The sequence below is a fragment of the Zingiber officinale genome, chromosome 8B, assembly GCF_018446385.1.
Source record: "Zingiber officinale cultivar Zhangliang chromosome 8B, Zo_v1.1, whole genome shotgun sequence".
Classification (NCBI taxonomy): Eukaryota; Viridiplantae; Streptophyta; class Magnoliopsida; order Zingiberales; family Zingiberaceae; genus Zingiber; species Zingiber officinale.
This window is the reverse complement of record NC_056001.1, coordinates 57,407,555-57,551,733: the sequence shown is the minus strand read 5'-3', so window position 1 is coordinate 57,551,733 and position 144,179 is coordinate 57,407,555. Positions and strand designations below refer to the sequence as shown.

The following is a 144,179-nucleotide window of genomic DNA, read 5'->3' as shown; positions in this document are numbered from 1 at the left end:
GATCTGGCGAAGGCCTGATCGGTCTGGTGACCGATCAGTGACTATCCAGAAAGCGTGGATCGGTCTGGGGACCGATCCATGGGGTTCCTGATCGGTCTGGGGACCGATCAGTACGTGCCGAATTTCTGATTTTTCAGCTGTTGGTCTGAAATTTCAGCTGGAAGTTAGGTTTTGTGGATTTCTAAAGGTTTGAAACTCTCCAAGACATTGTTGGTGCAATTGTCAAGGGGAGTTGACTTTTAGGGGGAGTTTTTACTCCTAAAGACTTGAGTGATATGGAATTATCACTAAGTTGGTTGTTGAGTTTAGTATCAAGGGGGAAATTAAGAGTTTCAATGAAAGGTATGGGACTTTCATTAGGAAGAAACTCTTGACCCTGATATCCTCCTTTTCTTTTTGATGTGTGTCAAAAAGGGGAGAGTGTTCATTGGAGAATTATTGGAGGACCCAAGCTAGGTTATCGGGTTAACCTAAGCTAAGGGAAGAATGTCAAGGAATATTCGAGGAAGAACATTGGAATACTTTTTGATGTGTGTCAAAAAGGGGGAGAATTATTGGAGAACCCAAGTTAGGTTATCGGGTTAACCTAAGGGGAGAATGTCCAGAGAATGTTCAAGGAAAGAACATTGGACATTGGAAGATGGTTGGAAAACCTAAGTTAGGTTATCGGGTTAACCTAACTTGATTATGGTTTTGTCAAACATCAAAAAGGGGGAGATTGTTGGTGCAACCTTAGGTCAAGGTTGACCTGGTTGACCCGACTCGAGTTGACTTGACTCGAGTTGTATTTTGATGTTTGACTTGGGAAGATTGTTGATGCAACCTTAGGTCAAGATTGACCTAGTTGAGTTGCATGTTGATGTTTGACACTCGTGAGAGAGTTCTATTCTTGATATGGGACAAGAATAGATGTTTGGGAGATTATTGGTGCAACCGTAGGTCAAGGTTGACTTGGTTGACCTGATTCGGGAAAAGTCCAAGTATGAAGACTCGGAAAAGTCCAAGCAGGGAGCTTGGCACTAGAAAAGTCCAAGTATGGAGACTTGGCACGGAAAAGTCCAAGTATGGAGACTTGGCATCGAAAAGTCCAAGCAGGAGCTTGGCACGAGGGAAAGTCCTAACTGGATGTTAGGCTTGGAAAGTCCCGTGAGTGAAGCCAAGCAAAGGCCTAACTGGATGTTAGGCAAGATGGAAATTCTGGTGAGTGAAGCAGTGGGAAAATCCAGATGGATCGGGGATGGACTTCGTGTTGGAAAGTCCAAGTAGGTCAAGAGAGTGACGGATACTTGGCACGAAGAGGAAAATCCAGATGGATTGATGACTTGGCACGGGTGGAAAGTCTAAGTGGGTCAAAGGGATTGACCGGACACTTAGCGGGAAGTGCTAGCAGGTCAAGGGAGTGACCGGATGCTAGGTATGATATACCAACAGTCAAGGTTGACCGGATGTTGGTGTGGAAGCCTTAGGTTTAGGGTCGAGAAGTTTGGATCGGTCGTGGCCGATCCAGAGGGGTCCCGATCGGTCCGGTGACCGATCGTAATCGATCGAGACCGCAACGCATCGAGCGGAGAAAGAAGTTCGATCGGTCCTCGACCGATCGTGTATGCTCGATCGGTCTCCACGACCGATCAAGAGACGAAAGCGATTCTCCGTCGTGAGAGAGCCGAGAGTGGGATCGGCCCGGGACCGATCAGATGAGCCCGATCGGTCCACGCATCGACGTAGTACGCATGTATGTTCAGGCACCGCCGATCGGTCCGGGGACCGACGCAGGCCCGATCGGTCCACGCATCGATCGAGCTCGATCGCGACACCGATCGGCCCGCATCGATCGGGGTTCTAGCCGCTGCATTGCAACGGCTAGTTTTCTCGCCGTCTTCTTCGCAGTATAAAAGGATCGAGGGCATCTTCTGTGCGACTCTTCTTCCTCCTTGCTAAGTGCTGCTGTGCTTGAGTTTTGTTGAGCTCGTCCAAAGCTTCGCGTGAGCTTCCTCGACTGGAACAACTGCTGCTGTTAACGAAATCCGGTCGACGAGAAAGCAGGGTTGGTAGAGTGCTTGTGTATTCTTATTGTATTTCTTGCTTACTCTTTGTTCTTGTACTCTTTGTTTGCTGTTGCAAACGTTTGTGGCGAGGTTTCTCCACCCACAAGGAGTATATTGTATTAGCCGGTTCTCCGGGGACTCATCCACCGACGGATTGACTGGACTCGTCCACCTTACGGACACGCCGAGGAGTAGGAGCCCTAATCTCCGAACCTCGTTACATCCTCGTGTTAAGGTTTGGTTTTCTTCTCTTTCGTTTCTTTGTATTTTCCGCTGCGCTAACGAATTGTAGGAAGAAACGCGAGAGATTTGGGGTCGGCTATTCACACCCCCCTCTCTAGCCGTATGAAGGATCCTAACATTCACAACCCAAACGCAGCAGCTGATCGACGACTGGAAGCTCACGCGAAGCTTCGGAAGCGAGCTCAACAAAGCTCAGAACCTCAGAGCACAGAAGCAGAAGCTTCAATCCAAGGAAGAAGAAGAAGAAGAAGAAGAAGAAGGAAGAAGAAGGCTCGCAGCAGCAGCCCGCCTTTTATACCTGCGGAGAAAGAAGCAGAGAAGAAATCTAGCCGTTGCGTCACAACGGCTTGTGCCCTGATCAGTCTGTGGACCGATCAGGGAACCTACTGATCGGTCCACAGACCGATCAGGGAACTTCCTGATCGGTCTGGGGACCGATCAGGCTTTGTGCTGATCGGTCCCCAGACCGATCAGCCCCTCTTGCGCCTCGCTCCTGTTCGGCTTCTGATCGACTCCTGATCGGTCACCAGACCGATCAGTTATCACACAGTATGCTATTGATGTGTTACTGATCGATCACCAGACCGATCAAAATATTCGCGGTATCACTGGATCGATCACCAGATCGATCCAGCTCATGGTTTTCGCCCAAACCAAGTCCAAACCAACATCCGGTCAATCTTGACCTGTTGGTACATTGCGCCTAGCATCCGGTCACTCCCTTGACCTGCTAGGACTCCCCGCTAAGTGTCCGGTCAATCCCTTTGACCCACTTAGACTTTTCTCTCCGTACCAAGTATCCGGTCACTCCTATGACCTACTTGGACTTCCCATCACCAGATGCCCGATCACCCTTGATCCATCTGGATTTTCCCTTACCCGGCTTCACTCACCAGGACTTTCACCTAGCTTCACTCACTAGGGTTTTCACCTGGCTTCACTCACCAGGATTTCCAATCTGCCTGGCTTCACTCACCAGGACTTCCCAACTGCCTGGCTTCACTCACCAGGACTTTCACTTTCACTTAGCTTCACTCACTAGGATTTTCACCTGGCTTCACTCACCAGGATTTCCCGACTGCCTGGCTTCACTCACCAGGACTTTCCAACTCACCTAGCTTCACTCACTAGGATTTTTCCCGTGCCAAGCTCCCTGCTTGGACTTTTCCCATGCCAAGCTCCCTACTTGGACTTCTCCGTGCCAAGTCTCTATACTTGGACTTTTCCCGTGCCAAGCTCCCTGCTTGGACTTTTCCCATGCCAAGCTCCCTGCTTGGACTTTTCCCGAGTCAGGTCACCTCACCTCGGGTCAACCAGGTCAACCTTGACCACGAGTTGCACCCACAATCTCCCAAGCTTGTATCCTTGTCAAACATCAAGATACAACTTTTCTGTTCACGTCAAACATCGTCATAACTCGTCAAACATCAAAACATAACCCGAGTCAAGTCAACTCGAGTCTAGTCAACCAGGTTAACCTTGACCTAAGGTTGCACCAACAAAGTATAGAGAGATATCTGAGGGACACAAGGTTGATGGAGGAGGCTAAAATGCTAGGTCTAGGTTGTGTGGACAAGGACGAGTGCATGAGAGAATGCACCCAGGATAAAATTTCAATGTTACTGTAATATTACTGTAGCAGTCGACTAGTGTTTTCATCAGTTGACTGGTAGCCGACCGTTGCCTTGTAATGATCGAATTTCACTTAGGACCAGTCGACTGGCGGTTGTACCAGTCACTTGGTGGCGGGAAACACAGCTAGGTGTTTCCTCCTAAGCTCTATTAAAGAGAGCTTGGGGTGCTTGGCCATGGTTGATAAAAATAGAGGTGATTAACCCCTATTAGAGTCTCCAGAGTACTCTTGTGTTCCTAGCGTGCTTGGGTGAGTTTGTGGGGAGGTTTCTCCACCCACAAGAAGCTACGTGAGCTAGCCGGAGGTTTTCTAAGGAGTCATCCATCGATGGATCGGGATCGTCCACCTAACGGACAGCTGTGAAGTAAGAGCTTTATCTCCAAATCACGTTAAATCAACGTGTTAGTATTTATTTTTGTATTCCGTTGTACATACTAACCATTATAGAAGTAAACGTTGGGTGAGATGTTATTCACACCCCCTCTAGCGGACGTCAAGATCCCAACAAATGGTATCATAGCCAAGTTGAGCTCTTCGTTGGACTAATCGCCAAAGGAGCAACCGCTAGAGGTAGACGAAATGGAGTCGGAAGGTCCACTAGGATGGGACATAAGGATCCTACCTCCATAGGAGCGCGAGGACTTCGATTATTGGAGGAAGTGCTTGGAGACTTGGTTCCAAATGGATTGGAACCAATGGATTGTGTTGGAGGAATTGTTTAAAGCTCCAACGGATAAGAAGGGAAAGCGCCTTCGACCTCGGTATTCGACCGAGGAGCAAAGGGAGCAATCGGAGGTGGATAAGGAGGTAACTAAAATTTTGATTAATTTATTATCACTTAATTTGGTATTGAATGTAAGTGAATACAAGAATGCAAGCGACCTGTGGAAAAAGGTAATTACGCTTCATGAGAGTCCTACACAACTCCAAGTAGTAGAGGAGCCCAAGGAGAATGGCTCATTGGTTCAAAAGGAGAAGGACCAATCGGTTGTTGACACGTGCTCAACATTCGAGGAGGAGAAGGAAGATAAGGAAATGTCATCTACATCTTCAAGGGAAGAGAAAGTGGAACCGTCCACATCTCCGTGTGAAGAGGAAGAGAAGCCAACCCAAGAAGAAGATGTCGGAACCCCAAGGTTGTTTTGATGTGATCAACAAGTTAAATTAGGTCATGTGGTGTTTTAACCTTGTGTCTAAGTGTGCAGGAGCTTAGGAGCATAGGGAGTTGAACAAAAGATACAGCTAGCGAGAAGGACGGCACGAGAGAGAGCTGACGGGCTCAGTACGTCTGAGGTACGAGATGCTGCGGAAGAGTACGCGGGTAGACGAGAAGGAGGCGCGTGACGTTTCCGAGTGACAAGAAGCCGGAGTGGAAGGTTGTTCGAGAAGGCTGAAATTGGGTTTGGGTGAGTCTTATTTCGGTTAGCTGAAACCACCCAAGCGAGCGGAGCCGGAGCGGAAGACTCGGATCGAGGCGAGCAGCATCAGAGCAGAGGGCTCAGACCAAAAGTCAACTAGGTTGACTTTAGTGGCCCGGGCGCCCGGAGCGATTCCGGGTGTCGAAACTGGATTTTGACCGGATCACGGTCAAACGCGATCCGTTGCGAAGGGGATAAAATTTTATCCCCTCCCAGGCGCCTAGAACCATCCAGGCGCCCCGACCAAGGCTATAAATACAACCTTGGTCCAGAAGCTATTCATTCATTCAAGCAACTAACAAACCAACACTTGTGCATTTCCATTTTTAGTTTAACTTCTATTTTTTGTACGTCATTGCTATAAGAGATTTCTCTGCCTGAAGGAGATACTAGTGTGGTTCATTCCTTGGATCAACAACCTCCCCGATTGTAACCAAGTAAAAATTTTTGTGCCTCTATCTTTTTAGTTCTCTCTTTAATTAATGCAAGTGTTATTTTGAAAGTCCGAGAAGGGTAGTTTTGTTTTTTTATTGTTGCAGGCTATTCAACCCTCCTTTTAGCCGGCCAACCGGCCCTCAATAGAAGAGATCTTGGAAGCTCAATCCTCCACCTCATATCCACCAAGAAGAGCAGGAAGAGCCACATCAAATGCTTTAAGTGTGGTAAGATGGGGCACTACAAAAGTAGATGTCCATCGCTCCAAAAGGTAAGGGAGGTAAACCCTAAACTCACTAAGGTTGATTTAACTAATGTGAGTTATAGGAAGAAGAAGAAGAAGATGCATATTAGATGCTTCATGTGTGGTAAGTATGGTCACTACCACACTAAGTGTCCAAGGAGAGGAGAGTTCAAAAAATTGGCGCACTTGAAGAAATGGGAAAAGATAGAGCTCAAGTCAAGGAGGAGCTTCAAAGGTAAAAGGGAAGGTAATCCCTATTTTAAAGTTTAATCCAAGCTCTAATTCTTATATGCTTGTTAGAAGTAATATAGATTATTTACCCAATTATAATCATGGATTTAGATACAATGATAGGAATATGGTTAATGTAGGTGATAACCCTAGGAGACCTATTCATACTAAATCTAGTAAGAGTATGTAGGATCGAAAAGAATTTAGATATCTTCACAATGGTATGATATTGTCCACTTTGGGCCTAAACCCTCATGGTTTTGCTCTTGGACTCTACCCAAAAGGCCATGAGGGTCGGTAGACATATGCTTAAGAAGGTGGGTAGGTCTAGGGATGTCCAAGGTAGACATGTTGATTCAAGGGTTAGAACCCTAGAATTAGAAAATAAAGCCTTGAAGGTAAGACTTGAAGAAATGGAGAAAGTCCTAGATAGGTTCATTATCGGACCCAGAGGACTTGACATGTGTTTGGGTAGTCAAAGATCCAAAAGTGTCAAATTGGGTTCCTCCCATGCCAAGTGGAGGTTAAGTGCTAGGGTGACACATGACATTGGTAAGGGAGGTGTGACAAAGGACAAGGGAGAGTCATCTAAGGCCAATAAAAAGAAATATGCTAGGGTGACATATAATTATGGCAAGGATGAGGTGTCTAAGGTGAAGGACGAGAAGAAATTAATCAAAGATAAGGTGTCTAAAATTAAGAAAGTCAAGTTTGTAGGCCAAACGTCACCTATGGTACATCATGTGGGTGTAGTCATAGTGGATGAGTCACCAAGGGAGCTGACTAAGGTTAAGATTCCTAAGGTTAGGAAGAGCCTCCGGGATCTATGATAGATGGGTTATCAAATGTGGCAAGTGGTTAGAAGACGGACTTAAGTCTCTAATCTAGTGAGTTGGCACAATTGGGATGTGTTTCAAGCATGGAAATATGAATTGGATTTGTATTGCATGAAAATTAATTTTTGATGTATAGATGTAATATAAACTAATGCTAGGGATGCATTATGATTTAGTATGGGCAGATACATCAAGAGGAAGTCAAAACTAGGACTTTAGGTCAAAATTCAATTGAACAATTTAACTAGTTTTGAATTTTATATCAATCTTATGATCTGTGATAAATATATTTTTATATATATTTTTTTCCAAGTAAACATGGATAAAATAGACCTTTCCACAAAATTTGAGATTTTTTTGGAGGTCTGTGGAATTTTTGGCGTATTTTTGAAAGTGGATCAAAAGGCTGATTTTTGCCAAAATAGAGTACCAGTCGACTGGTACAGTTATCAGTTGACTGGTAACAGTAATTTTGAGCACAAAATGTCTCTGTAAGCTCATTTTGACGATGACAGACGACTGGGACTTATTGTAGTCAACTGATATGGTCTAAAAATATTTTTCAGCATTAGAAAATAATCAAAAGAGTGGTGAACATGTATGTAATCTTATGGGGGATTAATACATGATGTTTATGGTCATTAGAGGTCAAAGAGTCCAATATTTGAGATATTGTTGGAGCTCTTTTTGATATATCGCAAAAGGAGAGAAGTTTAGGTTTAAGTGGGAAACCTACATACCTTTGCAAGAAATCCTAACTCAAGGTGGAGTTTAGGTAAAGGGAAAGCGATTGCTCATTTATTTGCAAAGGGGGAGAAGTTTGCTTTTGCGAAGGAGCTTATGTGAAGGGGGAGGCTAGGATTAGGTTCCATGATTTATGCATGAGTAGATATGCATTTTTATTTGCATTGTTATTGCATTTATGTTTCCCTAACTTAATCGGGTTGCCAAACATCAAAAGGGGGGGATTGTTGGAGCAATCTAGTGTGACCCTGGGTTTTGATGTTTGGACAAATGTTTAAGTTAGGTTTATTATTGTATTTGATATACATTGTGAGTTTGCAGGATATAAGTACAAGAAGAAGAGTCCAAGTGTGATCTTGGCAAAGGAAGAAAGTCCAAGGGTGAGTCTTGGCAGTGTAAGTCCAAGCATGTAGTCTTGGCAACGTAAGTCCAAGTGTGACTTGGCAATGGATGAAGTTCCACGCGACCTCTTGGCAAAGGAAGACGCGACAACAATGACAAGGCCGATGGAAGCTCTAAAAGGCAAGGCGTGAAAGATGGGGAGACATCCAAGGGACATGAGTGTAACGACCCGCCTTCTACTGACTAGGTTGTAAGGCCGAGGGTTACATTATGCTAAACTATTCTTGGGCTATCACTGAATATTACGGTGAGGAAAATCTGAACTAATTAAAAATTCTCTGCTATTTGCTATAAAATCTGAAATTTATATTCAGAATACACTTCTGAAGTTGTACATATGCTAAAGAAGGGGACTTAAACTTTCTATTTGATCAAAAAATTGAAATCAGACTTTCCAATCGATCGGCTGATCGATTGGAGTTATTTGATCGATCCACTGATCGATTCAACGTGCTACTGTGCACGGAGGTCAATTCTGAATCGATCGACTGATCGATCCAGCCTGGCCAATCGATTCGATAATCGATTTAGAGGCGTTCTGTACGCTGGGAGTTCTCCCATTCGATCAGCTGATCGATCGAGAAACCTCAATCGATCAGCTGATCGATTCCACAGCTCACTGTACGCGGAAGTCGCGTTTCAATCGATCGACTGATCGATCTAGGACTTCTCAATCGATCAGTTGATCGACTCAGTTGCTCTCTGTTCACGAGGAATTACTTCCCAATCGATCGGCTGATCGATTGGGGTGTCTGATTTTACTGAAATCCCACACGAACTCATACAGAACTCAACTACAAGCTTAACAAAATACGCTAACATGACATTACTCATATTTTGTTATCTAATGACAAGACAATTAGCAGTCTAAGCATGGTATAACACATAGTTTTACAATTCATGATACTTAACATCCTAAAAGTGCAGAAAAGTAACCAAAGTAGAAACACTAAGTCTTTCAATGGACAAATCCCCAAGGGTCTTTATTCCAAGTTCCTTCTCACACACATCTGGTTGCATTGCCCTCCAGCCTCCGCTAATCCATCTTCCCTTTAGCTTTATCTGCAGTATAAGGAAAATGAAACTATAAGCTTGGGAGTTTAGTAAGAACCATCTACCTCACAAAAACATACATTCGAAGAAATCATGCTTTCAAAAGATGTTATTTGAAGTACATGCTGATGATCATGCTGTAAGTGCTAAAACATGGCATATCGACAATTAAGTCATGCTAAACAATTACTGAACAAAAAGCTAATCATTGTATCAACAAGCTAACTAAATCGATACATAAGCTAGGCTATGTATTATAACAACAAAAACTAAATTGAAGTTAAGCTGTATTCACATATCTGGTTTATGAAGTTTGAAAACTATTTTCATAGATAGATAAAAATAATAAACATGCTGCTGATGGGGCCGGCAACTGTACTTGCTATGCGCGCATCCCTAACTAGGCCCGAGGTAGCAAGTCCCGAATCTAGTAGGGTTACTAGGTTATCTAAATCTAGGGACGACTATGGGAGCTCAACCCAAGGACAACTATTGTCCAGTACAGTGCCACTGATAAAGTAAAATACTGATTTTTAATCTAATTATTTTGTCTTGTCTGACTAGGTTATCTGAACCTAGAACTAAGTTATCTGAACCTAGAGGCGACTATGGGAGCCCACCCATTGGACCGTAGTCCCATATAACTGAAACAAGGTTAAGCATGCTATTTAAAATGCTTCTATGGCATTTAACTGCACTATTAAAATGCCTACTGTAACTTTTACTGTCCTAGACATTTTATCGAACACTTGGTGTGCTCTAACTCTACATATGGCTACACTAAGAACATAAGAGCGAACTAAGGACATAAAGCATGCAGTTAGCTACTTATACTGCAGGTGAGGGGTTACTTACATCCTGCACTAAGTTTTCTTACAATCCGATCGCTAGGTTTTCTGGAGAAGAAGATCTTTTCGGCGATCCTCTTACGTCTACGCTTTCTTCTCGCGGAGAGGAGCGTCTTTGTATCGGAGACGTCGCCGGAAGGTGCTCCTACGACCCTAGGGATGGAACCCTAGGTTTCTTGGGCTTGCGCGCCGAGAAGGTGCGGGAGTGGAGAGAGGGCGGCGTGTGAGGTGAGGGAGAGGTGTCGTTCCGAAAATAAAATCTCCCACTTAAATTCCCTATTTATATTAAGTGATAAATACGCCCCAACTCGATCATAAATATAATTTCTCTCCTTTTCTTTCAGCACACCCCTGCTGGGGCCCCTTGGTTACTAGAGTCATCTATAAGTCGTAGAGTCCATAGGTCGCGGGTTTAATTCCCGCTTAGGCTGTTTTATGTTTTTATTTAATTTTGCTACTTCTGCTACTCCAAAAATTCTATAAAAATATTCTAAAATTCCAGAAAAATCCTAGAACATTTCTAAAATTTATTCAAGAATTTTCGGGCATTACAATCCCCCATACATTATAAAAAGTTCATCCTTGAACTTAGAATAACTCTGGGTACTTCTGCCTCATACTAGCTTCTGTCTACCAAGTTGCCTCTTCTGTTGTGTGATTTTGCCAAATAACTTTTACTAATGGTACCTCCTTATTCCGTAATTTCTTAACTGCTCGGTCTACTATCTGAATAGGTCGACTGTCATAGCTGAGGTCTTCGCAGACTTGTACCGACTGGGGCTCAATCACCTGGGTGGCATCTGGGATATGCTTCTTCAGCATAGAGACATGAAATACATTATGGATAGCTGACATCTCCTGGGGTAGCTCTAACTCATATGCTACTTTGCCAACTCTTCTAGTGATAAGGTATGATCCCACATATCTGGGACTTAATTTGCCCTTCTTCCCAAAACGCATTACTCCCTTCATGGGAGCTACTCGGAGGAATATTGTATCCCCAACTGAAAACTCTAAGGGTCGGCGTCGTGTATCAGCATAGCTTTTCTAGCGGCTCTGAGCTGTCTCTATCCTCTGGCGGATCTGTTGTATAGCTGTTGTGATATCTGCTACTAGATCTGTCTGAAGTTCTAGTTCTTTCTGTTCACCACTTTCATACCAGCAGATTGGAGATCTACACCTCCGTCCGTAAAGAGCCTCGTAGGGTGTCATGCCGATAGTGGCCTGATAGCTATTGTTGTATGCAAATTCTGCTAAACACAGATATTTGCACCAACTTCCCTTGAAGTCTAGGGCACACGCTCGGAGCATATCCTCGAGTACCTGGTTTACTCGCTCTGTCTGACCATTTGTCTGAGGATGAAAAGATGTGCTAAACTTTAACCTGGTGCCCAATGCTGACTGTACACACTCCCAGAAGTGTGACGTGAATCTACTGTCTCTGTCTGATATAATGGTCCGTGGGACTCCATGCAGTCTGACAATCTCTTTGAAATATAACTGAGCCAGCTGTTTCATGGAGTAGGATATCCTGATAGCTAAGAAGTGGGCTGACTTAGTCAATCTGTCTACTATTACCCAGATGACATCAAAACCATTCGTGGTTCTGGGTAGTCCCACTATGAAATCCATGAAAATATCCTTCCACTTCCATTCTGGAATCTGAATAGGCTGCAGAACTCCTCCTAGTCTCTGGTGTTCTGCCTTGACCCTCTGGCAGGTCAGACAGGTACTAACATATATATCTAGCGATGTCTCTTTTCATCCCAAGCCACCAGAAACGTCTCTTCAGGTCTTGATACATCTTGGTGGAATCAGGATGCATCGCATAGGGAGTCCTGTGAGCCTCGTCTAGGATCTTCCTTAGTAGTTCCTCCTGATCCGGAATGCATAGTCTGTCACCAAATACAGTACCCCACTATCAGATACTCTGAACTCTCCACTTTCTGATTCTGCTAACCCTTGCTTGATTTTCTGAATTTCAGGGTCCTGATCCTGAGCTGTCTGGATGCCACCAAGTAGGGTAGATGCTAATGTCATAGTAGAGAGTTGCCTAACTATTAGTTCGAGATCGAAATCTGTAATCGCCTTTTGTAGGGGCGGTGACATGGCTGATAGGGATAATAATGTGGCACTGGACTTCCTGCTAAGTGTGTCTACCACCTTGTTGGCTTTTCCTGGGTGGTAGAGGATGTCTATGTCATAGTCTTTGACCAGCTTGAGCCATCTGCGCTGTCACATATTCAGATCCTTCTGAGTGAAGAAATACTTCAGACTCTGATGATCTGTATACACTCTGCACTGAGCTCCATACAGGTAATGTCTCCAAATTTTAAGGGCGAAGATGACTGCTGCAAGCTCAAGGTCATGAGTAGGGTAGTTCTTCTCATAGTCCTTGAGTTGTCTGGAGGCGTAGGTGATCACCTTGTCATTTTGCATCAGTACTGCTCCTAGTCCCAATTTAGAGGCATCACTGTAAATATCAAAGCTGTCTGTGTTTTCTGGCAGAGTTAGAATGGGTGCACTGGTCAACCTTCTTTTGAGCTCGGTGAAGCTGTTCTCACAGTCCTCTGTCCACTGAAATTTTCTGTTCTTCCTGGTGAGAGCTATCAGTGGGGAGGCTATCCTGGAGAAATCCTCTACAAATTTTTTGTAATAGCCTGCTAGTCTCAGAAAGCTTCTGATTTCACTGGCGTTCTTAAGTCTTTTCCAGTTACTCACAGCCTCTATCTTACTGGGGTCTACCATGATACCATCCTTGGAGATGATGTGACCCAGAAATGATACCTGATCGAGCCAGAATTCACATTTCGTATACTTAGCGTACAGCTGGTTCTGCTGGAGAGTCTACAGTACCATCTTCAGGTGCTCTGCATGTTCTTCCTGAGTTCTGGAATAGATAAGAATGTCGTCGATGAACACAATAACAAACTTATCTAAGTATTCTCTGAATACTCGATTCATGAGGTCCATGAAAGTAGCTGGAGCATTCGTCACGCCAAAGGGCATGACTACGAACTCAAAATGTCCGTATCTGGTTCTGAAAGCTGTCTTGGGTATGTCACCTTCTTTAACTTTCACCTGGTGATATCCCGATCTGAGGTCTATTTTAGAGAACACTGCTGCTCCCTTTAGCTGATCAAACAGGTCATCTATCCTGGGAAGAGGATACCTGTTCTTAATCGTGACTTGGTTTAGTGCCCTGTAGTCTATACACAGGCGCATGCTCCCGTCCTTCTTCTTCACGAATAATACAGGAGCTCCCCATGGTGAGTGACTAGGACGTACGAAACCCTTGTTAAGCAGCTCTTGCAGTTGCTCCTGAAGTTCCTTCAGTTCGGTTGGAGTCATGCGGTAGGGTGCTTTGGAGATGAGATTCGTACCGGGGATGAGTTGTATCTCAAATTCAATCTCTCTGTCTGGTACTAGGCCTGGTAACTCCTCAGGGAAGACTGCTGGGTAGTTACATACAACTCAGACCTCTTCTAGCTTTTGGTCCTTGTTCTGACTGGTACTGACTACATGTGCTAAGAATCCTGTACATCCTGAATCCAATAGTTTCTGTGCTTTCAGAGCTGAGAGAAACTTCTTGACCTTTCTCTTTGGTTCTCCGATGTACCCAAACTGCACTCCTGCTTCAGGTTGGAATATAACTTTCTGTTTACGTCACTCTATGGAGGCACCATACTTGATCAGAAAGATCATTCTCAAGATGATATCATAGTCATCCATATCTAGCACTATCAGATCCCCAAAAAGCTCTCTATCTGCTATACTGACTGGCACTGCTCGGAGCCAGTGCGTGGACGCCATGATTTCTCCTGAAGGTAGTGTTGTCAAAAACTGACCACTGAGTACCTCTGGAGATATTGCTAGCTTTTCAGCGAATGTCCTGGATATATAAGAACGGGTTGCCCCAGTATCGAATAAGACAGTTGCACTTTGCTGTAAAATACTGATCTGACTTGTAACAACTATCGAGACATTCGCTACGTCCTCTCTGGTGAGTGAGTAGATCCTCGCGTTCGTCGTGGCTGAGGAGGCTTCTAGTCTGCATTGGCTGATGTGTGGACCATCTAAAACGGTCGGCATCTGGTGTAACTGTGTTGGGTTACCTCGGTACTGAATCGGCTGTGGTGGAGGAAAGTTGGTCTTGTTCGGGCATTGCTTAGCCATATGCCCTTCCTGGCCACATTCGAAGCATCCTCGTGTGCCCTTGCGACAAACCCCGGGGTGGAATTTCCCACAAGTAGAACACTTAGGATAGCTAAGCTGTTTACTAGCTGGTCCTCCTTTTAGGTAACTCCCTGGTTTGCGTTTGTGACTAGAGTTCCCTTTCCAGTTAGAGCTGTGACCCTGGTGTTTCTGAGTACCTGAGCCTCCTTGGCCTTTAGACTCTGAGAAGGCTTGCTTCTGCTGCTTGATGTTGTTCTGGTAATACTCAGTGGTCAGAGCACTACTTACCAGTTCTTCTGTGGTTTGCGGCCTATGGACGCCGCTGGCCACATTCATTGCTATTTCCGGCCTTAACATCTTGAGCATCAGTCGGACCCGTTCTCTTTCAGTGCTGACTAGTTCGGGGCATAGACGAGCCAGTCTGTTGAATTTCTTCACGGCCTCCTCAACTGAAAGGTTGCCCTAACGAAATTCAGTGAACTCGTCGTAGTGGCGATTTGTGACCCGCATGTGAAAGAACTCCTCGAAGAATTCTCTTTCGAAGTCGGCCCATGTCATCTGGTTCACTGGCCGCTTTGCTTTAATCCTCTCCCACCACATACATGCGTCTCCTGCTAGGCAGAAGGAGGCGCATTTCACCTTTTCATACTCTGGCCAATCCAGAAGCTCCATCGTACTCTCCAGTGTTTTGAACCAGGCTTGGGCATCCCATGGTTCACTGGTGTCTGAGAAGTTCTCTGGCTTGATTTTCTGCCACTGAATCAGATAGACTTCTCTCCTTGCCCCTGCTGTTGGGGCTGCTGGTGCTGTAGGTTGGACTGGTGGAACCTCTATCACTACTGGGGTTGCTAAGTTAGGTTCCAGAGTGACAGTGGGAGTGTTCTGCTAATTAGCCCTTAGGGTGGCTATCTCCTGTTGATATTTAGCTAGTTGCTTCTATAACTGAGCCACTACCTCTGTAAGGTCTGGGGGAGGCACTGAGCTGCCTACCTCATGTTGGGGCTCAGTAGCTGGTGCTTTTCTAGCTGGGCGTCCTCGTACCATTTTCTAGAGAAATAGAGGGTATACATAATTAATACAATCATATTTGAATAACTATTATTATCATGTTAGATGTTATCATATATAAACATGCTTTAGTTATCTATAAACATGAAAGCAAGAAACGTAAATAAAGTGAGAGATATTCTTACTTGGAAGCTGTAGGTTCAATGCTGATGTGTGTGTGGAGGAAGTATGGAACTTGCTCTGATACCACTCTGTAACGACCCGCCTTTACTGACTAGGCTGTAAGGCCGAGGGTTACATTATGTTAAACTATTCTTGGGCTATCACTGAATATTACGGTGCGGAAAAGCTGAACTAATTAAAAATTCTCTGCTATTTGCTATAAAATCTGAAATTTATATTCAGAATACACTTCTGAAGTTGTACATATGCTAAAGAAAGGGACTTAAACTTTCTATTTGATCAAAAAACTGAAATCAGACTTTCCAATCGATCGGCTGATTGATTGGAGTTATTTGATCGATTCAACGTGCTACTGTGCACGGAGGTCAATTCTGAATCGATCGGCTGATCGATCCAGCCTGGCCAATCGATCCGAAAATCGATTCAGAGGCGTTCTGTACGCAAGGAGTTCTCCCATTCGATCGACTGATCGATCGAGAAACCTCAATCGATCAGCTGATCGATTCCACAGCTCACTGTACGCGGAAGTCGCGTTTCAATCGATCAGCTGATCGATCTAGGACTTCTCAATCGATCAGCTGATCTACTCAGCTACTCTCTGTTCGCGGGGAATTACTTCCCAATCGATCGGCTGATCGATTGGGGTGTCTGATTTCACTGAAATCCCACACGAACTCATACAGAACTCAACTACAAGCTTAACAAAATACGCTAACATGACATTACTCATATTTTGCTATCTAATGACAAGACAATTAGCGGTATAAGCATGGTATAACACATAGTTTTGCAAATCATGATACTTAACATCCTAAAAGTGTAAAAAAGTAACCAAAGCAGAAACACTAAGTCTTTCAATGGACAAATCCCCAAGGGTCTTTATTCTAAGTTCCTTCTCATATACATCTGGTTGCATTGCCCTCCAGCCTCCGCTAATCCATCTTCCCTTTAGCTTTATCTGCAGTATAAGGAAAATGAAACTATAAGCTTGGGAGCTTAGTAAGAATCATCTACCTCACAAAAACATGCATTCGAAGAAATCATGTTTTCAAAAGATGCTATTTGAAGTACATGCTGATGATCATGCTATAAGTGCTAAAACATGGCATATCGACAATTAAGTCATGCTAAACAATTACTGAACAAAAAGCTAATCATTGTATCAACAAGCTAACTAAATCGATACATAAGCTAGGCTATGTATTATAACAACAAAAACTAAATTGAAGCTAAGCTGTATTCACATATCTGGTTTATGAAGTTTGAAAATTATTTTCATAGATAGATAAAAATAATAAACATGCTGCTGATGGGGCCGACAACTGTACTTGCTATGCGCGCATCCCTAACTAGGCCCGAGGTAGCAAGTCCCGAATCTAGTAAGGTTACTAGGTTATCTAAATCTAGGGACGACTATGGGAGCTCAACCCAAGGACAACTATTGTCCAGTACAGTGCCACTGATAAAGTAAAATACTGATTTTTAATCTAATTATTTTGTCTTGTCTGACTAGGTTATCTGAACCTAGAACTAAGTTATCTGAACCTAAAGGCGACTATGGGAGCCCACCCATTGGACCGTAGTCCCATATAACTGAAACAAGGTTAAGCATGCTATTTAAAATGCTTCTATGACATTTGACTGCACTATTAAAATGTCTACTATAACTTTTACTATCCTAGACATTTTATCGAACACTTGGGGTGCTCTAACTCTACATATGGCTGTACTAAGAACATAAGAGCGAACTAAGGACATAAAAGCATGCAGTTAGCTACTTATACTGCAGGTGAGGGGTTACTTACATCCTGCGCTAAGTTTTCTTACAATCCGATCGCTAGGTTTTCTGGAGAAGATCTTTTCGGCGATCCTCTTACGTCTACGCTTTCTTCTCACGGAGAGGAGCGTCTTTGTATCAGAGAGGTCGCCGGAAGGTGCTTCTACTACCCTAGGGATGGGACCCTAGGTTTCTTGGGCTTGTGCGCCGAGAAGGTGTGGGAGAGGAGAGAGGGCGGCGTGTGAGGTGAGGGAGAGGTGTCGTTCTGAAAATAAAATCTTCCACTTAAATTCCCTATTTATATTAAGTGATAAATATGCCCTAACTCGATCATAAATATAATTTCTCTCCTTTTCTTTCAGCACACCCCTGATGGGGCCCCTTGGTTACTAGAGTCATCTATAAGTCGTAAAGTCCATAGGTCGCAGGTTCAATTCTCGCTTAGGCTGTTTTATGTTTTTATTTAATTTTGCTACTTCTGCTACTCCAAAAATTCTATAAAAATATTCTAAAATTCTAGAAAAATCCTAGAACATTTCTAAAATTTATTCGAGAATTTTCGGGCGTTACAACGAGGCTGATGGAGGAGGCTAGAAGGCTAGGTCTAGGTTGTACGGGTAAGGACGAGTGCATGAGAGATTGCACCCAAGGTAAAATTCCAATGTTACTACAGCGTTACTGTAGCAGTCGACTGATGTTTTCATCAGTCGACTGGCAGCCAACTGTTGCCTTGTAACAGGCAAATTTCACTTAGGACCAGTCTACTGGTGGTTAAACCAGTCGACTGGTGGCAGGAAACACAGCTTGGTGTTTTCTCCCGAGCTCTATTAAAGAGAGCTCAGGGTGGTTAGACATGGTTGATGAAAATAGAGGTGGTTAACCCCTATTAGAATCTCCAAAGTGCTCTTGTGTGCCTAGCGTGCTTGGGTGAGTTTGTGGTGAGGTTTCTCCACCCATAAGGAACTATGTGAGCTTGCTGGAGGTTTTCTGGGGAGTCATCCACCGATGGATCCGGATTGTCCACCTTACGGACAGCCGTGGAGTAGGAGATTTATCTCCGAACCACGTTAAATCAACGTGTTAGGTTTGCTTTCTCTTGTAGTATTTATTTCTGTATTTCGCTGTGTATACTAACCATTGTAATTTGTAGAAAGAAAATGTTGGGTGAGCTGCTATTCACCCCCTCTAATTTGAACGTCAAGGTCCCAACACGAACCACACTGATTTGAACCAGCAGGATGAAGCCGAAGAAAGAATAGTCCTAATGAGCTTCTGCTGGAAAAGAATGGAAGGCCAGCAGAGCTTACTAGGTAATCCCTTGCGCTCACGAACCATGTCAGTAGGGAGTTCTCAACCGTGCTTGGTGCTGGAATTCAGAAGGAGCTTCGCCGAAGAAGTAGATGAACAACCATCGCCCTCTTCGTCCCCTGCCCGTCTGAACCACAAAAGGAGAGGGGAGTTGAAAGAATGCCTAGAGGTGCAAAACACACTAAAGAACCACTCTGGTGAGGTGAAGACGATCGGAGTTCGTTGCCGCCGTCGTTCCTTGAAGCCCTAACTTTTGCAATCACTTTAGTTGGGCTCTAGGGATTGAGGGAAGAAGGGGACTCACCGGAGGACCACTCTAGTAAGTTGAGCACGATCGGAGGATGGTGTCATCGTCGGAATAACTACTATAGTCATCGCTTGGAGCAAATCACAAAATCGGGAAGGGGGCATCGGGCATGCAGAGTTTGATGCGAACAGTGACGAGAGAAGAAAACCTGAGCCACCTATTCACTGGGCTGAATGCCCCTTTTAAGACTCCACTAAACTGGACTGAATCGGCTGAAAATAAGTCAAACCAGATCGTTGAACCAATCAAACCGATTCAATTGCAATTTTTAGGATTTCTTCAATTGGACTTTTAAATTGAGCTTTTGGATTAAGCATTTCTTCTCCTTTTATCCAACAATTGAACTGCACCATAATTTGCATTGTGTTGGGCTGAATCAACATTCTTCTCCTCAATTATTGTCTCCCTCAATTCCTGTCAAATAAAATATAATCAAATAATATTCATTAAATATATAGGAATTGAAATAAAGACTAACAAAGATCCAACTCATTAAGTACGCTAAAAGCACATATTTGGATACATAAGAGGAAGAAAATACAGATAAATAATACTAAAATAACATGTCCAAATGCTAGTTATTAGTGGCACATCAGCCAATGACTAACTTCGACCAATGAGCTATAAATAGAGCTATGGTGTTCGAAGTTCAGTACAACACACTCTGTAATCAAAATTCTTTATTGTTTTTAAGTGTTCATGCTTCAATTTCGATAAGAGACTGCTCCGCCTATAACGAAGGAGAATTTTAGTAAGCTATTATTTGCTTTGGATTAACAACCTTTTCGATTATAATCAAGTAAATTCTTTGTCTCTTCTTTTAGTTTATGTTATTTTTTTGTTTATTTAACTGTGTGTTTGTCCTTACTAAAGTTCGATAGCAAGAGAAGTACTAATTTGATTGACATTATTCACCCTTTTTTATCTGTCCTATTAGGATGCTCATGAGTGACCGTGAGTAACATCCGACGTGAGCGATTTGACGCAACCAAAACCTATTTTTTTTTAATCTCTCTCATCTGTATGCAACAATTTTTTTTTCTCTTAAATTAAAATAAAATTCTCTTTTTTCTCTCCTATGATTACATGCAACAATCAATACGGTGCTAAATTTTAAAGGTGGTATAGCTGCTACAACATGTAACAAATAAAATGTAGTAGCTTGTATAATATAATAGCTGCTATAAAGTTGTAGTAGTTATTGCGTAGTAACTGCTACAGCTACACAGTAGTTGCTACAATGTTATAGCAGTTATTGTGTAGTAGCTGCTATGATGTAATTGTTACAACGTTGTAGTAGTTGTTGTGTAGTAGCTGCTACAACTACACAGTAGTTACTAAAACATTGCAGTTGCTACAACTACACAGTAGTTGTTATAACATTGTAGTTGTTACTGTATAGTAAATGTTATAACTACACAGTAGCTGCTACAAAGTAGTAGGTGCTACTACGTTGTAGCAGTTATTACACAATAACAATACAGTAGCTGTTATAACGTTATAGTAATTATTATACAGTAATTGTTATACGTTATAGCAGATGTATAACAGTATATATAGCATCTTTAAAAACTAATACCACAATGATTATTGCATGCAATTATAGGAAAGAGAAGAGAGAAATTTATTTTAATTTAAGAGAAAAGAGAGAAAAATTATTGTATGTAAATGAGATAGATTAAAAAAATTAAGTTTTAGCCCATCAAATCACTCACATCGGATTTCACTTACGGACGTGCAACGGACCTTTCAAACAGTTAACCAAAATATCTAAGATTTTTTTTTTTCATTAGAATGAAAACTCTAAGAACGCTGATTGCTCCATGAGTATTTCTTAATTTATCTTAGTGACTGGTGGAAAATTTTAGTAAACAGAACCGGTTATTTCTAGAATTATTTGGTAATATTATTTTAATAATAAATAGGAAAAATGTTTTTTTAAAAACTATGTCAATAAAAAGAATGTTTTCTTTATTTTTTGTCTTTTCGAAAATGAGCAACGACACTCTTTTTAATTTTCCGCATTCTAAAAATGTAGGGGCCATGACGAATAAAAATAAAGCTACAAGGGGCAATATGAAGTTTTGCCTCAGGGAGAAGCGAGCGAGCCCCTTCTTTTATACTTTATCCGTAATCATAAGAAAGGTCGAGAGGGAGACCCGTAGAGTGAGCGCTCCGCTTCACGACGACGGCGATGACGATGGCGCTCGCGAGTTCGCTCGCTTCCCTTAGCATCTCCTCCAATTCCTTCTTCGGCCAGCCTCTATCTCCCCCGCTCTTATTCGCGCCGGTTAGATATATCGCTTCTCCCCAGCACTCCTTTTCTCGATGCCTTGATTTTTGAGGTTATTTAGCAGTTTCTTCTTTACTAACCCTAATTTCTTTGAAAAAAAATGGAGAAGAAGAATTCTATTTATCGTATTCGGGTCAGGTTGTCGTAGGATTTGTTGAGCGGGGATTATAGATTTAGGATACCATTCGGTTCTCATTTCACAGATAAAATGTAGCATGTGGAGTTCGATTTCAAGGTCCGTAAATAGGAAAGGTTATTTTATTTTATTTTATTTTTTTGTGAATTGATGCCTTTGGAACTCTAAATACAAGCTTGTATTTTCTCAAAGATTCATCTAGTTTGCCTTTGAAAAGATGAATTTAGTTGGTGGTAGATGCTCTTTCTGGCTATTTGCCTCTTATGGTATACAATTTGTGGCGGACATTGTTATTGTCCTAGTATAATAGGAAATTAATTGATCTTAGTTACTGCAGGCTACATTAACAATTTTGTTCTTTGTAATTTAAACGGAAAAAAAAAAACAAGAACTGTGAATATTTTTTGTCGAGACAGCACAAGAGATCAAACATACGACCTTGAATGACTTGTTTACTGTACAAAACTGGTCCATTGAACGAGTAGATAGACATTGATGATTGAAGCTAGCATGTCAAGAAACTTGTCATTTGAGGAAATTTTCTAATAACTACTTCGTGCCTGCATTGAGGCCAATTTATTTTCAAATTAACCATGTCGAGATTAGTGTGTGGACAACTCCCTGGTGATGCCTCCATAGGGCAGTGATGGAGCTTTGGAAGCAAGGGGCACTGTGAATAGACCTTCTCAGTTTGAGTGCATGTCGTGTGCTTGAGGAGAGGTGGGCACACGATCAGTAGACACAGCGACAGTGTTGCACCTTATGTTTTTTTAGGTTTGTTGTTTGTTGAAACAAACGAGCAACGGGGCAGCAGCGTGGAATGGTGAACACAGTCGGCCATGCATGGTGAGTCCTCAGTTGAAAGAAGAGATGCTCACTCGCAATGAGCATTGGAAGAGGAGAAGCTCACATGGATGAGAGCTTCGCGAGGACTAAGAGAATCTATTATGGTCATTACTCTAATACCATGTTACCTTACAAGAGCCCTTGGTAGCTCCCTTTACCTCTTTGTATATGTATTATGGTGAAAATAAATATTACAAATAGTTCCTTTAGCTTTCCTATATTTGCACATAGGAACTTGGTCTATAAGAGTTCCATTTATCAACTTGGTTGCATGTTGTTTATAAGGTCTTATTCGTAGTAAATTTAGGTTATTTCTCTCATTTTATCATATTTTTTTCTGGCTACATCCTATGAGGATAGCAATACTTCTTTATTTATAACTGCAAGTAACTTGCACAATTAATTTCAATATTCTCTTGTTTTTATTTTAGTTTTTTGCATGTGTTCTTTTTTTATTAGTCAGCTCTCTATTTAGAATGATTAGTCATTTTTTTCTCATTTTAGTCTAAGTGTTACGCTACTGCTATATGTCTTCGAAAGAGTATTTTAACCATCAAACTTTGTTGCAGGAATGATATCTTTTTAAATTATTTCTTGTCATTTAGCGATAGTTTCAAGATATCTAATACCTTTGAGTTTTAAACCATTCATCTTAGTTGTTCCCTTTTTTTTATTATTAACTAAGTTTTAGTTCATATATAAACACTATCTAGTTTTACTTCAAATTCTTTAATTTCTAAATCTTTGGGCCACAATCTCACTTCCAAATTCATTCTAATAAATCTGGCTATCAATTATAGCACAATATCATATACAAATTCAAACACTAAGATTTTATATTCATGTGGTTCTAATTAAAATATATGAACCTTTCCTCAGAAAAAGCTAGCTAATCGAAGCTAAAAAGTTTAGCAGAGATGACAAAAATGCTAACTTCAAATTGCTTGACAGCCATAAGGATAGACAGATGAATGTTCTAACAGGTCATTCGTAATATTAACTCTTGAGTTGCATACTTCATGAATATGAAAATCTACCAACACTTCTTACACAACTGCACAAACTTTGCATTAATTCGTGTTTTTTAGCCCCCACCCCCCAACTGTTGACATAGAGAAGTTTTATGTTATTTGGAACTTTAGCGATTGCTTGCATGTTTAAATTCTCCTATCCTCTTAGAATTCATAGATCAATATCTCATGCTGTTTTCCCCATCTTTGACTTTGTGTGGTGCAATTTCTGACATTTCGGGGATGTATTATCTAATTGCAGACCAAATTGGTGCGTCAACCAGGCACTATAGTGATGAAGGTTAGTTGATAGTCCCACTCCTTGTACAGTAACTTAGAAGAGTGATTCACGTTGATCTTCGTGCTCCAAGTTTTCAATGTAACAGTGTACCTTTCTGCATTTTTTTTATCTTCTGATGCAGCTCAAGCGCTGGGAGCGCAAGGAGTGTAAACCGAATAGTCTTCCCGTGCTGCACAAGATGCACGTCAAAGTAGGGGACACAGTCCAACTTATCACAGGCCATGAGAAAGGTAAGGTTGGAGAAATTACACGCATTTTCAGGCATAATAGCACTGTGATAATAGAAGGCTTGAACTTGAAGACAAAGCACACAAAGAGCAGAGAACAAGGAGAACCTGGCCAAATTGTGAAGGTACTTTCTATTTTCTTAAATTCATAGGAGCCTATCAGATTAAATTAACCTGCAGCATGTATTCATTCCGAACAGATTGAAGGAGCAATCCACAGCTCAAATGTGATGCTATACTCAAAAGAAAAAAAAGTGGCGAGCAGAGTGGGTCACAAAATCCTCGAGGATGGAACAAGGGTGCGTTATCTTATCAAGACTGGTGAGATCATTGACGGCGCAGAGAACTGGAAAAAGGCTATCAAAGAACGAAAGGAAAAGACAGTAGAGAAGGCCAGTTAGTATGAAGGCATCATGTTTTGGTCATGTATTAACTTATAAATATAACAGATTTCATGGTAGCATGTAAACTCTCATTTTTCATTGTCGTTATGGAAGAACTAAGTTTATCACCATCATGTCTCTCAAGATGGTTTTCTTCAGGCTACCCACTACCCTGAGATTTGTGATCAATGTTGTTGTTGCTGCTCCACAAGATGTTTAATATCTCAAGTAATTTTCTCCAGATTACCAGATCGGAAGAAAGTCATCCCAAAGCTCATGGAGTAAACTACAACTCTGCACTGACCAACCACTCAGTTAGGTGTTAGTCTGACAAGTTTATTGTTTCTACTGACAAGAATATTTTCCTTTTGCAGTGGCTCACCGAGGTGTACCATAAGATACCTACCTTGAGTCGCACACTGAAGGACTGCTGCTGCTTTTTGATTCCAGACAAAGGTTCTCTCCTTGACCATCTGGTTTTGACATATAACTCAAATTCTGATTCAATTTTTGCATCTACTTCCACCATCTTAACTAAATTTGTGCTACGGGCAATAAATAGGCAAGAGGACCACTTGGAGTATAGTAGCAGAAAGAAAAAAAATCATTGTTATATTAACTTAAGGCTAGTTTATGCTTCTAGGTTTCAATATCTTAACTTTGCACGCGATTCCCAAGAAGTGTGCCAGATTTTTATTGTTTTTATATGATTATTATTTTTTTTTTCACGGATCCTTGACTGTTGTAGACTTTTACCATCGCTGCATCATTAATACTAAGTTTACCTTGGAGAATAATCATTGAAGGGGCCACTTAAGCGTGAATTGTCACTTCATGCGCAGATGACTTAGTTAAAATCTTATTAAGTGGAGTGAATAAGTAGCAGTTTTCTGTTAATTTGTGGATAATTTGGCATGTTTTTGTTTCAGATTGCTTCGTGTGCTGGCTTCACGTGCACGCATGCCGCACTAGCAGCAGTGGACCGACATGAGCTAGAACGAAGCCATAAAGCGAGTCCCAATTGCTCCTCTTTTGTACGCTTCGACTCCATGTGACCTCCAATTCCATGCCCAGATAACACTGTCAAAGCTAGGAGAAGGAGGAGGACAGGAGAGGGGGGAGTAAGAACAGGAGGAGAGGAGGAGAGGAGGTATCATACACAATGTGCTACGTGGGGAAGGCCACCAAGATCTTCTTCTTCCTAACTGGCTTCCTGCTTCTCCTCGGCTTTGTCGTCGGCTTCGGCCTCTCCCGCCATGGCTGGGCCCACAAGGCCGCTTCCGCCGCCAAGCCCTGCCAGTACTCTGCCGCTGGCGGCGGCGCATGCAGCTCTATCTTCCCCGACCCAATACCCGCCGACGCCGACGCCGCCGCCCCGCCGATACCCGCCGACACTTTTGCCGCGCCGCCTCCTCCCTCGGCGGCCGAGATGCCGCAACCTGAATCCGCGCTGACCCCGCCGTCGACACCCTCCGTGCTACCGTCTCCACCGGCCACGCTGCCGCCTCCAGCCCCAGCCGAGCTGCCACCGCCCCCGACGACCACCGATCCGACATCCGCTACGGCTGCGCCGCCACTTGCCAGTCCCGGTCTGCCGAGCCCAGTGTGGGGGGCGACCGGTCCGGCTCATTCATAGTGGTATAAATGCTCTTAAAGGTCTCATTAAACTGGTTAGTTTTAGAATAAAAGGTCCATTCAATTAGTTTAATTAGTTTTTTTCTTATCCTTCTAAGAGGAAATTTGACTTCACCTCCCAAGATTATCATGATTTTTAATTCACTCCCATGTTAAAAAAAAATCATTTTGTGCCATAATATTTGTTTTTAAATTTGTACATTTCACTCCTAAATGAGTTCACCTATCATTAGGAAACATAGTGGAAAGGTTGAAATGAAATCAATTTGGAAATTATATATATAATTCTAAATTTTTTAATATTTATTTATTTTTATGTTTTGGAATAGAAATCTTAGTTTCTCTCATCAAATAATATTATTATTTAGGTAGTTTATTCTCAAATAATTAAATATTATTATTTAATATTAATATTATTTATTTTATAAAAATTTTAATATGAAAATAAAATTGAAATTAGGTTATTAATTGTACCTCAATTTATGTAGTGAGAATGTTTTGTATCAGGCTACTAGTTAGAATTTAACTCTTATATATTATGATGACAATATCATTATGCGCTAATCAATTTTTCATACCGAGGAGACTTAAAAGGCATTCTATGTGATAAAAGGTAATTCGCTCGTCTTAGCGTCCTGTTAATTTATTTTTAAGTCAATACGTATAAGGTAAATTATAGGCGTTTATTAACTATTAATATAGATGAACAAGATATGTGGAAGGGATATTCGCACATGTCGAATTTTAACCCTAAAATTTCATTTTGTGATCATTGCTTGTCTTAAATTGGTATATTTTTTTATTTAGGTAGTTTATTGAGTATTTATGAACGGATACAAATAAATTCATTTAAAATCTAAGGCAAGCAATTGATTCGTAAATTTTCTATTTTAATTTTTTGAAAAAGTAAAAGATATTGCTTGGTTGATATTTTTTATATTTTTTTAAAGAATATATCATTTTATGGAAAACTAAAGAATACTTAAAATTATATTTTAAGAAAAGAAAAAAATATATATTTTTAAAAAATAAAAAATAAAAATCAAACGCTCTCTGAAATATTTTTAAGGTATATTTCATTCTAATATTACTTAGCCAAAATAGAATTTTTACGTGATAAAATTCTGGTTTGATTTTTAAAATGTTAAAATAAATTAATTCTATAAAGTCAAGCGTTTTTAGATAAAACAAAAAGGACAATAAAATTGAGGTGTTGTTTTTAGATTTAAAAAGCTCAAGGGCATATTTTAAAATTTTTGCAAATATTTTAAAATTGCTATTTAAGTGAGAGAATTGCTGTTAATTGGAAGAGAATAAAAAATATAATAATTTTAGTTAGTCTTATTCATTATTTTTAGATAATCGATTGTATTTTATAAAAAAAATTTATCGATTATCAGAATAATTTGGGAAGTACGTGATGATCAACCTAGAAATCTAATATTATTTGATTACTTTACTTATTTAGAGTAAAAATTTCTACTAATTGGAACATAGGATTAATAATTTGTTAGCCAAATGTAGAATGATAATAATAATAATTTATTAGCTAATTGTAGCGGAGCATTCAATGAATCAATGTGGTCCTCGGAAGATTCTAAAAATTAAATCTCAACTCTGATGGGGAGGATACTATTAAATGTGTCTAAGTGTATACCATTACTTGATACTTAGTCCATTAAATAGGATTGTGCCCCTTCAGTTGGAGAAGATCACACGCTCCTAAATAATTTCCTATAACCATCCAATAAGGAAGTTTGATCTAGTGATCCGCATACAAACTCATTCATTGTGGAGGAAGGCACTTAGAGTCAACACACAAGTTTGAATGCATCACTTACAAACCAGTAATGGAGACCGTGGAATTTAAATAAAATTTTTCCCCCACTTAGTTATTTAGAGACGAGAAGTTTTAACATGCAAGCGCACATCACATGCACACACACATCACAGCAAATAAAAGCAATAAATATGGAAAAATAATTTTTCAACTATTATGGCCTCTTCCATCGCTGTCCTCTGTGTACCGCCAACCCTAGCCGTCGCCAACCCTAGCCGCCAACCCTAGGGCTCATGTCATCGCGTCCCTCGAGCTTCCTTTTCCGCTGCGCCTCCGGTCTTCAAAAAGTACCACGCCTCGCAAGGATACAATTCGCGACAAAAATAAAATTTTTACATTTATCGATCCTATATTCCACGAAGGAATGTACATGTAATCTAGATCGAAACAAAATGTAAAATCCTAATAACTAATACAACTCCTACTGTATTTAATAATTACAATCATGTACACATATAAAATGCCCTCGACATGCCCAAGGGTCCAATCCCACACAAACACAATAGACCATAATAGCTGGAGCCTGCAACCACAGAGTTAATCTATTTGCACATCCTACTATTATCCTGCCTAAACTTATGTATGAAAAGTACATAATTAACTGAAAACCAAACACAGAGGCAAAAACCTAGCTCTGATACCAATTGTTGGTTGCTACTCGGAATACCGTTCTAGTTCCCCTGTACAAAAATTTGTACAAGCATAAAACTATCCTAGCTACCCATGTGCTATACTGAAGTTAAATTTGGATTGCAAACGATGCTTAACATTATTAATCCAAATTGTCGTTCAGAAGTTAAACTTGGATTGGAAATTATACTTAACATTTTTACTCCAAGTTTAACCGATGTGTTCTTCATAAGTTAAACAATATTACAAAAGTTAATTAAATATTTATTTCAAAGATCGACTTCTAGGTTAAACATGGCGAGACACTAAGCCTTCTTGGGTATGAGATTATCCACCACTTCATAGACAAAGCCTTTCAAAGAAATCGGATATTTAACTTCTTATAGTAAACTAGGTTTAACTACAGAGACCACAATAGAAACACAAGATCGAAACGCAAAATTGAAATACAAAATCGATAGCATGAAATCGAAACATAAAATCGCTAGCCTCTTGTGTTGGCGTTTCAGAATCCATGCAAAGAAAACTAATTAATTAATTCGAAGCGGAAACCATTAATTAGTTATACCTTTATTTGTAGCTAAAGACCTCTTGATCTTCTATTATATTCCTCTCCTCCTCTTGGACGTCGTGTGGGCGATGATCTACCAAGACGAAATCCACCCGAACCACTTCTTCTCCTTCAAGAAAATCGAGCCACCAAGGAAAGCTAAAATAGGAAACTTCATTCTCTTCTTCTTCCTCTCCAAGCAACTGACCACAAGAAGATGCCAACTTGATGTGTCGCCAGCCCTTAGGAAGTAAAAGAGAAAGGAAGAAAAGAGAGAAAATCCGGCCACCAACCGCCAAGGGATGCTAGGATACAAGGCCTCCTTCTCTTCTTCTTCTTCTCTATACAACCGACCACCAAGTATGAGGTTCCCTCCTTAATGCCGCTAGCCACAAAGAAGAGGGAAGGGAGAAGAGGACGGTTGGCCACACCAAGGAAAAGAGAGGAGCTAAGAGAGATCAATTCAATAATCATAAGGCACCCTCTACCTCTCTTTTATAATCTTTGGTCATAACAAAAAAGAAATTTTAATAATAATTAAAATCTCTCTCTTTTAATCTTTGTAGAAAGCTATAAAAAGAAAGATTTTAAAATTTAAAACTCTTTTTTAAAACCATGTGAAAAACATCATAAAAGGAAAGTTTTTAACAAAATAAAAACTCCCTTTTATTTCCTTTTGTGACCGATCTAAAAAAGGAAAGTTTTGTGATTAAAATATTTCTTTTAAATCTTTTTATGGATGACTATAAAGGAAAGATTTTAAACAAAATTAAAACTTCCTTTTCTATTCCTATGTGGTCGGCCACATCTTGGACACCAAGATATGCTTGGGCCGGCCACCTCTTGGCTCCAAATAATGCTTGGCCGGCCCCTTGCAAGCAAGGCTTGGCCGACCCATTACTTGGGTAAGAAGTGAGCTTACGGTGGATATAAGACTTCATATAAGAGGTTACAATAGGGACCGAGATGAGGAATTGGTTTTGATCTCCCGATGAGCTTGAGCTTCCCGTGTTCGCTCCGAACACCCAACTCAAGTTCATCAATAATAACTCATACGATTAAAGAGTTATTATTGAACTACTGCACCAATCCCATATTATATTATGGGCTCCTTCTTATCATGAGTGCCTTAATCTCCTTGTATTTAAGATATCGAATGTCCATTAATTAAATGAGTTACTACAACTCACTTAATTAATATCTAGCTCCAAGTAGGGGTGAGCAAAAATTCAGAAAAATCAAATTAACCGAATCGAACCAACCCAATTTATAAATTCGGTTCGGTTAATTCGGTTTTCGCTTTTTTTTTGAAAATTCGGTTCGGTTTTCGATTAATTCGGTTCGGTTTCGGTTTTGAATTTTGTAATTCGGTTAAATCAAATAAACCAAATAAGAATATTATTTTAATTAATTTTTATTTTAAAATATAATTAATTAAATAAAATCTTTTTTTAAAGGTAAAATCGAATAGGGTTTTAAAATTCGGTCAATTCGGTCGAAAATCGAATTAACCGATATCATATCGGTTCGGTCGGTTCGGTTTCATAAGGAAATTCGGTCGGTTCGATTGGTTGAAAAGAAATTCGATTTATTCGGTTTTCGGTCTATTCGATTCGGTCGGTTCGGTTTTGACCGAATGCTCACCCCTAGCTCTAAGAGTAGTACCACTCAACTTTATTGTCATACCGGACTAGGTCCACCTGCAGGGTTTACATGACAATCCTTATGAGCTCCTCAAGGGGCATCATCATCCTAGATTACTAGGACATAGTTTCCTTCTATAATCAACAACACACCATATAAATAATATTATTTCTCAACTTATCAGGCCTATTGATTTAACGAACTAAATCTCACCCATTGATAAATTAAAGAAATAAATACTAAGTATATGTGCTTGTTATTATATCGAGATTAAGAGCACACACTTCCATAATAACAGAGGTCTTGTTCTTTTATACAGTCAGTATAAAAAGAACAACCTCAAATGGTCCTGCTCAATACACTCATAGTGTACTAGTATTAGAGTGTATACTAAAAGTCTAGCTTTTGTAAACATTTATTTGTTGAAATAAAAGAATCACATTGGTTAATATCTACATTTATTTATTAAATGTAATTATTCAATTAATTTATATAGTAGACAACATGGAGTGCGGTGTCACACTCAGAAGATCATGTTGTCGGTTCTCTATAAATTATAAACAGTTACTCGCGACTAAGATAGAAAGGAACAAACTATCAGAATAGTCGTAGTGTAATTAAGTATTAGTTTATCTCGACTAATAAATTACACTGATACTCTTTAAGTGTATTGAGTAGGACTATTTAGGTATGTTCTTTTTGTACTGACTTAGTAAAAGAACTAGACCTTAGTTATTATGGAAGTGTGTGCTATTAATCCTAATATAATAACAAGCACATATATTTAATATTTATTTCTTTAACTTATCAAAGGGTAAGGTTTAGCTCGATAAATCAATATGCCCGATAAGTTGGGAAATGATATTACTTATAGTGTGTGTTGTTGATTATAGAAGGAATCTGTGTTCTAGTTATCTAGGTTGAGAATATCCCCAAGAGGAACTCATAAGGATTGTCATGTTAATCCCTGCAGGTGGACCTAGTCCGACATGACAATAAAGTTGAGTGATACTACTCTTGGAGCTAGATATTAATTAAGTGAGTTGTCAGTAACTTACTTAATTAGTGGACATTCGTAATCTTAAACACAGGGAGACTAACACACTCATGATAAGAAGGAGCCCATAATGTAATTTGGGATTGGTGCAGTAGTGCGGTAATAACTCTCTAGTGGAATGAGTTATTATCGATGAACTTGAGTTGTGTGTTCGGGGCGAACACGGGATACTCAAGCTCATCGGAAGGCCAAAACCAATTTCTCCTCTAGGTCCCTGTCGTAGCCTCATTATAGCCTCAAGTCCATCCAAATGTAATGCTCTTCTTGGTGTCCAAGAAGTGGGCTGATCCAATGCTTGGTGACCAAGCAAGGGTCGGCCACATCCTCTCCTATAGGGGTCGGCCCTTTGCTTGGTGACCAAGCATGAAGGGGCCGGGCCGGCCACAATATTCAAATAAGGAGGGTTGTTTTTAAATTTTTAAAATCTTCTCTTTGTTGAAAACTATAAATTTTAAAAGAGATATTTTAATTTTTAAAACTTTCCTTATTTGAATTTGGCCACATGTTTTAATAGAGAGTTTTAAAAGTTTTAAAACTTCCCTTTTTTAACCATCCTCATGGTTTAAGAAAAAAAGGGAGATAAGTTTTAAAATTAAAATTTTCTATTATCATGTTAAAAAAGGAAATTTTATAAGAGAGTTTTTAAATTTTAAAACATGGTTTTAATTTTTAGAAACTTTCCTTTTTAAACTCCTACTTTAGGAAAGAGAGCTTGTAAAATTTTATAAGAGTTTTTCTTGTAAAATTTTATAAAAATATATTTCCTTTATTCTCTTGATGCGGTGGCCGACCACCTTGCTTGGTGCCCAAGCAAGTGGCCGGCCATCATAAAATTAATTAAAATCATCACAAATTAAAATTGGTGATTGATTCAATTAAGAGGAAAGAAAAGGAAAAATTAAAAGGGAAAAGGAAAAACTCTTGGATGATTTTATTTTTTGTAAAAAGTTTTTCCTTATTTGCCTTGGGCAAGTAATATAAAAGAAGGGGTGAGGAGGCTTCATGAGACACAACTCTTATTCTATTGCTTGGAGGTCTTTTGGTGGCCGGCCCTTTCCCTTCTTCCTTTCTCTTTGCTCTCTTCTCCTTGGTGGTGGTGGTGGCCGAATCTTAGAGGAATAGGAAGGACTCTTTTGGGTAGTGTTCATCTTGGAGGATCGTCACCCACACGACGTCCAAGGCGAGGCGAGGAATACGGCAGAAGATCTCGAGGTCATTAGCTTACAAAGAGAAGGTATAACTAGTAATTTTCTTCCGCATCATACTAGTTATTTTCTTTGTAAGAATTCTAAATACAAGAGGCAATTAGATCTAGTTTATCGAATTTATTTTTCGATTTTGTGTTTTCTTCTTTTTCAAATTTGTGATTCGATTATTCTTTTTGGTTAACCTAGAGTTATTTAAGGAAATAAATATTAGCTTTCCTTAAAAGGCTTTGCCTAGGCGGTGGTGGTTGCTCCCATATCCAAAAAGGTCATGTGCCTCGCCATGCAGTCCTGGAAGTCAATTTTGGAAATTAATATTTATGGAATCAATAACTTAGGTAGATTTGAATCAATAGTGTTAAGTTCCGCTTGCGATTCAAATCTAAACCATTAAGAACAGATAAGTTAAATTTAGAATCAATGATGTTAAGTTTCATCTGTGATTCCTAATTTAACTTCTAAAGAACACAATACGTTATTTAAGGAAAGGTTCGACACTTGTACAAAAAAAAATTTATACTGTGGAACCGGTACGTTTTCCTAGGACTAACCAACAATTGGTATCAGAGCTAGGGTTTGCCTCTATGTATTTTTAGAATTCAAATAGATATGCACATGTCATACATAATTTAGGCAGGAAAATAGTAGGATGTGCTAATTCTTTGGTTGCAGGCTCCAACTATTATGGCTTACTGATATTGTGTGTGATTGAACCCTTGGACATATCAAGGGCATTATTTGTGTGCATGATTATATGTATAAAATACAGCAGGAGCTGTATTAATTTTAGAATTTTATTTTTTCGATCTAGAATACATGTACATTCCCTCGTGGAATATAGGATCGATATATGTAAAATTCTATTTTTGTTGCGGATCGGATTCTTGCGAGGCGTGGTACTTTTAGAGCACCAGAGGTGCAGCGGAATAAGAAGCAAGATGCATGCGACAACTCGACCCGATGGCGGTGGCTAAAGATGGCAGCATCTAGGGTTGGAGCATACTAAAGACAGTGATGGAAAAAGCCATAATAGTTGGAAAATTAATTTCTAAATTTATTGCTTTTATTTACTGTAATGTTTATATGCATGTGATGTATGCTAGGATAGTTTAAAATTCCTCATTTTAAATAACTAAGTGGGAGAGGGATTTATTTTAATAAATTCCACGGTCTCCATTACTGGTTTGTAAGTGATGCAAGCAAACTTGCGTGTTGGCTCTGAGTGCCTTTCTCCATATCGGATGAGTTTGTTTGTGGATCACTAGATCAAACTTCCATTTAGGATGACTATAGGAAATTAATTAAGAGCGTGTGATCTTCCCCATCGGAAGGGGCACAATCTTATTAATGGACTTAGTGTCAAGTAATGGTATACACTTAGGCACGTCTAATAGTATCCCCCCCCATCGGAGTCACTGCTATTATTTGTGTGGTCGAAGGAAACCAACTATTAATTTTATTTGTCAAAAAGTTAGGTTTACAAGATAATAAAATTAATAGGTTACACCCTCCTTTTACAAATGATGAATTTGTATACGTCCACACTATCGTGGCATACAAAATTCACGGTGTTTTGAGGTGTTGGTTAATTTAAAATAGTATTGTTTGAGGAATCAATATTATTCTAAATTTAGAGTCCTGACCAAAGTTATTTTTATGATTCTTAGGATGACTTTCAACTCACTGGCCATTATACTGAAAGAGAACAAACTTACTGGACCCAACTATATTGATTGGAAAAGAAACCTGGACATTGTCCTTACTGCAGAAAACTATAAGTTTGTACTCACTGATGCTTGCCCTGATGCACCTGACGGTGACTCTACCCCAGAGGAGATTGATTATCATAAGAAATTGGTAAAAGCTGATGAGATGGCGCGGTGTTACATTTTGGCATCTATGTCAAATGTATTGCAACATCAACATCAAAATTTACCAACAGCTTATGATATAATGAACAATTTCAAAGAACTCTTTGGGCACCAGAGTCGGACTACTAGGCAAGAGGCAATGAGAAAGCTTATGACAGCCACCATGTCTGAGGAGACACCCGTAAGGGATCATATCCTCAAAATGATGGCTTATCTAAATGAAATACAAGTCCTTGGAGGAGAAATCGATGGGGAAACTCAGGTCGATATAATTCTCCAAACGCTACCCAGAAGTTTTGAGTAGTTCCGCCTGAACTATAACATGAACAAAAGAGAGTATACGTTGGCGGAACTTCTGACAGAACTACAGGCAGCAGAAGGTATATTTCGTCAAAGTTCTCAGATTCACTATGCTAAAAATGGTTCTACTTCTAAGCCGAAAGGCAAGAAGAAGAAGAAATAGGTCTTTTCAGCGAAGAGAGTGAATAAACCTCAGGGACAAAAAGCTGGAATGAAGAAGCCGAAAGGCAAGTGTTTCATTTGCAAGCAGACAAGGCATTGGAAGGCGGACTGTCCTCGGAGGAATCAGAACAATAAAGGTATATCTCATACTCTAGTTGTTGAAACATGTTTAGCGGTGTTATCTACCAGCACCTGGTGTGTAGATACGGGAGCCACTGATCATGTCTGCAATTCCTTGCAGGGGTTCCAGGAAACCCGACGACTAACAGAAGAAGAGATTACCGTCTACATGGGCAATGCTACTAAGGTGGCAGCTGTTGCAGTGAGAGACGTCTACTTATCTTTTAATAGGAATAGAAATTTGGTTTTAAGAAATTGTCTTTATGTACCCAGTTTTAGAAAGAATTTAATTTCAGTTTCTAAACTGTATTTGGATGGATATTCAGTTTCTTTTAGTAACAATGTGGTTATAAAGAGAAATAAGGTGATTATCTGTTCTGGTGCATTGGTTGGCAATTTATATACTTTAAATCCAATTTCTCACACAAAGCAAAATATGGAAATTAATAACACATCTTCTAACTCTAATAAGAGAAAAGAACCTTCGGAAATGAACCAAACGCATCTTTGGCATCTAAGGCTTGGTCATATTAACTTAAGTAGGATTCAAAGGCTTGTAGCCGATGGACTCTTAGGTCCATTAGAGTTGGAAAACTTTCCAACATGTGAATCCTGCTTGGAAGGTAAAATGACCAAGAGACCTTTTAAGGCCAAGGGGTATAGAGCCAAAGAAGCGTTAGAATTGGTTTATTCTGATTTGTGTGGTCCTATGTCAATCCAGGCTAGAGGTGGTTTTGAATTTTTTGTCTCTTTTATAGACGATTATTCAAGATATGGATACATTTACCTAATGCGCCGTAAGTTTGAGTGCTTTGATAAGTTCAAAGAATATAAGGCTGATGTGGAGAAACGTCTAGGTAAAAGTATCAAGACACTACGGTCTGATCGTGGTGGCAAATACCTCTTAGAAGAGTTTAGAAATTACTTATCAGAGGCCGGGATTTAATCCCATGTTGGTTGCTACTCGGAAAACCTAGAGGTTCCACTGTATAAAAATTTTGTACAAAGGTCTGAACCTTTTCCTAGCTACCATGTGTTCTTTTAAATTAAATTTTGGATCGCCTGCGGAATTTAACACGTTTGATCCAAAACTTAATCTATTTGTTATTTTAGGTTTTGACTTGGATCTCCAGCGGAACTTAACACGTTCGACCCAAGTCACCTTAAGTTATTAATTCCATTAAATATTAATTTCCATAATTGGTTCCCAGTACTGACGTGGCGAGGCACATGACCTTCTTGGATATGGGAGCAACCACCACCGACTAGACAAAACCTTTTATGGAAAGCTAATATTTAATTTCCTAAAATAACTTTAGGTTAACCAAAAAGAACAATCAAATCACAAGGGAAAGAAAAACAAAAGAACACTATATCGAAAACAAATTCGAAACTCTAGAATCGTATGCCTCTTGTATTTAGTATTATTTCCAAAAATAACTAGTATGATGCGGAAACAAAAATTACTAGTTATACCTTTTAGAAAGACCTCTTGATCTTCTACCGTATTCCTCTTCTAACCTCGGACGTTGTGTGGGCAACGATCTTCCGAGATGAGAACCACCAAGCATCTTCTTCTTCCTTACAAGTTTCGGCCATCAAAACTTCTCCTAGGATGAAGAGGTTCGGCCACCACCACCATGCTCCAAGGGATGCTAGAAAAGATGCTTCTTTTCTCTCCTTCTTATCCTTCTTAGATCCGGCCACCAAAGATATCTCCACCATGAGAAGGTTTCGGCCACACAAAGGAGAGGAGAGGAAAGAAAGGGCCGACCACACCCAAGGAAAAGAGAGGAAAAAGAATAGAGTCGTTACCTTGAAGCTTCCTCTACCCCTCTTTTATAATCCTTGGTCTTGGCAAATAAGAAAATTTAATAAAAACTTCCTTAATTCTTTTGCCATGAAAAGGAAAATTTATTTAATTAAAATAATTTTCTTTTCAAATTATAATGGCGGCCACTCTTCTCCAAAACAAGGAGAGTTTTAATTAAAACAAAAATTAAAACTTCCTAATTTGTTTCTAGAAATTTATAAAATTTCTCCAATAATTTTACCTTCATGATTGGTTAATAAAAGAAATTTTATAAATTAAAATATTTCTTTTAAACATGTGGATAATTTCCAAAAAGAAAGTTATCTCTAAAAATTAAAATCTCCTTTCAATTTACAAATAAGGAAAGATATTAAATCTTTTCTTAATCTTTTGTAGAAACTAATAAAAGAGAATTTTAATTTTCAAACTTTCTTTTAAATCATGAATATAATTAAAAGGAAAGTTTTTACCAAAATTAAAATCAACCTTTTAATCTACAAATAAGGAAAGAGATTTTAACTCTTCTCTTAATCTTTTGTAGAATCTTATAAAAGGAAGGATTTAAATTTTAAACTCTCTTTTAAATTATATTATCCACATAAGAAAAATTTTAAAATTAAAATTCCTTTTTATTTTAATAGGAATGGCCACATGAATTCACCCATGAACATACCGGCCCTATCTTGGTCTCCAAGCTAGCTTGGCCGGCCCCTATAGGATGGGTAAGAAGGTGGGTATAGGTGGGTATAATACTCTATAATTAAGAGGCTACGATAGGGACCGAGAGGAGGAATTGGTTTTGGTCTCCCGATAAAATTAAGCATCCCGTGTTCGCCCCGAACACACAACTTAATTTTATCAATAATAATTCATTCCACTAGAGAACTATTATTGAACTACCGCACCAATCCCAAATTACATTTTGGGCTCCTTCTTATCATGAGTGTGTTAGTCTCCCTGTGTTTAAGATAACAAATGTCCACTAATTAAGTAAGTTACTGACAACTCACTTAATTAATATCTAGCTCCAAGAGTAGTACCACTCAACTTCATCGTCATGTCGGACTACACCTGCAGGGTTTAACATGACAATCCTTATAAGCTCCTCTTGGGGACATTCTCAACCTAGATCACTAGGACACAGCTTCCTTCTATAATCAACAACACACACTATAAGTGATATCATTTCCCAACTTATCGGGCTTATTGATTTATCGAACTAAATCTCACCCATTGATAAATTAAAGAAATAAATATCAAATATATGTGCTTGTTATTATATTAGGATTAAGAGCACACACTTCCATAATAACTGAGGTCTTTGTTTCTTTATAAAGTCAGTATAAAAGAAACGACCTCTAATGGTCCTACTCAATACACTCTAAGTGTACTAGTGTAATTATATAGTTAAGATAAACTAATACCTAATTACACTACGACCTTCCAATGGTTTGTTCCTTTCCATTATGGTCGTGAGCTACTGTTTATAATTTATAAGGTACTGATAACATGATCCTCTGTGTGTGACACCACACACCATGTTATCTACAATATAAATTAATTGAACAACTACATTTATCATAAATGTAAACATTTGACCAATGTGATTCTTATTTCTAGATAAATGTTTATACCAAAAGCTAGGCTTTTAGTATACACTCTGACAATCTCCCACTTATACTAAAAGACTAAGCTGTCGTATCTACTGCCATACATCTGATTCCCATGCCTTTCAAAAAGCTCTTGCCTTAAGGACCTTAGGTTATCATCTGATGTAATCTAAGCGGCAACAACTTCTCCTCGTTTATACGATTTCTCGTATTGGGTGGTACTTGCACTCTATTGTGTTTTCTTACTTTATAGACTTATGGTTTCTTCAAGTTTGCTACTGCACCAATGTTATTACAATAAATTGTAATAATCTTTGGACAAACCAAAAATCATATCTAAGTCTATCTTGAGGTTATTGAGTCATTCAGCTTTTATGGCTATCTCAGAGGTTTGCCATATACTCAGCTTCTATGGTGGAGTCCAGAAAAACACCTATGCTTATCACTCTTCCATAGTTATGACTTTACCTCCTAAAGTAAACACAAAACCCCGAGGTTGACTTATTATTGTCCCTATCCGATTGGAAGTCAAAATCCATGCAACCCACAGGGACTAAATTAACTGCCTTGTAAGCTAGCATATAATCTCTAGTTCCTCTAAGGTACTTTAATATATGCTTTACTGCAGTCCAATGTCCTTGTCTAGGGTTACTTTGATATCTGCCAATTATGCCCTTGACAAAACATATTTCTGATCTCGTGCATAGCATACATTAGGTTGTCTAACTGCCGAAGCATAAAGAACTGCCTACATGTCCTCAATCTCCTTTGATGTCATCGGAGACATCTCTTTAGATAAAGACACTCCATGCTTAAAAGGTAAGAAACCTTTCTAGGAGTTTTGCATGCTTAAAACGAGCAAGGATTTTTCTGATGTATCAAACTTAGGATAAGTATATTTTTCTTGCGATCATTTGATCTCAAAAATATATACATTCTCCCTTGCCCTTACTTCTGACAACATTTTGATATTATTTTCAACTACCAAAAATGTTATCTACGTATAGTACAAGAAATACCACCACGTTTCCATCACACCTTTTGTATACACAAGACTTATCCGTTTACTCAATAAATCCATAGGTCTGGATTACTTTGATAAACTGGATGTTCCAAGACCTTGAAGCTTTGCATCAGTCCATAGACTGATTGAGCTTGCACACAAGATACTCTTAGCCCTTTGCAATGAACCCTTCTGGTTGCTTTATATGGATGCTTTTTTCAAGACTTCCATTAAGGAATGTTGTCTTGACATCCACTTACCAAATAGATAAAAGTATCCGGATAGACTTAAGCATGGCTACCAGTGAAAAAGTTTCCTTTTTCATCTAGCCTTGCTTTGAAAGTTTCTACCTTCCTGTCTATCCCTCTTTTCCTATTATAGACCTTTTTATACCCAAAGGCTTTTACACCATTTGGTGGTTCTACAAGCTTCCAGATTTTATTAGAATACATATATTCTAATTCTGTTATTCATTACTCTTTGCCAAGATATTGCATCTTTATCTTGGAGTGCTTCGTCATATGTCCGGAGATCAGGTTCATGTCCTCCAGGGATCGAGTCCAAAAACTCTCCCAAAACATGAATCTTTTTAGGTTGCCTAACAACCCTCCCACTACGACAAGACACTTTCTGCAATTGTGTATCATTTGTGATACGTGTTGCAGTTTCCTTGTGGTATCTCATCTTGTACAATTGGTACTAGATTAGACATGTCTTTTATTATTTCCTTAAGAACAAATTTTCTTATGGCACGTGGTTTATTACATAGTCCTTTTCTAAAAATCGGTCATTGATGCTAACAATGACCTTCTGATTTTTAAGACTATAAACCTACTTTCATTTCTCTAGGATAACCCACAAACAAGTGAATTCCTGTCCAACTTATCATTGTCTCTCTTCAGCATATGTGCTGGACTACCCGAATCCGAATATGCTTCGAAATAGGGTTACGCCTATTCAGCAATTCTATATGAGTAGAGAGTTCTGACTTTGGAAGGTACTATATTCACTTCCGTTTCCAGAGTATATCCTAAAAATGATTTTGGTAATATTCTAAATAACTCATCAATCTACTTATTTCCATAAGAGTTCTATACCTTCCTTTTTCTACACCATTCTGTTGGGGTGTATCAGGTGCAGTTAGTTGGAATTGAATCCCTACTTCTGATAAGTGACTCCTAAATTCTCCCAAGAGGTACTTGCCACTATGTTCTAACCATAGTGACTTTTACTTTAACATTTCTCCGCATCAGCCTTGTACTATTTGAACTAATCAAAGTACTTAGTCTTGCAGTACATTAAATAAATTTATTTGTATCTTAATAGTTGTCTATAAAATAGACGAAATATTCAATACTACCTCTTGTCTGGATAGTCATAGGATCACACAAATCAGAATGAACCAATTTCAATATATCTTTGACTCCATACCCCTTAAACTTAAAAGCTTCTTGGTTGTTTTTTCTTCCAAGTAAGACTCACAGGTTGGAAAGATTTCCACTACCAATGAACCCAAAAGTTCATCAGCTACCAATGAATCCTACTCAAGTTAATATAACCTAGCCTTAGATGCCAAAGATATTAATGGTTCATTTCCGAAGGTTGCTTTAAAATTAGAAGATGTGTTACTAATTTCCATTTGTTGCATCGTAAGAGTTATTGGATTTATAAATTGCCAACCAACATACCAGAACAGATAACTTCCCTCTTTTTCTTAATAACAACTTTGTTATTAAAAGAGGCAGAATATCAAGTTCTTTGAATAGTTTAGAAACTGAAAACTAGTTCTTTCTAAACTTGGTGCGTAAAGACAATTACTCAAAAATCCATATTTTATTCTTATCAAAAGATAAACATCTCCCACTGCAACAGCTACCATTTTTACAGTAGTGCCCATGTGGACGGTGTTTTAATTTTCATTTAGTTTCCGGATTTCCTGGAACCCTGCAATGAATTGCGGACATGATTGATGGCATTTGTATCTACACTCCAGGTTCTGGTAGATAACACCACTAAATATGTTTCAACTAATGAATTAAATACACCTATATTGTTCTTAGTTCTAAGAAGACAGTCTACCTTAATGTCCAAGTCCTATTTCCAATCATTACAATTGGGACTACTAAGTCTTTTCTATAGTATAACAACTAGGGGATTGACAAACATTTTAAATCCTAAGAATCACAAAAATATTTGGTCAAGATCAATTCTTTAAAATCCCCATGAATTTTGTATGTCACGATAGTGTGGACGTATACAAAATCAAAGAGGAGATTTTATCCATTAATTTTATTATCTCGTCAACTTTACTTTATGATGAATAAAATTAATAGTTGATCTGTCTTTGATCAAATATTTTGTCAAAACTTTTTGAATTTAAAATAAAATATTGATTCCTCAAACAATATTATTTAAATTCACCAACACCTCAAACACCGTGAATTTTGCATGCCACGTTAGTGTGGACGTATACAAATTCAACATTTGTAAAAGGAGGGTTTTACCCATTAACTATCTTGTCAACGTATCTTTATGACAAATAAAATTATCTCAAACACCGTTAATTTTGTATGCCACGTTAGTATGTACGTATACAAAATCAATTATTCAAGATATGGATATATTTACCTAATGCGCCGTAAGTTTGAGTGCTTTGATAAGTTCAAAGAATATAAGGCTGATGTGGAGAAACGTCTAGGTAAAAGTATCAAGACACTACGGTCTGATCGTGGTGGCGAATACCTCTTAGAAGAGTTTAGGAATTACTTATCAGAGGCCGAGATTCAATCCCAATTATCCGCACCTGGTACACCCCAACAGAATGGTGTGGTAGAACGAAGGAATAGGACTATCATGGAGATGGTTAGATCGAGATGAGTTATTCAGTATTACCAAATTCATTTTGGGGATATGCTCTGGAAACGGCAGCACACATTCTGAACTTAGTACCTTCTAAATCAGTATCTTCTACTCCCACAGAATTGTGGAATGGGCGAAAGCCTAGTCTAAGACATATTCGGATTTGGGGTAGTCCAGCACATGTGCTGAAACCAGACGCTGATAAGTTAGAATCTCGTACAGAAGTTCGTGTGTTTGTAGGTTATCCCAAAGGAACGAAAGGTAGTTTATTTTATAGTCCTAAAGGCCAGAAGGTCATTGTTAGCACCAATGCCCAATTTTTAGAAGAAGACTATATAATGGATCACAAGCCCAGTAGCAAAATTGTTCTAAAAGAACTTAGAGAGGACACGTCTACTTCAGTACCAACAGTACAAGATGAAGTACCACAAGAGACTGCAACACGTGTCACACATAATACACAACTACAGACGGTGCCTCGTCGTAGTGGGAGGGTTGTAAGGCAGCCTGAGAGATTATGTTTTTGGGAGAGTCTTCGGACTTGATTCTGGGTAAACATGAACCTGATCCCCGGACATATGATGAAGCACTCCAAGATATAGATGCAGTATCTTGGCAAAAGACAATGGATTTCGAAATAGAATCTATGTATTCTAATAAGGTCTGGGAGCTTGTAGAACCATCTGATGATGTAAAAGCCATTGGATGCAAGTGGATCTATAAAAGGAAAAGAGGGACAGATGGGAAGGTAGAAACCTTCAAAATAAGGCTTGTTGCGAAAGGGTACACTCAGAAAGAGAGAATTGATTATGAGGAGACTTTTTCGCCGGTAGCTATGCTTAAGTCTATCCGGATACTCTTATCCATTGCCGCTCATATGGATTATAAGATTTGGCAAATGGATGTCAAGACAGCTTTCCTTAACGTAAGTCTTGAAGAAAACATTCATATAAAACAACCAGAAGGGTTCATTGAAAAAGGGCAAAGAGCATCTAGTGTATAAGCTCAATCGGACCATTTATGGACTGAAGCAAGCTTCAAGATCTTGGAACATCCGGTTTAACGAAGTAATCCAGTCATATGGATTTATTCAGTGTTTGGATGAGTCTTGTGTATACAAGAAGTGTAACGAAAATGTGGTGGTATTTCTTGTACTATACGTAGATGATATTTTGTTAATTGACAACAATGTCAAGGTATTATCAGACGTAAGGGTATGGTTGTCCAAACTATTTGATATGAAGGACTTAAGAGAATGTGCACACATTTTTGGGATCAAAGTTATAAGGGATCGCAAGAAAAGAATGTTGTGCCTATCCCAAACTTTATATATAGATACAATCCTTGCTCGTTTTAGCATGCAAAACTCCAAGAAAGGTTTCTTACCTTTTAGGCATGGAGTAGCCTTATCTAAAGAGATGTCTCCGAAGACATCAAAGGAGATTGAGGATATGAAGGCAGTTCCTTATGCTTCAGCTGTAGGAAGCCTTATGTATGCAATGCTGTGTACGAGACCTGATATCTGTTTTACCGTGAGCATGGTTAGCAGATATCAGAGTAACCCTGGACAAGGACATTGGATTGCTGTGAAGCATATTTTAAAGTACCTGAGAAGGACTAGAGATTATATGCTAGTCTACCAAGCAGACGATTTACTCCCTGTGGGTTATACGGATTCGGACTTCCAATCAGATAGGGACAATAGTAAGTCAACATCAGGCTATGTGTTTACTTTAGGAGGTGGAGCCATTGCATAGAGGAGTGTTAAGCAAAAATGCGTCTCGGACTCAACTATGGAAGCTGAGTATGTGGCAGCCTCTGAGGCAGCCAAAGAAGCTGTATGGCTCAGGAACTTTCTAATGGACTTAGATGTGATTCCTGGTTTTCCCAAGATCATCACAATTTATTGTGATAATAGCGGTGCAGTTGCAAACTCGAAGGAACCACGAGCCCATAAGGCAAGTAAACATATAGAGCGCAAGTACCACCTGATACGAGACATCGTCAAGCGAGGAGAAATTGTCGTCGCCAAGATTGCATCAGAAGATAACCTAGCAGATCCTTTCACAAAGGCCCTTCCAGCGAAAGCTTTTGATCGGTATGTGGAGGGGATGGGAATCAGATGTAAGGCAACATATATGGCAGCTTAGTATTTTAGTATAAGTGGGAGATTGTTAGAGTGTATACTAAAAGTCTAGCTTTTGTAAACATTTATTTGTTGAAATAAAAGAATCATATTGGTCAATATCTGTATTTATTTATTAAATGTAATTGTTCAATTAATTTATATAGTAGACAACATGGTGTGTGGTGTCACACTCAGAAGATCATGTTGTCGGTTCTCTATAAATTATAAACAGTTGCTCGCGACTAAGATAGAAAGGAACAAACTATCAAAATAGTCGTAGTGTAATTAAGTATTAGTTTATCTTGACTAATAAATTACACTGATACACTTTAAGTGTATTGAGTAGGACCATTTAGTTATGTTCTTTTTGTACTGACTTAGTAAAAGAACTAGACCTTAGTTATTATGGAAGTGTGTGCTCTTAATCCTAATATAATAACAAGCACATATATTTAATATTTATTTCTTTGACTTATCAAAGGGTGAGGTTTAGCTCGATAAATCAATATGCCTGATAAGTTGGGAAATGATATTACTTATAGTATGTATTGTTGATTATAGAAGGAATCTGTGTCCTAGTTATCTAGGTTGAGAATATCCCCAAGAGGAACTCATAAGGATTATCATGTTAAACCCTGCAGGTGAACCTAGTCCGACATGACAATAAAGTTGAGTGATACTACTCTTGGAGCTAGATATTAATTAAGTGAGTTGTCAGTAACTTACTTAATTAGTGGGCATTCGTAATCTTAAACACAGGGAGACTAACACACTCATGATAAGAAGGAGCCCATAATGTAATTTGAGATTGGTGTGGTAGTGCGGTAATAACTCTCTAGTGGAATGAGTTATTATCGATGAACTTGAGTTGTGTGTTCGGGGCGAACACGGGATACTCAAGCTCATCGGAAGACCAAAACCAATTTCTCCTCTAGGTCCCTGTCGTAGCCTCATTATAGCCTCAAGTCCATCCAAATGTAAGGCTCTTCTTGGTGTCCAAGAAGTGGGCCGGTCCAATGCTTGGTGACCAAGTAAGGGTCGGCCACATCCTCTCCTATAGGGGCCGGCCCTTTGCTTGGTGACCAAGCATGAAGGGGCCGGGCCGGCCACAATATTCAAACAAGGAGGGTTGTTTTTGAATTTTTAAAATCTTCTCTTTATAGAAAACTATAAGTTTTAAAAGAGAGATTTTAATTTTTAAAATTTTTCTTATTTGAATTTGGCCACATGTTTTAATAGAGAGTTTTAAAAGTTTTAAAACTTTCCTTTTTTAACCATCCTCATGGTTTAAGAAAAAAAGGGAGATAAGTTTTAAAATTAAAATTTTCTATTATAATGTTAAAAAAGGAAATTTTATAAGAGAGTTTTTAAATTTTAAAACATGGTTTTAATTTTCAGAAACTTTCCTTTTTTAACTCCTACTTTAGGAAAGAGAGTTTGTAAAATTTTATAAAAATATATTTCCTTTATTCTCTTGATGAGGTGGCCGGCCACCTTGCTTGGTGCCCAAGAAGTGGCCGGCCATCATAAAATTAATTAAAATCATCACAAATTAAAATTGGTGATTGATTCAATCAAGAGGAAAGAAAAGGAAAAATTAAAAGGGAAAAGGAAAAACTCTTGGATGATTTTATTTTTGTAAAAAGTTTTTCCTTATTTGCCTTGGGCAAGTAATATAAAAGAAGGGGTAGGGGGCTTCATGAGACACAACTCTTATTCTATTGCTTGGAGGTCTTTTGGTGGCCGACCCTCTCCCTTCTTCCTTTCCCTTTGCTCTCTTCTCCTTGGTGGTGGTGGTGGTGGCCGAATCTTAGAGGAAGAGGAAGGACTCTTTTGGGTGGTGTTCATCTTGGAGGATCGTCGCCCACACGACGTCCAAGGCGAGGCGAGGAATACGGCAGAAGATCTCGAGGTCATTAGCTTACAAAGAGAAGGTATAACTAGTAATTTTCTTCCGCATCATACTAGTTATTTTCTTTGTAAGAATTCTAAATACAAGAGGCAATTAGATCTAGTTTATCGAATTTATTTTTCGATTTTGTGTTTTCTTCTTTTTCGAATTTGTGATTCGATTATTCTTTTTGGTTAACCTAGAGTTATTTAAGGAAATAAATATTAGCTTTCCTTAAAAGGCTTTGCCTAGGCGGTGGTGGTTGCTCCCATATCCAAAAAAGTCATGTGCCTCGCCATGCAGTCCTGGAAGTCAATTTTGGAAATTAATATTTATGGAATCAATAACTTAGGTAGATTTGAATCAATAGTGTTAAGTTCCGCTTGCGATTCAAATCTAAACCATTAAGAACAGATAAGTTAAATTTGGAATCAATGATGTTAAGTTCCATCTGCGATTCCTAATTTAACTTCTAAAGAACACAATAGGTTATTTAAGGAAATGTTCGACACTTGTACAAAAAAAATTTGTACAGTGGAACCGGTACGTTTTCCTAGGACTAACCAACAACAAGTTAATTTTATAGTCAAGATAAACTAATACCAAATTACACTATGATTGTTTCAATGGTTTGTCCCTATCCATCTTGGTCGTGAGCTACTATTTATAATTTATAAGGAACTGACAACATGATCTTCTGTGTGATACCACACACCATGTTATCTATAATATAAATTAAATGAACAACTACATCTTATAAATGTTGACATTTGACCAGTGTGATTCTTATTTCTAAATAAATATTTATACAAAAAGCTTGACTTTTAGTATACATTCCAACAATGGAAGGCGCCTTGGACCACTTTGAAGGCGCCTTTAAGCTACGAATAATATTTTCCAGGAGCTATAAAAATATCCTAGACCTAGGAAATATTCAACAACTCCTATATTGATTTTCTAGTTTATTTTTGAGTGTCCAACGAGTGTAAGAGGCTTCTCCATCTTCAACGAAGGAGAATTTTTAGTGCTTTTCATTTGCCTTGGATTAACAACTACCTAGGTTGTAACTAAGTAATTTTCTGTCTCTTTTATTTTAACAGTTGTTCAATTACTTTAATTTAATTGTCCTACTAATTTGAGTTGAAAGATCGAGAAAGACCAGTATTATTTAACAAGCAATTCACCCCCGCTAGATCTGACCCCGGGTCGGGTCTAGCTCGGACCCGGCTCGGGCCCGTAACCGGGTCAACGAGTCGGTTGCCCGTTGACCCGGTTCGTCGGGTCGAACCGGAACCAGCCTGGCAAGTTGTCGAGCCGGTTCCATTGGTGCAAAATCGACGGACCACCGATTCAACATTTTTTTTTTTATCGGCTTGAACCGCTGGTTATCCGGCGATTCATAGTCGTTGGAACTGCCGGTTAACCGACGGTTCATAGCCATTGGGAGAGGGTGGGGGGGGGTTTGGGTATTTTTTCAACGGTTAGGATCATTTGACCATTTTTTGATCAATGACTATGATTTAGTGTCCGTTATTATCAAAACTCTATAAATAGAGAGTTTATTTCATCATTTTCACACACATCTTCTCTACTCTTAATCTCAATTTCGTATTCTCTACACGCTTTCGTTTCTAATTTTCAATTACAATGGAAGGAGGCCGCGGATATGCGTCATCTCGAGCTCGGAAGGGAAAGGAAATAATGAATCCGTGGGAGGAGGACCCCAACATTCAATCCATCGATGATGAGATCGAGTATCTTCCGAATTCGATACCTGAAATACAAGGAAGTACCGATGCAATTACTTCTAAGGATCGGGAACTTCCTCCTCTAAAATCTTCTATTTTTACTAAACATTTTGAGAATGTCACTCTTTCGTCAGGAAAGATGCATACAAAATGTAAGCACTGCAATGCGTCCTACAATTTCTAAGTTGACGGCGGCTATGGGTCATTGAAACGACATGTAGAAACGAAGCACCCGATCGAATTTGGACTCGACCGTTCTCAAACACAATTATCAAGATTTTCTTCAACTAGCGATAGTACCGATTCCGATTTATTTTTATATTCAGATAATAAATTAAGAGAATCATTAGCTAAATTTGTTTTCGTAGAACATCTTTCTTTTAGTTTTGGATCTAAATGTATATTTGAAGATTTTTGTAAAGAATCTCTTAATCCATGTGATAAATGTGTTCTAGAACTACACTTACTCGTACGATTAAAAAATTAATAAAATAAGGGAAAAAGAATTTAATTGATGAATTTAGTAAATTAGATAATAAAGTTTCTTTATGTTCTGATATTTGGAGTGATCATTGGCAAACACATTCGTATATGGGTGTGACTTGCCATTGGATCGATAACTCTTGGAACCTCTAAAAAAAATTATTAGCTTATAGAGTTTTTGATGAATCACATAATGCTCATAACATCGCACAATTATTATGTTTAATTTTAGAAGAGTATGATTTAACTCATAAAATATTTTCAATATCATTAGATAATGATAGTTTTAATACCGCTTGTATAGATGATTTAAAATTTGTTTGTCAACTTATTATTGGCGGTTTATTTTTTCATATTCATTGTGTATGCCATGTTTTAAATTTATGTGTTTAAAATGGTTTAAAAATTTTAGAAAGTTATATTAAACCAGTTAGAATTGCAATTTCTTATTTATGGTCCCATCCATCTATAATAAAGCAATGAGTAGGTTTTGTAAAACTAATGGAATGAGACCTAACAAATTTCCACGTGATGTACCAACACGTTGGAATTCAACATACCAATTATTACAAGATTCATTTGAATATAAAGAATATTATTATGTTCATTTTTTACACAGAATACTAACACTAATATATATTTATTTTTACAACAATAGAATATTTGTAGTAGTATTTGTGAAATTTTAAAAGTATTCAATGATGCAACCGAACAACTTTCCGGTGCTTATTATCCCACTGCTCAATTAGTTTTAGAAAATTTTTCTAATATAGTATTAGTTTTAAATGAACATATTAATAATGAATCTTTATCTCCTTGCATCTTAGCTATGAAAACTAAATGGGAAAAATGTTTTTATTTTATTCCTGAAATTTATTTAATTGCATTTGCTTTAGATCCTAGATTTAAATTAGAAGTTTTACAAGAAATGTTAACTTTATATTACGATGCTTTAATTTCAATTAAAGATTTTTCTTCTCCTGATCCAATTAATATTATATATAATTTTAGAATTTATTTATATGATATTTATAATCAATATTATGCAAAATATGGAACATAAATTAATATTTCTTAAATATAATAAACTATTAGTAGTAATTTAAAACTTACAAAAGTACAACTTTTATTAAAAGAATGGACAAAACGTCCACGAGGATCCTCAAGTTCTACATAGGAACTTGAGAATTATTTTACGATTTCTTTTGATTTTAATGAAGCAGATAGTGAAATTTTCGATATCTTAAAGTGGTGGTCACAGAAGGCTCAAAGCTTTCTCGTCCTTTCCGTGATCGCCAAAGAAATTTTAGCTTGTCTTGTGTCAACTGTTGCTATGGAGTAGATATTCAGTGTCGGCGGCAACATATTAGATGAACGACAATCAACTTTGTCTCCCGACTCATTGGAAGCCCCAACATTACCGGACGATTGGACTAGAGCGGAGAAAAAAATCCAAGGAATGCAATTTGCAGATGACGAAGTTGAAGATTTTGATACTAAAGGAACGAATACGACAGGAACGGGAAATGAAAGTGAGTGAAAATGTAAAAAAATAAAAATGTAAAAGAACTACGTGGGCTTTGATTCCCCTAAGGGGATACATAGGCAACTTAAATAAGTGCAAGCCCTTTTTCAATAAATTTTAATTTATAATTTATAATTTTTAATGTTTAATTTATAATTTATAATTTATATTTTATATATTTTTTTAACATAATAATCTTGAACCGTGACGAACCGTGAACCGAACTGTGAACCGTAACCGTCTTGGGCCGTTAAGATTAAGGGTCGACTTGCCTGGAACCGTCGAACCGGCGGTTCTGAACCGTCGAACCGGCGGTTCTGAACCGTCGAACCGGCGGTTCTGAACCGTCGAACCTGCGGTTCTGAACCGTCGAATTGTCGGTTCCGAACCATGGTCAGGTCTAACCCCTGTTCTTGCCGGTCCTGCTGCGCTAACAGTCTCTTCCTCTCGCACTCCCCATTGACTTCCTCTTCATCTCCGTTGTCAGTGCCACCGTTACCACTATCAGTGCCCCCTCTATCATTGTTGACGCCTTCTCCTCCACTGCTGACCATGTCAGAAACAGATCTAGGCCATCGTCGCCTCCCTTGACACCTTCTCCCTCGCTGGCTGCCACGTCAGTGCTGATCTAGCACAAATTTACGGTGTTGTACACTTCTAGCGTAGGTCTGACCACCTTTAACATAGATCTACTGTTGTCGCTTGTTGGACCTCTGAGCCCTTGTCGTACGCTACTGTTTTGTTCCGACCATCGAGCCGTTACTCTGTTCCAGCTTCGTCTTCGCAGTGTTTCAACCTTCAAGCCGTCGGACCTTCATGCCGTTGTTGGGTTCTAGCATTATAGCTTTTGAACCACCACTTTGTTCTAGCCTTTGTGCCATTTCGGCCTACGAGCCGCTATTTTATTCCAGCTTGTGTGTCGCTATCATATTTCTGCATGCATACTGCCTTTTGGATCCATGTTACGTCCGACTCCGGGCCATCACTGCCAGATCCAGCTCCTCAGCTGACTTACATTCATCTACTTTTTTGGGTCACGATGACTCGATTAGCCTCACCACCAACTCACCAATCCATTAGAGGGAGCCTCGGGCTAGGGTACGTCATCGTACTCACTCTTTATTCATTTCATTATTTTACTATTTTCTTGCTCCTTATATACTCGTGAATCCATCTTGAGCATCAGGGTGTCAGGGACCGGGGTAACCTAGCGGCTATTTGCAGGTATACTTAACTAGAAGTCTTTTGAAGACTTAGTTAACATAGAAGACAACTCATCATACCCTCCTCCTCCGTGTCATATGACTTGGTCAACATTCTAACCACATCATTTCAATAGTTCTTTCTTCTTAGCTTCCAGACAGGAACTTTAAGTATGTATAAGTTGCATTTCAAATTTATTCAATAAGCGAATTAAGAAGGTTGTCTACCTTCAAAATTAATTAGATCAAATTTAGATATCTAAATTATCAAAAAAAAATTATTGACAAAATATGTCAAGCAAATGAAGTGATGACTTTTATAAATAGTATTATTTTATTAAGGATCTGAATTTTTAATAACTAATTCTCAATTAATTTGATGAAACTCAAAATTAAATTATGTTAATGTTCTTTTTTCTTTTTATACCGAAAATAATTTTAAAGTTTAATAGTAATTTTCACAGATGCATCATCTATAGTTCAAAATTTAGCTGTGGTATATTATTAAAAAATTTTCTTATTAATCAATCAGGAATTTAAAGTTCAACAGTATATTATTAAAAAATTTTCTCATTAATCAATTAGGGATTTAGAGTTCGAAATTCAGTTATTTTTATAAGGAGTAGCTTACTGTAAGCTATTAGGATTTTCGAATATTATCCTTGTATATATTTATGTATTATATTTCACACGTAACGCGTATGTATAATTGCTAGTATAAATTAAAATTCTCATGATCGTTAGTATAAATTATATAGTCTATTTAAGAAGGGATTTTAGGGACGCGGTGATGCTACAACTATTAAAATTTTAGGGGTAAAATGAAATTATTCAAAAAATGAAACGTACTATAAATGAAGCGTCACTATCTTCCTATTGTATAGAGTTCGTCACTTCGTGACGACGTGCTGAAGGTGATGGATTCACCTTTTGCCAACAGAGTTGACTTCACCTTTTGCCAACGTGAGTTGACAAGGAACCGTCGCCTGCGCATCGCTCGCACTCCCAATCCGTCGTGTTTCTTGATTGGCAGAAGAGATCGAGGCAAAAGGAAAAGGATAGTTGATCCAAGTTTTTCTTTGGCAGCCACTCCTGGAAGAGCTATTATGGTACAGAAGACGACTGCGACGAGGCGGGGCCCCCACTCCGAGACATCTTTCGGTGTTTGACTTCCCGCCCAAGCTTGTTCGGCTCCGCGGCGCGCAAGGTATTCGATCGATGGATTGGAGTCCCTTAGTCATCGTATATGTTCGTCCTCGCGGTTGTTCGGGCTTTACTTTGATCAGTTTTCTGCCTTTCGTTCTGGGAAGAGTTCGGTTTGTATTGCACTTTGATTTGCGCGAGTTCTGTTCCTTTATCTTTCGAGGTTTTGGTAAACCCCTTTGTGTTGAAGAGTCGAAAAATCCGATTTTGAGTTTGGCGCAAGGTTTAGTTCTGACTAATCGGTGGTTATTACTTCAGTGCGAGTTTTTATTCCTTGGTTTTGAGATGCTTTGTGGATAGGTCCCGTAGAACTGCCGTTTTTTTTTTTCCCGGTTAAGCATACAAAGATGGTTTCTTGATAAACCTTTTCTCTGGAAGAGCAGAAAACTCCGTTTTTTTTTTGGAGTTTGTGGGAGTCCCGCATCTTACAAATGAGTGATTATTCTTTCTGCTGGCTTTGGTATTGCAAGAATTCGCATCCTTGATTGGATGACCAATGGACTAACCTTTAGCAGATATGCTTGGTGGTGGCTGAGCCCTTTTTGTGGGCATTTATCAACTTTTGCATCAATCTAAAAAAGGTCCCTTTATTTTGTTTGTTTTAAGGAAGGAGCATCTGTGATAAATAGGAAACTGAGAGAAGGGATTGGAGCACTAGGCTCTTTGGAGCCATGGGTTTCAAGCCGTTGGTCTGGTACTGCAGGCCAGAGAAGAACGGAGCATGGTCAATGGTAGTCGAGAATGCTTTTGGTGCCTACACGCCTTGTAGCACGGTGAGCTTGTTAGTTTGCATATCACATTTGGTCCTTTTTGCTGTCTGCTTCTACCGGATTTGGAGGACCAGGAATGACCTTTCTGTCCGGCGGTACTGTCTAAAGTCTCCATATTACAACTATTGGTTGGGTATACTTTCATTTTTCTGCGTAGCAGAGCCATTATTTAGGATGGTAATGGGTTTGTCAATTACAAATTTGGATGGGCAAAAAGGCCTAGCTCCCTTCGAGGTATGCACATAAATTTCCTTTCCTTTTGCTTTTTGGTGTATTGTTTCAAATAATTTGTTCCTTTCCACGACTGCACAATCTATGTTTAGTTGCTGAAGTGTGTTCCTGGATTAGTGAGTGGATGCTTTCCAGCTGGTTGCTGTTCCATATCATCACCATCCTGTTTTCCCTATATGATCTAATTATTTCCATGCTCCTTTGTTACTTCTTCTACACCTGCTCAAGTTAGTTTTTGTTGCGCACATTGACTTTTAGTAGCAATTGTTACCCATAAAATTGCTTAATATCTGTCAATGTATTTCTATGGTGGAATTAATTGAATCATGCGGCATTAATTTCTTGTTAAACAGCTTCTACGTAAAATTTAATGTGGTAATCTTATTTTGAGCAAATAAATGGTGATATAACAAGATGCTGATCCTTATGATTTTTTTTTTTTTCCAAGAATCCTAATCTGCTCCATGTTTTGTTGTTACTAGGTAAATTTTTATCATCTTCAATATTTGGGAAAATGGAAATAAGGAGAGCTGGATCAGAGTGTTTATTTGATTTGTAGTCCTTCTCTCTCCTCTTAGTCACTAGATTTGCTATCTGACTATGATTGTTGATAACAATGTATTTTACGGATCAGTCTGTTTTAAACTTTTCTCCTGCAATTTGTTTTACCATTTTTATTTTGGAGCATGAGAACTTAAAATTCAGTAGATAAGGATATTCCATTTGCATCTACTTTCAGGTTGTTTCACTGCTTATTGAGTCTGCTGCTTGGTGCTGTATGCTTCTGATGATAGGATTGGAGACAAAAATCTATATTTGTGAATTCCGGTGGTATATTCGTTTTGTAATGGTTTATGTTCTAGTGGGAGACATTTCCATCTACAACCTCGTGCTTTCAGTGAGAAACCACTATGACAAGTAAGTTGCTTGGATTTTTGTTGTAATTACTCTTCATCGGCTGCACCGGCATACTCCTTTTAGGTTTTTGCCATCATGCATCAAGTCACCAATTGCTAAAAATCACTTAGCATTTAAGCCATTGGGATGAAAATGACTTGGATTTTAATGCATAAAATTGGTATGTTGGTGTTGGTCGCAAATGCAAAGCTACCTTGCTTATATCCCACTAAAAAGTCATTAAGCAAAATGCAATGCACACATCTCATTGGTTCTACAATTTGTACTTTTTTCTGCTATATAGTAAATCTTTCCTTCTAAATCCAAATCACAATTCTTAGAATATCAATTTTGTGAAAATTTATAAACCCCTTTGTCTATGTGGAAAGGCTATTTTTGTTTTTTTTTGAAGGAGCAATTTAAGTACTGTGAATAGAATTCCCCCTTTTTTATGCTTTCAATATTAAGGGCATCACATAATGCATGTTGTCCTTAACCAAAACCATCCATAACCCTTTCTTCTGTTACATTTATTTTTAACATCAGATATTGAGTACACCTTGAAATTCCTCCTCCTTTCCATGTCTTAGTGACTAATGTTCATCATACCGCAATTTTTCTACACCTATAAAAAAGAACTAGTACCTGATTATCTTTTTCTTTTTTTTTTTCCTTCTGCAGATCAATTTTTTATATATATACCAGTGAGATTGCAGCCCAGGTTTGTAACTTTTCACTCACATATTTGACTGATAGCACTATATCATGGTCAATTAACATTTTTTTTTCAACTATTTAGGGTTAACTACATGAAATCTAATCTATCCAACTGCTAGGACATTAAAGAAAACAATTTATTTAGATGGCCTTTAATGTATGATGATATCATGTCTTCAAAGGTTTTATTGTGCATTTGATGCCTACTTAGATGAATATTCCCCTGCTTCTTTCTTTCTGTCAAAGCATATAAGCTTATATGCTAAAGAAATTTTGTTTTCCACATGCAGTTCTTGTTTGGTATTCTTTTGCTGGTCTATATTCCCAGTTTAGATCCTTATCCTGGATACACTCCCATCAGATTTGAGGCATCTATTAGTGATATGGACTATGAACCACTTCCTGGAGGAGAGCAGATTTGCCCTGAAAGAAAAGTCAATATAGTTTCTAGTGAGTACAATGAAGGAATGGGTTTTTTAGGGACAAAATAAGCATAAATTCGTTAATAACATCTGAGATTCTGATTTTTTTTCTTATTTCTCAGGAATATTCTTTTCATGGATGGCTCCTCTGTTGCAGCAAGGCTTTAAGAGGCCCATTACTGAGAAAGATGTTTGGAAATTGGATTCTTGGGATCAGACAGAAACGTTGAACAACAGGTTTATTTCTCTGTTTTGTTGGCTGATGTATTCTCAAGATTCTAAATACATCTTTTAACTTGATTCAATTGCTTATTCATAGCTTCTTGCTCCATTTTGTTTCAGATTCCAGCAATGTTGGGCTGAAGAATCTAGGAAACCTAAACCTTGGTTGTTGAGAGCACTTCATCGAAGCCTTGGAGGAAGGTATATTCCGAACATGTTCTATTTTTTCTTTTCCTGTCCTGAAAACGTCATTATTATTTTCTTATTTAATATTGCAATTTCCTCTCAATTTTTGTGCAGATTTTGGTTCGGTGGCTTTTTCAAGGTATCATAGAAAGTAGTCTATGAAATTCAAGTTTTACCATTGTTTCTTTAATCAAATTTGTTGTCTACGCGTTAATAATTTTATGAGACGGAATTATGATCTTGTGAAGCTCTCCATCAAGTTTATGCTTTTAGTTTGTGGGTAGTCAAATCATTCTTAGTATATTTGAATATAGAGCTATTAAAGAAGTAGGGCAGCCAACATGTTTTCCTTTCAAACATTCTTGGTGACTTTAAAGTACCAGCACAATGGAACTGATTCATGTCTCTATTTTGTCTAGATGTATTTCTCAGTTACAAAGCACAAAATTGAACTATTTTTTGTTGGCAAATCTCATTGTTCTTCTTATGTGACTTCTTTTCCTGTTTGGCTCAGATTGGTAATGATGCTTCTCAATTTGTTGGTCCTTTAATATTAAACCGTCTTTTACTGGTACGTAATTTTCTTATACCAATCATGTCAATCATGTATATGCAGAGTTCCTTTTTCCATATGCTGGTGACATTCTTATTCCTTTATATGTGCTTGCTTAGGGGTTTGTTTCTTTGTTGAATTTCAATTTTTGTATTTTCTTGGCATTGTTAAATTAATATAAGCAATTACATGTTTGCAGTCAATGCAACAAGAAGAACCAGCATGGAATGGCTACATTTATGCTTTCTCAATTTTTGCTGGAGTGGTATGTAATTTATTCTAAGTTTCTAACTTACATATGCTATAAATTTTGTTCAGTTTTTGGTTCTTGCTGAAATACATATTTCCAAATAACTAAAATGAGATAGAGATGTACAGGAGTTAATAAATTTGTCCGTTTGAAAATAAATACTCTTATTATTTTGCCTTTACCTTAGTTGTTGAGGTATTCTATCTAGCAAGTCCCATAGTGTGTGTTAGTGAGCAAGCACCTTGAAGTACTCATTTTGAGAGTGTGCTCAGTATATTCAACTCCTTGACATGGTACTCTAACCAAATCTACACCCTTAAGGATTGGGTGCTCAGCCCATTTAGCTTCTTGAGTCTATACATATAGTAGTTTTAATATAATAACTCTTGCCTTCTTTTGTCAATTAAATAATCTGGATTTAAGCTGCGACGTTGTAGTCTTTTACTCTGCATCGCAATACCAATGTTGCTCCTAGCGTTAGCTACTCTACCTCTGGGGGTAAATTACAATTGTTCGTACATAAACTTTTCTCTTTGGTTCAATTGGGAGCACAATTTTTTTGTGTTCTAAATTGTAATCACATGAGCTGACATTAATGTTATAATTGTTTATGTTTGTTAAATTAATTTAATGAGATATGATGAAGCATTGACTAAGACTTCCAGTCAACATTCTTTTTTTTTTTAAAACCTTCTTTATTTCCTTTTTCTTCCTCCCTACTATGCTTTCCTCTTCTCTACCATTGCCACTGGAGGGGCAGCCCAAGGCGATATTGCAGAGATACACTACCAGGGCTGGCAACCTTGTTGATGGGGGCTGTAACAAGAAAGAAGAAGAAAGAAGAGTGAGGGGGAGAGGAGAGGGAAAGAGAAAAAGGAGGGAAAAGAAGCTTTAACCCAAAAGTTAATAAAAAAAAATTGATTTAACATGTTTATTGAGCTCACATTTTTTTTGTTGGTTACGTACCCATGTCTGCATGACATCAAATTAATTGACGGATGAATCCATTTGTAAATATTTAGGTAAGTTCATAGTTCATACACAAGTCAATCATATTGGATTAATATTGTATCCATCCTATTTACTGACAAAAGATTTTAGACTTAAAGGATGCAGAAAATTTGATGGGACTAGCTGGTGGGATTATAATTTGACAAAAGGAAGTGGAACTATATGATAGCCCATCAGTTTGTAATTCCTTGAGTCTTGGTGTACGCTTCATCATATGAACATTTGAACATCCTGGCAGGTTCTGTGAAGTTGAAATGTTTAGGCAATTGCAAGTTAGGATTCTTACTATTTGTAATTTTGATGCAGGCTACACTAGGATTCTTACTATTTGTTATTATTACTTTTTTGGACAATATTTTGTTTGGTAATTAAACCAATTGCTATACCTGCTGCAAAATTATACTTTTAGAAGTAGAATCCAACACCAGAGGTAAGTTACATTATAAATAAAGTGTGCATTGATGAGATCAAGTGTTTCTACCAGTTCTATAATCAATCTCAAATTTGAAGTTGGAGCTTTTATCATTGTAGAAATGGTCAATAGTGATGCAATTGCTTCAACAACTTACTATTTTCAGAGTGAAATAAGTGTGCATCAAACTATTTGAGGGGAAGAACTAGCAATTTTGCACGAGAAAAAACTGATTATGTATAATGGGAACTTAATAATATAGATGTGAATATACAGTCACTGGTGCAGGAATGAAAAAAAAAAATGCTGCAACTGAGCTTATGTAAGTTCCTACAACTGCAAGCTGCAGTGCTACAAAATTGCACGTCTGTACCTCCTGCATGCTTTAATTTATGGTTTCACTCTCACATACCACTAGTAGTTTATCTTTGTGCCTTTTTCAGGAGTTCTTTTTGTCCTTTTGCCTTCATACCTCCTTTTTTTGGTTGCTATTTCGTACAGCTGAGAGAGATTATGTCATTTCCTTTCCCTACCTAAGGATTATATTAGGTAGCAAAAACTTTAGTAGCAGCTAAAAAATAAAGTTTTAGTGCTCTCGAACTCAGTTAACCAAAACCAACTGCATATTCATCATATTATTTTACCAAACCTCTGATTTTCGTACCTTCCCTTTTTCTACTGACATCAAGTAGAAGATTATATTGGTAGCAGTTTTTTTACTTGTGAATTTTCTGTTGTTCAGGCACTGGGAGTATTAGTGGAAGCACAATACTTTCAGAATGTAATGCGAGTTGGTTTTAGATTGCGAGCTACTTTGGTATGCTACACATCTCTTTCCATTACCTAAGTTGCCTTAATTACAGTTTTATTCTTCGTGTAATACATTTCTCCATTTTATGCATGCCATCATCCTTGTACAGCTCTGTTTGCCCCAATTGCTTGGGGCAATCTATAGACGTCATATTCCTCCATTGAATTCTATACAAGGATGCATGGCTAGTTTAATAGTCTGTTGTCTGATTGCACAGTAGATGTACATACATGCATGAATCCATACATAGACACACATACCCTTAACCTATTTTCTTTTATTGGTTATATTTTCAAATCATATGATCATATTGTATGTTTTTTGGCAGATTGATTGCATGTTCTAGAACTATAAGAAAATTCTTGTGCATCAAGCGATTAATATATATTTAATACATATCTACAGTCAGATTTGTATAGATGTAACTTTGATATCCTTCATGAAACTTGGAAAGCTTTAGTGTTGTCCTTTGTCAATGCCTGTTTAAATTTCCTAGGTTCATGAATTGCCAGTATTTATTCCTTCTGCCTATGGCTTCTATTACAGCATGATCATCATCAAGCTGAGTTTGTCCCAACTATTTGGAATTGACTAGATGTCTTATATTTCCACTAGCCTCTATGCTATTTTAATTACATATTCAAATTAATTAGTCTCCCTCCACCCATTACACCTTGGGATCTAATCTCTATTAGATTCAACTCTTGTAACCATGGAAAACTATCTCAACCCATCCTTTCTCATTCTATAAACTACTGGAGTTATGCTCTTTTGCTGTCACACAATTTATATCCTTTCTAGGAACTCTACACATTCATATTAGTATTGCATCTTTGCTATATTAATTTTTTGTGTGCATGTTTCCTTCTAATAGCAATCACTTTGATTCATAGAGTATGATAGATTGAATCAACACACACACACACACACATGCATAATTTTTATCCTTTCTAGGAACTCTACACATACATATTAGTATTGCATCTCTGTTATTTTAATTTTTTGTGTGCATGTTTCCTTCTAATAGCAATCACTTTGATTCATAGAGTATGGTAGGTTGAATCAATGTCTTATCACTGTTTTTCTCAATTTTTAGCATAAGGGAGACACAAGAATTACACAAAACTCCATAAGCTCTTCTCGACTTGGACCACCATTCTTATTATATTATTGATATAAATCCAAGATTATCTGGGGTCGACCCAAACACGGGTCGATCGGCAGTATTCCAGGGACAACCTAGACCAGAATTGATTGGCAGTATTCCAGGGCCGACCTCAGCCAGAGCCAACCGACTGACCGACCAAAGTTGACCAACCAGTCTTCTTGGCCGAGCATAGCAGAGTCGACTGGTCTTGGCCGAGTAGAGTCAACCAGTCTACTTGGTAGAGCAGCCAACCCGCTAGTCTGCTTGGCCGAGCAGAGCCTAGTCGACTAGTTACCTAGTAGAGCAGAACTGAGCCGACCCATTAAAGGCCCGTTAGACCATTGGGCCCATCAACCCTTTTCTCATCTACTGACACCTCGACATGGGTAACATGACCCTCTGACATTTTTGTCTGGACATGACTCTTTAACACCTAGACATGGGTAACATGACCCCGTGACATCTTTTGTTTAGACATGACCCTCCTATAAAAAAGTCCCGCCCCCGCATGCCAAGGTATGAAAAAAGAAACTCCTTACTACATACACTTATTTGGTCATTTATTCTCTTGCACTATTCATCTTCTTCATTCTTGACATCACTAGAAACTGACTTGAGCGTCGAAGTAGAAGGCCAGGGCAGCCCGGTCTCCGTTCTAATTCCTCTTTCACTCTTTTACTCTCCGCAGACTCTTCTGGCGATGGAGACAACTCACCCCCTCCTCCGGGTTTCTATCTCGAAGTCTTCTCCTGGTCAACACCAGTAATCCCTCACCGGCCGTTTGTCTCTCACAGCTTCTAGACGAGATCAAATCTGATCATGTACTGAAATAGAAATTGGTTTTTAAGTTCTTGCTTTTGAGTATACCAACACTGGTTGAACAAAAGGTTGAGACTCAAGAAATTTTGTATTTCGATCAATATAGTAAATTGTTTTGGCACCATTTGCAGCAGTAGACATGACCTTCTCCTGTACTCTTATGAAGTGCAAGGGACATTGACGCCTTATCATAATCTAATATTGCCTTGACTCATGTTTTTGCTGACTGTTTTTGAATTGGAATTGTTCAATTAGATCGGCAATATAATGCTTTAATTGCTATGACGTTTCTCACATGACCTTCAAAATTTTACAGACTGCTATAAATTTTATTTAGTTCGTTTGTTCTTGTTCTATGCTTACTTTGGTTCCATGGTTGCATGGAAGAAGTTATTTGATTGTTCTTTTGATTACAGGTTGCAGCTGTGTTTCGGAAATCACTAAGACTAACTCATGAGAGTCGCAGCAAAATTCAATCAGGAAAAATAACCAACTTGATGACAACTGATGCAGAAACACTTCAGGTTCTTGCTAAACCTACTTATATAAATGAGATGATGCTGAGGAATCAGTTCATCATAACTGCTAAAATTGCCAACAATTTTTCAGTAAGATGGAAAATTAGAAAATGTTCCTATTGCCTTATTTTTCACCCTGGGACCAAGTTCTGATTTTAAGAACATTTTTTTCTGTATTTTGTTTTGTATTATTTTGATGCTAGATACTAACTGCAGTTTATCTCTTTTAAATGTGTCTCATGAGTAAGGGTGCTACACTGTGGTTGCCTAGTTCAATTAATTAATTTACCTTCTTATGTTACTTAAGATGTGTGGCAAAACTGAACACATCTTTCCACTTTTTCTACAGCAAGTGTGCCAACAACTTCACAGTCTGTGGTCAGCTCCTTTTCGGATTATCATTTCAGTTACTCTTCTGTATCAGCAGCTGGGTGTTGCATCTCTTGTCGGTTTAGCAGTGCTGGTTCTTTTGTTTCCTATACAGGTACTTGACATTCTGGAAATCTTCATCTGTCAATTTATTCCTTGTGGATCGAATGAGAATAAAATCTCAATGCAAATCATGATGGAATTAGCTTGTTTACAAACAGAATTGTACTTCAAAATTTAATAGAAATTATGTGAAACTAGTGTGTGTTTTGTCAAGAAGCAAGCCACTTATGCTCAAAAACTTTAAATGTAGGTAGATATTTACCCTTTTTCCACCTTGAAATTATCTGATTTTGCACTCCAAGAATGGAGATCAATTTACCAACTTCTATAATTATATAGTTTACAAACTAGATAAGTTTTTAAGTTTTGAAGTGATTGTTATATCTCTTAGTGATATACTGAACCTTTTAAAGTTTGTTGTAACTTATTAATAACTTAGGTTTTTTTTAAAGACGACTTGGTCATGTTATGAGTTTATAAAAGGGGTTTAGGATCCCTTGTACTAATATCTTCGAGTTTAATATTTTTTCTCTTATTATTCAAGCATTTTTTGTGCAGTGCGATTTGTTTGTGCTACATCAAGTGGTATTAGATTTGAACATAGTTCGGTGGAGATGCTAGCATTAAATGTTTCCTCTGCTTTGGTCAGAGTTTGCCTTGAAGGAACCTGCCTACTACTGCGAGAGTCCATGATCTTTGAAGAGGAGGATTCCCTCTTATACTCCCCAACAAACAACAATACTGACACCATCTGTGATCACATTAGTTACTGTATTATAATGCCGCCTCAATTAAGGAGCCTAAGACCATATTCAAGCCTCTGTTCATTAAAACTCTGGTTATTGGTTAGTCCTTTAATACCTATCCTGCTGTTATCAGTAGAGCCTGTTCAATCAAAACACTGTCAGGCAGGGCTACTTGGGTTAGTCCATTAAACAAGGTGCCTGTCACTTGATCCTGCATCACTTGGTGACTGGTACCTACTGGTTGGAGCTATTTGGCAGTCTGTTGCAATTATTTTACTATTCAATGGCACACTTGAATATTTCACTTATTTTTATCCAACATTAGATTCCATGAGTAGTTTTAGTTGGAATGTTCTTGATCTTCACATATTCCAAGAATTTATTAAATGATACAATAAATGGTGCTGATCTTGCATTTTAATTCGAATGCAACTTACTACTTTTCATATACAGGTGTTGTTTATATGTAATTCTGTGTATGTAGTTTGTCATTGAAATTTATCTGCATTCTGCAGCATACCAATTTTTAAATTGATGGAAATTTGAGTTATTTGTCAACTGTTCCTTGGAAGGATGCATCAGCCTGTAGACTAATTTCTGAGAATGCTAGTGCTGCAACTCTTTTCAGGCTTACCAACAACTTGCTTGTATTTCCACCATGCTGATCTTTGTTGGTTTAATTTTAATCAGACGTTGGTGATCAGCAGAATGCGAAAACTTTCTAAGGAAGGTCTTTATCGTACAGACAACCGGGTTAGTCTCATGAATGAAATATTGGCTGCTATGGACACAGTGAAGTAAGATTTGGTTGGATAACTGTTTTATGGAATCTATTATTGTGGTAATCATTTCTTGATCATTTGGTGTCGCAGATGCTATGCATGGGAGCAGAGTTTCCAGTCAAAGGTCCAGATAATTCGCAATGATGAGCTGTCATGGTTCCGTAGTGCCCGGCTATTGGCAGCAGTAAGGCCAAAGCAAAATGTTTATTCCCTCTCTTGTGGCATGATGCTGAAGTTATAGCATTTCCTTTTAAGTTCCATATATTCTTATGGCTTACATATCTTTTTTGCAGTTCAATAGTTTCATTTTGAACAGCATTCCAGTCTTCGTCACAGTTGCCTCATTCGGGGCCTATTCTCTTCTTGGAGGTGATTTAACACCTGCGAAGGCATTTACATCACTTTCACTGTTTGCTGTGTTAAGGTTTCCTCTTTTCATGCTGCCAAATTTGATAACTCAGGTGCAGTACTCTGGCAGATTTTAAATCCATTTTATTTTGGTGAAGTTAAAAGATACTGAAAAATTTTCTTCTTAAATATATTCCCTAGAACTTGGTATGGGTATCCTGAAGGACATGGATCTAGGTGTTTGATACAATTTTTCTCACGTGATCAATAGGGATGTTAGTTTTGGAGCGTCCAATGCCTGACATGGGTTGGAGCCCTCATAAAGAGGAATATTAGAAGCTTCTTACTTGAAATTTCAAAAAATTATATTGCTGATCTTTGGATTCTATATAGATGTTGGATATTCAAGTTTTTATTAGGCCTAGTCTTATCACCAGGTAGTGTTCCTGTTGGATGGCTTGTTAAGGGATGATTATAAAATTGATCTCTATACTGCCAATTGGTGGGCGTGAAGCATATAATCTTCTGTATCAATAACAAAATCACTGATGGGAACCTTTTTTTAAAGATACTACCAATGTTTGAGATGTCAGCATTTTTACTGATGCCTATTTTGGCCATTTTAAGTGTTTCTGTATCTCAGTGTTTAAAAATCACATTCATATCAGGAGTTTGATAGGCGCTAGTGCATGAATCATTCATTTTTTGCCTGCACATCCTTTATATATATTTATCAGGAACAGGAATTGTGAATTATCAGTTAGGAGATGAGGACAAGAGGACCGCAAGACAATTACTCTGCATATCTTTAACAAAGAAATATCTTGCATTATTTGTCTGTACCTGGTCCATTTAAATTCAACTGCGAATTTGTCACTGTGATGTTTCCTTAACAAGAATCTGCAATCTAAGCAAGAATGAACTGCCTTGATTCTGAGTGTCGATTACATCCTTCAGCAATCATGCTTCATTGATCAAGTCCCGTAATTACTTTCAATTAACTTCTCAGTGTATATTTTCATTTATTAAGATAAAATTACTGAAATAGCTTAGTATTTACCAATAATATTACACATTACTATGCCTGAAAGCTATTTATTTTTTTCAGATTGTGAATTGCAATGTATCACTCAAACGTTTAGAGGACCTACTTCTAGCTGAAGAGAGGATTCTATTGCCAAATCCACCTATTGAAGCAGATCTGCCTGCCATCTCAATTAAGAATGGATACTTCTCATGGGATTCAAAGGTTCTCTTATTATCATTATGTCTTCATTAGTTAAGTTGGTATACGACATGAACTTTTCATAGAAGTTTAATAAATACTAGTTTTAGTGTGCTAAGTTTTTAGTAAGATTTACCAACCAAGAACATAAAAACTGAAATATTTATTAATTTCTATATTTTGTTTCTTTCGCAATTAATTACCAACTCGGCCCTTTTGTCCCGATTTTTGGCATTGACTACTCTATTAGTTTTTGAGGAATGTCCTAAGGATTGCCTTATGATTTTACAATTTATTTGATAAATATAGATGCACTATTGGGGTGCACATTCTCTATGTGTATGATTGGATTTTAAACTCACGTATTGAATGTCCGCAATACGATTCATAGTATGAGAGAACTTGTGATTGGATCACAACTTGTGAGTATCTCTACATGACATCAACTAAACATTTGTATATAGAAAAAAAAGTAATCCGAAATGAAGAATGAAATATAAAATAGAAAGGGGGCATGTGTTTATTGTGAGCATTATCTATTCATTTTGTTAATTTACGATTTTTGTAAAGCATATGTTCTAGTTCATTATAACTGTCATACTATCTTTGTCATTTCATATGATAGATACTTGGTCCATTGAATGTGACTATACTGATGTATTGATTGATGTGCTCTTATTGTGAAGACCAACAGATATTGTGTATAACTATGTAGTCATATGATTACATATTTGCTGTATAACTTATAAGATTTATGTTTGTTAGGAAAGCAATATATAACCAGGTGATTTCATTTGTCATAACTTTGATATTTTGCACATATAGTCAGTGCACTATCCATGCAATGGCCATGTTAACAACTCAAACTCTTGAGCAGCCCCCTTCCACTCAACTCTCTTGTCCTGAAACTGTTTACCCGTTTTTGTACTTTACTTTATTCTCTTAGTCAATTCTGTTTGACATAATGATGTATTCATCCTGGAATCAAGCCAAGTCATATGGATCAGCCCATATATTCTCAGTTCAAGACACTTCAGATAGTGTTTGGATGTATTTTGAAATGACAATAGATTCATCTGACTGCAATCAATTTCCGTTCTTTCATATATTGCATGATTTGTCTTAAAGTTCTATATTCAAAATTTTTTGAATCTCCCAACTATACTAACAAATGATTACACAGGCAGAAACTCCAACACTATCAAATGTCAATTTGGATATACCTGTCGGTAGTCTCATTGCAATAGTTGGAAGTACTGGGGAAGGAAAAACATCTTTGATATCAGCCATGCTTGGGGAACTACCACCAGTAGCTGGATCCAATACCTCAGTGACCATTAGAGGAACTGTTGCATATGTTCCTCAAATTTCGTGGATATTCAATGCTACTGTGAGTCCACCATCTTTACTATCAAATTGCATAGTTGTTGATCTAGATTTTCTTTTTCAACACAGGTACGTGACAACATATTGTTTGGATGTCCTTTCCGACAATCATCTTATGAGAAGGCAATTGAAGTTACTGCTTTACAACATGACCTTGATTTGCTCCCAGTAAGTGCATGCATCATAGAATAAATCTTTAAGCTGTACGATTTATATGGTTTTTCTCCTCTTTCCTCTTTATGCACTTTAAAAAACACTCAAATGGTGTGTTTCAAATATTCAGGATGTACACTGAAAAAATCTGCTCAATACTCCGAACACATGTACGCTTTTATGCATGCAGGAGAGTTTATGAGTGTGGATCATCAAAAGTTGTCTAATCTCTTGAAATATAGATGAAAATAAACTATCTAATCTTAAAAAAAAGCTAATCCTGCCTTCATTTTACCTCTTCTTCTCTTCCTTTTTTTGGATAGGAAAAGTGTATATTAATGAAAAGTCTAGTTAGTTAAGTATTGGCTTAGAATTCCTGAATTTAATGGATTTTTATATTCTAGTTTGTATGGTAAAGGCAATCTATGTGCAAATTGATTACAAATTCTAGATCCTGTTGTTGATGAGGAATATATTCCTTCACAAAATTCCTTGCAATTTTTTTTCCAGGGTGGTGATCTTACAGAGATTGGTGAAAGGGGAGTCAATATAAGTGGTGGACAAAAGCAAAGAGTTTCCATGGCCAGAGCAGTATATTCTGACTCAGATGTGTATATATTTGATGATCCTCTGAGTGCATTAGATGCTGATGTTGGTCGACAGGTATCCTATCCAAACCATCATCAATTAGATTATCCTATCATTGTATTTGGCGGTTTAGATATCAGATGTCTTTCTTATTTAACTTCTGGAAATTCCAATCTCCTGTGTAGTTCAGACAAACATGAATAACAGGATCTTTGTTTTTGCCTAATGCACCTAAATTGTTATAAGATAAAGCCTACTTAAATGGAAATGGCTACCCTTTGCATTTTGCTATGAATGCCGTTCTTTTATCTAGGTATGCACTGTAAATTCTAGTTCGTTTTTTATTTTCAATGTCTTCATTATGTTCTTAGTCTGTAGAAAGTATGAGATCTTTTTTCAATTATTAGTCTCTCTTCATTGCATTCTGATTTATGATCTTCTTTCCAGGTTTTTGATAAATGCATCAAAGACCAACTTAGAGATAAAACTCGTGTCCTGGTAACTAACCAGTTACATTTTCTTCCGAGTGTGGACAAGATTATCCTGGTTAATGAAGGATTGGTGAAAGAGGAGGGTACCTTTGATGAACTCTGTGCCAATGGAACCCTCTTTCAAAAGCTGATGGAGAATGCTGGGAAAATGGAGGAACACATAGAAGAGAAACAAGGAGAAAATGCTGAAGCATCTGAAAAGCCTTCTGAAAATGGACAGTTGACACTTAATCCTTTGTTGAAGAGTGAAGAGAAAACAAGCAAAGGGAGAGAAGGGAAGTCAGTTCTCATTAAACAAGAAGAACGTGAAACAGGTGTCGTTAGTTTGAAGGTTCTTGCAAGGTAAATGTAAAATGGTTTAAAATTGATTGCAATGGGTTTTCTTAGCACTTTATTCCTGTTCTCATGTGGTGAGCAAGTTGCCTTTGCTGTTACGTTTGACTAAAATATTTTTTTTACATCTAGTTGTTTTTTATATAAAATTTCTGTGAATGTTTCTATATTAACTTGGATCCATCTCTCAATATCTATATATCCATTCACTTGCTTGCTGACTGCTAAATTTTCTCTTCCTCAATCAAGTTAATCTTGCTGATCGTTTTCTGCAATTGAACCCTTTTCTCTTTCTTTCTCCTTTTAACCTTTTTATATAATTGCAAATTATTTTGTTGTTCATATCCTCTGATGGAATACTTGTTTACCGTGGCTTTTGTGTGGGAATTTCTTCACATTTTCTGAATTTCTAAAGAATTTGCCATCTCCATAGCAATGGATATATATATACCAGGTCAAACACTTCTTGCTTTTACCTCAGCAGTGGCACAAGGTCAATGTTTTCCTAATCTGTTCAATTTTGTCTATTTTCAGGTATACGAATGCTTTTGGTGGATTGTGGGTTGTCATGATTCTGTTCTCTTGCTATGCCTTGATTGAAGTTCTCCGAGTTTCAAGTAGCACGTGGTTAAGTGTCTGGACAGATCAGAGCTCCCCAAAGGACCATGGACCTGGATTCTATAACCTGATTTATGCTCTTCTTTGTTTTGGTCAGGTACTTCTACCTCTGAAGTGATGATTCTTTTGTGCACTGTGTCGACAACTGTTAGCAGTTCTAAGTTGGCTCAAAGTTCGCTTAATAGTTATATTTTTAAGCTTAACTTTTCTCATTCTATTGAAAACTTAGGTACTTGTGACTCTGTCAAACTTATATTGGCTCATTATGTCAAGTCTTTATGCCGCCAAGAGACTGCATGATGCTATGCTTCATTCCATATTAAGAGCTCCTATGGTATTTTTTCACACCAATCCACTTGGGCGCATAATTAATAGGTTTGCAAAAGATCTTGGTGATATTGATCGCAATGTTGCAGTCTTTGCTAATGTGTTCTTAGGACCAGCCTCACAGCTTCTCTCGACTTTTGTTTTAATTGGCATCGTGAGCACTACATCTTTGTGGGCAATATTGCCGCTTCTGATTTTATTCTATGCTGCCTATTTGTATTATCAGGTACAAAATTTCTAACCAAGTTTAACATATTTTCAATTCTCCTCCTGCAAAAACATGTTGCATTTGTTAGCAGATACTCGATGACTTCTAGCAATCCCATAGCATTTATCGTACATTTCTTCCTTAATGACTGCCCACGGTCTATCTATCAATCATCAGATGCACATGACCTTAACTACCGGTGTTAGAGTAAAATAGACCTAAACATAATATGCCTCTATTTAGAAGTGTGATAAACTACAAATGCCTAGGAGAACCAACTCAATAATCAATCTAGAAACTGGAGACTATTTAAAAATAGTTAGCCCAATGCAAAGTAGGCATACAACATCAATTTGAAAAGATATGTCATCAGTGCATGATTGATATGTCTAACAAAGGAAACCGACAGTCAATGCAACAACATATACTACAATTGCTTATTATGTAACTACTAGCATCCATGTGAGTAAACACTAGAACAGACGAAAGACCACTATATGATCAAATATGTGGGTGTTACTCCTTGCACTTCCCAATCTATGACAAGAGCATGAGGTTGCATGTCGGCTTGGACACAAGTATGGTCATCAATTAGCCAAGCATGTTGCATCAACACTTCGCATAAGCCAATCTGTGGACAAGGTTGATGAAATAGGTACAAACAATGCATTATTTCAGGTCACCAACATGCTGCATTATTACGGGATTGTATTATCTACATGAGTGAGGTATTATTTGCAATAAAACCATCATAGGTGTGTATCACTTCCTATTTATATCGAGTCCGTACTAAGTATCACATGATCCCATACCATATAGATATCCATGCATATCAGAACATCTGACTCATACTGATCAGCATGCAATCATATAGTTCAGACACTAACATAAATGTTGGTTAATTATATAAGCATGATACTGTGCCTTGATAACTGCATAGTACTATCGCATGTAAGTTTGTATTTATAACTAGATGTGATATTATATGGTACAATTGTATTATGCAAGAACAATATAAATGCATGATATTACTATGTAATTGCATGGACATATATGTCAAAATTCCCTGTCTATGCAAATCATTGAAAATCAGTAGCAGTGGTTTAAACTAGTGGAACAAGCCAAGTAGACAAAATGATAAAGTAAATCAGCACTCTCATTTAGATCTAATATGTGAATTTTACACGCACAAACAAAAAGAAAAGAAAAGAAAAGGTTACAATGATCAAGCAAAATCCAACTTAGCTCTATACACCAACATCTTTCTATGTGTTTTCAATATGAGACTGTATTTGCAACCATTACAACCCAACAGTTGATACCTTCACCGTGTTTTTGATTGAACTATGATGTGGTTCTGCTTGACTTCTCTGCTTATTTGATTTTATTCAGCGCAACATTTGTGAAAATTTGTTGTGACGGGACAAATGAAGATCCTAATCATGCCTTCCCTTTGGGGTTCGTACTTTGCAGAAATAGGCTTTAACATTTAGCATTGTCCCCATTCGCTCTCCAACCTACCCAATTAGCCATGTCATGCATAGTCATGTTAAATACCATAAAATCAGTCATTAATTTGTCACCATTTTTTTGTCATCCATTGCCATTTTGTCTATCTGTATCTATGCTTGCTTGAATGGCTATAGACAATCTATGGCATCCACACATGTTGATGGATCATCATTATTTGTTTTAAAGATTGGAACATTTATTATTCATGCAAAAAATCCATACCCCTTACCTTAGAGGTCAAGAACATAGTTTCAACCAATCTAGTAATCCAAAATGTATGATAAATGGATTTTGGCAAGTTGTTTGGAGTTCCAGTTTTGATTATAGTTCTCAGTCAGTGTTGGTAGCACTAATCTCATTCTAATTTTTTTCTTAAAAAAATTATTCTCTAGAGTACAGCACGTGAAGTAAAGCGTCTTGATTCCATCACCAGATCTCCAGTTTATGCACAATTTGCTGAAGCATTGAATGGTTTGTCAACCATCAGGGCCTACAAAGCATATGATAGAATGGCCAACATCAATGGTAAATCAATGGACAATAATGTGAGATTCACACTGGTTAACATCAGTGCTAATCGGTGGCTTAGCATTCGGTTGGAGACAATGGGAGGTATTATGATATGGCTCACAGCAACTTTTGCTGTTGTGCAAAACCAACATGCAGAACATCATAAAGCATTTGCATCCTCAATGGGTCTACTTCTTACTTATGCTTTGAACATTACCAACCTATTGACAGCAGTTCTAAGACATGCAAGTCTCGCTGAAAATAGTTTAAATGCAGTTGAGCGAGTTGGAACATATATAGATTTGCCTTCTGAAGCTCCTCCTGTAATTGAAAGCAGTAGACCTCCTCCAGCTTGGCCTTCTGCTGGTACTATCAGATTTCAAGATGTTGTACTTCGTTATAGGCCAGAGCTCCCCCCTGTTCTTCATGGCATATCCTTTAAAATTGAAGGAAGTGAAAAAATTGGAATTGCTGGTAGGACTGGGGCTGGAAAATCTAGCATGCTTAATGCTTTGTTTCGTATAGTGGAACTTGAACGAGGACAAATATTTATTGATGAGTATGATGTTTCTAAATTTGGTCTATGGGATTTGCGTAAAGTCCTTGGCATAATACCACAGTCACCGGTTCTTTTTTCAGGTGCATTTCTTCTTCATGTTTATGTCTCCTTGAAATAAAACTAGATTTTTTTTTCTTCCTATGCAAGTTTTTGTTATTCTTAGGAGTAACAAAAAATTATCCAGGAACTGTACGGTTTAATCTCGATCCCTTCAATGAGCACAATGATGCAGTCCTCTGGGAAGCTTTAGAGAGAGCTAATCTAAAAGATGTCATCCAAAGGAATCAACTGGGACTTGATGCAGGGGTATAGTTCACCTTATTCTTACCATTGCCTTGACATGCATTGACGTCGCTGTGTTTCAGTTTTTACTCTGCAATACTTCGAACGGAACCCAACAATTCTTTTATTTTTTATTTTTACATTTATTGCTGAATGCTCAACCCACATGTCGTTGCCGATTAGGTCTCAGAAGCTGGGGAGAATTTCAGCGTGGGACAAAGACAACTTCTGAGTCTTGCACGAGCATTGTTAAGGAGATCGAAGATTCTTGTCCTCGATGAAGCTACAGCAGCAGTGGATGTTAGGACTGATGCTCTTATCCAGAAAACAATAAGGGAAGAATTCAAATCATGCACAATGCTTATTATAGCTCATAGACTGAATACCATCATTGACTGCGATCGGCTTCTTCTTCTTAGTGTTGGCAAGGTTTCTTCCTTTCACTTCAATTACCATTCAACTCGATGAATGTTAATCTACTTGCAATTTTTTAACCTATTATCGACAGATAATGATGTTATATATCCATCTTTTGTTTTGCTGAAGTCCTATGTTTTATTGTTGAGTTCTATTAATGTAAGGAAATACATCTATGATTTTTGTTTATGATGACTTTCCCTAATTAGAGAAGTTTAATAACTTTGATTTAAGAATCTGCACTGAAGGTGACTAAGTAACCTTAGCAAAATTGAAAGAAATTTACATGATTAACATATTTGTCGATGAGGCGGCAATATTCATGCTGACCCAAACTGTTGGGACATGCAATCTTGAGAAGCTGCTATTTATTGGATTAGTAGTTTTTGTTTCATATTTTCAGTTGCATGAAGACATTAGTCGTCATCAGCAGCAGCAACAACAACAATCAAGTTATATGCATCCTCCTACTCTATTGGATTCGATCCTTTACTGTATCCTCATCTATATTTAAATAATTTTATTCTATTTTATCGTTACTAACAAAGTCTTCTTTAGTCTCCATTTACCTCTATTAATGTGTGTATTTGTTATGGTATCATATCACCTAAGCTAAAACATTAGTCAACAAAGATTGAATTATTATCAGCATAAAGCTTTTTGTCATGAAGTGCCCTATTTTATAACTCTTATGTTGTGCATTGTGCTTAAGATAGTCATGCTTTCATTCATATGTTGTAGCCATGGTTTAAAGTGTCGTGCCGAGACAATCGAAAAGGGTGAAACATCTCGTTCCGCTCGGCGACCTGCATCGGCACGACCCGACACTATACCCGCGACAGCTGCAACGTGTTGCGCGACCTCGTGGCCACAGCAGAGGGGTCGCTCGACCCCGTAATAGCAACGGAGGGGTTGCATAACCCTTATGTTGCTTCCCCGAAGGCGTCACACGACCCTGCGGCAGCTGCAGAGGGGTCACACGACCACAGCGGTCGCGCCGGAGGAGTCACGCGATCCCCGCGGCCATGGCTGAGGGGTCGCGTAACCCATAACAATGCCGAAATCGTACGAGCTCGCGAGTGGTGTCGGATTTCGGATATTTTTTAATTAAACTTAGGTTAATTATTTTAGTCAACTCCTAACTATGATGGAGATTATATGAAGCTTTATTAAACCCTAATAAAATTATCTAATTAATTTTATATTTCATTTATTTTAATTTAAATTTGTAATAAAATTTTTATTTATTTATTTATCTATTTTCATATCTTTTCTTTTTTTTAAGATTATTTTTCATATTGTTTATTTTTTAAATATTTATGTTAAATATTTTATTTTTTAATTAATATATTTTATATTTTAAAAATACTGAAACTCTATCGGCACGACACGATACGGTACCGAAACCGTATCGTTTCGATTCAGGACCGAAACCTCGCCATGGGTCGAAATTTTAAACCTTGGTTATAGCTCAGTTTTCTTGTATCCATACCAACTTTAGGCTATGTAGCTAATGGCACAACAATAACTCATCTTCCACTCGGATGAGGGAACTCATTCGTTAATTTGTTAGACTCAACTACCGAACCAAACTACACCCATGTTATAGCAGTTTGCTGACCTAAGCTTATAAATCACCTCCATTATACCACAATAGTTCATATGAGACTGAATTTGAATGCTAATCTTCTTCACTTAAAGCTTAACATCTCTATTGAGGCACAAAGTTCGACTAAATCATCCCAAATTGAGAAGGTCTAGTAATGCCTCCTCCATCACATAGGCAATCCCTTTCCAAACACCTTATTAAACACCAATTGACAAAATCCACTCTCATTGACTATTTATATTGAGCCACTAATTCAAAACACTTGAACTAGTATTTTACTCATCTAAGATTTTAGAAGCCTAAACTGGCCCAAAACTCTATAAGGAACTAAGATGTCAATAATAATTATTTGGATCTCATAATCCAGTCAAGTCGCTAGTTTATCTCCCTCTTCGTATGGTTAAGGCTTACTTATCGTTATTATTTCTCTAAGATTTTGTTAATTCTATGATCTGGTATGCCCTGCAGGTACTGGAGTTTGACACCCCCCAGAATCTTTTATTAGATGACCGAAGCGCTTTCTCCAAGATGCTTCAAAGCACAGGATCGGCCAATGCTCAATACCTCCGGGTACTCATTCTCTTGTGCGCTCTCTCTTTTTTCTTGATTTTGTTGCTGTAATATCTAGTGCCATTTTTTAGTTTTATGGTTCATCAAACATGCAAACTATTACGGTTCCGAGCCTTCAAGTTGACAGAACAATATTAGATTACAAGAAATGTCTTATGCTACTATGCTTTTTTTTCGATAGTATTTTTTTTCATGGATTCAGATGGAAATACAAAATGCTATTTGATTGAAGAAACTGCTTAGTAATGTCTTATGCTACTTATTCCATGGATGTTGTTTGTTGCCTATTTAGTCGACTTTTGAATCAGAGTTTATGGCTTTAATCTACAGAGTTTGGTGTTTGGAACAATCGATCCCGAAGAGAGGATATCGAGAGACTATGCATTCCGAGATGGATCGCTTGATTGGGATCAAATAGAGACGTAAGTCAGTCACAAATTTTCCTCTTCGAAGATTCACACTGAGCATGGCGCTTCCAGTTTTGGCAATCCAAAGAGAGATACATACGATTCAGCAATCTCGATCGATACATACTACTATTAGAATGTTTTATGTTGTGATTTCATCCTATCTAATGGGATAAAACTTGGTTGTTGTCCTATGTTATGATTTTCACATTAAGAAGTATTCGAAGTGTAGAGATGGTTTAAAGGAGAGTTTCACAAGTAAGCAAAGAAAGAACATGAAAGTCTTAGCGAGAACCGAATCAATTCGGTTGGATTAGTCAATGAGTTCTCTTAGCACACTTATAAAGTTTGCCTACTTTGGTTGTTTGACTCAACACTCAAAACTTAAAAAATTGAGAATGGTTTTTGCTGTGGCAAATCAAACCCTAAATTTGGTTTTGATGATTTTTTATGCTCGGAATTGAATTGATTTTATCGAGTCAACTAAGTTTGCTCGATCGGATTTGTTTCTCCGACCCAAATTGGATTAGTCATTTGATTCGATATATGCAAATAGTAATTAAAAAGATGAAATCCGTCACTCTACAATTATACGATAGTAATTCTGTTTCATACTAATCAACTCAATTTTAACCTGGAGGTTTAGGTATATTTAAAGTTGATAGGCTTAGTTACATTTGACCCGTCTACCACCCAACAAAATGCCCAACCATTTTCTCAGCCTTGGAATGTTCCAAGGTCCAAACCCGGCCCACTGAGCCGGAGCGGTTCACGTTCCGGTTCAATATAATTGAGATTCGATACGCGCCTCCACCGTCCATGCGGCACTAAGACCAAAACCAACGGTGGATACTTAGTCTCTATGCTGACGGCCAATTCCAGCCGTCCAATTTTGGCGGAGAATATTAGAAGCAAATGTTTACCAATAAATCTTCCCCAATCTCCACAATCCGCATCTCGTCCGACGACGACGGCGGCGAATCCGATCCGAAGCTCTTCCTAGGGTTTCTACCTTCCATCGAGATTGGCTTCGAGGTACCTTCGCTGCTATTGCCTATTATTTTGATTCTGATCGCCGCCGAGCATAGTTAGGATTAGGGTTTCGTATTCGAAGAGTCCTTTTGAATCTTAGATTAGGGTTCGTTGTATGCTCGAGCTTAAAGGTTAGGGATTTATTGAGGATTGTTGTTAGAATCCTCCATTAGTTTTGTTTTCTGCATTGCCATCATTAATTAAGGTATTGCATCGGGAAGAAAAGGAACCTTTGTGGATTTGATCCAGTTTAGGCCATAAAGGAACCTGTTTGAAGAGTAGTTTAGCTCCAAGTTCAACTCTTTTATGGCCTTTGCGTCTCCGGAGATAGAAAGACCGTCACCAGAGAAGTTTGTTGACAGTCCTTTGGACGAAGATATTCCTTTGACTCGCGTGAAATCTCAGGAGAGGTTTAGCGGCAAATCTTCCCCATTGGAATCTGCTTGTGTTCCTTTGAAGAGAGGTGATTCCAAATCTGGAACCATAATTGCTGATGGTTCAGGTTCTGGCGGTAAGCTGAGGTCCTTCACTGACCTGCCGACGAATTTGGTGTATGAGATTCTGCAGCGTCTCGATGCCAAAGAGCTTGGTGTTGTGTCCTGTGTCTCTACTCTGCTGAATAGCCTCGCATCTGATCATCATGGTTGGAAGGATTTCTACTGTGAGAGATGGGGTGTTCCTTTTGGTCTGAATGCTCAATCATCTAATCAGAAGTCGTGGAAGGAGTTATTTGTGGACAGGGAATTTCGGAGTAAATCTTTTATGGGGAGGTTTTGCATAGATGTGCTCCATGGACACACTGAAGCTGTTCGGTGTGTATTTCTTCTCCAAACTGCAAAACTTATCTTTACTGGAGGATATGACACTGCTGTGCATATGTGGGACATGGAAGAAGGCTTGTCAATTGGGGTGTCTCGCTCTCTTGGTTGCACAATTCGAGCCATTACTGCTGATTCAGAGCTCTTGGTTGCTGCGGGAACTGATGCTTTTCTGCAGTGTTGGAGAGCAATTGAAGGCCATCCTCATCTGTTTGACATTGCAGCTTCTTTGAACCACAACTCCAACTTCCGCCTTTGGGGGCATGAAGGGCCTGTGACTTGTCTTGTGCTGGATTCAACCAGAATTTACAGTGGTTCGTGGGATACAAGTGTTCGTATATGGGATCGAGCTCATTTGAAATGCTTAAGGACATTGAGACATGGCGATTGGGTTTGGTCTATTGCTCCTCGAGGCGGCACGGTTGCTAGCACAAGTGGTAGAGATGTTTATGTTTGGGACACTGACAATGGATACTTGACTACTATTATTCATAATGCTCATGTAGGTAATGTATATGCGTTGGCTCGAAATCATTCAGGGGATCTTCTATTTACTGGAGGTGAAGATGGTGCGATTCGCATGTACATGGTTTGTGACCATTGTGATGACGATGATATTAAGCCAGCTGCAACTTGGATTCCTCACACTGGCTCTGTGCATTCGCTTTCTTTTGAGTTTCCATGGGTCGTGTCATCTTCAAGTGATGGGAGAATTGCATTGATCGATGTGCAGAAGCTACTAAAGTGGCGACAACCTTGTTCTTCAAGGCAACGTTACAAAGTAAAGCACTCAGCCCCAGAAGCAGTGGAGCCTCCCCAAAGGATGCTGCACGGTTTTGGATGCAATCTTTTCTCTGTGGCAATTGGATCCGATCGGATTATTTGTGGGGGTGAGGAAGGTGTTGTTAGAATCTGGAACTTCTCACAAGCACTTGAAATCGCAAAAAAGGTTGAAGCCCTCAGAAGCATCAGGTTGGAGAACCGGATGAGGCGACGGAAAGCGCAGACTGAGATGAGCGGTAACGGCGCACGAGCTGATCAATGTTCAGTTTCAGCAAAAAAGAATCAGCTGAATGCAGAACGCATTGGTGTTTGGCACAGCAAGCGTGGCTTAACCGGAAAGCTCAAGCCCTAGAGATTGCTAATCCATTCACTTAAACAAAAGTACTTGATGCTCTATATAATAGTTCTGTAGAATGTTTCAGTCTTTAAGTTTAGCTGGGAACATTCAATTCTCCATTGATTGGAAATTCATCTTCACGCTCATTTGCAACTTTGATAAGCTAAACTTGGTTTTTTTTTCCACTTAACATTTTGTTTAAATTGAATTATATTTATAATAATTCGGTAGAATGTCTCTGTTTTGATCCAAAAAGTTTGCAACTTGTTCTTTCTTATTAATTCCTTTGGCAAGAAATTTACATATTTGTATAGATAATCTGAGAACGACAACTGATTGGCTCCATTTTTGAATTTAGAGATTGATTGGGATAATAAAATGTAATTAAATGCTCACCTAAATGGGTTTTACTCGGATCATAATTTGTGATTGTTGTTACTTTCTTGATGAATTTATTACAAACTTTGTAAATATCAAACATATCGTGAACTTTGTTTATGCTTTTAGTATGATCGCTATTGTAGTTAGCTTGTAAATTTGCCGACTTGAATGTCACATTATAATATATTATACTAGTCTTGTGGTTTGTGTTACTGGCCTTCACATGCACTCTTTTCATCTGTCTTCTTATCTTCCTCTTCTGCCATAAGAAGGGTGTCCTAGAATGCGTGTTCCTAGTCTTGTGTGTGTTAGTGAATGGAGCATCGTTGTCCTTTGCCTCTCGCATCTTCTCTTGCCAACCACGACGAGTAGGATTCTCCATTTGAGCTCCTTATGCTATCTATTGTGCCGCCCAATTAGTTGTCCTTTACATCAATGGAACTGACTATTTGCTTCCTTGGCAGGACTTGGTAGGCTAAGCTACAACTATGAAAGCAACTAGCACCGACCCGATCTTCAACAACATTAACCTATCAACGAATTCACAAGTGTTAAGTTTGACGCAATTGTAAGATAAAATTTAATTAAAGATAAAATTTATAATAATTTTATAATATAAGGTTTCTTTTAAATGTTATATTAAACTAAAGTGAAAATTTTATATTATTTTTAATCATTTTTTTTATGAAAACATAGTATTAAAATTCTTTGGCGCATATATTAATCGTCATTAATTAATTAATAATGTGCCTAACTCATTCCATATAATATACCCACACAAGTGATAATTCATTAATTAATTTAAATAATATGAGAAATAATAAATAACTTTAATATCTCAGTTGTCAAATTCATTTATTATACTAATAAAGAAGTTAATAAATGATGATTTTCTTTTATTATTTATTATACTAATAAAGAAGTTAATAAATGATGATTTTCTTTTCATAATAAAGGGAAAATTCACTTAATTCAATTTAGACTATATATATATATATATATATATATATATATATATATATATATATATATATATATATATATATATTAAAGTTATTTATTATTTTTTCCCCGAGGATATATACCTAGGAGGTGCATTCGGGTGCTCTGACCTATAAGCATCGTCCATGAGTATGTAGAGTAAGGGAATGTAGGATAAAAAATCCTTTTATATATATAGGCTTGATAGCCTAGGCGTGAGCACCTCTCACATTGGGAGGCGCCTTCGCATGTGAGAGGCATCCACGGGCGATGCCTGTCGATGTCACCAAGACTACTCATTCTAAGACAGGTTACGGGTTAGACGGGTCAATCCACGAGCACATAAAAAATAAAAAAAAATAAAAAAAAAATCATATCTTAAACGCTTTACTTTAAAAATATTTCATCAATTAAATATATTCAGAAATAGATATTTTAAATATAAATATACACAAACAGAGTACTCATGTTTAATGAAAAAGTTATAATTTTTATTTTAAAAATATAATAAAGAAATATAATAAATTGACATAAAATTTGACTTACATATGTTTCTCAATTCACGAGTTAACTCGAGCTTATCGCGGGTGGGTCTAGACAGGTTAGCTCGCAGTGGATTTGAATTTATAAAATTTCAATTTAATTCGTTTAAATTATTTAATGAAATAGATCAACTCAATGAGTTCAATTCAAATGGGCAGTTTTATCCTAGTTATTTGACGATCAAACGATCAGGTGAGCAAACGACTCATCCGCCTGTTTTTTTTGCTCGGCTCATATCGAATCTGATCCGTTGTCCTCAACTGTTGGTGTGCTAACAGCCAAACTCGGGCAGAATACCGATGCGTAGGTGACCCTCCTCTCGGCCTGAAGAAATCGTAGGCTTCAGCTGCTCTTTAATTTTCACCAACATGCCGTTCGATCAGATTCATGTTGGCTGCACCATGTCCATCGGCCAGCTGTACGAGCAAATGCCGAATATACAGTAGCCTTTTTACGAGGAATCCGAGGACTTGCTTCTCCGTTGTACGAAAGTTTATGACCGTTGTTTAGGGTCAAGTTTATGACCGTTGTATAGGCCTAAACGCGCTGCCCCAATTTCTTCCTTCGTGATCTCCTCTCCCGATATCCGATCTCCGAGATCCTCATGCGACCTTTCACTAAGCTTCTCTCCCCTCTCCCCTTCCCCGGTTACCCCCGATCTGTCGGCAGGCCTCTCCCCTCTCCCCTTACCCCCGATCTGTCGGCGGGCAGCCGAGGCGCGATGCCGTTCCCGCGATTGGGTCACGCCTAGGCCGCGGCCTCGCAGCGAGGTCGCGGAGGCCGGGCGCGACCTCAGCCGCGTGATATTTCAAGTTGCGTTCCTCTGAGTCAGGGTTTCAAGAATTTCAGCAAGACAGCTAGAGACCTTTTGCTCAAAATGCAGAAAATCGATGGAGATTACTATCTGAGGTATTGGACTTTATCCATTTTCATCATCATTGTTATTCCTCTCTTCAAACTGTAATATTTTGCTTGTTGAAGTGCAGACTTTACACGAGATGTTCATTGTCAATGCTGGCACTGGCTTTAGGCTCCTTTGGAACACCGTTAAAGGTTTTCTTGAGCCAAAAACAACTGCAAAGATACATGTAAGTTCTCCAATACTAGAAGTGTCTTATTTTCTGGTATTTGATGCATTGCAATAAGTTTTCATTACTATATCATGAAGGTATTGGGATCAAAGTACCAGAGTGCATTGCTTGAAGTTATCGACTCTTGTCTTTCTTTTCGTGATACCACAAATATTTGTTCTTTTGATGGTTAAATTACATGCTCATCGAATTTCAGCAACTTCCAGATTCCTTGGGTTGGTTGTGCACTTGCTCCAATGAAGACGGATGTTTGAAATCTAACAAAGGGCCATGGAAATGGAATAATCCCAACATTATGGAGGTACATTTATTCACTTACTATAGAGGTTTTTTTGCTTTCCATCTGGTCATTCTATCTGGTTTAGGATCTGAACTAAAAGGAAGTAGGCTCATATCCTAATGAAAAAACTGGTTGACATGTTGAATTTACTCACATCTGTATCAAATCATTTCTAAGACCTTTTAGGAATATTTGCACTTGAAAAATATGTTGTTTACGATAATAGTATTCCACGTGATTCATTCTTTCAAACTCTTTCCATGTCATATTGTTGTTTTGGTGTTGAAGCAATCACTACTTTATCCTTGAAGCGGCATTGCTAAGGCATACTAGCCAAATGTCAGAAGGAGGTGAAGCCTTTGTAGAGTCATATCTTTTGAAGGCAAGCTTTATATCTAGCCTTTATTTTGTTCCTCATTTTTCTAGATATTTTGTGTAATGCCCTTGATTGAAATTTCTTTCATTCTTTCTTCTTCATCTTAAGGGAAGAAGCAGTGGTATTATACTTCATGCATTGTTCATCTGCTTCAGTTTCTAAGTAGTTTAATAGTTAAAGATACGACATGTTGCAAGTGACCCCGAAAGTAAGGTGAGCTCAATAGTCAAGATGATATGACAGTCAACATCAATAAGACAATCAGGCGTGTATCATCAGGCATGCTACTCACCTTTGAGGCTTAGCTCCTCGTTCTTCAAGCACAAGTCTCTCAGTATACAGCTGGTCAACATCAGAGCCGGTCGACCCCAGAGCTATTCAGCCCCAGAGCCGGTTGGCCCAGACTTAAGAGACTCAGCTCCCCACTCTTCAAAATGCAAGTCTCTTAACATACAGTCAGTCGATCCCAGAGCCGGTCGGACTTAAGGGACTCAGGTCCCCACTCTTCAAGTGCAAGTCTCTTTGCATACAGTTGGTCGATCCAGAGCTGGTCGGACTTAAGGGACTTAACTCCTCACTCTTCAAATGCAAGGCAACTCTCAGCATATAGCCGGTCGACCCAAAAGCCGGTTGGACTTACGGGGCTTAGCTCCCCATTTCTCAGCACCAAGGCACCTGACATATAGTCGGTTGGCCCAACAACTAGTCGGACTTACAGGGCTCAGCTCCCCACTTCGCAGTGTTGAGGCACTCAGCATACGATCGGTTGGCCATAGGGTCGTTCAAACCTTTGGGGCTAAGTTGTTGGTTGATACTCGGAATACCGTCCTAGTTCCCCTGTACATAAATTTGTACAAGCATAGAACTATCCTAGCTACCCATGTGCTCTACTAAAGTTAAATTTGGATTGCAAACGATACTTAACATTACTAATCCAAATTTTCCCTTTAGAAGTTAAACTTGAATTGGGAACGAAACTTAATATTCTTACTTCAAATTCAACCGATGTGATCTTCCTAAGTTAAACTATATTATAGAAGTTGATCAAATATCTATTTCAAGGATCGGCTTCCAGGTCAAATATGGCGAGGCACTAGGCCTTCTTGGGTATGAGATCATCCACCACTGTCTAGACAAAGCCTTTAAAAGAAATCAGATATTTAAACTTCTCACAGTAAACTAGGTTTAACAATAGAGACCTCAATAGAAACACATTATTGAAACATGAAATCGAAACAAATATCGAAAACAAAAATGATAATTAAAATCGATAACCTTTTGTGTTTGGTTTTACAAGATCTATACAAAAGGATGCACTAGTTATGATGCGGAAACTTATAATTAGTTATACCTCTTGTATCCTATAGACCTCTTGATCTTCTATTGTATTTCTCTTCTTATCTCGGACGTCGTGTGGGCGAAGATCTACCAAGACGAGATTCCACCCAAGCCTTCTTCTTCCTTCCAAGTTTCGACCACCAACTTTCTGTAAGAGATGATGAAGTTCGGCCACCAACTTTCCTCCAAGGGATGCTAGACAAGAGAATCTCCTTCTCTTCTTCTTCTCCTTCAAGCTACCGGCCATTAATGGATCTCCACACCAATATGCCGCCGGCCACCAAGAGGGAAAACAAAGGAGAAGAGAGAAAGAGTAAGGGCCGACCACCACCAAGGAAGAGAGGAGAGGAATAGAAGATGTATTCTTATTGAAAGGTGAAGCACCTCTACCCTCTCTTTTATATTCCTTGGTCTTGGCAAATAAAGAAAGTTTTAAACATAATTAAAACTTCCTTATATTCCTTGTCAATGACTAAAAAGGAAAGTTTTAAAACAAAAAAATTAAAACTTCCTTTTCTTCTTGTCATGGTCGGCCACATGCTTGTTCTCCAAGCAAGGAAAGATTTTAAACAAAAATTTAAATATCTCTTTTAAAAATCTCTTTTGTGGATAATTCTAAAAGGAATGTTTTATAAATTAAAATCTCTCTCTTTTAAATCCTTTTATGGATATCTATAAAAGATAAGATTTAAAATAAAACATGGTTTCAAGAAAGGAAAGTTTTATCAAAAAATTAAAATCTTTCTTTTACATTATAGATAACTACAAATAAGGAAAAATTTCAAATCTCTCTTTTATTCCTTTGTAGAAAGCTATAAAAGGAAAGATTTTAAAATTTTAAAACTCTCTTTTAAAACCAACATAAAAGGAAAGTTTTCAACAAAATAAAAGCTTCCTTTTATTTCCTTTTATGACCGATCTAAAAAAGAAAAGTTTTATATTAAAATCATCCTTTTAAATCCTTTTAATGGATCTCTATAAAAAGAAAGATTTTACAAAATAAAACTTCCTTTTGAATTCAATGTGGTCGGTCATCCTTGCTTGGGCTCTAAGCTAGGGTCGGCCACAACTTGAACCCATCTAACCTTGGTTTGGTCGGCCCTAGCTTGGGCTCCAAGATTGGCTTAGTCGGCCACCTTAAGGTGGGTAAGAAGTTGGGTTTGGGTGGATATAAGACTTTATAAATAAGAGGCTATAATAGAGACCGAGAGGAGGAATTAGTTTTGGTCTCCCGATGAGCTTGAGCTTCCCGTGTTCACCCCGAACACCCAACTCAAGTTCATCAATAATATCTCATTCCACTAAAGAGTTATTATTACTATATGGGCTCCTTCTTATCATGAGTGTGTTAGTTTCCCTATGTTTAAGATATTGAATGTCCACTAATTAAATGAGTTACTGACAACTCATTTAATTAATATCTAGCTCCAAGAGTAGTACTACTCAACCTTATTGTCATGTCGGACTAAGTCCACTTGCAGGGTTTACATGAAAATCCTTATGAGCTCCTCAAGGGGACATCATCAACCTAGATTACTAGGACACAGTTTCATTCTATAATCAACAACACACCATATAAATAATATCATTTCCCAACTTTTCGGGTTTATTGATTTAACGAGCTAAATCGCACCCTTTGATAAATCAAAGAAATAAATATTAAGTATACGTACTTGTTATTATATCATGATTAAGAGTACACTTTCATAATAACAGAAGTATTATTCTTTTATATAGTTAGTATAAAAAGATACTATCTCAAATGATCATGCTCAATACACTCATAGTGTACTAGTGTAATTTATTAGTCAAGATAAACTAATACCTAATTACATTACAACCATTCCAATGGTTAGTCCCATTCCATCTTGGTTGTGAACAACTGTTTATAATTTATAAGGAATTGATAACATGAACTTCTGTGTGTCTCCTCACACCATGTTATTTTCAATATAAATTCAATGGACAACTACACTTCGCATAAATGTAGACATTTGACCAATGTGATTCTTAAATTTTTATACAAAAAGCTAGACTTTTAGTATACATCTCCCACTTATACTAAAAGACTATGTTGCCATATGCCCTGCCATACATCTGATTCCCTACCCTTCATCTGATGCAATCTAGGCGGCAACAACTTCTCCTCGTTATACGTTGTCTCGTATTGGGTGGTACTTGCGCTCTATGTGTTTACTTGTCTTATGGGCTCGTGGTTCCTTCGAGTTTGCTACTGCACCACTTATTATCACAATACACTGTAATAATTTTTGGGCAAACCAGGAATCACATCTAAGTCCATCATGAAATTTCTGAGTCATACAGCTTCTATGGCTGCCTCAGAGGCTGCCACATACTCAGCTTCCATGGTGGAGTCCGAAAAACATCTATGTTTATCACTCCTCCAATGTTATGGTTTTACTTCCTAAAGTAAACACAAAACCCCGAGGTCGACTTACTATTGTCCCTATCTGATTAGAAGTGAAAATTCATGTAACCCACATGGATCAAATCATCTGCTTGATAAACCAGCATATAACTCTATGCTTTACGGCAGTCCAATGTCCCTGTTTTGGATTACTTTAATATCTACTAATCATGTCCACGGTAAAACAGATATCCAGTCTCGTGCATAACATAACATACATTAGACTTCTTACAATTGAAGCATAAGGAACTGCCTTCATATCTTCTATCTCTTTTGATGTCTTCGGAGACATCTCTTTAGATAAAGATACTCCATGGCTAAAAGGTAGAAAACCTTTCTTGGAGTCTTGCATGCTAAAACGAGCTAGGATCGTATCGATATATGAAGTTTGGGATAAGCACAACATTATTTTCTTGTGATCCCTTATTACTTTGATCCCGAGAATATGTGCGCATTCTCCCAAGTCCTTCATATTGAATTGCTTGGACAACCATACCCTTACCTTCGACAACACTTTGATATTGTTATCAACTAACAAAAATGTCATCTATGTATAGTACAAGAAATACCACCACGTTTCCATCACACTTCTTGTATACATAAGACTCATTCGGACACTGAATAAATCCATAGGTCTGGATTACTTCATTAAACTGGATGTTCCAAGACCTTGAAGCTTTGCTTCAGTCCATAAATAAACCGATTGAGCTTACATACTAGATGCTCTTTGCCTTTTGCAATGAACTCCTCTGGTTGCTTCATATGGATGCTTTTTTCAAGACTTCCATTAAGGAAAGTTGTCTTGACATCCACTTTGCCAAATCTCATAATCCATATGAGCAACAAAATATAAAAGAATCTGATAGACTTAAGCATGGCTACCGGTGAAAACGTTTTCTCCTTTCCATCTGTCCCTCTTTTCCTTTTGTAGATTCATTTACATCCAATAGCTTTTACACTATTTGAAGGTTCTACTACCTCTCTCTCCGACTCAGCATAAAGATGGTCCAATTGATTTCCTGCCTAGTTCATTTGTTGCTTTAAGGATTTTCGCAAAGTATTCCTCCACCACTTCACCAGTAGTCAACGCTACCATAAGACCATGTTGAGTCTCTTTCCCTCAAACAGGGGCCTAAAGATCCGTTGAGGGTATATACATCAAAAGATTCAAACAAGGGCTCACAGAAGATGAGGATTTCTTCCAGCTCTTGATCAAGAAGTCACCGAAATCACTTACTTGAAAGGGTGATCAAGTACATTAATGTGGAGGAGGCTCAATTCGCTCTGAAGGAGGTTGTCGCACCTGCTCTTATATCCGAGAGTGTCAAGCCCCACCCCCGCCTCTGCCACATAATTTTGATTCATATATGCATGGTTTGATGTTGATTTTATAGGTTTAAATCATGGTTACATCATATTTTGTGCATTGTATCTATTTTGGACCTAATTACAAATTATTATATTTTTGTGTTATTTGATGCTAATATTTGATCCTTATTTTGTAGGCATCAAAGGATCTTAGATTTGGATATATTTAGACCGAAATTGGGCTCGAATTGGAGTTCAAACGAGAAGATCAAGCTTTGAAGCATTATGGGCCGTTTATCAAGAATAGGAGAGATCTGAACCATCCGTTGAAGATCTGACCGATCCAACCTAATGGGGAGCAGATCTGAGCCATTGATGAAGATCCAGAAGTTTTGATCCAGATCTGAGTTCATCTAGCCATTGATCCAGCCCGAATTAATCTGGACCGTTCATTGAAGACAGGGCAGATCTGGGCCATCCAGTGATGATCTGGTCGATCCGACTTAAGCGAGAGTAGATCCAGACCCTAGAGACAGATCAGTACCTTCAGATCGGATTTTGGGTAAACTTTCACCGTTGATTTAGCTCCAAATCAATCCCAGCCGTCCGATCAGATCCAGATCTGATTCAAAAGAGAAGCTACAGTGCTACAATGCCTTCGTCGATTCTCCTGTGCTTCGCGTCGCGCGTCTCCAGCGAGATTCCGACCACCATCTCCATTTCCACATCCATTTTCCGGTGAATTCATCGGCGACGATGCTCCCAACTACTAGCGTCCAGCTTCCGACGATCTGACCTCGCTCCAAGGTGGTCCTACAGCGAGAATTGTGTCTGCAAACCTCTGTTCTACCGCGCCGCCGATTCCGAGGTGTTCCTCCAATCGGTGGTTCCGCTTCCATCCGTGAGCTTTGGTGGTGTTCCTCCACTGCTTCTGGACCATTCCCGACGACAATCCATCCACCATCAGCTCCATTTCAGATCTGAGGTTGCAGTAGCAGATTTACATATTTCCTGAGGTTGGCTGCATCGATCTTCATCAGATTCGTTTGGAGTGGTCTCCGATGATGCTGGTGAAGGCTGAGCTGAGTTCAGTTGCTGAGGTTGTCTTCCCCGATTACAGTTAGAGTGTTCTCTGCTGTTTCCTTGTGTGACGGCAAGGAGAAGTTGCCAAGAAGATTGGTTTGGTGTTGAGATGGTTTAGGGTTTCTTTTATGCATTCTTATTATTGTTGGTAGATTTATTTGGATTCAGTAATCATAGTTTTCTTTTAACTTAATTGTTTTAATTCAAATGTTTGGAGTAATTTAGTTTCAATTGATTTTAAAGTTGTTATTAATCTTGCTTTAGCTTAGGGTTAAGTATTAGTGAGTAATTTAGTTTTCTGTAGTTTAATTAGCTTTAATTTCAGCAGTAGTGTAGTTTCTTATTTGCTTGCATTTCATTTGCTTAATTTGGATTTAAAGCTTTAAAACCCCCATTTATATGTTAAAACCCCAAAAATAGAAATAAAATACGATCCTAAGATTACATACTACCGTTTGTTCCTCGAGAGATCGATCCTGGGCTCGTAACTACAATGTTATTGCAAAATTAAGGGGTTCAGTGAAATATACATTTGTACAATTTGATTAGCGGATGTGACAGATTCGCTCATCAAATTTTGGCGCCGTTGTCGGGGACCTTGTAATATGCAATGTTTAGTAATTTTAGGATTGTTGTTTTGATTGCTTTCATGATTATATATTCATGTGTTGATTTTATTTGTTCCTGAGTCTTCTGATTTTATTTGCTAGTGTTTCAGTGTAAGAACAGAAAATTCATGTGACCATGGATCCATATCATCAGTATTTTGGAGATGGGATGGAGAATTATTTTTATCAGCCTCAGACTCAGTTCTATCAGTCCTACCTACCTATGGAGCAGCAGAATATGTATGAAGATGCACAAGAACAAATTGAAGAATCAATGTGGAAATACAATGAAGTTATGCAACAAATGAGAGAGCATCAAGAGCAACAATTTGCAAGGATACAGATTATTCAGAGTCAGTTAGATTAGATTGCATCATCCATTAATCAGTTACAAGCTCAGAACTCCAGTGGAGAGATGGAGAGTAGTGATTTTGTCAGGCCTGACCCTATTTCCATTTATTCATAAGATTTATCTAATTTTATTTGTGATGATGATGTAGTTGTTCAGATTTCTGATTCTACTGATAGTGTTGCTTTAGATGTTGTTGAAGATGCAGGTATTGTTGCAGAAGATGATATAAGTATAGGGGAGTGCTTACTGGAAGCATTACCTCAAGAATCACCAAGAATGGAGGATGTAAGTGTAGGGACTTGTGCTATGGAGCCAAGCACCCAAGAATCATTACATGAAGTTGAACATTCGCCAGAACTGGAGTCTGAGCATTTATTTGAGGAGAAAGAGGTAACAAACACCACTCCAGGTACCTCTCAAGATGACAAGGTGAGTATTTTGTGTAATTTTTCAGAGAATTTTATTGAGGTACCAATTGTTGATTTTATTAGTTGTGATGCAATTCTTGAAATATCTTTTACCCACACTAATATTCTCCTATTTTCTTTTAATCCCACATGTGTGTGGGAGGTGTTTTCTTTTATTGATTATGTAGAAGAACATAAGCTTCCGGAGTGGGTGCTTAAATTGAACCGCCTCAGACCTCTAGAAAAAGTTTTCGGGAAAAATGAGTAATAAGAAGAATTTAAGTGGAACCACAATTACTCCACTTCCAGGGTGGATTCTACTTCTAAACCTTCTTCAACCACCGGGAATGAAAGGGGAGTTGGTTTTAATTTCGCTTTCTTTTGCATTTTAATTCATGCTTTGTGTTTAGTTTTTCTCTAATAAATTCTTTATACGTTCTTTAGTTCCATACTTTGTATTTGCATTTTAATTTCATACTTTGCATTTAGTTTGGTATATATAGCATTTCATTTGTAAGATTCTCCATGATTTGCTTAAGTAATACTTTTAAGATGGTAAAAGTCTCTTAAATTTGATCATCAAATTTAGGTCATTTGACATGATTGGATACTCTACTTACATGATTTTGGTTAAATTGGTAGTGGATTTCATTTTGATCAATTAAGCTTGATTGCATAAAAATACCTAGAGAGGATCACTTTAAGCCTATACTCTATTTTATTTTTGTGTGGCATGCACTCATAGCAAATTAAACTCTAGAACTTGCTTAGTTTCTTTTCAAAATCACAATAGCATTTGTGTACATGGAAATTGAGGATTTTGTCAATTTTGCTCCCCTATATACTTCCCAATTTCTTTCTCACAATTTTCTCAAAAAATTTTATCTAGCATTCTAACTATTGATCACTTTGCTTTGTTTTCATTTCATTTGGAGTGTTGGTTGAATTATTGATGAGTTGGGTTGACTAGATGGACAATGTTTTAAGTGTGGGGAAAGATTGGTATGTGGTTGAGGATGAAGGTTTTTGATAGCTTCATGAAGGTTGATTTTTGCTTTTTGAGCATGATATGGAAGTTATAGGAGTTCCTCAATTGTATGGTTTACAAGAAAATCAGAATCGGAACTAAATAGAACTTAACACTGAAATCTGATCAAAAAGGGTTAGAATTCAAAATTCAAATGATGTGTACCATTCCACTCATGAATTACTTGAATGGAGGATCATTTACTTGGAAGAGTTGAAGAAAAGGGCAGCAAATTGGTACCTTAAACAGTGAGGGAAAATTTTGAACTGAGAAGAAAAGCAGGAAGTGGCAACAACAATAAATAGAACTGGTTCTTGAAAATTCTGTTGCTCAAATTCTGTTACCTTTACTGGATAGACATATAAACCATTTTGAGTTGAAGTGGGACAGGGAAGTGAAGAGGATGTATTGAGTTTTCATTGTGAAACTGCTGAACTTGCAACCATGCATTGTGCCATTCTAAGGAAATGTGGTTAAGTCTTGTTGTAGATCAAATGCAAAGGAAGAAAACAAAACTTTATAGAAGCTGGAATCTCTGAGAACATATTTCAGAAACAGAAGCAAAATCAGTGAGAATTGCATCTGTTGGTAATCTGATCTATTGGATAAAAATTCAGAATTTGACTGATAAGAACCTTTACACTCATGAGCACTTGAAGATGGTGTTATTGAATCTGAAAAGAAGAAAGAAAAGGGTAGAACTAGAGACTTAAAACAGTGAGGTGAAAAATAGATTTCAGATTTTGAATTGTCTCAAGTGTGTGCCAACTTTTCTCAGCAGGCTCAAATCATTGAGAAACGAAGTCATGATAGAAGGGAAAACCCATTGGAGGAAACAATAGTTAGATATCAGAACCTTTTCCATTTGAAGTTGAATTGGGAAAAGGACAGTGAAGATGAGAAGTTGCTGTGAAGAATTTTGCAGAAAATTGAAGGTATCAAAATTGTGCCGGAATTAAGGAGAAGTCTTGAAACCAATGTGAAACTCAAGTTAAGTTCTTTATTGTGCTGAAGCAAATGTGCCATCTGAATTCTGTTCTTGCTGCTGTAATTGAATTTGGTTTGTTGAAATGATATGCTGTAATATTTGACAGCAAGGATACATTCTACAAGTTATTTCAAAAAGGAAGTTAAGCTTTTCTAAATCTGAAAATGAGAATTAAGAGTGGAGTTTTAAAAGAGATCAGAACCATGATGCTGAGCATATCATTATATTCTTGTTGTTATTATACAAAAGTTGCTGAATCATAAAACTTGATGAATCAATTGTGTGTCGGTTTCTTTTGCAACTTTCTTATCATTGGGAACTTTAAGCGAAGATCAAAAGAAGAACTTGACCTTCTATTGTCATTTGATGTTGTTTTCTATATGATTCCTATATGAATTGGAATTCTGAATTCTAGGTGCATGAATTCTGTACAATCCAGAAATGGATCAAGGGCTGGAAAATGTTTAAGCAAGGGCTGATTTTAGGAGATGTTTATGGTGCAAAAATCTAAAAATTCGGTTGTGAATGAATGACTCTAATGTTCTATGCTAAATGTATTCAATTCTTGAATTTTATCATGTCAAGAGCAAGTTCTAACAGCTTATTCTGATACATGTTGAAAGAGGATATGGAATGCTAATGGTGTTGCTGCCTTGAACATTTGGACAAAATTGGACAATATTGCATGGTAAAATTTCGGGCAGTTACAAGAGCCTGTAGATGAAGAAGTGTATCTGTGCTCTGAGGTTAGAGTGAGAAAGGGCACATTCATGATGAAGCTTGAAGCAAGGAAGCAATAGTATATGAATTAGCAATTGATTCTGACCAATCTAAAAAATCAGAATTTTATGCATTTCTGAAAATGGCTGAGAGCTTTCAAGTGCACTTAAAATGCAATCCTTTAACAATGAAAATTAAGTGATGAAGAAATGAAATGGGATGAGTGAGATCAGATTAGAAAGGATAGATTTTGAATACAACAAAATCAGAAATCAGAAATGCAGAACATAGAAATCAGCCTTGTGCTAAGACAAATGCAAAAAGAACATCTATGGCCGAATGGAAATCAGCCTGAATGAGCAAGAACACATAAATGCAGATATGAGTCCTGAAATTGATACGTTGATTATCATAAGTTGTGTGCCAAGTACCCATTGCAAGTATATGTTCAGTGAAAGGTTAAGTGGAACATATTACTTTCTTATTTATATAACCGAATTGCTGGAATGTGTTACTGATTATAGCTGAATTCTATAATACAGAATTTAGATCATTTGTGTGCCAAGTCTTTGATTATAAAGCTTTTAATTAGTGAGAAGCCACATGAAATTGTTGGTCTTATATTGTCTTCTCTGCCCAACTCTTTTCGAATCAAACCTAAACATCTTCATAGTCAAAATTCTGAAACATGGAAAGCATGACTGTTATAAGCTGTAGTAAGTTGGGTTAAGGAGGTGTTTATGTTCCAAAGACTTGGTTTGGTTTCCTTATTGAATAGAGGTGAATGCAACATGCAAGTAATGCAGGAGACAGAGAAAGAGACTGAAATTGGCAGAAGTTGATGCTGTTATGGGGTTCTGAAATTGCTTGGCTGATTCGAGAACTTAAATTGAGGAAGAGAAACAGATTCAGCTAGTGAAAAAGCAGTAACGTGTGAAAAACTTAGAAGCAGTAGCAAGAGGAAGATGCAACATCAATGGTGTGCCAATATTTAGAACTTAATAAGAAACAGTTGTGGGAAGCTGTACATGGTTCTGAGTTATAAGGTTAAATTCGTTTCATGATGGGAATTTCTGAGACAGGAATTGTACAGAATTGCAAGAGTTAAGAGCTGTCCAATGGAGTTGAAATGAGGTATAAAAGGAAGGGCAAACTTGCACACTGCTATGAGCAGTAGTTGAGGCTGCTTATGATGTATCAACTTGGTAATTTCTTACCTGTTAATCCATTAAAGAAGCAGTTGAAAGCACTGTTCTGTGGGGAAGTAATTTGATTATATTAAGAAAGCTGGATGCTGCCACCTGAAAACAGCAAGAATCTGATTTTTAATTTGCTACAGCATCAATCTGATATCTGTAAACAGAATCTATTTGCAGGGAGTTGTTGTGCATTTAGCTATGTTACATTGTGTAAGAGTTTTGCAATTGAATGGAATGAGATTTTGCATAAACTAATTTACAATTGTGAAGATTCTGAATCTGAAGTAGACCAAAAACAGAGTGAGGAAAAAAAACAGATTCTGAATTGGAACTAAATTAAGTTGCTGAAATTCAATTCTTTTCATTCTATGCTGAATGGGAATCTTTGTTAAGCTGAAAACTGAGGTTTGGAATCAGTTTCTTGTTTACTAGAGTTCCTACAGAATGAAATCAGAGAGAACAAATTCTGCAGCAGGGATATAATGAAAACAGTGGCTTTTAAAGTGTGTTAAGAATTGGAAAGCTTGGTGTTTTGTATTGTCCGAGACGGAAAATGTTTTAAGTGTGGAGGAGGAAGCTATTTTCCATTAGCTAATGTGAGTTTGTTTTTGTTTCAAATTGCTGAAATTGAAGTGGTAAAAAAAAAAAAACCAGTGGCAAGAAAAGAGAATATCAAGTGTGAAGATAGAGTATCAAGAATCTTGGATTGACATCAAATTGACGGGGAGATTAGCTTGGTATTTTGAATTGGTAATGACAAATGGTATACAACTCTTTTCACATCGAATTGGTCAACTCATCAAGTATATTCCTCCAATACTCTTACCTTCTCATTTTCTTCATTAATGTCTTTTCTTTTGCTACAACATTCATTTCAATTGCTCCTTTTGCTTCCATTTCAATTCTTCATGATAATATCCTTTTGATTCATGTATGCTATGTTTTATAGTGGTGGAGAATTCGAAAATAAGCAAGCTTATGGTAGTGAAATGTTGTGAGTTGCATTGAGTGAACTCCACTTATACACATGTTTGAGTGTGAGAGATAGATTAGGTAAATTCCTTGTGAGATGCAATTTGCTTAATTTTTTTCAATTGGATTGAAACTACCACACCTACTGATTATTGTTTGGATTGTATTCATGATTGTTAGTGATCTTTAGATGATCTTAGTTAAATTCTTTTTACTATCTTTTAGATATTGCTAGGGAATTTTGTGTGGAGATGATTTTTAGTTTTCTTTACTTGCACGGGACGTTCAAGACTAAGTGTGGGGGATTTGATAACCATGATTTTACTGCATTATTTTGATTCATATATGCATGGTTTGATGTTGATTTTATAGGTTTAAATCATAGTTACATCATATTTTGTGCATTGTATCTATTTTGGACCTAATTACAAATTATTGTATTTTTGTGTTATTTGATGTTAATATTTGATTCTTATTTTGTAGGCATCAAAGGATCTTAGATTTGGATCTATTTAGACCGAAATTGGGCTCGAATCGGAGTTCAAACGAGAAAATCAAGCTTTGAAGCATTATGGGCCGTTTATCAAGAATAAAAGAGATATGAACCATCCGTTAAAGATCTGACCGATCCAACCTAATGGGGAGCAGATCTGAGCCATTGATGAATATCCAGAAGTTTTGATCCAGATCTGAGTTCATCTAGCCATTGATCCAGCCCGAATTAATCTGGACCGTTCATTGAAGACAGGGCAGCTCTGGGCCATCCAGTGATGATCTGGTCGATCCGACTTAAGCGAGAGTAGATCCAGACCCTAGAGAAAGATCAGTACCTTCAGATCGGATTTTGGGTAAACTTTCATCGTTGATTTAGCTCCAAATCAATCCAGTCGTCCGATCAGATCCAGATCTGATTCAAAAGAGAGGCTACAGTGCTACAGTGCCTTCGTCGATTCTCCTGTGCTTCGCGTCGCGCGTCTCCGGCGAGATTCCGACCACCATCTCCATTTCCACGTCCATTTTCCGGCTAATTCATAGGCGACGATGCTCCCAAGTACTAGCGTCCAGCTTCCGGCGATCTGACCTCGCTCCAAGGTGGTCCTACAGCGAGAATTGTGTCTGCAAACCTCTGTTCTACCGCGCCACCGATTCCGAGGTGTTCCTCCAATCGGTGGTTCCGCTTCCATTCATGAGCTTTGGTGGTGTTCCTCCACTGCTTCTGGACCATTCCCGACGACAATCCATCCACCATCAGCTCCATTTCAGATCTGAGGTTGCAGTAGCAGATTTGCAGATTTCCTAAGGTTGGCAACATCGATCTTCATCAGATTCGTTTAGAGTGGTCTCCGATGATGCTGGTGAAGGCTGAGCTGAGTTCAGTTGCTGAGGGTGTCTTCCCCCATTACAGTTGGAGTGTTCTCTGTTATTTCCTTGTGTGACGGCAAGGAGAAGTTGCCAAGAAGATTGGTTTGGTGTTGAGATGGTTTAGGGTTTCTTTTATGCATTCTTATTATTGTTGGTAGATTTATTTGGATTCAGTAATCATAGTTTTCTTTTAGCTTAATTGTTTTAATTCAAATGTTTGGAGTAATTTAGTTTCAATTGATTTTAAAGTTGTTATTAATCTTGCTTTAGCTTAGGGTTAAGTATTAGTGAGTAATTTAGTTTTCTGTAGTTTAATTAGCTTTAATTTCAGCAGTAGTGTAGTTTCTTATTTGCTTGCATTTCATTTGCTTAATTTGGATTTAAAGCTTTAAAACCCCCATTTATATGTTAAAACCCCAAAAATAGAAATAAAATATGATCCTAAGATTACATACTACCGTTTGTTCCTTGAGAGATCGATCCTGGGCTCGTTACTACAACGTTATTGCAAAATTAAGGGGTTCAGTGAAATATACATTTGTACAATTTGATTAGCGGACCTCAAACAGGGGCCTAAAGATTCGTTGACGGTATATACATCAAAAGATTCAAACAAGGGCTCACATATGAGGATTTCTTCCAGCTCTTGATCAAGAAGTCACTGAAATCACTTACTTGGAAGGGTGATCAAGTACATTAATGTGGAGGAGGCTCAATTCGCTCTGAAGGAGGTTGTCGCACCTGCTCTTATATCCCAGAGTGTCGAGCCCCACCCCCGCCTCTGCCACATAAAGGACCCTTGGGGGACCCCCATTCGCATCATCACGAGCAACGACTGAATGCGGTACAACACGTGGAAGTCGAACGAACACGATTCCCCAAGCCCCCCCCCCCCCCAAGGTTTTGCACATACCACCGTTCGGAAACACATAATACTCAAGACTATCACTACAATCAAGAGAAGCATCGGGTGGTTAACCAAGGGCTTCGTGAGCGCTCGTCGTCTCCCAACAATCAGCGTTACCAACAGCCGAACGGACCGCCCCAAAGAGACCACTAAGACGTCGAGCGGTGCCAGCTAGCGCCCTAACAGCAAGAGCACTAGGACCAGACCCTCGCTCGAGTTGAATAGGAGTATCCCCCGACACAGCGAGAAGAAAACCGCAGCAATGTTGCTCAGGGGACAGGCATGATTGTCGGTGGCCAGACTGATGGAGACTCCAACCGGGGCCGCAAGTCACATGCTCGCCGACTGGAAATCCACGCAATTGGATGTAGCCAGAGCAAGCACAAAGGCTCGAAATCAGTTTTTGTTGGAAGGGGTGGAAGCACCCTATGACGATGCTTTAATCATTAAGGCTATTATAGTCAATTATAACATACATCATACTTTTGTTGACACAGGTAGCTCGGTAAACTTTTAATTGCCCTTGAACGTATAATTAAAGGATAGGATGTGCCTTTCTAGGCTAATTCCCTACTTATATTTTTCAAAACCCCTATTTTTCTAGTTTTTCAAAATCTATTATGGACTTAGCCTAAATTTTCCTTTAGAAATCATGCACCTATAGTTTTTAGGCAGTCAACATCTCACAAACACACTAGGTTATCTTACTTGTGTATTCAAAAACATAGAATGACATGAGATGTATAGGACTTTGACTGGACTTTAGATGCTTATTTCAATGCATCAATATAAGTTTGAGCGTTAAATACTACAATATATTGATCAAGTTAAGTAATCCTTCTAAGTGAATAATTAGCTGGATAAATCTACTTAATTTGACTAACAAAATGAACACTATTATTTTTTGGTTGTTAGTTAGTAACTAAAGGTTAGATATTTAAGGACGAATTTATAGATGATTATTTTTAAAATAATATCAGGTTGAGGGGAGGATATGTTTTTGAAATATTTTCTTTATGCATAAAGATGTTTTGAAAAATATTTATAATTTTTTTTGTTTTGCAAAATACTTAAAACCTATTTTACATTTGAAATATTTTCCAAAATACTTGATTTTTTTTTGCAACATATTTGAAATTTGCTTTCCAAAATACTTGAATTTTTTTTTTACAACATACTTGAAATTTGCTTTACAAAATACTCGAAATTTTTCTTTACTTAGAAAAATGTTTTGCAAAATATTTGAATTTTTAAAAAAAAAAATTTTGAAAAGAGTTTTGAAAATTTTATGTTTGAATAATTTTGTGAAAAATACGTACAAAGTGTTTTTCACTTGAAAAAATGTTTTGCAAAATATTTGAATTTTTTAAAAAAAATATTTTGAAAATTGTTTAAAAATTTTATGTTTGAATAATTTTGTGAAAAATACGTACAAAATGTTTTTGAAAAACACTTACAATTTTTAAATGGGTTGAAAAATTACTTTGAAAAATACTTGACATTCTTTTGAAAAAAGTATTGACAAAACTCCTTCACCACTTATTTTCAAATTTATTTTGAAAACTCTTCTAAAAATTACCGTAAAAATCGCCTTAAAAATTACTTTTGTAAATTATTTTAAAATTCATTTTGTTTGAACAATGTTGTGAGAAATGCTTAAAAATCTATTTTCAAAGTGCTTTATATTTAAAAAGTACATGTAAATTTTTATAAAAGTTTTTAAAAATTTATACTCGTAAAATTGTCTTTAAAATTTTTGATTTATGAAGGGTGCCTACGAAATTGTTGAAGGCGTTTCAACATGTTTTAGTGGGATTTTTGCCGCCTTTGTGTGAGGCACCTCGGACTTAGAGAGAGGCACCTCGACTGTTTATTTATCATTTTTTTAAAAAAAAAATTATTAATGATTCATAGTGAAAAATGACTTTTTTTTTTCAGAAGAAAGTAGTTAATTTTTTTTTTTTTATCTTTTTCTTGTGATAATAAGTTTGTATGAAGTTTTTCCGTCTCTGAAAAGTTTTCGATAATGAGAGTATTTATAGTAGACGTGATAGTTAATATGAATCCTTGAATTAATCATCTTAAAAAGATAGATATCAAATAAATCCCGATATTATGCATGTAAAGTCAAGATTAAAGTAAAATTTTATAGATATCAAATAAATCTCGATATTATGCATGTAAAGTCAAGATTAAAGTAAAATTTTCGCTGCACATTCAACGATATGTACAAGTTCACATGGATCCTAACAGTCAAAGCATTTTGTTTAAAGAAGCATGACAAGATAGGAATTATTATCTTGAGCGAATGTAATGTGGGTATTGTCTTATATATGACGTGTACGTAATGGGTTAATTTTATGTTTGAAGAATTGTTTTGTTTGCAGAATAATGACAGTGGCTGAATTCTACTTAAGCGGAGTGGAGTGCAGGTTCTTCCCAACGAACTAGGTGATTGCGGTGGCTATTTTCCAGCAAGTGGAGTGGAGCACAGTTTGTTCCCAATGAACTCGGTGATTTGGTTGTTTCCAAGTGGAGTCGCCGGTTCGACTCTAGAGTTTAATGCCACCGTTCGACGGTCTTCAAGCCGGAGGGTTTATAGTCGCCGATCCAACTCTAGAGTTTAGCGTCGCCGCTCGACGGTTTTCAAGCCGGGGGATTTATAGTCGCCGGTCCAACTCTAGAGTTTAACATCGCCGCTCGACGGTTTTCAAGCTGGGGGCCGACTCTAGAGTTTAACGTCGCCGCTCGACGGTCTTCATGTAGTTTGTCGTTCGGCGAATAACGCTCAGACTCCGCAATTTTTCTTATCTTCAATCATGTAGCCAAATGATACAAATGAACGGAACATACATGAAATGAATTACATTGGTGCACCTTTTATTCAGCAAGGTATGACTGGAGGTGGTTTGCGCTCCATGGTCGATCTAGTCGCCGTCCGTCTTCATCTTCCAGGTAGTATGCACCCGATCGGAGCTTCTCGACGACTCTGAAGGGCCCCGCCCAGGGAGCTGCCATTTTGCTCACATCGTCGACCGGCTTCACCTTTTTCCATACAAGATCACCAACCTGGAATGCTCTGGGAATTACATGCCTGTTGTAATTCTGCTTCATTCTCTGCTTGTACGCCATCAGTCGGACGGCTGCTTTAGCTCTTGCTTCGTCCACCAGGTCCAACTCCAGCTGCCTTCGCTCGGCATTATCTCCATCGTAGCTTTGGATCCGATCGGACTCCACTCTGACCTCAACTGGGACGACCGCCTCGCCTCCGTACTCCTATGGGGTTGTGCGAATGGCCCATAATACGCCCGACAGCTCGTCCACCTAGCTTCCTCCCATGTGATCGAGCCGAACTCGAAGTATTCGCAGGATCTCCCGATTGGCTACTTCGGCTTGACCGTTGCTCTGAGGATACGCCACGGAAGTGAAGTGTTGTTCGATGCCGTATCCTTTGCACCATTCTCCGAGCTCCTGACCAACGAATTGCCGACCTTTATCCGAGATGAGCCGACGAGGGATGTCGAACCGACAGATTATATGCTGTCAGATAAACTTTTTGACCATCTTCTCGGTTATTTTGGCAAGCGGTTCAGCTTCTACCCACTTGGAGAAATAGTCGACTGCCACCAATAAAAACTTCCGTTGCCCGGTTGTCATAGGGAAGGGTCCCATTATATCCATACCCCACTGGTCGAACGGGCAGGATACTGTGGACGCCTTCATTTCCTTCGTAGGCCTATGGGAGAAGTTGTGGTACTTCAGACAAGAAAGGCAGGTAGCGAAGGTCCGAGCGGCGTCTTCCTGTAGAGTTGTCCAGAAGTATCCGGCTAGCAGGATCTTCCTAGCCAAAGACCGGCCGCCCGGATGACCTCCGCAAGATCCTTGGTGTACCTCTTGGAGAATGTACTCTGCATCCTCTGAGCTGACACACTTTAGCAGCGCTCGGGAGAACGCTTTCTTGTAAAGTTGATCCCCGATGAGCGTGAACCTGCCGACTCTCCTCCTCAATAGCTGGGCTTCCTCCCGATCAGACGGCGTGGTCTCTGATCGCAAAAATTCTATTATGGATGTCCTCCAATCGCTCGGGAATGTGAGACCTTCCATCCAGTCAACGTGCGCCACCAGGGACACTTGCTCGATTGGTTGCTGGAGGATGATCGGCGAAATCGAACTGGCGAGTTTGGCTAGCTCGTCCGCAGACTGGTTCTCGGCTCGGGGGATCTTCTGTATGATAACCTCGACGAAGTTGGTCTTGAGATTTTCAAAGGGCTCCGCGTAGAGCCTGAGCCTCGCGTTGTTTATCTCGAAGGACCCTGAGAGTTGCTAAGCAGCCAACTGGGAGTCTGAGAATAGCGTCACCCGGCTGGCTCCCACATGCCGCACGGCCTGCAGGCCGGCTATGAGGGCCTCATACTCCGCTTCATTATTGGTTGCTCGGTAGTCCAGCCGGACGGACAGGTGCATCCGCTCTTCTTGAGGGGAAAGTAATAAGATACCAATTTCGCTTCCGAGCCGAGTGGACGATCCGTCCACAAATACTTTCCACATAGCTTTGGGCTCGGGATTCTGCACCTCGGTCACAAAATCTGCCAAGAACTGCGCCTTAATCGCCTAGCGAGGTTGATACTGAATGTCGAATTCACTCAGCTCTGTTGTCCACTTGATGAGTCGCCCGGACGCTTCTGGATTCAGGAGCACCCTTCCCAGCGGGCTGTTCGTCATCACGATGATTGTATGCGCCAAAAAATAAGGTCGCAATCTCCGCGCGGTGAGGATCAAGGCAAAAGCCAGTTTCTCGAGACCAGTGTAGCGAGATTCAGCACCCTTTAGAATGTGGCTTAAGAAGTACACGGTCTGCTCTTCGCTGTTCGGCCGCACTAATGTCGAGCCCACAGCGTGCTCGGTCGAAGACAAGTAAATACGGAGCGACTCTCCTACAACCGGTTTGGCCAGCATGGGCAAAGAATTGAGATAAGTCTTCAGCTCCTCGAACGCCCGATCGCATTCCTCGTCCCATTGAAACTTGGTAACTTTGCGTAGAATCTTGAAAAAAGGGAGGCTTCGGTCAGCCGTTCGGGAGATGAATCGTGATAGCGCCGTTATCCGACCGGTGAGGCGCTGTACTTCTCGAAGATTTCTGGGAGGAGGCATATCTTGCAATGCTTTCACCTTGCTGGGGTTCGCCTCTATGCCCCGCTCGGTCACAATGTAGCCCAAGAAACACCCACCTTTTGCTCCGAACAAGCACTTCTGGGGGTTCAGCTTGACCCCATATCTCCTCAGTGTCTGGAAAGTTTCTTCCAAATCCGCATAAAGGTCTGCCGCTCGGAAAGATTTGATAAGTATATCATCTACGTATACTTCCAAGTTGCGCCCGATATGCTCCCGGAATACTTTGTTCATCAGTCGTTGGTAGGTAGCCCCAGCGTTTTTGAGTCCGAACGGCATTACGTTGTAACAGTAAGTGCCATCTGCGGTGATGAAACTGACCTTCTCTTGGTCTCCTCGGGCGAGCGACACTTGATGGTAGCCCTAATAAGCATCCAACATGCATATTAGCTCGCACCCGGCTGTGGAGTCTACTAGTTGATCGATCCGGGGCAGAGGGTAGAAATCCTTCGGGCAGACCTTGTTCAGATCCCGGAAGTCGATGCAGACTCTCCATTTTTCATGGTTTGGAGACCAGCACTACGTTTGCGAGCCAGCTCGGAAACTGCACCTCCCTTATGTGGTCGGCCTCCAAGAGCTTCTCCACCTCCGCTCGGATGATGATATTCTGTTCAGCACTGAAGTCCCTCTTCCTTTGCTTTATCGGCCGAGCATCCGGTCGGACGTGAAGCTCGTGTTGCGCTATGCTCGGCGAGACTCCTGGCAACTCGTGGTTCAACCAAGCGAAAACGTCGCAAATTTTTTGGAGGCATCTGATCAACTTCTCTTTCTGGCTTGCTTCCAGGTCGGATGCTATGAAAGTCGTGGCCTCCAGCCGGGCAGGTGGATCTGGATCTCCTCTTTTTCTTCATAAACTAAAGAAGGTGGCTTTTCGGTTATAGCGTTTACTTCGACTCGTGGCACTTTCCGAGCGGATTTAGCCTCGGCTCGGACCATCTCTACATAGCATCGCCGAGCGGCAAGCTGATCCCCTCGGACCTCCCCAGCGTGGTCTTCCACCAGGAACTTGATCTTCTGGCAGAAGGTGGAAACGATCGCTCGGAACTCGTTGAGAGCTGGTCGTCCCAGGATAACATTGTACGCGGAGGGAGCGTCGACCACGATGAAGTTGGCGGTCCACGTTCTTCTGAGTGGCTCCTCCCCCAGGTCCGACTGGCAAAACTTTGTTACCGGTGAACCCGTAAAGGGGGGTTGTCATCGGCAGTAACTCGGCTCGGTTGATTTGCAATTGGTCGAAGGCCTTCCGGAAGATTATGTTGACCGAGCTGCCTGTATCAATAAAGATGCGGTGAATAGTGTAGTTAGCTATTACCGCTCGGATGATGAGGGCGTCATCATGCGGGACCTCAACTCCTTCGAGGTCCCTAAGCCCAAAGCTGATCTCGGGCCCGTTCGTCTGCTCCTGATTGCAGCCAACCGCATGGATCGTCAGTTGCCTGGCGTGCACTTTCCTTGCCCTGTTGGAGTCATCTCCGGTCGGCCCTCCGGCGATGATGTTGATTTCACCCCTCGACGCATTGCCTCTGTCCTTCTCCTCCCGAGCGGATGGTCGGGGTCGTTCATGCGATGCCCGAAGAATGACCCTGTGCTGCTAGTTATGCTGCCGTTCAGGAGATCTCCTTTCTGTACGCCGAGCGGGACTTTGGTGTTGGCATCGTCGATTTGGCGAAGGTGATCGACGGCGATAGCTCCTCGGTGTAGGATGAGTGATTGGGGGGAGGCTCCAACAGTCGCGGGTGTTGTGAGTAGCTGACTGATGGAGCGAACAAAACATGGGAGTCTATATCTTCCCTTTCGATTTAGGCCGATCGGCCGCTACTTGTTGAACGACGTGCGACCTTGTTTGCTGATGAGGCCTGGCGACTTCTGTGCGGGGTCCTCTCGGTGGTTGATAATTGGAAGGCGGCTTCCGTTCGGCTTGAGCTGGTGGCTCGGCTTGTGCTTCCTTTTTCCTCGCCATCTGTGCTTCCTCCACGTTGATGTACTCGTTGGCCTTATTCAACATGTGGTCGTAGCTGCGAGGAGGCTTTCTGATGAGCGAACGGAAGAACTCACCGTCCACAAGCCCCTGTGTGAACGCGTTCATCATAGTTTCCGAGGTGACCGTCGGGATATCCATAGCCACCTGGTTGAAGCGTTGGATGTAAGCTCGGAGCGACTCCCTCGGTCCTTGCTTGATGGCGAATAGACTGACGCTGGTTTTCTGATAGCATCTGCTACTCGCGAAGTGGTGGAGAAATGTTGTGCGGAACTCTTTGAAGCTTGTTATTGATCCGTCCAGCAGCCTCCGGAACCACCGTTGTGCCGACCCCGAAAGGGTGGTGAGGAACACTCGGCACTTCACCCCATCTGTATATTGATGTAAAGTGACGGTGTTATCGAACTTACCCAGATGGTCGTCCGGGTCAGTGGTCACATTGTATTCCTCGATCGCCGGAGGCACGTAATGCCTTGGTAGTGTGTCGCGCAGGATGACTTCGGAGAACTGTCTATTGATCCGCTCGAGGGATGAGTATGTCCGTGGCGCCTTGCCTTTTCTATTGTCCCGCGCGGGGGCTTCGTCTGACGAAGATCCTCGGTCGAGGTTGGCATGAGCGACCTCTGACGGCGTTTGGAATAAAACCCGATGGAACGGTATCGGGGCGGGCGGAGCTTCCACCTGAGTGTCGGTCGGACCTTTGTTCTGGTCCCATATTGAGAGCTACTCCGGTCGGTCGTCTGGTGCCGCCCGACATCCTGATGTCGACGTTGCCTGTTGCGCTAACCGATAGGCTTGAGCCTTTTGCTGCTGCTCGACTATCTTGGCCGCCCGCGCTTGGATGAGCACGTCTAATTCTTCGGGGGAGAGCGTCACCATGAGTTGGCGTCCAACTTCTTCCATCGTCTCTGCTCGGATTCAAGTGTGTTCCCACAGACGACACCAATTTGATCCTATCCGAGCGCTGAGTCGATGGATGCCGGGGACGTGGGGCTCTCCGCTGTCTTCGACTGGTGATGTGGATCTCCGACGGACCTGCAAAGAAACCGAGCCGGGAGGGGTTTTCCGCCGACGACCCTCCGACGCTCAAGTCAGGCAGCAAAGAAGAAGAAGAACAAGGCAACGTTACTATGGCTACAGTGATGAAAATCGCATACCTCCGTCGAAGTCTGGGGGTCCTTATATAGGACCCCGGGGAGGCGCGAGCACGCTTCTCGATGCGTGCATGCTTCCCTAAACGAACCTCAGTAGGGTTGTGTCAGAAAAGCATGTCTGACGTCATTCCGCAATCGTCCGAGCATATCCCGGATGTGACGGTGGAAATTTTCACCGTACGATATTCTGTCCGCTCCGGCCGCCGACCGTGCTGTTTGTCGGCGGCAGGTGTCTCGAGGATGAAGTTACCAACTGTCCTTTTGTCTCCTAGCGCTTTCACTTGCTCCCGGGCCGAGCGGACCAGCCGCTCGGCGCTCATGGTCTCCGGGAATGCGCCTATCTTAGCCCGGGCGGTGAAGCCCTGCTCATGTGCTCGGATGGAATTGAGCCTTATTGTCATGCGGTTCGGCCGAGCATTCCACTCGGCCCATGGACTCTACTTGAGCATCGGAAATCCAACCCCTGGTCGGACTATCTTTCGTCCGATCCAGGAGACCCCTGGCCCGATGACCGATCGGCTGGATGCGTCAGTCGGCCTGCTACTCCGCTCGGCACGACCTTGGGGTTGACCCTCTTGACCATTGACCTCCACGTGTCGTTGACCTCCCCGCCAATGAGGATCCCCCGTTCTTATCACCGGATCAATAGGAATTATTATCTTGAGCGAATGTAATATGGTATTATCTTATATATGACGTATACGTAATGGGTTAATTTTATGTTTGAAGAATTGTTTTGTTTGCATAATAATGACAGTGGCTGAATTCTACTTAAGCGGAGTGGAGCGCAGGTTCTTCCCAATGAACTAGGTGATTGCGGTGGCTCTTTTCCAGCAAGTGGAGTGGAGCATAGTTTTTTCCTAATGAACTCGACGATTTGGTCAGAATCTGGTCAGCTAGAAATTTTTATCTCCCAATTATAATGCATATATATACATGCATGTAATTAATATCTACATATGATATTATTAAAATATCATACATATGCATGCATGTATATATTTTGGATGATCAAATTCTGACTATTTAGCATTACCCTTATTCTGAAAAGAATAATTCCTTACCCATATATTTATATACTTTTTATTTTTTTTTCTTTCTCTTTTATTGTTTGTTAGTTCGATGGGTTGCTGGTTACCAACTATGAATTCTATTTACATCTGCACATCTGGCGAGTTTAAGAAGCTAATTCAACAAAATAAAAATCTACAAGTTATTGACAACTATAGTATCTAATCAATATCATCATACCAGATATCAAATTATAATTAAACCAGGGGCGGATCTGGGGGGTTTGCCGGTGATGGAACCCCTAGTATTATGGGTTCCATCGGTAGTGGAGATAGAGGATATCGTCTCTTGTTTCATGTAAAAATCATCTCTCCATATTTAAATTCTTAGATCTGCCACTGAACTAAACGATATAGTTTGAGAAATTTGCAACTTCCTTTTTACCGTCAATAACCTTCAGCATGCTTTCTCTAACTCCGTAAGGTTAGAAAAATCACGGTGAAGGTTGTTGATGGCGGAAAGGAAGTTGGAAATTTCTCAGACGATATCATTTAGTTGCAATTTGATATTTGGTATGATGACATGGATGAGATAATAGTTGGCAATAACTTGTAAATCTTTATTTTGTTGAATCAATTCCTTAAACTTGCAAGATGTGCGGAAGAAAATAGAATCTGTAGTCGGTAACCATAGCCAACCCATCGAACTAACAAACAATAAAAGAAAAACAAAAAATCGCTAGACAACAACCAAATCATCAAGTTTATTGGGAAGAAGTTGTGCTCCACTCCGCTTGCTAGAAAACAGGCACCGAAATCACCCAATTCGTTGGGCAGAACCTGCGCTCCACTCCTCTTAAGTAGAGTTCAGCCACTGTCATTATTCTACAAATAAAATAATTCTTCAAACATAAAATTAACCCATTACGTATACGTCATGTATAAGACAATATCGTCCCCTCGGGGCGGTGCGATGATATGGTTAAAGTATGGAGTATTACCACATGAGGTCTTGGGGTCGAAACTCGGCGTGATCGAGCATAACCTCCCCCATGTCTTGACCATTTACATTAATGGCTAGTAACCACCCGTGATTTACAATATCACATTACATTCGCTCAAGATAATAATTTCTATCTTGTCATGATTCTTTAAATAAAATGCTTTGACTGTTAGGATCCATGCGAGCTTGGAAATGTCGTTGAATGTGAAGTGGAAGCTTTGGTTCAATCTTAACTCCACAAGCATAGCACAGGGATTTATTTATATCTATTTCCTTAAGATGACTAATTTAAGGGTCCACATCAACTTTCATGCCCATCATGAATACTCTTCTTTTCGAAAGGTTTCCAAAGGTAGAAAATTCTCATACAAGCTTATTCTCAGAAGAACACGACACAAAAATCAAGAAAGTAATACAAATACAATGAACCCTTTGTTTATTTGATTTCTTGTTATTTGGAAATGTCTCTTGTTAATTCGGAAATGCAGCAGAATTTTGCTTTAAAATTTCCAAGAACTGGTGGCTTCAAAATTTCACGAAATCCTTTTTTCTAGGATTTTTTGGAAAACACCTCCCCAATCGCTTTCCGTAGTTCGTTGGGAAGAACTACGTAGGATTTCTCTAGAATCACCTAGTTCGTTGGGGAGAACTCGCAAGATGTGCTGAAGAAAATAGATTCTGTAGTCAGTAACCACAGTTAATCCATTGAATTAACAAACAATCAAAGAGAAATAACAAAAATAAGAAAAAAAAAAAATATAGAAATCGATGAGAAACTATTCTTACTAGAATAAATCGCTGGAAAATAATCAAATCACCGAGTTTGTTGGGAAAAAGTTGTCCTCCACTCCGCTTGCTAGAAAATAGCCATAGGAATCACCCGGTTCATCTTGCAATCACCTTCCTGGTGAAGGTGGGATAATGGACTTGCTGACAGTTGCTGATCCAGATTGTGTTCGGGCTGCTCAGACCTTCATTAAGAAGCAAATTGCTCTTACTTGGAAAGAAGATCTCTTAGCCACTGTAAGTTTAAGTTTTACTATCCCATGTTGTGTATTTTGTCATTGGTATTACAAACAAGCGTAACCAGTTCAAATTCTAGTTTATTGCAATTTAAATATTATACTTCATGCATCGATCATCTGCTTCAGTTTCTAAGTAGTTTAATAGTTAATCTACCGATTTGAAAATTGTGCTTATTTGTTTTTTATCTTGAAATTTCAAGGATTTTAGACACAAAATTTAATGTGGGGCTAATCCACAGTTTACACTACTATTACTAAGTGTTCTAATCAATATTATAGTGCATGATGTCTATGAATGCTTCTATGTTTAGCAGTATGTAATCATACCTTTGTTTTTTTTTTTTTGAGATCTTGAGTACATCTACAATTCCAAGGACTCCTTATTGTCAACAGAAAGTTAATCCATTTACTTGCGTTAGATGATCTTCTAGTTGAAATTTTCTTTCACTATAAAAAAGAGAAAGGATCTTTGATCCTGTCTGAAAACCGAAGAGATAGTATGCTGGCAATGGTGGCTTGATTGTTGATTAAAAGAGGACTCTTTATTTTGAGGAGAGGTTTCCCTTCGACCCTACACACGCTAGAACGAGTAAACAGAATGTTAGTACCCAGAAACCAGGGACAACATCCCTAGTGGCCCTTCGATGCTTAAGTTAGTATGAATTTCGAACGGGCAAATTAAGAACAGTAGAGAACATGCGCGCGAGAGTAAGCCTTAGATGTTGAAAAACGTATCTTGCTGATGAAGAGGGCCCCTTTTATATACCACCTCTCATAACCTCCGTAATCATGAGGTGACGAAGAATGTCAAAAGTTGTCAGGTAATGGAAAATATTTAACCTGTGCAATACTTGTCCAAAGAATCTTCCATTAGCGACATATGTACTCCGTTTTTCGTTTATAGCTTATGTCATTGATAAGGCAGCTAAAAGGAATATGCTGTCATATGTGGTCGGTTGATGAGAAACATGAAAATCCCTGAAGAAAGTTCTAGAAGAATATTATCTAACCAATTGTTATTCTGACAAGTTGTTAGGATGCTTTGCTCATGTTGTAGTATATCTAAGATGACCTATAAGGTCGGCCGTCTTTATGTCTGTCCTCACATTAAGCTGCTTGGTTATGTACTAAATGGTGTTAGCAATCCGTTCAAAAAATAATAAAATATATTGGGCATGCTGGAAATCTGTTCGAGAAGCAATATGATAAACTACGCGTGCTGGAAATCCGTTTGGGGAGCAATATGAAGCTAGGTGCCTTAGTCCCAATGGACTTTTCATCCGGCGGGGCGTGTAATGAGCTGCCCAGAGAAATGGAGTTATGTTCTGAGAGGTTCGATCGATACTTTAAGTCAATCACCCGTCTAATAATTTGTAGGTAAAGTAAGCCTAAGATTTGAAAGTTTGACTGGGTTTATAAAGAGAGTTACCTTACACTTGTGCGTATAAGAGATGAGTATGGAGTCATATGAACCCGTCCGACCCTATTATCAAGCAGATACACAAACGTATAGTCTCGTTGAAACCAGTAATGTTGACCAGTAGTAGGGTCGACCGTGTGTGTAGGGGGATTTGTAAGAATCAGGGAGATCGACACTTATGCTGACCAGACCTATGGTTGGTCAATTGTGCGGTGGGTCGGACATACCTTAAACTTTGTCGGCTATTGAATGACCGGACGTGGTAGCTTTCCAGTTCAAGAGTGAAACACTAAACTACCTATGTTCAACAGGCTTAAAGGTCAGTCAACCCTCTTCCGAACGGCTTGTAATCCATTCGGGTTGGCACTGAGAGCCTTAGTGCTGGGTGAATGACAAGGTCGGGTATGGCATGCCATCTTCACTTGACTTTGATTGCCATATCACCTTGACTTTGACCTCCACGTTGTCCTCAAGGTCTGCCCGTTATACCCCGTATCATTAGTCTCCCCTTCAAATCTAGTCGAAGGAGGCGTAGCCGACTGACTGGACCGCTCACCCCCTTAAATAGAGGTTGGCTATTCAGAAGAGAGTACTGAGGACGCGTGGAGAGGTGCTTTACCAACATAATGATTCAGTTGTCACCTCCATCATAAATACCCATTTATGGGTGAATGCCACGTGGCTCCACTCCTCGTTCTTTGAAACGACCTATGACACACGCTTCTTCGTACGGATCAACGGCGTCTCTCTCCCTGCAAATCAACGATCCTTTGTGTGTCTGTTATTTTGATCGAACGACTGTAATTAAGTTGTACTTTAGAAAAACCCTAAATGACACAGACTCTCAACACTTCATCTCTCATCTTCCCCGATCTCCTCTCCCGTGACTTTTCTTCTACAAACTTCTTTCTCATGTTGTAATCCAGTAAGTTTATCGTATTCTTCTACAAGCTTCCTGGTATACTCTTATTTGCTCGGATTTTGATAATTTTGATAGAGCTTCCATCCGCCTTCGATATGAAATCTCGAAAGTTTATCGTATTATTATTCTTGCTCTAGATGCTCCTCCTCATCGTCCTCCTCTTAACCACATTACTTTCTTTAAGGACTAGTTAGTAGCCGACCTACGTTTTATGTCCCTCTGTTCATGTCGGAGGTGAGTCAGTATTTTAGATGTTTCCTTACAACAGTTTACCCCGAACACATTGTTGGTCCCTTGACGGTCGGCTAGAATGGGTGAATAGCCCTGCAAAATAAAAACTTACCTTTCTCGATCTTTTGCAGCTTGATTAAACTAACATTTGTATAAAAGAATTAATAAGTTAATTAAAGAAAGAAGAAGCACAATAAGAGTTACTTGGTTTGTAATCAGGGGATTGTTAATCCAAGGAAGTTGAAAGCTCACTAAAATATCCTCTGGGCGGAGAAGCCTCTTACAACAGTCAAATCTCACGATCACAAAGCTAAACTGAATTAGAATCGATTACAAGTGTTGTCTTTAGCTTCTGAGATCAATTTATAGCCTTGATCGGGGTGCTTGGAAGGGTTCCAAGTGCTTGGAGGGGGATGAAATTTTATCCCCATCGTAACGAAACGTGCCACATCGCGTTTGGATGAGAATTCAGCGCTCGGACCCAAGTCAACTTAGAAGTTGACTTTTTGGTCTGGGTCTTCCGCTCCGGTTCCGCTCGCTTGGGTCCGAGTCTTCCGCTTCAGCTCCACTCACTTGGGTGATTTCGACCATCCGGAATAGGGCTCACCCGAACCCATTTTCTGACCTTCTCGAGCAACCTTCCTTTCCAGCTTCTCATCCCTCGGAAATGTCGCGTGTCTCGTCCGCCAGCATACTCTTCCGTAGAACCTCGTCCATCGGATGTACCGAGTTCGTCGACTCTCTCTCGTGCCGTCCTTTTCGCTAGCTGCGTCTTTCGCTCGACTTCCTGTACTCCTAAGTTCCTGCACACTTAGATACAAGAGTTAAAAAATACAACAGGACTTAACTTGATTTGATTGATCACATCGAAACTACCACGGGGTACTTACAATCTCTTCCTTTTTTATGTGAGCAACCTAAGTTAAGTTAGGATAAATCAAACATAAATAGCAGTAAGGTAAAGAATTTTGCCAGTATAAAATATGCAAAAATTAATGAATGATATCCACCCCCTAGACTTAATATATAATTCTCCTCTTTTGATCATATTATAATGGGGTAAACTATGCAAAGTGTAAGGGATAAAATCAAGAAATTTTAAGTTTTGAAAATCTATATTTTTTAATTTTAGAAACCGTTTTTGGGAAAAAAAAATTTAAGTTTTAAAAAAAATCTCTTTAAAGTTTCATAGAAAAATAAATTTTGCAGAAATAACATTACAATATAATATTAATTTTAAAGAATACTAATTTTGAAAAAAAAATAATATAACAAAAAATTATTCCTACATATGAGTAATGAAATTTTATTTCTAAAGAAAATTTAATTTTAATTAATTTCTAAGAAAAATTATGTAGAACAATTTATTTGAAAGCATTAGATAATTTTATAACAGTTAAATGCTTTAACCGATAGTCAATTAAACATTCATTTCAGTAATTAGCTTTCAGACTGCGGCGAGACACTAAGCCTTCATAATTATTGGAACAATAACTACTTCTAGACAAAGTCTCTTAAAAAAGTTAAATATTTAATTTTCTTTTTGAAAGCCCTAGGTCTAATTTTCAAAAATTAAAAAAAACATGCACAAAAAGATAATTTAATTTAAACATAACTTTGGAACCCAAAACAGATTTTTTCCTACCGAATTAATTAAAAACTTTCTAGGAACATACTTCTATGATATTCTTCTAATTTGGCCCTTATGGTATGTAAATTGCCAATTCAGTCCATTATATTTTCTAACTTGTGAGTATGCATTATTTGTAATGTCTTCTTTCAATTTTTCATTTTTATGTTGTTGAAATCCTCTATTTGACAAGATGCTGTTAATGTTAATTTTAATTTTTTATTTTCTTTTAATAATTTTTTATTTTCTATCTTTAATTTGCAAGAACTCTTCGACAGTATTTTTATAAATTTAATTAGTCAGGAGGTAGGGACCATACCTGACTTACGTTGTCGATTTTTGATGCTCCCCCTTAATGCTGCTTTCCTCTAACGATGCTCCCCCTTCATCAATGCCCTCGATGCTCATTGAGGATGAGCTTGCTTCGTCTTCTTTTAGGTGACTTGCCGCTAGCGCAAGTCTAGCGATGGCTTTGATCTTCGATTCGAACGACGTTTTATCCCATGTCGCCTTTAAATTTCTACACTTGGTCTGGGCTGGCTTCTTGTTCTTTTCCATGTCGTCGCTCTTCAATTTTGGGCAGTTATCTTTCACGTGTCTTTCTTCATTGCAGTGGTAGCATCTTATCTTTCTTATACTTGACTGAATTTATTAGTTTTAAATAACTTTTTAAATCTCCTTACCATGAATGTCGTTTCGTTATCATCGAGAGAAGATTCAGAATCAGGTTCGTCCACTTTTGCTTTTAGGGCAATGTTGTGCTTTGGCTCCTTCAGATCTACACATCTTGTTTCATGAACTTCAAATGTTGAAAATAATTCTTCTAAGATACTTACCTCTAGATCCTTAGAAATATAATAAACATCTAATAAGGATACCCATTCAGAATTCCTAGTAAAGGCGTTAAGCGCGTACCTTAGCAAATCTCAGTTGGTTACCTTTTCTCCGAGATTCGTGAGTTTGGTGATGAACTCCTTAATCCTTGAGTGAAGGTGTGCAATGGTTTCGCCTTCTTCTAATTGGAGGTTGCTGATCTGATTGTGAAGCAGGTCTCATTTCGCGAGTTTAGCTTCGGACATACCTTCGTGTAGCTCAAGGAACTTCTCCTAAAGCTCCTTTGTTGATTTATAGGCGCTAATCCTATTTACTTCTTGCAGAGGTAGCACACTCAGTATATGGAATTTTGCTCGTCCATTTGGTAAGAAGTTTGTTTGCTCCTTCTTTGTCCATTGATATTCTTCTTTGTCCTTTGGAGCTACAAAACTATACTTCAAGATTAGCTACAAACTATACTTCAAAGTTTATTTTGAATAATACCTCCATTTTTATTTTTTAAATTGTGAATTTTCCCTCGAACTTAGGTGGGTAGATGCTCGGTTCGGCCATCTCTTGTGCTTCGATCGGAGGTTAGTCCTCCTGAAGCGTCCTTGCTCTGATACCAATTGTTGATCCCTTGGCGACCGGCTATAAGGAGTGAATATCCCTGGAAAATAAAAACTTACTTTTCTCGATCTCTTACAGCTTGATTAAACTAACACTTGCATAAAAAAGTAATAAACTAATTAAAGAAAGAAGAGGCACAGTAAGAGTTACTTGGTTTACAATCAGAGAATTGTTAATCCAAGAAAGTTGAAAGCTCACTAAAATCTCCTCTGGGCGGAGCAATCTCTTACGGCAGTCAAATCTCATGACTACAAAGCTAAACTAAATTAGAATCGATTACAAGTATTATTTTTAGCTTCTGGGTTGTAAGGGTTCCATGCGCCTGGAGGGGGATAAAATTTTATCCACGTCACATCGCATTTGGATGAGAATTCAGGTCCGAGCGCCCGGAGGGGTTCCGAGTGTCCGAACCTAAATGGTTCAAGTCTTCCGCTCCGGTTCTGCTCGCTTGGGTCCGGGTATTCCGCTCTGACTCCGCTCGTTTGGGTAATTTCAGCCATCCAGAATAGGGTTTACCCGAACCCATTTTCCATCATTCTCGAGCAACCTTCCGCTCCGACTTCTCGTCCCTCGAAAACGCCACCCGCCTCCTCATCTGCCAGCGTCCTTTTCTGCAACACCTTGTCCCTCGGACGCATCGAGCCCGTCGACTCTCTCCCGTGCCGTCCTTCTCGCTAACTGCGTCTTTCGCTCGACTTTTTGTGCTCTTAAGTTCTTGCACACTTAGACACAAGGGTTAAAAACACAACATGACCTAACTTGATTTGGTTGATCACATCAAAACTACCATGAGATATTTACACACATTTCATTATATGTTTGGGATGTTTATGTTGTTTCGCATGTTTGGTATCCCTCCTACATCGCGCAATCTTTATTCATTTTCTTATCCCAAGAAATCAGAGTCGGGGGTCTTCCTCTTTCAATCTCGCTCGAAGTCGGTTTTCTTCGAGGACATGCCTTCTTCGAACAAGGGCTGGAAATCCCGTTTCTTTTTCATTGAGATGCCCGAGCCTGCAACCTAGTCGACTAAATGACAGTCAGTTTTCCTCCTCTTCCTAACCTCAAGAATTATAAGCATGACCCGACCTTTATTTCACTCCACTAAGATGAACGACCAATGCTTTAAAATCCACAAATGATTACGTGAATGCCTGCTTTATTTGTTTGGCCTGAGCCCCATTCGGGCAGAGTTATCCTGCTCTTTTTAGTAACTTGGTCATTATGTTTTCACTAACTAAAGTATTTCTTATTTTATGCAGTGGACGCCATTTTTGAATCTCTAGTCTCTAACGAGATTAATCTAGAAGAGGAAGAGCTCCTTGCTCAGGAGCGAACATTCTTAGCCGAGCGGGCTTCTCAACCGACCTTCCTATTTAGCAGGGTATCAGGCAGTCGTACGACCAAATCCAGCACGTCCACTGCTTCTGAGGAGTTATCCTTGATCCTCTCCCGGTATTTGAAGGTTCCCCTATGGAGGCTGAGGTCACCCCAAAGAGGAGAAACACAAAAGGCGTAAACTTGTCCATGCCCAAATTCCTGAGGGGCGAGCGTCCTCCATTAAAACACATTCCCTGCATTTATATTCTGCCCGAGGAGAGCCTGTTCGGGAGGAGGCGAATGCACAAGTTTCTGAGCAAACTTTGTTCGCCATTCCTCCCGCTAGCCCAACGCAGGAGGTCAGTCAAACATAGGAGGTCCTTTCTCTGATGAGCGGTTTCCCGACTTCTGCCCTACTTATATTTCCTTGTGCGAGGACTCCCTCGGTTGCAACTTCTACTGAGCCCAAAGAACTTTATCAATTCTTGATCGCCTATAATCTTCCGTCCTCCCAGGCCGCATATTCTCCATCGGCCACCTCCTCGGCCAGTAGTTAAATATTATTGAGGGGTCGCTTAATGGAGGTCTAGGAGATATCCATGAACCATCTAGACGAACTTACTCCAGCGGAGCAGGCGGACGAGTATTCCTATGAGCTGACCAAGGTAAGCTAGATTTTTTTTTCATTATTTATTACTTTGATGTCTCTGAGGTTGTCTGTTTCTCAGAAATGGACGATAGGGATGGGCCTAACACAAAAATTGTCAGCTCTGGCCCAGAAAAATGAATCCCTGAGGTAGTACGTTTCTGAGGCCGCTCCCACATACGCTCCCGACTAGATAAGCGAGCTAGAGACTCGCCTTCAAGAAACTCAAGGGTTGGCAAAAGTTGAGCTTGAGAAAATAGGCAAATTAGAGGTCGTCCTGAAACTTCTGAAGCCAAACTCCAATTGGAAACAACTTGTTAGGTAAAAATGAAGGCGGAGTTAGACACAATAACTGCAGAGGTGGAGCATATTGTTACTCAACTAAAGGAACTAACAGCTACACATGTCACCAAGCTGGCCACCAAAGAGTCCGAGTTAACAGCTCGAAATGTTGAGCGAGATTCCTTGCGCTCGGACTTAAAAACTGCTAAGACCACCTTATCTAATAAAGAATCCGAGCTGGCGAGTCTCTCTGCCTAATTAACAACTGTCCGGGCGGAATTGGCTGCCTACAAAGTGGGGGAAGATGAGCGATTTGAAACAAGAAAGCTCTCTTCTAATTACACTACTTCAACGCACCAATCGCAAGCTCTATCAATAAAGCCCTTCTCCTAGCTAATGGTGCGGTGGAGCAACTAAGGGATGGAGGATATCTGACTTCTGAATCCCCCTCTCGTTTCCTCGATCGTAAGAGACTACTCCAAAATCATCCTCCTGGCCTATTCCTTAATTACTATAATTTGTCTTGTCTTCATTTTTCTTTTTAGCTAACGAACAAGAGCTCGCTATTCGTATACGTTGTATAGACAGCTAAGTTTCTATTGAATGTGTCATCTGTCTTCAATCTGATGTTTGATTGTCTAATAGCTTTTGCTTTTCCCGAGTGTGTATGATAAATTAGGGACAACAAAAATTCGTCTAGGCTAAAGTCTAGATGAGATATAGTGAGGTGAGAATTACTTAGGGAAGGGCAACAAATTTTAGAACCCGTTTAGAATAAAATTCGTCCGAACATTAAGGTCGGACAAACTGTAACACCCATAGGGTTCCTAGCAATTTCATATATTTTTTTACCATGGTTAAAAATATAGGCCTTATGTGAATATTAGCAAAAATAAAATAAAATGGAATTAAAAAGGGGCAAGACCAAGGCATGAACCGTGAACCTTTGGTTAGAAGCATGTATAGTGTAACCAATAGACCAAGAAGAGATATTATTAGAAAGGGAAGGGACAATATAATTAAGAGTAAGAAAAGGTTCTCTTCCACTTAGAAGGAGAAGTTGGAGTTGCCTTCTTCCTCTCAAATGAAGAGATGATTCTTGCTTCTCTTTTCATTAATGGATGAGTAAAAGAAAGGAGAAGGAAAAACTCATTTTCCCTTCTTCCTTTCATTAGGAATAAAAGAGGAAAGAATGAAAATTTTCATTTGGTTGCTCTCTTCCTCCTTCCTCCTTCTCTCCACCGAAACCCCTCTCCTCTCCCTCACCATTGCTGAACCAAGCAAGAAGGGTGCTCTCTAGGAAAAGCTTCACAACCAAGGATTTCTTCTTTTAGAGAATTAAGCGAGAGGATGTGAGTATCCCCTCACTGCAGTACAAGTAGTTATCGAATGTTGTATGTAAATGTTATTGAAACCGTAAAGATTTTCTTGCATGTTTCGGCCAAGATAAAGACTTGTGGTCACTTAGGGTTAGCAAGTTTACGAGTTATGCTTGATGTTGTAACCAAAAAGTCTAGAATCTCACCTTGGAAGTTTCGGCCAAGATAGAAAATTGGGTCTAGGGCAAAGCTTTGAAAGGGAAACATGTTGGTTATGCTCCATCATGATGTATGATCTCTTATATGTTAATAGCTTAGGTTTTTCATGCTCCATGTTGTATAAAAATATGAGAACCCTAACTTAATGTTTCGGCCAAGATTCATTATAGAGTCTAGGGCATAGTTTTGAAAAGGAAACATGTTTGTTTATGCCCCTTCATGATGAAAGATCTGTTATATGTGATAGATTAGGTTCATGCTCCATGTTGTATAAAAAAATATAGGAGAACCCTAGTTTCAAGTTTCGGCCAAGAATAGAAATGAGGTTTAGAGCAAAGTTTTCAAATGATAACATGCTTGTTTATGTTCCTTCATGATATATGATCTCTCATGTGTTGATAGCCTAGGTTTCCATGCTTTATGTTGAAAAAAAATATATAAGAACACTAGTCTAAAGTTTCGGCCAAGATGAGATGTGAAGCTTAGGGCAAGAAGAAAATTTAAAACCTAATCATGCTTGTTTGTGTTTATTCATGAGGTATGATATCTTGTATGTGGTTAGGTTAAGTCTTTATGCTACATGTTATATTAGAGGGAGTGGAACCCTACTTGTAGGTTTCGGCCAAGATAGAATGTAAAGCCTAGAGTAAAGTTTTTGAAACCTAATTATGCTTAGTTATGTTTTTACATGATGTATGATCTTTTGGTATGTTGTTAGATAAGTTATCATGCTACATGTTGTACAAATGAACCTTAGAACTTCACCCTAGGGTTCGGCCAAGCAAGTATATGAGGCTTAGAGCAACTAATTATGCTTAGTTATGTTTTTACATGATGTATGATCTTTTGGTATGTTGTTAGATAAGTTATCATGCTACATGTTGTACAAATGAACCTTAGAACTTCACCCTAGGGTTTGGCCAAGCAAGTATATGAGGCTTAGAGCAACTAATTATGCTTAGTTATGTTTTTACATGATGTATGATCTTTTGGTATATTGTTAGATAAGCTATCATGCTACATGTTGTACAAATGAACCTTAGAACTTCACCCTAGGGTTCGGCCAAGCAAGTATATGAGGCTTAGAGCAAGGTCTTGAAATCTAACCATGCTTGTTTATGCTTCTTTGTGATGTATGATTATTTATCTAGGGTTAGCTTAAGTTTCATGCTTCTTATAGTAGTCAAAGCGTAAAAAGTTCTACTATAGGGATTCGGCCAAGATTGAATGAATAGGTTTAGGGAAAAGTTTTGAACCTAACTATGCATGCTTAGGTTCTCCCATGATGTATGATTCTTGATATATGGTTAGTTAAGGCTCCATGCTTCATGATATGATATATGCTATGCTTCAAGATATGATATGCTATGCTTTATGATATGATATATGCTATGTTTCATGATATGATATGCTATGCTTCATGATATAATATATGCTATGTTTCCTAAATATGATATGCTATGCTTCAAGATATGATATGCTATGCTTCATGATATGATACATGCCATGCTTGATGATATGATAATAACATGTTATGCTCTATGCTATGATAAGAACATGTTATGCTTCATGATATATGTTTATGAAAGGCTTATGCAAGAGGAAAAGCCTAAGAGATGCTTCCCTTGAGAGGGGATCAAGAGCACTCTTCATGATATGACAAGAATATGATATGTATGATGATATGATAAGAAACATGATATGTATGACATGCTATTTTACTTTGTATGGCTTGTACCAAGGGTGGGCTCCATAAGCGCCCCTAGGCCGACGGACTATGAACGGGTCTAGTAAAGGGATGTGCTCCTCAGTACACCCCTAGGTCGACGGTCGTAGTACGGACCTAGTTCCCTAGTAGGTTCGGGGCTAGCTACCCTGTCCTAGGAATTTGCGCGCATTCATGTTATGTGGTACATAGCCGGACCCTCATGTTGAGATTATATTCAAGTATGTATACGATATATATTTTTTTTTTAAAAAAAAAGACATGTTGCATATGTTCATTTCATTATGCATGTTTTCAAAGGAACATCTCACATCTACATGTTTATGCCATATGTTTTCCTTTACACTTATTAAAGATGTCCTTGAGAATATGGATATGATTATGTTATATGTTATGTTATGTTCTCACATGCTATGATATGTTATGTTATGTTCTCACATGCCATGATATGTTTTATATTTATGTTCTCACATGCTATGATATGTTTTATGTTATGTTCCCACATGCTTGTATATGCTTTTATGTGTATGTATGATTCATAATTTTATGAGTAGGAAAGGAACTCACTAAGCCTATGAGCTTATAGATTATTTTCCTTGTACTGCAGAAAAATGGAAGGAATGGATGAACTAAGGGGAGCAGAAGGAAGGGCAAGATTGTGTGTGGAAGTGGCATGGTGGATAGATCTAATTATATTTCTAAAACTTATATTTGGTTAAGTTGTGCATGTGAACTAAGTTTGGATTTTATACTTGTGATGATAACTTGAACTAGTATGTGGTGCACTTATGATATCTTATTCATGATAGTATATTCATGACATTATGAATCATGTTCAAGTAGCAGATATGAATCAAGTATGTTGTTTACATGCCATGTTAAGGGTAAGATGCATATGACAAAGAAAAAAATTAATAAATTCTAAATATGTCTTCCGCTGTCATGAGTCCATATCCATGTATATGTCAAGTAAGTCTAAGTAACCCCGTCCCTTTAGGGTAGTCTATGTATCTATGAGGGCCGGGCGTTACACCAATTGTAACAAATACTTATTATTCAGTTAAGGGCGGCGATATTTGGAACCGTTCAGGATTAATTCTGTTTGGAATTAAAACTCGTTCGGAATGAAGCCGATCGGATTTTTGCTTATTGTACCATGGGATAAAATTCGTCCGAACGTTAAGGTTGGACGGGCTGTAACAAATACTGATTATTCGATTAAGGGCGATGATATTTGGAACCATTTAGGATTAATTCCGTTCAGAATTAAAACTCGTCCGAAATGAAGCCGATCGAATTTTCGCTTATTGTCCCATGGGATAATTGTTATACGAAAAACAAGGTTTACCTAAATAACAACGTTTCTGTCGCATCGATTATATATGCAGGCTTCCTATTGGTAACACGTGTATATGTATGTTGTTATGGTGTACAATTTTCCTACACCCATTATCTCACCATATCATCCGACGGTCCAAAATTAATCTTGCATTTTTATTGTTACAATTTGATGGCTTTGCTTAAAATGTAGTTTTAAAGAATTCTCATAGAACTCTCGAAAAATCAGCAGGGATCTCCTGGTCCACAAATTGCGGACCAGGGGATGGTCCACTGATCTGGACCTTTGATTTGAATGGACCCCATCTTTAAATAAGTGGGGTTTATTCAAATCAAAGGTCCACATGTAGTGGACCATCCCCTGATCCGTAATTTGCGGACCAGGAGATCTGCTCCCTCGAAAAATCCTAATGCTTTCATCTCTTCTTTTTCTTCATTGTTCCCAACCCTTCGTTCTCCTCGTCTTCCCTCTTAAAATTGCTGAACATAGAGCGTGGTATACGTTTTGTTCCTCAAATCTTCATGCTGTGGATATCGATGACCTCTATTTTAATTACAAGATTCCTACTTACATAGTTATACTGACTGTCCAAGATTGTCCCCACCTTCCTCCTAAAGTAAGCATTGTTGTTTTCAAGGAGTAGGTTATAGCGGGCTTCGCTTCCTTATCCACCCCTTCTTTACTACCGTCAGCCAATACTTTCGGGGTTCCACTTTATTAACTTATTCCAAACTCCATTCGCATACTAAGTGGGACTGCTATTATTTTTTGTCTATTTGACGTATCTCTGTCTCCTCACATATTCCATCACTATTTTTATCGTCAACTAGTGACAGATGGTGTATTTCGTTTTCGCGCCCATCCTAAGGTAACCTTATTTGATAAGATTCCCCCTCATAGCTAGTGGAGAAACATATACTTCATTCAACTTTCGTCTTCTTCGTCTTGGCCAACGACGTGGCAACAATATCTTCCTCCTATCTCGGCTACGGGCAATATTAGCACGGATCTGGCCTTACGCAAGGCCTCGGAAAAGCTAAAAGGTCTGAAGTTCAATATGACCGGGTTGCTTCTAGAGGGATTGTTATACATCTTTAGGCTTAGTCCTATTGTCCTTGGCCTAAGCTCCACTTTTAGCAAGGAACTTTTTCCTCTTCCTCGGTTATTTATGAAAACCTTTCTTATAATATTTACTCATTTTTGCAACGGAGGCTATTGTCCCAATATTTCTTTTCAAGAATATCCAAATAAGGGAGGATGTTCTAAACTAACTGGGTGAAGCCCTACTAAAGGAGCGCAAGGCCGAGAAAGCCACGTCCTTTGTCGGTTGTCTTCCTCCACTAGAAATCATCTTCTCTGAGTCCTTCGACTCGGACACTCCCCTCACATTTAAGAGCAAAAGGCCTCGATTGGAAACTCTGGGTTTACCCGAGCAACCCCCGGACGAGCGAACTTCAATTGATACGAATGGGATTTTTTCCGCTCAAGGAAAAGATCCCTTGTCAGTAGGATGTTGTCGACCTAAGTTTGTTATGAGGCTAGCCAATCCTCTACCCATGCCTTGTGTAGTCGTATGGGATCCCAAGCTGATCGAGCTGATATCGGAGCCTTTATTCACTCGTTCGATGTCACCGCAGGTAAGGACTCCTAGGCAAAAGTCGTTATGAGGGCGGACAGTCCTGCACCCACACCTTCTAGAGTTGCACGTGATCTCGAGCTTGTCGAGACAATACCAGAATCCTCCCTGTCCATTCGTTCAACGTCACCAAGGGTTTCTGGCGCTCCTCCTTTAAGGCCTAGCTTTCCTACTAGCCCCCATCGCTATTTCAAACAATCCTCTGTATTATCATTTTGTCAAGGGCTAGGGCCACTGCCCATCCTCTTACGGGTATTGAAGCTAGAAGGCCCATTAGTCGAATCCTAGGTAAAAGCACGGAGACAGTCGAAAGGGTCCACGGTGTTGGCGCGCGCAGATGAACACACTCAGAATGCTACTGCGGTAAGCTCCTAACTTGGCCTACCTTATGAATTAAGATCTCATTCTTGTTCTTTTCAGCTTTACGCTCCTGGGCTAAACTTAGGCCAATTGGTTGTGGACTTTGAGCGAGATAAAGTTAGAAGCCTCCGTGTCCGTTCCGAACACCAAGACGACTATCTTATAAAAGAGGAAAAGGATCAGACTGGACTTCTCTTGAATATGGAAAAGACCTTGAAGGAATTTCAACAACAAGTGTCAACAAATGGACAGGAAAAAATTGGAAATCTTGTTGCAGACTAGTGAAACCAAGCTCCAAGCAGAAAGCGCTATGAAGGTCAAGGTCATTTCTGACCTAACTCAAAAAATTGCTCTGCTAGAAGAGCTGAGACTTTCTCATGCTTCCGGATTCTTTGAATGAGATAAGGATCATCAAAGGATTTATTGATATTAGAAGAATTGGACACACAAGAAGCCCGACTGGAATCGATGCAAACCGAGTTAGACTCTGCAAAATCTGAGCTGGCAACTCTTACAAGGTCGGGGAGGACGAGTGTTTTGAGGTTAAATGGAGGGTTTATCTCGACTCCCGCGAATTTGGTCAAAAATTCGCTAAGCATATTTCAAGACTCTCACCCTTGTGGTCGATGGAGCCACTCAACAATTACAGGAGGGCGGATCTATCAGTAGAACTTCCTCCACGATTTATAGATTGTCAACAGCTTCTCAAAGAGCTCTCGAAAGACCTCTTGAGCAAATTTGATTAAGTGTATGACAATATTTTTCTTGTTGTGTAATCGTTGAAGGAAACAGAATTTAAATATCAAGATTTACATGGAATATTATTAAATCACACTTGTTTTCTTGTGTATCTTAGAAATCACTCGTATTTCTTGTAAAATAGATTTCGTGTGTGTTTTTCATGAAATATTTATTAGTCTGTAAAATAAATTGGATGAGATAATAATGCCGAGCAAAATAATCAGGTCGAGCGAATGAATTGTCTTATATGGGGTCTCTGGGCTGAATAATATATTGGAAGAGATGTTGACGTCGAGCGGAACAGTTAAGTTGGACGACTATAACCTTTTAATACATTTATGAAATGACTTCCATACAAATTCTTCATAATAGATTTTCGAGCTAAATAATAGGTTGGATAAGATAATGAGGTCGAGCTTAAGAACCCGTCTGAAGACTCAAGAGTATGGAATATAAAGACGTGAGAGCATGCTCGCTTATAACATGATTGATGGCTCGGGAGTCTAGAATTTGAAGGCGCGAGAGCATGCTCACTTATAACCCGAACCGTAGCTCGGGAGTCTAGAATTTAAAGGTGCGGAGCATACTCACTTATAACTCGGTCGGTGGCTCGGGATTCTGAATATAAAAGCGCGAGAGTATACTCGCTTATAAACCGGTTAGTGGTTTGGGAGTCTAGAATTTGAAGGCGCGAGAGCATATTCGCTTATAACCTGGTCGGCGGTTCGGGAGTCTAGAACTGGCTAGGACTTTTTGAGATAAAATAGCCTACATTTTCATCGAGTAAAAAATATTTAAAGTACTACATCAATGCATTACGAACATACTCTTAAGCCCTATCAGGCTGTAGATAGTTGGCACTCCAGAGTCGCTCTAAATTTTTTCCATCCGTGTCCTGGAGATAGGAGCCCGAGGCGAGCTTTTGCATCATCTTATATAGTCCTCCCCACTATGGCTCCAACTTGTCAACATTCTCGACCGATTTGACCCTCTTCCAGACTAGATCGCCAACCTGAAAAAAAAATCTAGGGATAACCTTTCTGTTATAATTTTACCTCATCCTTTGGTGACATGCCATTAGCTAAGTTGTCGCATTGTCTCTGACTTTTTCTATCAGATTGAGCTCCATTAGGTGTCGGCCGACACTGTCCTTGTCATACAGCTGCCTTCGATCGGATTCCACGCCAATTTCGACCGGGATCACTGCTTCACCACAATAAACTAGATGAAAGGGGGTATACTTGTCGCTTCTTGGAGGGTTGTACGATATGCCCACAGTACGTTGGGTATCTCGTTCACCTAGCTTCCTCCGACATGGTTTAATTTGGTTTTAAGTCCTCTGATGATTTCTCTATTTGTCACCTCTTCCTGGCCGCTACTATGTGGGTAAGCCACAGATGTAATGACCTATGTGATACCATAGCTCGAACACCTGTCTCGGATTTTTCTGCCCTAGATTGCCTTACATTATTTGAAACTAGTTTGTGTGGAATTCTGAATCTGCAAATAATATGCTGCCATAAGAATTTAATAACCATCTGCTCAGTTATCTTGGTCAATGTCTTGGCCTCCACATATTTTGAAAAATAATCCACTGCCACTAGCAAGAATCTGTTCTGGGTGGGTGCTAAGAGAAAATGTCCCACTATATTCATACCCCATTGATCTAATGGATAGGAAATAAAGGTTCTTAGCAACTCAGTGGGGCGGTGTTGGATATTATGATGCTTTTGACAAGATAAGTAGGTTTTTACTAATCGTGCTACATCAAATTGCAGAGTGGGCCAAAAATGCAACATTCTACTAGCAAGGGATCTTTTCCTCGAGCGGAAAAAACCCCAATCATATAAATTGAAGTTCACTCGTCCGGGAGTTGCTCGGGTAAATCGAGAGTTCCCAATCGGGCCCTTTTGCACTTAAATGTGAGGGGAGTGTCCAAGTCAGAGGAGGAGGAGGAGGAGGTTTTTGGTGGAGGAAGGCAACCGACAAAGGACGAAGCTTTCTCAGCCTTGCGCTCCTTTTTAGTAGGCTTCACCCAGTTGGTTCAGAATCCTCCTTTATCCGGGTATTCTTGAAAAGAAATGTTGGGGAAATAGCCTCCATTGCAAAAATGAATAAATATTATAAGAAAGGCCTTCATAAATAATCGAGGGAGAGAGAAAAATTCCTTACCAAAAGTGGAGTTTAGCCTTAGGTCAATAGGACTAAGCCCAAAGATATATAACAATCCCTTTAGAAGCAACCCGGTTAGATTGAACTTCAGACCTTTCAACTTCTCTGAGGCCTTGCATAAGGTTGGATCCATGCTAATATTGCTCGTAGCCGGGATAGGAGGAAGATGTTGTTACCACGTCGTTGGCCAAGATGAAGAAGGAGAATGTCGAATGAAGTACATGTTTCTCCACTCACCCTGAGGGGGAATCTTATCAAATAAGGTTACCTTAGGACGAGCGCGAAAATGAAATACACCATCTGTCATTAGTTGAGGGTAAAAATAGTGATGGAATATGTGAGGAGATAGAGGTATGTCAAACAGACAGAAAACAATAGTGGTTCCTCTTAGTATCCGAATGGAATTTGAAATAAGTTGATGAAGTGGAACCTGAAAGTATTGGTTGCCTCAGGGAGCATGTGGGAGCAGCCTTAGAAACGCGCTGCCTCAGGGATTCATTTTCTTGGGCTAGAGCTGACAATTTCTGGTCTAGACCATCCCTATCATCCATTTATGAGAAACATACAGCCTCAAAGACATTCAAAGTAAGAAATAATGAAAACAAAATTCTAGCTTACCTTGGTTAGCTCATAGGAATACTCGTTCGCTAGCTTTGCTAGAGTAAGTTTGTCTAGATGGTTCATGCATATCTCCCAAGTCTCCATTAAGCGACCTCTCAGTAATATTTGAGCACTGGTTGGGGAGGTGGCCGATGGAGAAGATGTGGCATGGGCGGACGGTAGATTATAGGCGGTCAAGAATTGATAAAGTTCCTTGAGCTTAATAGAAGTTGCAACCAAGGGAGTCCTCACATGGGGAGATATAAGTAGAGCAGAAGTCGGGAAGCCGCTCGGCTGAGAAAGGACCTCCTGTGCTTGACTGGCCTATTGCGTTGGACTAGCGGGAGGAAGGGCGGACAAAGTCCGTTCGGAAGATTGTGCTTGTGCCTCCTCCCGAACGAGCTCTCCCCGAGCAAGAGATAAATACAGGGAAGGAGTTTTAATGGAGGACACTCGTCCCTCAGGAACTTGGGCATGGATAAGTTTATACCTTTTGTGTCTCTCCTCTTTGGGGTTAGCCTTCGTAGGGGAACCTTCAGATACCGGGAGAGGATCGGGGGATAACTCCTCAGAAGCAGTGGCCGCGCTGGATTCGGCTATACAGTTGCCTGATGCCCTGCTAGACAAGATGGCCAGTTGAGAAGCCCGCTAGGCTAACAATGTTTGCTCCTGAGCAAGGAACTCTTCCTCTTCCAGATTAATCTCGTTAGAGACCAGAGATTCAAAAATGATGTCCACTATATAAAATAAGAAATACCTTAGTTAGTAGAAACATAATGACCAAATTACCAAGACTTACCAAAAGAGCAGGACAACTTTGTCTGAATGGGGCTCAAGCCAAACAAATAAAGCAGGCTTTCACGCAACCATTTGTGGATTTAAAAGCATTGACCGTTCAGCCGAGTGGAGTATGAAATAAAGATCGGGTCATGCTTATAATTCCCTAGGTCAGGAAGAGGAGGAAGGGAAGATTGTCATTCGGTCGACCAGGTTGTAGGCTCGGGCACCTCAATGAAGAAGAAACGGTATTTCCAGCCCTTGCTCGAAGAAGGCATGTTCTCGACGAAAACTGACTTCAAGCGAGATTGAAAGAAAAAGACCCCCGGCTCCGATTTCTTGGGATAAGAAAACAAATAAAGATTGCGCGGTGTAGGAGGGGGATGCCAAATAAGCAAAGCAACATGAACATTGTTAGAGTGTATACTAAAAGCCTAGCTTTTGTAAACATTTATTTTTGAAATAAAAGAATCACATTGGTCAAAAGTCTACATTTTATTTGTTAAGTGTAGTTGTTCGATTAATTTATATTGTAGATAACATGGTGTGTGGTGTCACACACAGAAGATCATGTTATCAGTTCTTTATAAATTATAAACAGTTGCTCACGACTAAGATGGAAAGGAACAAACCATTGGAATAGTCGTAGTGTAATTAGGTATTAGTTTATCTTGACTAATAAATTACACTAGTACACTCTAAGTGTATTGAGTAGGACCATTTTAGGTAAGTTCTTTTTATACTGACTTGATAAAAGAACTAGACCTTAGTTATTATGGAAGTGTGTGCTCTTAATCCTAATATAATAACAAGCATATATATTTAGTATTTATTTCTTTGACTTGTCAAAGGGTGAGATTTAGCTCGATAAATCAATAGGCCCGATAAGTTGGGAAATGATATTACTTATAGTGTGTGCTGTTAATTATAAAAGGAAACTGTGTCCTAGTAATCTAGATTGAGAATGTCCCCAAGAGGAGCTCATAAGGATTGTCATGTTAAACCTTGCAGGTGGACTTAGTCCGACATGACAATGAGGTTGAGTGGTACTACTCTTGAACTAAAACATTAATTGAGTTTTTTTAACTCAGAAGGGCAGTATTTTTTTACCAAGTCATGCATTTAGAACTAACTAATGTCGCTCTGATACCATTATTGATTTTCTAAATACATGAATTAAAATGAATTAAAGACTTACAGCGATCTCCTGCAGATCTATAATCGACGATGACTGAATGTAATATTCGGACTTGCTATCGGAAGAGAGATCACAAAGTCGGAAAACTCTCCACAATTCCACGAACCAAATCACACCGTCTCAGATGGTTTCCTTCCTCTCTCTTTCTCCACAACCTTCATTGTCGTTCTTTTTGTTGAATGATCCTTGGATGCACCCTTTATAAAGAGAAATAACCCAAGGGTATAATGGACATTTTCCATTAAGAGTAGTGGATAACGTAGGCATGTTCCCACGTTCCCATTTCCTACATACACAGCTTTGATATGCTGCTCGATTTTTGTATCGAACTAAGTGTGCGAGACTCCTGAAAATATGAGTCAATCATGGATGGAGTCGTGCATGAGGAGTTGGCCGATACACACACATAGTCTTGATGCTTTACACACCAATGGTACACATTCTATAAGCACCGTGTGTAATTTTTTTAAAGTTTTTTAAAAAATCTCTCTATCTTTAATACTATAACTGAAATTCTAAACCTTAAACACTAAATCCTAAATTTTAAACTTTATATATATATATATATATTTTAAGCTCCCAATTATGCTAATCAGATTTTGTCTTTAGAATTTAGAGTTTAGGGATTGAGTTATAATATTAAACGAAAAAAATTTCCAAGCATCTCGAGCTTAAATTTAGCATAATTATTTTTTTAAATCCTAAATTTTTTAAATCTTAGAGCATCTACATCAGTTATCCTATCCAAAGATTTTACTCTAAATTTTAGATAGGGTAGCTAAAAACCTTTACATTAGCTATCATTTCTATTCCCTAAATTTTACATTTATAAATAGTAACTTTCATAATTTAGGGAATGAATTATATTCCCTAAACATTATAGAGGAGAGAGAAAAAATAGGAAAACTGATGTATGATGTAGTAAAAAGTGGTTATTCAAATTTAATAAAGTAATTTTTTTACCTTAAATTATGCATTTTAGATAAGTAAACTAATGTGGATGTTCTTACAACCATAAATATTATATCATAAATTCTAAATCCTAAATCCTAAAAAAAATTTAAAAAATTACGCACCCTAAATACTATATCCTAAATACTAAACCCTAAACCTCAAAACTTAAATCCTAAATCCAAAGTTAAAAAAAAAAATCTAAAAAAAAATTATGCACTTTAAATACTATATACTATATACTTCATGAGCACCTAAAATTTTTTCCGTTTTAAATTTTTTAGTTAAATACTATAATTCAACCCCTAAACCTTATAATTCAACCCCTAAACTCTAACGACAAAATCTAATTAGCTTAAATTTGGAGCTTAAAAAAAATTCTATACATGATCCAAGCGCCTCAGCACAAACCAAATAGAAAAAAAAAAAAAATCTGATTTTACAATTAAGGCACCTGAAATATATCTAAGCACCTCAATTGTGCTATATTTCTCAATTTAGTAAAATTCATTCATTTCAATATCGCCTTCATTCAAACATGAAAGCACTTTTAGATGGATGATTTGTGATATTCCTAGACAGTTCAACCGACTTAGCTATGTTGGGTGCATCGAGTCCACCGAATACATGGATAAGCTCTCTTCATTCCAATAACTATAAAAAAATAAGGATATCTTTTTTAAAATAAAAAGACATTTTTTTTGGATAAAAATTAATATTATAGTAATTTTTAATTTAAAAAATCCCAGTCAATTATTTCTATGATCAATCTTATTCATTCTTCCCTTTTCCCATCCTCTCTTTAAAATCGACGGCCAGGATTAGTTAGGTCAATTCCAGGATTATCCCAATTCCTAATAATTAATAATAAAAAATAAATTTTTTCGACGAAGAGAAGAAAATTACATATTTCTTAACTCCTTCCGCCCTTCCGGCGTTTTGGGCACCGCTCACTCTCGCGAAGGAAGTCCAGCGACTGATCGGAGAACGATCGAGCTTATCGGTACCTTCCTCGTGTTACTGCCTCTTTTCTTCCAGTCTTCGAGGCGATGAATCCCTTCTCTATTTTCGGTTCACTGGTTTCGTCGCAAAAGAATTTGTTCTTCATTGGATGATAAATGAGATTATTTGCCTTTTTTTATAGTCCTAATATCGGAATCTGGACTTGGTTTGATGAATGTTTGGTTGAGCCCACGATCTGAATTGAGCTCCCGAGTGATGCTTGTGTTTCTGGATCAACCTCATTGACATGACATTGTCCACATTGTCAACTGCAAACTTGTTTTTTTGTTGTTGTACTGCAATATGTCAAGAAAAACCTTGTATACGGTATTATTCATTTAGAGAAGTTGCTTTGACTCATTTTAAATGAAGCATTTTGATTTTATGGAGATTATATTGTGGTTGGAATCAAATTCTTTCTTTGTTCTGAACTTTTGAATACCTTTTCTCTCTGCTAACCTAATGTTATAGTTTTTTTTGTCAATATCATGTTGTCTCTTTCAATATGTTGACATGTGGGTTTTTGTTTTTTCTCTCTTGGAAATGTAGAGGACATCCGCTTGTTATTAATGTCCGTGCTCTTCATATTTTGTATGTATCATCTTGAATTGAAACTGATACAGATAATGATGATTCAGTGTTGTCTTGGTTGCTACAGATATATGACTTGCAGAAATTTTATGCTATTTGACATGTTGGTCCATCATCATTATTTTATGTGAAAATTTGATGATAATTTTATGTCTAAGAAAATTGGAAACTACTAAAAGTTTAACTATGATCATCATCAAATTATGTTTTGTTTGTGGTCTCACTATATGGATCTTATTCTTTTGATGAGCTTAATTAGAAATAATATTTCTTGTGAAATTTAACTCCATTAAAATATGTTTTATTACATTGATTAGTATTTCCTTAGTTTTTTCTCTTACATCAGCCACTCTAATTGTTTTAACTCTTTTACTTAGAAAATCTATTGTTTGCCTTTAAATATATCAATAACATCTCAATTTATTTTCTCATTGATTAGTATCTCAATTTATTTGTTTGTTTCAGGTCAACATGTCGCCCGCTCGTTGTTGTGGAGCTGCTGTGTTTCGCCACCTCCTTGGCTCGCAGTCATCGTCCTTGGCTAATATTACCGACCCATTCTTGTTTTCTGCCCAAGGTGTTAGGCACAGAAAGCTTGAGGTGATCCTCACCACGGTATGGCTATCACCTTTACATCCTTCTCCCTAATTCAACTGATATGGCTCAATCCGATAGTGTGTTTTTGTCTGTGTCCATCAGACGATCAACAAGTTGGGGAAAGCTGGGGATACGGTGAAGGTGGCGCCAGGGCATTTCCGCAACCAGCTGATGCCTAAGCTGCTCGCTGTCCCAAACATAGAGAAGTACGCTTTCCTCATGCGGGAGCAACGCAAGGTCTGCTCCTCGTCTTTCTCTTCTATGTTCTCGGATTGAATATCCTTTGACTATATAGGAGTTTAAGGTACAATATCAATTCCCTTTGGTTGCAACATAAGCATGATGATGGGTCAATTAATGTAAGAAAACCTAACTATACCAATAAATTTGTCTAAAAATACCATAACAACATCTTCCTTACAGGTAACGTTGCCTAGGACAAACGGAATTGCTAATGTTGATTTCGAAGTATATTTAAATCTCTTTTAACATCGTAGATGGTGAAGCCAGTGAGACCTCTCACTTTTTGAAATGGGTGGCCTGATATATCATATTAAGAGCCGGCAGAAACTTGATAGTGCAAAATGTTTAAGTAAAAATTTCAGGAACCAAACCAAACTGTCTATTCAAACCAAACCAGGAAAATAACTGAACATTTTGGTTCAATTGGGTTTGAATAATTAAAATTGTTTTTTTAACTAAATGTGGTTTCTTTGAATGAAAATAATTTAAATTGTATTATCATTTTGCCTGAGTTTTGAGTGGCAGGAACTAAAGCAAAATGTTTATTTGGGAGTTTCTCTACACTGAAACGCAATTAGTTCCTTTTCTTTTTCTTTTTTTTTTTTAAAAAAAGAGTACCAAAATGAACTGAAATTTTAGCTAGTGTCACGATCTTGCCTTTCTGCAGTTCCTTGTCTCTGGCCATACACCGCTTTTTTTATTCCTGCTTGTACCATCATAATTCTTTTTCCTAACTCTGATTTTTCTTCCTAATGTAATAGTATGTCATTACTGCTTTTATAATGTATCTTATACTAGTTTATATTATCATGCAAAAGGCACTAAACAAGAAAATAAGCAAAGAGAAATTAAAAAAAAAAAAAAATCAATTTTCTGTTAGACCTCCTTCACATGCTACAATGTTTTTTTTTATAGCTTTATCAACGGGATGAAGTGGAATTGGCAAAAGAAGCTCCAATCACTGAGCAAGTCAAAGAGCAAGAGGAAACATCAGATAGCAAGGTGAGTGTGAGACCTTTTCATGAGTTTCCCTTTCCAGTACATAAAGTCTTGATGACTAGTCAAAACCAGTAAATCTTACTTGAATCTCCTTATTTCTTATCTAGTGCTGTACCAGTGATTTTTAACTCTTATTTTGATCGTTCATTTTTGCATGTTCATGATTTGTTCAGATTTTCCTTTTTCTATTGTTGAAACCAAGGTATAAATTATGCCCCATCTTGGAGTTTTGGTCTCTGGCCGAACTTATATAGCTACAGTGCAGATCCTGTGGAGACTTAGCATTCTTCAATACCTATCAAAGTGCTCCAATTGATTTACTTCTAAAAATAAATCTATAATGATTAGATAGTTAATAAAATTAAATTTTTTATAAACAATTTAAAATATAACAAATATATTAGCCATTGTGCATTTTGCCAATATGAAATATTAGAGTGTTGTGTCTATGCCATTTGCTTATCTAGATGCTATTTTAGTTTTAAGTTGTAATTTTGTCAAATTATTGCTAACATTGCATCTTAATGTCAATTATGAAGGGGGAAAAAAAAAAAAAAGAGTACCCCTTATTTTCAGTATCGTCAAAAGGACATCTTATGTTGAATAAAAATCAAAACAACACCCTAAATTTTCTTCCCAAATTACCTTTTAAACTTGACTTGTCTAACACTGCTGTAATAGTTTTTGGCCAAAACTCTTACAATATGGAGCACTTTTGACTAATAGCAATTTTTACAAACATTGAAGCTATTTTGACCAACGTCAGAGCAAAGGTGACGAGTGTTGGAGTAGTTTTGACAACATTGAAGCAGTTTTAATCAATGTTAGAGCAATTTTGATCGATATTAGAACAACTTTACCAATGTCGAAGCAATTTGTTCAATTTCGGAGTAGTTTTAGCCAAAACCGCTATGACAATAATGGACTACTTTGGTAATGAAAAATTAGATTGGAGCATTGTTTTGATATTTTTTCAACATGGGGCACAAATGTCCTTTTGAAATTCTTTCAACATGGGGCACCAATGTCCTTTTGATATTTTTCAACGTGGGGCATCAAATGATAATTAAAATAAGGGTCACCCTCTTGATTTTTGCCCAATTATTAATAAAAAATTATAGATATAAACTAATTATGTAACCCCTCACTTGATGATCCCATCCTCTTGTATGTCATTCGTGAATCACAATTGTATATCCTCTTGTGATCTCAGAAGCTACTCCTACCAATATCAGAATCACAATCTCACATCCTCTCACGATCTCAAAGATGCTGCGCCTACCAATAACATGGGATAGGGAAGAAGAATAAAAACTAATGGTCCATTTGTTTCACAGAAAATATTTTCAGTGTTGTAGTGTTTATTGGAAAATCACTATGGATGGAAAAATGTGGGCATTTTGGGAAGAATGCAATATCCTCTGGAAATGATGTTTAACCATTATGTCACAATATTTGATATGGTGGAATTAATATATATGTTTCATTTTTGTTTGGTTATGCCTATACTAGTTCTGATAATTGGAATCATTTTGTTTTCTTTCTGTTTTTTCTTATTATTTATATCATAAATGGCATACTTCAAGGAAATGTTCTATAAAGACTTGGCTGTTGCTAATTGGAAGGAAACCTTTATCAAAATACCTATGTAATCTAGATGATCAAGTTGTTTGCAGATTTAGATCATTTATTTCTCAGTTTCTGTTTAGCATAATTATGGCATCTTTGTTTGTTGTAATAAATCACAACCAACACCATCTCACGCTTTGACTCATTTGCTTGGTGTATGGTTTTAGAATATACTTTCTGTTATAATATGCTATACCTGCATCTGCATTATGGATGCGACTTGCTATAATGTGCATTCTAATGGAGATTTCTCTTGTTAAATATTTTGAAATTTGTTATTTATGATGATATAATAGGGGATAAAGTCCAATCACGTATTAGGATCCATATAGCGGATCCCGATAAAGTTGGGTTGTTTTGTTATTTATGATTATATCTTTCTGAATTATAGTTCTTGTGAATTGGTGCTGAGCACTGTATCTCAATATATTTAGAAGAATAGTCTTTAATGGTCAATTTACATTTCTTGTTCTTATGCCAATCCCAAGAAATTGTATATAAAACTTCTGGTTCTTATGAATCACTTACCATTTATCTCAATGCAAGTGCAATCCATAAGCTTTCTTATACTATATTTCAATCTTTTAAAATTGCTCTATGCATATATTTCAATAGGCAATGCAAGAAAAATTGAAGGAATATCAGGCAGCAGCAAGGCGTCTTGATAATGCTCGCCTTGTGAGTGCAATCTTCTGATGTTGTAGCTCCATCAAATGAATTTATTTTTATTGCAGTATTTGTAGAATCATTGATGCTTGTCGGAAGTAGTCTTTTGTTGTAAAACTAGAATTTTTTTTGGCAACTTGCCCCATTCAAATCTAGCCCATTCAGACTGTATCTATTGGTGAACCATGGTTCCAATTTGAAATTATCATCCCTCGGGGCAATGGTTTAGCGGACCTTCTTAGTTTTCAGGTATCTAATGATTGAGTCTCAGCTTCAGCAAATTAATGGATGAATTTGATGGTTGATCTAAGAATGATGGGTCACCGAGTGCTTCCCGATTTATCCTGATGGCCGGTGGAAAAATTTTGTTGAGCTGAGCTGATCACTCCAGGATTAGTCGGCGACGTAAACTGGACACTTGATGCCAACTAAAAAAAACTAGGATAGTATTCCTCCTGGACGATCTTTTGGATTCTTCATATACTAGTTAATACATGCAAATTGTTAACTGTATTAACTGTCTCAAGTTCATCTTATTATTTTGTTGTTTGATGAAAACTAACGGTATTTTTGCTGATGGAGATAATTCCTGTGAATACTAGAATACTTATTTATCTTTACTGATTTCCATTTGAGTTGTTTGTATTACATTATTACACATGCTAAATTTACATGACCAAATATTGCTTGTAGACCTTGTGGAGGTACATTAAAGTTGACAATGAGATCCGAACACCTGTAACCAAGGATGACATTGTAGCTGAGGTACAACAAATTTAACTCACTTTTTTTGTGTTTATATTCTTCTTATTAGCTCACTTGTTTGTGTTTATATTCTTCATATCTGTGCATATCCATGTGATCCATGGTAGTTCACACATCTGGAAATCAGCACACTGCAAAGTTCCTTCGGGTTGAATGTGTGCATATACACTAGTTTCTGTTAGGAAAAATTATAGTTATTTACCCATTGATTCTACTAGATATTCTTCACATACAAAAGTAAAATGCCGGGTACTCAATTTGTTGTCTGTTGTAAAGATGTTCATGTCTTAGTTCTTCTTATCAGTATGCATTTTCTACAAATGTGAATCTAGAAATGTGAATGACCTTGTTGAAATTCTGAAAGTAAAGTATACTCAAACTTAACAACGAATACACGTTCCCCACTCCCTGTGAAATTGTAATTACAAAACGAAATCATAGTTATAAATCCGCATGATTGTCCTGGAAGTATTTTGATTTTGTCATATCTACATGGAAGAATCACTCTACGTTAATTTGTTTTTGTTCAATTATCTGGAGCGAGCATCTAATACATATATGCAGGTTGCGAGGCAACTTGCTGTGAACATCCATCCTGACAACCTACACCTACCATCCCAACTCTCATCCCTGGGTGAACACGAAGTGCCCCTGCGCCTTCCCAGGGAAATACCCCGCCCAGAAGGAAGGCTTCAATGGACTTTAAATATCAAGATTTGCCGGAAATGAATTCTTTTTGCAGCCTCCTTAAACAGACGATTAGTAAGAAATTCTCTAACTTGTTGCAGGACAACCATGAACCTGCCAAGTATTTCATAAATTTTGCAATTTTTCAATGTTTTATTTAACTCAAGTGGGGTGATTTTTCATTCAATTGCGATGTATGTTTAATTCAAGAAAGAATCCTTGAATATGCCATCTAGTGGAATTTGCCTTGGAAGGACCTCCCATTCTGCGAATATTGTAAAATTTTAAATACATATTATGAATATTGTAGAATTTTAAATAGTGCAGTATACCGAACTTGCACTTGGAATTTGAGGATGGATATCATCTTATTTGTCGTACATATTGCTATATCTGCATGTTAGGGGAACATTTTGTCACTTCTATGTCTGAGCCCAACGAAGCCTGAATCTAAGTGGGTTATGACCTAACTGTATAAGCTCGAGTAGGGCATGCTGATTGCCGCGTCCCAACCTTGAGTTGGCCGCAATCAACTGTCGTGTATCAAGCTTGAGCTGGTCATCATCAATTGTCACGTCTCAAGCTGGAGTGGGTCTCAATCGACTATTATAGTTCGGATAGACTCCTGAGCCATGTCTCGACTCTGAATCCAGAGTCTGGATGGATTCATGAGTTGTGTCCCAAGCTTGAGTAAGTTCTTGAGATCTAACTCAATTGAACATCGACTCTCATGCGCGCTTGAGCACCCGAGCTTGAGTGGGTTGTTGGACACTCGTTCGAACACAGTGAATTTGAGTGACCCCCCCGTGTGTTAACTCTCGTGCATGCCTAAGCACTCTAAACTTGAGTAGTCTAAGTCCAAGTGGGTTGCTAGGCACTCGGCCAAGTACCCTGAGTCCGAACACCTCAAGTATCTTGTTCAATTTCAGCAACATTAACCTATCAACACGAATACGGTGATAGCCAGTGGATTCACAAGTGTTAAGTTGATCGAAATTGTGAGATAAATTTTAGTTAAAGATAAAATTTATAATATAAGGTTTCTTTTAAATGTGAGATTATCAAATATTGTGTATTTTTTTAAAAAAAATTATCTTAATCAATTATTTAATGTTATATTAAACTTTAGTGAAAATTTTATATTATTTTTAATCAAATATTTATGGAAATTTAATATTAAAATTCTTTTGCACACATTTAATCGTCATTAATTAATTAATAACGTGTCTTACTCACTCAATGATTATTTGATTATTCATTAATTAATTTAAATAATATGATAAATATTAAATAAATTTAATATCTTAATTCTTAAATTCATTTATTATACTAATAAAGAAAGTAATAAATGATGATTTTCTTTTCACAATAAAGGGAAAATTCATTTAATTCAATTTAGACTACAGGAGAAATAAATTTATTTCTTTGATTTGATTCACAACCAACAAAATGAAGATAAGAGTCACCTTTAATTTAAAAAGTAATATAACCCTTCTTAGATTTCTATATTTAATTATTTCTCTTTTGTTTTTTTCTCTTTGACAGTTCAATGGGTGGGCTTTTGACAACTCCGAAATCGCTTCTCTCTTTGGCATCGTACGAGTTTACGGATTTCATTCAGCAAGATGAGGAGTACAAAAAATATCGTCATGCCAGATATCAATTTGCAATTAGGCACCATCGTCGGAAAGATGAGCAAGTTTCTCTTCGCCGTCAATAATATTGGGCGAGCTTTAAGTGTGGGGAGTAGCATAGTCAAGCTCAATGATTTTATCAATCAACCTGCATTTGAGGAACAGAAAGAGATACCGGAGAAGATGGCAGCTCTACTCTGTTTACGGATGGACAACATCTTTGACCGGAAGAAGTCAACTGAGCAGCGGTGATCAGCTCGCACCATCTTCATCATATTCATCACTTTCATTATGTTAATCCTTTCTATCTGGACACAAATGAACAGAGATTGAACGAGGAGAATAGAGTGGTAGAGATGATGGTGCAGGGAGTGTCGCTGCAGGACCATCTCAACTTTGTTCATTTTAAGATGAAGCACTGTTTCTCTAAGTTCATACGAGAGTTTAATGAGTTGACTCAAAATGATTTGGTGATGGATGTTGAATCCCTTTGAGTTTCAATTTCAGAAATAGTTAAGATGACGGTGAACAACATCAGGACTTAGAGCTCGAGATCAAACAACACGGCTACAATAATGTCCAGCAGTTCTAGATCGACTTCGTTAGAATGATAAAAAGAATTAAGTAATTACTCTTTTTTTCTTGGTGATGTTATGTTGTCAATTTTGTGTTTTTCAAGCTCTACTCTAATTAAATAGTGACAACGTAGGACAAACTCATGTCATCAATTTGCTTCAAACTGAATTTACACCACTTGCTATTATATATTGCATTTGTTAACTCGATCTATTCTTTTGGTATGAATTTTCATGATGAATTTATTACAAACTTTGAAAATATCAAATCTATCGCGATCTATGCTTTTGGTATGATTGCAATTGTAGTTAGCTTGTTTACATCTTAACCATTCTTTGTGTTTGTGATACTTCCTTTCACATTCACTCTATAAGAAACAAAGAGGACTCAAGAATAGTGCAACGGCAAAGCTTCGCCATTGATGTTCTAGAATGCGCACTTCTAGCCTTGCATTGTGTGTATGTGTTAGTGAATAGAGCATCGTCGTCCTTTGCCTCTCGCATCGTCTCTTGCCAACCACGACGAGGAGGATTGTCCCTTTGAGCTCCTTCTGCTATCTATTGTACCCCAATTAGTTGTCCTTTACAACAATGGAACTGACTACGTGTTTCCTTGGCGGGCTAAGCTGCAACTAAAAGTGTTTAGAGTGCGTTAGAACGATCACAGGATGACCTATAGTGAAAGCAACTAGCATCCATCCAATCTTCAACAATGATCATATATAGTCTTAAGGCATAGCACAGACGATGAGCACATGACATATCAGACGATGGGTCAATTTTTAGGAACTAACGACCTGAGATTTATCTCATCATGTACATGACGCTATATACCTATATATACCTTTCTTCATATCCGTAGGACCTAAAGGACTAACGGTTCTACATTCAACAGTGATCATATATAGCAAGAATTGTGAGATAAAATTTAGAATAATATGAGAAATATTAAATAATTTTAATATCTCAATTCTTAAATTCATTTATTATACTAATAAAAAAGTTGATAAATGAAGATTTTCTTTTCGTAATAAAGGAAAAAAATAACTATGTTCAATTTAGACTATAAGAGAAATAAGTTTATGTCTTTGATTTGATTGGCAACCAATAGAGTGAAAATAAGAGTTGCCTTTAATTTAAAAAGTAATATTGTTTTTTTAAATCTTTGACTGCGTTACTTAATTTAGTTTAAAAAAGAAATATGTAAAAATAAAAATAAAATTAAATAGTAGTATGCATTTACTTAATTTAGTTTAGTTTAATAATTTTTAAAATTTTTTTTATTCGGTCATATATTCATATTATATATATATATATAATGAATTGATTAATATAATAATTTTTATTTTTAAATCATATGGATTTTTTTTTCTTTTTTACTCAAACATAAATTCATCATGTAATTGTTTTTCTACTTAATTTAGTTTGATTTGATAATTTTTCTATTTTTAGAAAATATACATATTAGTTGTTTCTTTTTTATTCGATCATAAATTTATTAGGTGATTTTTTTTTACTTTTTAAATAAATCGATAGATTATTTTAAATTTTTTTCTATTTTTAGAAAATATACATATTAGTTTTTTTCCTTTTTTATTCGATCATAAATTCATTAGGTGAATTTTTTTAACCTTTTTTTAATGAATCGATGGCCTTTTTAATTTTTTTATTTTTAGAAAATACATATATTATTTTTTTCCTTTTTTTTATTCGATCATAAATTTATTAGGTGATTTGTTTTTTCACTTTTTAATAAATCGATCGAGTGGCTTGTGACTTCTCGACTAATATAAAATCGTATGCACTCATCAAGCAAAAACATAATGGTTTTGGAAAGATGATACTATACATTCCAATTTTCATAAGTTGTTTACAAGTTATATAATTAACTTATTCGACAAATTCTCCAAATTTAATATAAAATTTGGATAACAATTTATACATTGTTTACAAGTTACATAATTTAATTTAATATTTTTTTTAAATATTTGTCCATAAATTTATCATTTAATTAATATTTAAAAGTTTTTAATGAAATGATTTTGTCGATGTTACTTCTTTTAGTTTAATTTAATATTTTCTATTTTTAAATTATATGTGTTTTTTATTCTGTTATAAATTCATTATGTAATTCTTTTCTTATATATATATATATGGTAATCCACCAACATAATTTGAAAGTTTAGCTGGAAATAGTACTTGACTCTCTATTAAATTGAAATTCATCTTCACTCTCATTTGCAATTTTGAGCAGCTAAACTTGAATTATTTTTTTCCACTTAGTATTTTTTGTTTAAATTGAATTAGATTTATAAATGAGCACTTAAGTCAATTTGGATTTGATTATGAAATTAAGTTATGCCTTTGTTATGATCCAAACAATTTGGCAAAATAAAAAATATAAATAATGTGAGAAATATGAAAATCCAAATTACATAAATAACCTGAGTAGAAATACAGCGGTCTTTTTTACATTATCACTGATAACAAAAATGATAATAGACAAACGTCATTCTGAATACAAAAATTAAGAAACTGATAAAATCTTTATGATGTTATCAAATTTTAATTTGGTAGCTAAATTTAAATACTAATAAAATTTTGATGGCTAATTAGTGATCGAAATTAAGATCATCATTAAATTAATAATTAAAATTAAATTCAATCACTAATTAACGAATGCATTTCTATATCGGTGACTAAATTGATTTTAAAAGTTTGATTTTTTGGTTTAGTTAAAAGTTTGTTTTTTTAAAAAAAAATTATTTTGTCAAATTATAATTTTAAAATTTGAAAATTAATTAAATTGATTAAATTAATTATTTAATTAAATAACTTAAATTTTAGAATTATTATTTTAAAAATTAAATTAGCAATCGATTTTTATTCCAATCACTAAATTAGCCATCAATTTTTATACTGGTCGCTAAATTAATTTTAAAAGTTTGATTAAAAAAGGGTTTGATATTTTTGTTTAGGGTAAAAGTTTGATTTTAAAAAATATTATTTTTGTTGAATTGATTTAATTTAATATGTTCGATTATGATTTTAAATTATGAAAACTAAAATTCAATGGCTAAATTGATCTTAAAAGTTTAATTAATTTTTTTATTTAGGTTAAAGTTTGATTTTTTTGAAAAAAAATATTATTCTGGGTTAAATTTATTTAATTTAATATGTTTTATTATGATTTTAAAATTTGAAAGTTAATTAAATTGATTAAATTAATTTTTCATTAAAAATAAAAATAATAAAATTATTATTTTTAAAATTAAATTAGCGATCAATTATTATTTCAATAGCTAAATAGCAATCGGATCTATTTCTGGTCGCTAATTTAATGATTGATTATAATTTCAATCGCTAAATTAATGACCGAATCCAATAGGGTCATTAAAGTTTCTTTGTTATTTTTGTAGGGATGGCCACACTCAATAGTACATATTTGTTCTTACAGGCAAGGTCAGTGATCAAATTCAAAGTCGGTTGTTTGAAGGATATCTTAATAGCAACCGTTCATCTTATAGGTTTGTGACGTTTGTCAACCTTAATTTAGTCTCTCTTTTTTTTGTTTACTATTCCATAAACGTACAAAATGATTTTATTAAACTTGATATCATATGCAACTCTAATTACATTACATCTGTTCGGAAAAAATATAAATAAAAGGTCAGCATTTGGAAACTTAGATTTGATCATTCTTTGCCTCGGTGAAATAGTTGATGGAGGGCGAGCTTCCTCCTTATGCTAGTATTGACTTGCATAATCTTTCAAAGCTCGATGAAATAGTTGATGGAGGGGAGGCACCTTCGGTTTATTCATATTGCTGCTACAAGCAAAGGCTACTGATAGACGTATAAGTACGGGTCCCGAGAGAACGTGACAGTCAGAAGTCAAGGAAATGTGACAGTCAATAGTTAAGAAGACGTGACAGTCAGAAGTCAAGGAAGAGAGTGGTTAGACCGCCCCGCCTCACCTGCTGCATAACTCCCAGTCAGTCACTAGCAGGTCGGGTACCCAGATCTGAGACATAAGACCAAGTAGTTCCTGGCCTGTCTCCAACCGATAAGTTCTTACCAACCCAGACTTTACATGGTTCAGCTCATCTTCCTCATCAAATGCCCAGCAAAGTAGCTCAGTAGTGTTGGAACCCCAAAGTTGTTTTGGTGTGATCAACAAGTTAAGTTAGGTTCTGTGTGTTTCTAACCTTGTGTCTAAGTGTGCAGGAACACAGGTAGTCGAGTGGAAGACGCAGCTAGCGAGAAGGAGGGCATGCGATGCGTCCGAGGGACGAGGAGCTGCGGAAGAGTATACCGCGCAGACGAGAAGGAAGCGTGCGGTGGTTCCGAGGGACGAAAGCCGGAGCGGAAGACTGCTTGAGGAGTAAAAGACGCAGCTAGCGAGAAAAATGACACATGCTCTGTCCGAGGGACGAAGACTGTGGATGAGTACGCCGGCGGATGAGAAGGAAACATGCGGCGATTCCGAGAGACGAGAAGCCGGAGCGGAAGCCCACTCGAGAAGACCGGAAATTGAGTTCGGGTGAGTCCTTTTTCGGATGGCAGAGAACACCCAAGCGAACGGATCCGGAGTTGAAGACCCGGGCCGAGGCGACCAGAGCCGGAGCAAAGGACCCGGACCGAAAAAGTCAACCAAAGTTGACTTTTGGGTTTGGGGCGCTCGGAGTTGACTTTTTCACAGGATCGAACTTTGATTCGATCTGAACATTGGGGGATAAAATTTATCTCCCCCAGGGCACCTGAAACTCTCCAGGCGCCCCGACCAAGGCTATAAATATAGCCTTGGTCTAGAAGCTTTTCAACAACTCAGAGCAATTCATTTCCAACGCTTGTACGCTTTAGTTTTAGATGAGCTTCTTTGTTTTGCGCTTTCACTGCTGTAAGAGGTTTCTCCGCCCAAAAGAGATACTAGTGCGACATTCCTTGGATTAACAACATTCTTGGTTGTAACCAAGTAAATCCTTTTGCCTCTTCATTTCTTTAGTTTCTGTTCAATTTATTTTATGCAAGTGTTTTGTTGAAAGTTCGAGAAGGGTATTTTTGTTTTTGTTTTACAGGGTTATTCAACCCCCCTTCTAGCCGGCCGCCAACGGTCCTACAAGTGGTATCAAAGCCAAGGCGCTTCAGGAGGACTAACCGCCAATCGAAGCAAACATAATGGCTGGACCAAGCATCCACCCACCGAAATATAAAGGGGATTTCGCAACCTGGAAAAAACTGATGCAGATATTTTTCACAACAGATTTTGATTTAATTTTAACAATGGAACTTGGCTTTATAACTCCAGACGGTAAAAAAAAAATCAATGGATGAAAAAGGAGCAGGCTGACTTTGTGGCGAACGACAAAGCAGAATATCATCTGTTAAGCGTTCTTCTACCACAAGAAGTCAATCGAATCGGGAACTACGACTCGGCAAAGGAACTTTGGGAGAAGTTCCTCGAGCTGTACGAAGGAATGTCCGAAGCCAAGCTCGCCAGAAGAGATCTACTTCGTAATCAGCTCACCAGCCTGCGACTTGGGGAAGACGAGATAGTTGCGCATCTGCACTCAAGAATCAAAGAGATCATTACTGGACTGTCGAATCTCGGAGAAAAGGTAAGTAACCGAGATTCGTTAAGGTACGCATTAAATTCGTTTCTGAGAAATTCAAAATGGGCATCACTAGTAGATGCCTTTTACATTTCAAAAGACTTAGAAAAAATTTCATTAGAAGAATTTTTCTCGACTTTTGAAGTGCACGAATCAAGATGTGCAGGTTCGAAGGAGCCCAAGAACAACGTCGCCCTCAAAGTTTCGAGAGACGAACTTGAGTCGGAATCTTCTCTCGATGACGAGGAAATGGTAATGATGGTAAGAACATTCAAGAAACTTTGTAAATCTAGATCTACTAACCATCCGCAGGGGAAAAAGAAAAGGACGATCCGCTGCTACCACTGCGACGAAGAAGGGCACGTCAAGGACAACTGCCCCAAGCTGAAGAAGAATGACAAGAAGAAGGGTAAGAAGCTTATCCAAAAGCGAAAGGCCCTAAAGGCGACGTGGGACGATACGTCGTCAGAGTCGGAAGTCGAGGCATTCTCCGGACTTGCTCTAATGGCAAGCCATCAAGACGACGACTATGAGTCAAGCTCTTTCGAAATGA

At 38.3% G+C, this 144,179-nt stretch overlaps 5 protein-coding genes and 1 long non-coding RNA gene across 9 annotated transcripts; all 6 read left to right on the top strand.

The window, feature by feature from the left end:
- The first annotated feature begins 21,005 nt into the window (after nt 1–21,005).
- Nucleotides 21,006–24,215, top strand: LOC122016576 (50S ribosomal protein L24, chloroplastic-like). The gene is made up of 4 exons (XM_042573927.1): nt 21,006–21,181; nt 23,439–23,477; nt 23,599–23,829; nt 23,905–24,215. Exons 1-4 carry the CDS (start codon nt 21,086–21,088, stop codon nt 24,103–24,105), a joined length of 567 nt encoding a protein of 188 aa, XP_042429861.1. The 5' UTR covers nt 21,006–21,085; the 3' UTR covers nt 24,106–24,215.
- Nucleotides 24,216–24,226: 11 nt separating this feature from the next.
- Nucleotides 24,227–25,891, top strand: LOC122016577 (mucin-7-like). The gene is made up of 3 exons (XM_042573929.1): nt 24,227–24,368; nt 24,462–24,543; nt 25,017–25,891. The coding sequence occupies exon 3, from the start codon at nt 25,250–25,252 to the stop codon at nt 25,721–25,723; it is 474 nt and encodes a 157-aa protein (XP_042429863.1). The 5' UTR covers nt 24,227–24,368; nt 24,462–24,543; nt 25,017–25,249; the 3' UTR covers nt 25,724–25,891.
- A 26,372-nt stretch (nt 25,892–52,263) lies between these two features.
- Nucleotides 52,264–75,402, top strand: LOC122017775 (ABC transporter C family member 2-like). Its single transcript, XM_042575466.1, has 28 exons — nt 52,264–52,570; nt 53,173–53,570; nt 54,307–54,485; nt 55,146–55,185; nt 55,472–55,631; nt 55,726–55,840; nt 55,946–56,026; nt 56,126–56,150; nt 56,526–56,582; nt 56,764–56,829; nt 58,980–59,054; nt 61,431–61,538; nt 61,882–62,016; nt 63,401–63,507; nt 63,583–63,676; nt 63,786–63,953; nt 64,949–65,089; nt 66,249–66,455; nt 66,521–66,619; nt 67,115–67,267; nt 67,640–68,025; nt 68,551–68,731; nt 68,864–69,187; nt 71,074–71,830; nt 71,935–72,056; nt 72,216–72,461; nt 74,527–74,628; nt 74,959–75,402. The coding sequence occupies exons 2-28, from the start codon at nt 53,238–53,240 to the stop codon at nt 75,052–75,054; spliced, it is 4,557 nt and encodes a 1,518-aa protein (XP_042431400.1). The 5' UTR covers nt 52,264–52,570; nt 53,173–53,237; the 3' UTR covers nt 75,055–75,402.
- Nucleotides 75,403–75,979: 577 nt separating this feature from the next.
- Nucleotides 75,980–78,173, top strand: LOC122017776 (F-box/WD-40 repeat-containing protein At5g21040-like). The gene has a single exon (XM_042575467.1). It carries the CDS (start codon nt 76,374–76,376, stop codon nt 78,018–78,020), a length of 1,647 nt encoding a protein of 548 aa, XP_042431401.1. The 5' UTR covers nt 75,980–76,373; the 3' UTR covers nt 78,021–78,173.
- A 2,206-nt stretch (nt 78,174–80,379) lies between these two features.
- LOC122017476 lies at nt 80,380–81,693 on the top strand. 4 transcript variants are annotated; one of them, XR_006121379.1, is made up of 4 exons: nt 80,380–80,819; nt 80,897–80,998; nt 81,208–81,302; nt 81,570–81,693. It is a non-coding gene; the product is annotated as an uncharacterized LOC122017476 (long non-coding RNA). The 4 variants fall into 4 exon arrangements; XR_006121378.1 differs by having other exon boundaries at nt 81,198–81,302; XR_006121377.1 differs by having other exon boundaries at nt 81,593–81,662.
- Nucleotides 81,694–129,519: 47,826 nt separating this feature from the next.
- LOC122013985 (50S ribosomal protein L9-like) lies at nt 129,520–136,041 on the top strand. Its single transcript, XM_042570188.1, has 7 exons — nt 129,520–129,630; nt 130,686–130,835; nt 130,920–131,054; nt 131,976–132,062; nt 134,304–134,366; nt 135,048–135,119; nt 135,684–136,041. The coding sequence occupies exons 2-7, from the start codon at nt 130,692–130,694 to the stop codon at nt 135,846–135,848; spliced, it is 666 nt and encodes a 221-aa protein (XP_042426122.1). The 5' UTR covers nt 129,520–129,630; nt 130,686–130,691; the 3' UTR covers nt 135,849–136,041.
- Nucleotides 136,042–144,179: the final 8,138 nt, after the last annotated feature.

Bases quoted from the DNA above. Each gene is read 5' to 3' on its own strand.
- LOC122016576 (XM_042573927.1), top strand. From the start codon at position 21,086: ATGACGATGGCGCTCGCGAGTTCGCTCGCTTCCCTTAGCATCTCCTCC. The intron at 21,182-23,438 runs GTTAGATATATC...ATCTAATTGCAG, and splicing joins CCCCGCTCTTATTCGCGCCG to ACCAAATTGGTGCGTCAACC. The intron at 23,478-23,598 runs GTTAGTTGATAG...CTTCTGATGCAG, and splicing joins CAGGCACTATAGTGATGAAG to CTCAAGCGCTGGGAGCGCAA.
- LOC122016577 (XM_042573929.1), top strand. From the start codon at position 25,250: ATGTGCTACGTGGGGAAGGCCACCAAGATCTTCTTCTTCCTAACTGGC.
- LOC122017775 (XM_042575466.1), top strand. From the start codon at position 53,238: ATGGGTTTCAAGCCGTTGGTCTGGTACTGCAGGCCAGAGAAGAACGGA. The intron at 53,571-54,306 runs GTATGCACATAA...ATCTACTTTCAG, and splicing joins AAGGCCTAGCTCCCTTCGAG to GTTGTTTCACTGCTTATTGA. The intron at 66,456-66,520 runs GTGAGTCCACCA...TTTTCAACACAG, and splicing joins CGTGGATATTCAATGCTACT to GTACGTGACAACATATTGTT.
- LOC122017776 (XM_042575467.1), top strand. From the start codon at position 76,374: ATGGCCTTTGCGTCTCCGGAGATAGAAAGACCGTCACCAGAGAAGTTT.
- LOC122013985 (XM_042570188.1), top strand. From the start codon at position 130,692: ATGTCGCCCGCTCGTTGTTGTGGAGCTGCTGTGTTTCGCCACCTCCTT. The intron at 132,063-134,303 runs GTGAGTGTGAGA...ATATTTCAATAG, and splicing joins AGGAAACATCAGATAGCAAG to GCAATGCAAGAAAAATTGAA. The intron at 134,367-135,047 runs GTGAGTGCAATC...TATTGCTTGTAG, and splicing joins GTCTTGATAATGCTCGCCTT to ACCTTGTGGAGGTACATTAA.